General features: G+C 42.3%; 10 protein-coding genes and 2 pseudogenes across 12 annotated transcripts; 4 read left to right on the forward strand and 8 right to left on the reverse strand.

Annotated features, from left to right (window-relative positions):
- Nucleotides 1-12063: 12063 nt before the first annotated feature.
- PRSS16 (serine protease 16) lies at nt 12064-18785 on the reverse strand (the record flags this gene model as incomplete). Its single annotated transcript, XM_080918520.1, has 12 exons — nt 12064-12120; nt 12219-12364; nt 12443-12622; nt 14307-14448; nt 15181-15471; nt 15958-16005; nt 16082-16159; nt 16337-16460; nt 17547-17676; nt 17770-17869; nt 18478-18644; nt 18719-18785. The coding sequence occupies 12 exons, from the start codon at nt 18783-18785 to the stop codon at nt 12064-12066; spliced, it is 1530 nt and encodes a 509-aa protein (XP_080774646.1).
- Nucleotides 18786-42838: 24053 nt separating this feature from the next.
- On the reverse strand, nt 42839-43225 carry LOC308421442 (histone H2A type 1-H; the record flags this gene model as incomplete). The annotated part of the gene is made up of 1 exon (XM_080917816.1): nt 42839-43225. One exon carries the CDS (start codon nt 43223-43225, stop codon nt 42839-42841), a length of 387 nt encoding a protein of 128 aa, XP_080773942.1.
- Nucleotides 43226-43518: 293 nt separating this feature from the next.
- Nucleotides 43519-43899, forward strand: LOC308421963 (histone H2B type 1-K; the record flags this gene model as incomplete). The annotated part of the gene is made up of 1 exon (XM_080918460.1): nt 43519-43899. The coding sequence occupies one exon, from the start codon at nt 43519-43521 to the stop codon at nt 43897-43899; it is 381 nt and encodes a 126-aa protein (XP_080774586.1).
- A 2605-nt stretch (nt 43900-46504) lies between these two features.
- LOC308421291 (histone H4) lies at nt 46505-49502 on the reverse strand. Its single transcript, XM_080917607.1, has 2 exons — nt 49159-49502; nt 46505-47338 (listed from the first exon to the last, which is right to left on the reverse strand). Exon 1 carries the CDS (start codon nt 49477-49479, stop codon nt 49168-49170), a length of 312 nt encoding a protein of 103 aa, XP_080773733.1. The 5' UTR covers nt 49480-49502; the 3' UTR covers nt 46505-47338; nt 49159-49167.
- A 1169-nt stretch (nt 49503-50671) lies between these two features.
- Nucleotides 50672-51064, reverse strand: LOC308421359 (histone H2A type 1-B; the record flags this gene model as incomplete). Its single annotated transcript, XM_080917708.1, has 1 exon — nt 50672-51064. One exon carries the CDS (start codon nt 51062-51064, stop codon nt 50672-50674), a length of 393 nt encoding a protein of 130 aa, XP_080773834.1.
- A 293-nt stretch (nt 51065-51357) lies between these two features.
- Nucleotides 51358-51738, forward strand: LOC308421476 (histone H2B type 1-C/E/F/G/I; the record flags this gene model as incomplete). The annotated part of the gene is made up of 1 exon (XM_080917864.1): nt 51358-51738. One exon carries the CDS (start codon nt 51358-51360, stop codon nt 51736-51738), a length of 381 nt encoding a protein of 126 aa, XP_080773990.1.
- Nucleotides 51739-63413: 11675 nt separating this feature from the next.
- Nucleotides 63414-64205, reverse strand: LOC308422050 (putative vomeronasal receptor-like protein 4; the record flags this gene model as incomplete). The annotated part of the gene is made up of 1 exon (XM_080918521.1): nt 63414-64205. The coding sequence occupies one exon, from the start codon at nt 64203-64205 to the stop codon at nt 63414-63416; it is 792 nt and encodes a 263-aa protein (XP_080774647.1).
- Nucleotides 64206-77932: 13727 nt separating this feature from the next.
- Nucleotides 77933-78778, reverse strand: LOC308421879 (putative vomeronasal receptor-like protein 4; the record flags this gene model as incomplete). Its single annotated transcript, XM_080918350.1, has 1 exon — nt 77933-78778. The coding sequence occupies one exon, from the start codon at nt 78776-78778 to the stop codon at nt 77933-77935; it is 846 nt and encodes a 281-aa protein (XP_080774476.1).
- A 2773-nt stretch (nt 78779-81551) lies between these two features.
- LOC308421891 (ATP-binding cassette sub-family E member 1-like) lies at nt 81552-82640 on the forward strand (annotated as a pseudogene). Its single transcript has one exon. The product of its transcript is annotated as an ATP-binding cassette sub-family E member 1-like (transcript).
- Nucleotides 82641-100952: 18312 nt separating this feature from the next.
- On the forward strand, nt 100953-101951 carry LOC308422051 (putative vomeronasal receptor-like protein 4; the record flags this gene model as incomplete). The annotated part of the gene is made up of 1 exon (XM_080918522.1): nt 100953-101951. One exon carries the CDS (start codon nt 100953-100955, stop codon nt 101949-101951), a length of 999 nt encoding a protein of 332 aa, XP_080774648.1.
- A 23267-nt stretch (nt 101952-125218) lies between these two features.
- LOC308422052 (vomeronasal type-1 receptor 4-like) lies at nt 125219-126207 on the reverse strand (the record flags this gene model as incomplete). Its single annotated transcript, XM_080918523.1, has 1 exon — nt 125219-126207. Exon 1 carries the CDS (start codon nt 126167-126169, stop codon nt 125219-125221), a length of 951 nt encoding a protein of 316 aa, XP_080774649.1. The 5' UTR covers nt 126170-126207.
- Nucleotides 126208-135919: 9712 nt separating this feature from the next.
- Nucleotides 135920-136782, reverse strand: LOC308422053 (vomeronasal type-1 receptor 4-like; annotated as a pseudogene). The gene has a single exon. The product of its transcript is annotated as a vomeronasal type-1 receptor 4-like (transcript).
- Between the last annotated feature and the right edge of the window lie 7034 nt (nt 136783-143816).

A 143816-nucleotide genomic window follows, 5' to 3' on the forward strand; every position in this document is an offset into this window, starting at 1 on the left:
TCCTCTTAGCTGTCTGAGGATGCCCAGTCTGTTCCTGGCTTCCTTAGGATGAAGATGTAGAATTCTCAACTTCTCCTGCCCCATGCCTGCCTGGATGCTGCCATGCTCCTGACTAGATGATAATGGACTGCACCTCTAAACCTGTAAGCCAGCTCCAATTAAATGTTGTCTTTATAAGACTTGCTTTGGTCATGGTGTCTTTCTCAGCAGTAAAACCTTAACTAAGATAGTTATGTAGGAGAGCTTGGGTGAGAACAGGACTGAGGAGCAGCACTTCACTAAGGATTGGGTTAGGAAGGTTAGAAATGGCAGAACTAAAACCAAACAAAAAAAAAAAAAAAAAAAAAAAAAAAAAAACAAAAAAAAAAAAACAAAGCAGATGTTATTTCTGAGGAACGTAGTGCCACAACGAGGGATAAAATGTGCCAAATCAAATTAAACACACACACGCACAACACTACCTAGAACAGGGCAAGAACTACAAAACTCCTCCTTATAAAAATTTGCTTTTCATTTCAAAATTGATTTGTTGTTCTGTTGTCATGTGGAAAATGATCCACCTAGGGATCATTCCTATCTGCAGACAGCAAACTGCACTGTTGCCAGTATCAAGAAGTGCTTACAGACAGGAGCCTGGTGTGGCTGTCCTTAGAGATGCTCTGCCAGCAGCTGACTAATACAGATGCAGAGACAGCCAACCATCCGATTGAGCACCGTCACCCCAATGGAGGAGTTAAAGAAAGGACTGAAGGAGCTGAAGGAGTTTGCAACCCCACAGGAAGAACAACATGAACTAACTAGACCACCCAGAGCTCCCAAGGACTAAAGCACCATCCAAAGATTACACATGGAGGAACCCATGGCTCTAGATACACGTAGCAGTGGATGGCCTTATCTGGCATCAATGGGAGGGGAGGCCCTTGTTCCTATGAAGGCTCGATGTCCCAGAGTAGGGGGATGCTAGAATGGTGAGGCAGGAGGGGGTGAAAATGGAAGAGGCAAAGGGGACGGGGAGGGAGAATGGGATGGCGGATTGTAGAGGGGAGGATGGGAGGTTTGTGGAGGGAAACCAGGAAGGGGGATATCATTTGAAATGTAGATGGATAAAATGATTAATAATAAAAAAAGAACAAAAAATACTGTGAACTCATGATTATGTCAATGTGTGCATGTATGAATCTACATGTGTATGTGTTCATGTGTGTGCCTTTATTGTGTATGTACGTACATAGTTCAAAGCTTTTTTTTTCATTAAAAAGTCATAGAAATTAAAATGCCTCAGAAATAATGAGCACACTTGGATGTTGGGTGTTGGATTTTAATATTACGGGTCATTCAAGGTTATCGTCTGAGAAACAAGTGACCTCAGGGCTTACAGTGTAGATTCAGCTGAGCCTGGAGGAACCTCTTATGCCCAAAATTTATATCATTCTAAAATTATATAAAGGCAGAACATAAAGGCATTTGTTGGTCTGAAGGGGCTTTCCCTGCCCATGTATGTTCATCTGAGTCCTGAAACAATTAAAGGAAACTAAATTGTAAAACACTCAAGTTACTTTGAGAATGCAGAACTACATAAATGAGGAGGGTGCCTCGGTGCTTCTCCCTTCTAACGGGACGCCACGGCACACCGGTGAAGGTGGGAATTATCAATAGGTGCCAAGTCCGAGTGAAAATTTTTATGGAAAACATTTCGGTGGCCTAAAAGTCTCTACACTTAGGCTACTTGCTAGTTGCAGGGGAGAAAGCTCTGCTCCTCTGCTGGCTGATTGGACTACAGTGATTAGAACCAGCCCTGGTTACAAGGGAAATGGACATGGAACACCTTCAGGTTTTGTATGCCTAAGGATGGAAGTACACTTTTAGCGTTATTTCCTTTCTATTCTTTGTAAACCTAAGTTTCCATCATGGTTGTGATATATCTATTTTGTTGATATATAAATGAAGTTTGTACTAGAAAAGAATATATATGTTTTACATGCTGTTCTTCAGGGGATGTGGAATATGAACCTAATTTTGAAGGGGAAAAAAATTACACAAAGCCCAAATTACTAATGGTTCCTTTCCTTACCTTTTAATTTTTTTCATTTTATTTTTATATGCACAAATGTTTTGCTTCTGTCTGTGTTCACAATGTATATGAAAGAGTGGTTGGCACTGGATGCCCTGAAACTGAAGGTACAGATTGTTAATCCCAGCTTCTGGAAAAGCAGTCAGTGCTCTTAAGTGCTGAGCCAAATTCCCAGCCTACTATTCACTTAAGTGAGCAATGACTCTGTCCTTAAAAGTGTGAACTTCATGAGATATACAAAGAGATGCCTTGGAGATATTACATCTGGAGGCTAAAGCACTGCACACAGCTCCTGATTAAGCTTCCATTCTGCATCCTGCAACCTGTATCCTGGTCTGAAGAGAGAAATGCTGTAACTGTCACAACTGCAACAACTGATAAAGGTCAATGCAAATGAATGATTAAAACAAATGTGTGTGTGAAAATATATTAAATGGAGAATTACACTGCGGTTATAAACGAAATACCTTTACTTTTAGAAAATAAATCCGTAAGAACAAAGGACAACGATTATTAACTTACCGCGTAACTGTTTTGTTGTTTGTTTGTTTGTTTGTTTTTTTGGTAAGGGGTGAGTGTGTTTGAAAAGAGACAGAACAAGAAGAGCAGAGCAAGCCAGAAAGTGAGGGCCCGTGGGAAAGAAAGAATGAGTAGGTAAATTCTCACATCTTCTATAAATCTGAAATTTCTTCTAAGCACAAAGTTAAAAGGAAAAATTTAGTGGTGCTTGAAAATAAGAAATCTTGAGGCTTCTGTTAAGTAGCTTAAAGAAGCCGTGAGGTTTGTGTCGTTTCTACAGGTAGTATCTAATACCAGCTAGTACTGCGAAGCAAAACAGGTGCAGGTGATTCTCAAGCTCTTTCCTGTGACACGGGCGCTGTGACAGCAGAAGAGGATAAGTGCCACAGCTGATAATTCTTGTACACAGGAAGAGCGTAGGACTGGTTCTTCTGTGGGTAGTTTAAAATTTGGAAAAGCACACGACGAGGGTGGGATTCGAACCCACGCGTGCAGAGCACAATGGATTAGCAGTCCATCGCCTTAACCACTCGGCCACCTCGTCCTCTTTGGTAGTATTTTTCCCTTCATCTTTAAGTGTATTTTGATGGCCGTCTTAAACTTTGATTTTGTCATCTGTATGATGTGAACAGTTTTCAACCTAAAAGACTAGCCGAGAAATTCTCAAACAATCATTTTCTTCCTCCATAAGGACACTTCCGCACTTTGATGATCCCATCGTAGTGCCTGAACGTCTCTATCCTCAGTCCTCTTCGTTCCTCGGCACTACACTTGCTTTCCACCCTGAGATGAAAATCTTTCTGCTGTGTCCTTAACTCCGTGTTCTCTTCACTGTACCCACAGTATTGTGCTAGCCTTCCCTAACCGCCATGCTTAACTTCCTTACTTCTCGACTCACTAACCAATGGGGTCTTAGGTTTGTTTGTTTGGTTTTTGTTTTGTTTTGGCCTCATAACTTTTTTTTTTTTAACTGAGGATATTTATTTTCTACGAACCCTCACCCCTTTCCTCTTACACAAGGTAGGCTAAATCTGCCTAAGAATTTTATGCCAAGTTCATTGTATTTTTACGCTCAAAGGCTGCCATGATCTATTGCAACAGAAGACACATCTATAAACTGTCCTGGTTTTTCAAAAAAAGATATTTCCAGTAATTATAAACTTATGTTTTTGGTCTGCTTCTACTGGCTTGAATTATCTTTGTATTTTAAGGAGAGCAGATACTAAAGACGTAACTGGAATTTTTAGATAAGTAATTTATTTTATATGAAAAGAGAGCTTGCATAAAAATACATCCTTTACCAGAAGGATTGAGGGTAAATTTTTTTCCCTTCATCAATGTCATGCGTCTACGTATGAAAATGTATTGAAAAGTCAATAGTTACATATACTTGATGATCTTTGTAAATAGTAATATTTCAGTGCATACTATCAAATCTTTAAAAAAATCAAATACTGACAAAAATATATTCATATATATTTACGCTAAAATGCTTTTAATAATCTGTACACGTATCTCTGGTTTTTTTTTAAAATAAAATTGTAAGAAAAAAAAGAAATTAAATGAAAAAAAAGTCAATGGGAACTATCAGCAAACGGAGTGGTCACATACGGCTAATGTGTAAGTCCAGTTCTTACCAGAGGTGCATGTATTATGAAGATCCCCTAGATTTAGCAATTTTTATCTAAATTAGCAGCTTTTGCGGTTACATGAAACAAGATAGGAATAACCAACATTTTAAACAAAATTAAAACTTCTTACAAGTCTAAATAAATGAAAAGGCAAGACAGTGAATTCCTACGATATATGCGCGCTCCCAGTCGTTGAAATCGGAGCCCGAGCGAAACTCCAGAGCGCTAGTCTTCATCCCCCCCCACCTCCACCGACCCTCCCACCCCACCCCATCCCCGTCCCGCTCAGTGACATCACAGCGAAGCTTTGCTGGTGGTGTCATTTCTTGTCTCTGTTTACATGACATGTGCTCGTGCAAATCGGTCGAGCTTCAATCTTTCTCTACTCACTGGCGACCGCGGCGAACCGCTTCATCTGTAATTCCTGCACCCAAGAGGTGGAGACAGGAAGAGTGAAAGTTTCAGGCTATCTTCAGCCACAAGAGACCCCCGTCTCATGCGGAAATTTAAAAAGTAAACAAACAAACAAAAAAAAAAATTCAAACTAAGCAAACTGAAGTCCCAGTCTTCAGTAGACAGAAGCAGGGGGATTACCGCGAGTTTGAGGTCATTCGAGGATGGAGTGAAACTCTGAGTCAAAGAACAAAAACAGAACCCACAGGAACTAAGAAGAGCTATTGCTCTCCGGACTCACTGACGAGATAAATTGTATTTCCCGTTTCCATGACACCCAGGCGCAGTTAGCTCTCGGTCTTCAAAAGTCGCTTCCTCCTTCTCTCACCCCTCACCCCACCCCACCCCCGTTGTAAGGAGAAAAGCTGAAGTTGCAGCTTTTTCCTGCAGTTTCTTCTTGACGTTTCTTCCCTTTTTTCTCCCTCTAAGAAACATACCACAAGCAGGAATAACGTCACTTAGTTGTTGAATGAAGGCATTTAACTCTTATTTAGGTGAGATTGTTAGGAATTTAGGAGTATCAATTTAAGTGGGAGAACTAATTGAAAAGTAAAAAGCGTACAGGTCCCACCGAGATTTGAACTCGGATCGCTGGATTCAGAGTCCAGAGTGCTAACCATTACACCATGGAACCACACGGAGTACGTTGTGTCTTCCAAGTCCCTCCAGAGATTCTATTTGAACAGAAAAAGATACTTCGCATTCTTTATATCACCACCACCACCACCCTTTCATTCAGTCTTTGTAGCCCAGGATAGCTTCAAACTCACGATAACCCTCCTACCTCAGCCCGCACGGGGCGTCTTTCTCATCTCATGACCTGAATCCAAAAACCTTATTTTAACAGAAAACATTGACTTCAAGGACCAGGTGCTCTTCCCAACATCCACCTATGCCCAAGGCTTCCTTCCTACCGAGTGGTTCAGGAATCAGAGCGTCGGGAAAACAGGTTAAGTAGTTGAACAAGACAGAAGTCCTCTGGCCTATGAAGTTTTGTGATGACCTTCGTGGCTGCTTCCCCCAAGATTCATCCACCCGATAAAATGGACATGCGAATCTATCCCAGACAGGGAGCGTGAATGTGAGGGAGGCCTAAGGGCCATATCAGTTTTGTGGGCAGATCTGACGTTTAAAGAAACACATTATAGGGGGAAATATTCTTGCCAAGTTCACAGTGATGGACCGAGACACTGGTGTTTACAAACACCAAAGTAAACGAACCAAGATCGCCAGACTCGAGAAGGAGCTAGGCAGCCCTGTGAGTGACAAGCTTAAAAGTGGGCTGAACGGGGTCCTGTGCAACGGACTAGAACCTGAGGTGACCCCCGACGACCTGCCCAGAGGCAGCTGCCGCCCCAGGAATCTCTTCTCACAGGGTCACTTAGATTTCCATCACACGCTACACAGATACGTCGCAGGGTAAACCCTGCCTCCGCTTGTATGCGCCTGTCGGTATTAAACGGCCTGTGCGCAATAATTGTGACAGGATTTTAATAAAGAATCGTGAGCAATTTGTTGTTGTTCGTCGGAGTTCAAAGACGCTCCCTTACGGGTTCGGGCTCCGTTCTCCTCAGTGAGAATCCGCCTGCGAACCAAGACCGCTACGGAAGAAAAATTCGAGAGCACCTCACCGGGTATCGCGGGTAAAATACAAACACCGCTAGATTCCTTTCGGAGAGCAGTGCTGTGGATTCTAAACCCTATTCGGTAACATCATACAGATCCGACAGTTGGAGGACCATTTATTTGTCTTCGCCAATAACCGACCAGCACGGGCTGCCTGGTTCTGTGTGAAACTGGAACACCGGGGCTGGGAGATGGCTCAGCAAGTTAAGGAAAGCCTCTTTAAATCCCATCACCGAGGAGGTGAAACCGGGGTTCACACTGAATCTCGAACTAAACAAACGAAAAAGAGCCATTAATACTAATTTTAACAAAGGAAAAAGCACGAGAATTTAAAACCATTTCACATCGGACCATGGCTCTCGGCAGCCACCTGCCCTCTCTGCTAGACAGTCCCCGAGAACTTCTTGGGGAGTAGGCACCTGGCCTCCTTGTTTCAAAAAGAGAAATTTCAGAATTGGTTTTAAAAGTTTAGGTTCATCATGTCCTCATTAACCCCCCTCCGTCCCGAAAATCTCCCCTGAAACGAAGCAAAGGTTTATTAAAAGTTGAAAACGTCCAGAAAGGACACATTTGTGAAAAAGACATCATTGCCTCCAGCTGCTTTCAAATTGAGGGGTTGTTAAGAGTCAAAGGAGTATGACACCTGCTTTACCATAAAAACTTGTAGCCAGCTTCTTCTTTCTTTGATCACAAAGAGAAATTTTCTGTCTGTCCTGAACTCCCCGGCACGGTTTTTCTTCTTTAAACTAGAGCTACTTTTGCCTTTTTCCCAAGTGCTGTCCAGAAATCTGGAGCTGCTTTCCAGGAGGTATTAAACATTTCTTCCATCTTTTCCCGTTCAGGGCTATCTGACCATAGGACATTCTGAGACTGCCATCTTGTAGGGACCAGAAAATTATGGGGTAGGCTGACTTTGGAAATAGAAACGGTCAGTGGTTATGCCCAAGAGAAGGGCACAATGCTAAACAGACACCTAGATACTGTACCTCTCCTTGGCTATCAGACCACTGAGATGGTGCTTTGGAATCTCTACATGGGAGGGAAAATAATGATACCAGCCAGAAGGAAGATTTCACACAGTTCTGAGACTTTATCAGTATTGGTGATGGACAGGAACACTCCTCAATCAGGGCTGCTTAATTATGCATTCTTTATTGTTTTATTTAAAGCTGAGTCTCTGGCTCAGGGGTCCCACTAGGGAGAAGGGAAACTGACTAATGAAAGTCGTCCTTGAATTCCAATCCCCACACAATAGTAAATAAGTGGATGAAATTTAAATAAATAAGTGGTTGAACCTCATGTCAGGATCCGCAGATATGGATTCAAGGCTGGGGGGAGGAGGGGCAGTTCACTGAGTCCCTGTTACTATTATAAATGTGGTCAAGGTGGATAAGTCTCCCTTTAAAATTGTTCACTATTGTTGTTTAATTGATGTAGGTTGACTTGTTAGGGCTTCAAGGACCCAGGCTTTGACCCTAGGATCTCCAGTGACAGGTGCCTTTTATGACTAACAGTGCTTGATGCCCAAAAAAAAAAAAAAAAAAAAAAAAAAAACCCGCAAGTCTGGGGGAGTGTCTGCCAGGCAGGGTAGGGTCTGGGTGTAGGGAGGAGAAGGTCCGAATGAATGGCTGCCTGGTAGCTTTAAAAGGAGCAATAATTCTAAAGCTTTATTTTAAAATACCACACTAGAGAGACCTTAGACTAGGGCCAGTGGCGCAATGGAACCATGTCTGACTGGATCAAAGGTTTCTGGGTTAATTCCTGACCGTCTCAGGGACGTTTCTTAACCCAGCCACAAGGTCTTCTGTATTCAAACTGACTCTTGCTTTAATAGGTACCAATGAGAATGCTCAAGTCTATTCAGTTACTGTAGCGCTCCTGTCCCCAACCCTGTGACAAATATAGCAGTTGCTTAACTGGCATGAGACTTCAGAGGCATCGCAGGCAATTTAAGATATTTTGAATTTCAGGTTGCTTCTCTCTGATGGGGAGAGAATTTTTACACCTGTAGATGGTTTTAGTTTAAAATTAAAAGGCACTTTGAAGAAAATAAAAAGGGAAAAGGAACCAATGTGGATCTGTGGGTGTCTTCAACGTTTTCCCCATTAGGTGAAACCTTGAGATTCTCATTAGGAAGTGGTGGATATTGGAACTGCCTTAACTGCCTTAGTCCCGGGTAGTGGTAGTGGAGGGGGGGGAGATGGGGGGGAGGGCGGCAACCTGTGCTCTGCAAGTCAAACCAGAATGGGCTTCCACTCCCCAACCCAGCTCCCAGTGGCAACCTCTGAAAAAGCCGGAACTGCAGGAACTTCCTCCTGGAAACTCCTGTTCTGGTGAGCCAAAGGCTGAAAAAGCCGGCTGGTTGTGCCTTTTAAATAAGAAACTCAGTCTTCCCTTATAACTCACCTTCCGGATCCTTAGGACGGCACTAAGCAAAGATTAAGCAAGGGTAGTGTGGGAAAACATAAAGTTAAATGATTTAACAATCAGGTTCTTCCTCCCGGTACAGCTTATTGGAGTCAGTGAAGTAGTTAGGGCACGAATGCTAACCAACTACCCCTCAAAAAAATGGTCTTTCGATCACACCTTTGCCTCATGCCCCTATTCCTGACCAAGAAAAGGAAAGGATGTTGAAATTAAGACTCAAGCAGCCAAATCAGAAAACATTTTGTCTAATTCTACATGCTGAAAACATTTAAAATGTGACCATCCTAAGCTTTTATAAAATTATCTAGGACTGGAAAGGTGGTTCAGAGGTTAACAGTACTGAGTGTTCTTCCAGAGGTCTCTGAGTTCAACTCCCAGCAACCACATGGTAGCTCACAACCATCTGCAATGGGATCTGGTACCTTCTGGTGTGTCTGAAAACAGCCACAGTGTACTCATATACAATAAATAAACCTTAAAAAAAAAAGACTATCCAAATGTGCACTGAGAAATAAGACCATTCTTGTTCTTAAGTGTACCGAACCTATAACTTCTCTGTTATTATGTTGCTAAATGTGACTTTTAAAAAATGTATGGGTGTTAGTTTTGTTTCCATGTGTATCTGTATACAAGGTGGAGAAATGAAGGACCACTCACTGATCTGTTAGCTCAACTGGTGTTAACAGTTCCAAGTTCAGGGTGAGCTAACTCTGCGGCCCAATAGTTCTGTGCATCACACACACAAGTACCATTGAATTCCAGATTTGTTGTTCTTATCTTCCTTTGTCCACTCAACCCCACTGTGTTTTAGAGTCCTTGAAGTTCTTTTTGTTTTTCTTCCTCCCAGGCAATGTTCTCTCTGTAGTAACAAGAGTTGGGAACAGACAGGTATGTGGGGCAGAGCACCCCAAAACAGAGCATTTCCTGCTTAAGGAAAAACTGGGTGGGGGGATTAGAAAAGCTAATTAATCTTAAATCTCCTTTCCAAGTAGGTACTGGAATCAACCTCCTTTCACGGGTTGTGCAGATCTACAAGGTAAAGACATGACATTTCTATCTGCACCGTTGTCCTGTGGGTTTCCCTGAGGAGCTGACAGCTGGCTGAGGTCACACATTGTGAGCGATCACTGTAGGCTCCAGCGCGTACTTTCTGTGAGGGACTCAGATCTGGATTTTTGTGATAAGGAGACCGGAGCCGTGCTTTTGTGACTGATAGAAGAGGCTAATGTCATGCTGATTCCTCCTGGTCCTTTTTTGTAATCTCTGCCAGTCTTATACATTTAATACAAATAGAGCATTTACAATCCTACAGGGGCTTATCTAACCCGGAGAAGAGCCTTCATTAAAAAAAAAAAAAAAAAAAACCTGTAGTGTGTATTTAATGTATTTATTTTAATTGTATATCTGAGATTAAACATAAAGACAAACGGTTAAAACAATAACAAAATGTTTCTCTTCTAATAAAATAAAATACATGTTGCTTTTATTCATCCTCCTTCCTCATTGCCCTTTGACCCCCTCCTTTCATTGGTCTCCCCCACCCCAGTAGTCCTCTTTCAATTGATGCCATTTCATTTAATGTTTGGTTTTACAAGTCTGGGAGAGTGCCTCTGGGAGCAGTTGGGAAAAGAAGGAGGGTATGTGTACTGGCTGGTTCTGTGTCAACTTGACACAAGCTGGAGTTATCACAGAGAAAGGAGCCTCAGTTGGGGAAATGCCTCCATGAGATCCAGCTGTAAGGCATTTTCTCAACTAGTGATCAAGGGGGGAGGGCCCAGCCCATTGTGGGTGGTGCCATCCCTGGGCTGGTAGACCTGGGTTCTATAAGAAGGCAGGCTGAGTAAGTGACATCCCTCCATGGCCTCTGCATCAGCTCCTGCTTCCTGACCTGCTTGAGTTCCAGTCCTGACGTCCTTTGGTGATAAACAGCAGTGTGGAAGTGTGAGCTGAATAAACCCCTTCCTTCTTGGTCATGGTGTTTTGTGCAGGAATAGAAACCCTGACTAAGACAATTGGTACCAGGAGTGGGGTATGCCTGTGACAACCTTACTTAACAGGATGATAAGTACATACCATGTGTAAGGCCACCATGAGCACACTATGTGTACACACCATGTCTAAGGTCTGCTACAGTCAGACCAGGTGAAAAACTGGTTAGAGGCTAATAAATGATCCAGGGTGGTTCCTGTAAGCAGAGCTAAGGTTAACCCTAAGTGGTAAAACTTGTTTTCTGGTTTGAACTTCCTCACAAAGAGAGGTTACACCTTTCTGTTTAGCCGTCCCTCATTCCCAACCTGCTCCTTGGAGGCTGCCACTCTTCTGGACTCCCTCTGTTCCACTATTAGTGGCAGCCACTCATGGGGTGAGCTAAGAGGCTAGCTTTGGGACCAATCCCCAAACTGAGATGCAGAAAACCAGGGCGACTAGCCAGACCGGAAGCTGAGAGAGGTGATATCTGCTTGTGAGGAGAGGAAGCGAGTGAAGAAGGTGCTCAAGGAAGATTGAAAGAGAGAAAGGAAAGGTCTGTGTAGCCATTTCCTCAGACTGAAACACACAGATAGCGGAGACAGACTATTGGTATCCTTCCCTGGGGCTACGACCAAATAAGTGTCAAGAGACATTGAGGGGAGGAAGGGCTTGCTTTGGCTCACAGTGTGGGGATATAGTCCATCACAGTGGCAAAGGTGTGCTTGCAGGGGCCTGAGGCAGCTGCTCACATCATGCCCACGGGCAGGAAGCAGAGAGAAATGAATGCTGGTGCTCAGCTTTCCTTTTTATTCGGTTGGGAGTTCAAGAATGGGTAACAGGAACGGGCCTTACCACCATTCCAGGTGGGTCTTTCCTCTTTGGTATAACATGACTGAAAATGTGCTCAACGGCCATCTGGAGTTATGTTTCCAATTTGATTCTCAATTGAGGTCGGCTGACAATGAAGATTAACTACCACAGACTGAGACTCAGGAGAGACAGAGGCAGGATGTGGAGAGCTGTATCCAGTAGGTGCGCAGTCGAGAAACAAAAGGCAGAACTTAAGCTAGGTTCTTGTCTGGGAGAAGGACCCAGCATGGAGAGCCACATTTCCCTGACATGTACCATACAAAACGTCACTACCTACAAAGGTTAGTGGTCATTTGCCTACATTTATGTTGATCTGTGACAAAGAACCTCTAGTGGGCAATGAGGATGAATTGAGAACAAGATGACAGAACGGGCACCAAGTCCCAAATCTAGGAACTTCCTCCTTCCGGACCAGCTGCTTTCTCTTCTACAGTGAAGAAAAATGCCAGGATGCGGTACTTGTGACAGGACTGGCAGAGGCAGGGTTTAGATCCCACATCAATTCTGGCTCTTCTTTATATCTTTGAGCCAGACCTGTAGTTGCTGGAAGATTTTCTGTGAAGAAGAGATGGGAGGCGTTCTGGAAGTGAGAACCCAGTTATACAAATAACTAGGTAAGTGAGAGAATGAAACACTCAGAGTCTTTCTCTTACCTGTCGCCCCAGGCGGAGGCTGGGAGAGTCTGAAGGCCTCATAGGCGCCATATCGAAGCAGTGGGAGGCGCTAGGAATTAGAAGGGCTGTCTCAGAGGGTCCTAAGTCCTGTGTCACACTCAGTACATGCCAGGGATCTATGTCCCCTGGAAAGAAAGGGGAGAATGGTATTGGGCTGGGACAACAGACAATATTGTAGAGCCAGGCTCAGGCGGGAAACTCACCATTAACAAACAGTACTTGGGTGGCTCCGGGACGTTGACCACCATAATAGGAGTTCGTGTGGGTTACAGCCTGGGCAACAGATGCGGGTGAGAGACCAAACACTTGTTCACACAGATCTAGCTGGAAGGGCAGTGTTGGGAGCTGGGAAAAAGGACACTGAGGGTCCTCACAGGTGACATCTGTGGAAAGAGGAGTACCTTAAAGTGTGAAGAATACTTATAGCCAGCCTCCCGTCCCGAATTACATTACAGAGCTGTGATAGGAAAGGAAGGAGGTGGGGCTCCTAGAGAGAACACAATGGGCTCAGGGAGGGCATCCTGCAAGAATAAGGATTTGAGTTAGGATGGGTGAGCCAAACAAAAAAAGAAGAACCAACAGTAGGGAAAGGAGAAAAGTGAATGTGAAAAGGATTCGAGGGAAGGGAGGATCTGGAATGACTGCTTCTCAAATCAAATCATGTCTGCTCTGCTTAAAATCCATATCTCACAGTGTCCTGGGTAAATCGTATCTCCTTGGCCTCACAGGAATTCCCTCCTTTATATTTGCTGATCACCTACAGTGCACTCAGGTGTGTGTTGGGCAATACTGGGCAGAAAGTGGCAATCAAAATAGTTCCATGCTCTGCTGTTCCATGCTGAGCACTCAGAAGGGGAGGGGGAATGCTAGCAGACTAGAATACACTAAAGAACACAGAATAACAGAAATGGGACAAGTTTTGTTTTTGTCTAAAGAGATGATGGAAGACTTGGGGAAGGGGCATCTTGAGGTGAGACAGGAAGATGAACAAACTTTACAAAATGGGGGGATGGGTCACCCGAGCACATCGAACAGGATGCGCCAAATTCCTAAGCTGCTGGGAGCTGGTGTATTGGGCAGCCCAAAATATGCAAAGCTATATAATAACAGCAGTAAGAAAAGCACTTTATTATTCTCAGTTTATAGATATGAAAACTGGTCAATGACAGCTAAGCACTTGCCCAAGTTTGTCCAAGAGCACACAGATAGGAAATGGAGTTTGGATATCTTACTTCATGCCACTGCCCTCACTGGTCCCCAGAAAGCACAAAAAGAATGTAGAATTTAACTCTGAGCTGGGTGTGGCAGCATCTGCCTGCCATGTCAGCACTCAGAGGCTGAAGCAGGAAGAGTGATGTGACTTTAAGGTTACCTTAAGGTAAACCTGGGCTACTTGTCCCCCAAAAGAGAACAAAGGCTTAACTGTGGGGTGGGATGACCAGATTTGACAAATGATACAGGGCACCTACATTCAGATACACAAAACCCTGTTACTTTTGTACAAGTTTTTATCTGCATTGTTTTCATTTCTTTTCTATAGTTCAGATTTTAAGTAGTAGTTATCCTGTTTTTTTTTTTTTTCTGGTCCTGGAAGCTTCAACATTGGGTCACCAAAATGCAAACCCACTTCTAGGAAGATTTCTCTGGCTATGGTGTAGAAGTCAGACTGCACAGGCGACATGCAAGCTTGAAGACCAGGCCTGGGATCTGGCGGCAGTGTGTGGCGCCTCTGTCAGCACCACAGAGTAAGAAGTAGAGACCGGGAAGACCGAAGACTTGCCCAGACTGCAGAGTGGGTAAGAGTCGGTGCTTGACCCACATCCAGACAAGGCAGGTTTCTAACACAGTGACAGGAAAAGGCTGGGGACCTTCTGGGATAGAATACAGGAAGCACAAGGAAGGAGAGGCCATTTTATGTTGAGGCCGGAGTGTGAGTGGCATATTCAGTGGTTGTTTGCTCTCTCCAGTCACACACTTTGGGGGTTACACAAGGTCTGTTAGTTGTGACCGTGAGTTCAGACCATTTGTAAGATGTTTTGGTTTGGGAGTTGGGGGGGGGTCACTTACAGAAGCCAAACTCAGTGCATGTCTGGTACAACCACTGCCGGTCCCCCACGCCAGACACGAGTGGTTCAGTGTTTCTCAGCTGTGTCACTGTCTCCGCTCTGGAAAAGCTTAAACACTTCTGTCCCATGCTGCGCAAGACTATCTAGAGAGCACACACATGGACGTATAGATGCAGACACACATATATAGCTGTATTGCCCCTCCTCTCCTAGCAAGCTAGGGTCACATGCCTATAGTCGGTCATACATGAGAAGAAGGGTAAGTTTTTGAGGTTTTTGTGGTGTCCGAAGGCACCCACCAGAGGAGGCTCTTGTACCCTATGTCCAAGGTTTTGTCATCTGTGAGACCCCAGGCAAGAGGTAACCGTAAAACCTGTTTATTTTTCTGTAAGTGGGGTAATAATAGTGCCTGTACCCTGAGAAATTAAGGAAATAAATTTTGTGACGTATTCTTAAAGAATCCGGTCCAGAATTAGAGTAAGAAAAGTGATGGCGGAATTGTAACTGTAGAACGGGACGTGGTGGTAGTGATGGTGGTGGTGGTGCTACTCCTAAGAACTCCCATCTCAGAGCTCCCCAACCCTTCAGTCGTAAATACTTTTGTGCACTTGCTGTTGGCAGACGTTGCTGCTGCCAAGATCACATAACAAGATAGAAGATGTCGCAGTTATGGTCTCTACATTTGTATACCGTGTGTTTATCACCTGATTACTTAAGATAATTTTACTATCAGCCGGGCGAGACTTGCAAGCCTCATTATACAGATAAGAAATCTAAGGCGAGAAGGATAGTTTCGGTTGTCTGAGCTCAAAGAAGGTGGACGCGCAGTCTTGGTCCGTTAACCTCTGACTTACACGCGCGTCCGGGTGGCTTACCTGTACAGCCCGGCGAAGCCCCAGGTAGGGCGTGGAGTGGTTGCGGTTTCCCCAGGTCCCGAGCAGGAGTCCGCAGAGCTGGCGCACGCTTAGCGGCGCTCCCGCCTGCCCATCGTACTGCACCGTGCCTCCCACCAGTGCCTGCAGCGCTCCCAGCAGCTCCGCCTGGTCTTCAGTTAGGTCCAGGGAGCCGCAGGCGCCCAGTTCCTCCCTCAGCAAACCCTGAGCCGCTCGGCCTGAGCGCAGCAGCCGCTCCACCTCCGCGAAGGCTGTGGAGGCCGCCTGCAGGCACTTGGGAAACCAAGAAGCGACGTTCGCGGTGGGCGGGGGGAGACCGGATTTTCCTTCTTTGGAACTGCATCTTCTTGGGGAGGTGCCCAACCTCGCTCTCCGTTCTCTCTAAATCTTCCCTCCTAGTCTCCCGCATCCTCCTTAGGTTCCGGGTAGACCAGTCCAGAGCTCACTAGAGGCCCCGCCCCTGGTGACTCCGCCCCTAACCCGCCACGCCCCTCATCGGCCCCGCCCTCTACTGGCTTCTCTCTAGTCCAGCCCTCCCCTCTCCTCTGTCTAGGATCCCCGTCCCCCAACCACGACCCGGCGCCTCCTCTCTAGATGCTTCGCCCAGTTTTCAGTTCCAGCAGTTGGCAAAACCAGACTGCATCCCTGGGCTCAGGTCTTCCTCAACCCGGCTGTCCTAAGACTGGTCCCCATTCTGGTCCGGTTTTCCCTCGCTCTCCGAGTTCCCTCGCATTCCTCCACACTCTAGAACCCACCTACCTCCAAAGATCCGCCTATGGCGACTTGTGTCAGGCTTCTGGCCACCACCTGCGGCACGCAAGAAGGACTTCGGGAAGGTGCAAGCTTGGGCGTTCCCCATCCCCCACTGTCACTGAGCTCTTACCTGGTTATAGGTGGAGAAGTCCAGTACTGCGCTCAGCGGTGCGGAGGAGGCGACGGCGGCAAAGAAAAGGTGGGGGAACTACGAAAAGAGGGGCGTCAGCCAAGTACAAGGAGGGGTGCCTGCGCCCGGTGTCCCTCTCTGGCCCCAGAGTCGTGCATGGATAGGGAGGAGCGTGGGTGTATGATCACGCTACCCCTGGTAGGGACCCTGCAGTCCGACTTCCCCATTCCCGCCCACTAGAGGGGTTCTGAGGACCTTCAGTCGGGTCCAGGTAGCCAGCGAGCCTGCGTAGGAGCCTCCGAAGCAGATCCAAGGGCTGGAGGAAGACACATTGAGGATGCCGGAGAGGGCCTGGCGAGCGGAGGCCACGTCAGCCAACCTGCAAAGGAGCCAAAGTTTAACCCTACACCCCAGGGGCCCACTGTGTGGACCCATACTAAAACCTAAGTTGTGCCCTAGGTACCTTCCGGTAACTCTCTGCCTAGGCCAAAGGAGAAGACCCACCGATTTTAGTTGAGAACGGAAAAGTTTCCTAGCATGAGATTAAAAACCTAGACAAAAAATAGGGAGAAGCCAGAGGCAGTCAAGGAGGACGTCCCAAGGGAAGAAGGGTTCTAGGCAGGATGGGCTAAAGAACCGGGGGGCTGGGGGAAACCCTATGAGAAAGGAGAAAGATCCTGGGACATAACATCCTTTCTCCTCCTCAGCCTTTCCGAAGTGGTTCTCAGTCCGTGCCGTGCAGGTGCCATATGAAGCCAGTAGAGCTTACTGAGAAAACCGAGACGGGGAGACCAAGAGATGGAAACAAAACGGGGACAATCAGGGAGACCGATAGGGGGCGAGAGGAGCCTGGGTGAAGAGATGGAGCTGCTTGAGAACGTTAAAGCAGGTGAGAGGTTGGGAAAGGCGGCGGGGATGAGCAAGTGAGGTGCGCAGGAGAGGCACATACAAGTATCTGGGGGAAGCCTCTCCTCGAAGAGGAAAGAGGGCCAAAGCTTGAGACTGTATCCCTCAAAGTAGCAAGAACTGCAGTAGCTGAGCCACACTGTGTGAATGGGAGTTAACTGGGAACCCCGCGGCTCCTTTAAAGACTTTCTTCGGAGCTGCAGCAGATGTGAGGAATGAGCTTGGAGAGTCCTGATCCAGTTTACGGCCGCCCCGAGACAAGGTTTCCTGTTTTCTACATGGAAGTCAAGGGCAGTCACAGAGGATGTGACGATAACGTGGCTGAGGAATTCTGGTGGCTTGGAATGGTGGTCCAGAGCAAAAGCGTTAGCATTCTTTGGGCAGAAAGACAAGAAGGGGGGGGGGGGCGAGAGAAAGAAATAGGGAGAGACGGAATTAGAGGTGACAGGAGAAAGACAGGGGAAGCCAGAGGCTCAGAGGACAGCGGGCAGTAGCAGAGACATCACTGTGGAGACTAGCAGAGCATTCTAGTCCAAACACATTCCTTGTCTGCACTCACGCATGGCGGCTGGACAGGTATCGAAGCAGGGTTATATCCAGGCCCCCAGCAGGCATACTCAAACCATAGAATCTGTGTTCCAGGCTTATCACCAGGGCCCCCCAGGCAGGGGCCAGGGCGGCAGGATGCCCTGTGAAGAAGAGCACATGGTAGAGGTGGATGTGAGTTGAGTATGAAAGGTGGAGCTTCTCAGAACAGCAGCTCACCAAACCTTGCTTCTTACCTGCCATCACTGAGCCAGGCCCCAGGCTGCCCTCACCTCCTATGTGCAGAAATACTGGTGCATCTCGGCCAGTTCTGTGCTGATCATTCACCCAGTACCGCTAGGCATGGAGATGAGGGAAAAGAACTGACAGTCAATATCCCAACTCCCTCCTCACTCCAGCCTTTTCTCCAAGATCTTCCCCATCTACTCAGAGGTGTCCTAGCTGGGCTTGTCTAGAGCACATAGCTGTAAGAGTAGATATTTCGGGCCCTGAGGATGTACTGGCCAGCTTGGTATGCTTTTGCAGTGTGCATGGCAGGCCTCTGCTATTTTGGGAAGCAGCACTTATGGAGTAAGAAGTGACTAATTCAATTTAGGAATAGTGTAGCAACCTTAGGAGGGCAGTGAAGAGGGGGTACATTTGTTTATCCCTTCAGTTGCCACTACTGATTTCAAGGCTGATTTGGAGTTCTGCTACATGTTAAAACCTGATGCCACACCCTCGACCTTGGAGACAGTTTTATGTCACCCACATTGGCCTCAAACTCACAGCCCCAACATGACCTTGACCCCCAAGCCTCCTGTCTTCACCTCTCGTGCTCTGGGATTACAGGTGTGCAGGGCAGGGTAGAAAGTAAGGAACTGGGGTTGGGGCTGGGGACACAGACTAGGTATAGTTGTTGACAAGAATGTACAGGGGACATTGGCCTTCTCTACGAGTCTCACCTGCAGGAAGGTTCGTCTGTCAGACGCATTGAAGGGATCCAGTGGCTGTTCTAACCACCCTTGTTTGGGGACAGCCCCAGGACCCTGGCCGAGGCAAAAGCCTGGGTGTAGGCTAGAGCTTTCCTGAGACTTCTGAATGTGTTCTCTCAGGCGTCTGAGAAGCAAAGCTGTGAAACAGGAAGGCATGGGTGTTAGGCTGGGTTCTGGAGGTCTCCCTTCTTGACCCTCAACCCCATCTTACCTGGCGCTGACAGTCCCCAGAGAGAAACCAGAAGCAAGAAGCCCAACCAGGGAGCCTTGAATGCCATTCTTCCTAGTCTTCTGTCTTAGGAAGGCCTCCAGGCACTTGGCTTTTTTTCCACCACTGAAAACCTATATGATATACCCCCAGGGCTGGGCTTTGTCTTTCCCGAGAAGCTCCTGTTTCATTTGGGACGCCTCTCCTGGCAGGTTAGGCGTCAGTAGTAACTGCTAAAGCATAGCCAGACGCCAGCATCTGTAGACACTGAAGGATAAGGCAATACCCTCTGCCCCTACCTGCACCACTCCCCACTCTCCCCCTCCATCTCCTCTTCTGGTGCTTCCTTTCTCCTTTCTATGGTCAGCCTTTTCCCTGCTGATTTCCCATTCCCCATTTAGGCTTTACCCCCTTCCGGTTTCTCCACTTTTACTTTAACCTCTCACACCGCCAGTTTCCCCCTTACCTTTAGTCCTTTCTCTCTGCCTCTTAGCACATCCTTAGTTGTCCCAAGTATCAGTTTCCCTTTTGTTCTTTTGTGCCAAATTTTTACCTTAACTGTTTTCAAGCTTCCCATATCAACAACCCAAGGGCACAATGACCTGGGTTTAATCTCCAGTATCAAATTAGCCAGGTGTGATGAGGCAAGCCTGAGACACCTATACTCAGGAGGTAGAGGTGAGGAACCGAAGTCCAGTCATCTTCAGCTACACATAGCAAGTTGGAGGGCAGCGTGAGATACAGGAGGAAAAAAGTAATTGCCGAAGATAATTATCTTTATTCCCCTCTTAGCTTGATGTTTTATTCCGTTCAAGGCACCATGGGAGAATTTAGATTTTAAAAAGTCATGTGTATGAGTGTATACAAATATGCCTATTTGTACATATGTGCACTATGTTTGTGCCTCATGCCCAAGGTCAAAGAGGATGGGAGATCCCCTAGGACTAGAGTTACAGAGGATGGTGAGCCACCGTGTAGGTGAAGCAAATTTGGCTCTTTTCCAAGACCAACACATATTCTAAACTGCTGAGCCATCCCTTCAGGCCCTAAGTGTGGGAAGTATTACACGTATTTTCATGTATATATAGTTTGCTGTCCCTTTAACTAGAAAGTCAACTATAGTCAGGTTGGGATTCTTCTCTCTTCCTTCCCTAAACACCAAATTCCACCAACCGTGCACATTGTAATCATTTGTGACAACTCTTCGATGAATTTTGTTAGATTGTCTTTAAAACTGTATCAGAGGTTTGATGACCTCTCCTATTTCAGTGTTCTCACTTCTGATTAGCATTTCACTGAGGTGTCTAAGAAAGGTTTTCCTCTTCCTGACACACGGTCATTTTCACTTAGCAGACAGGAGTTTCCATTAAACATGAGACCGTCATTCCCTCCAATGTTCAGGACACACTCCTGACTCCCGATCTTGCTCAGAGTAAAATACAGAGCATTTAAAGTGGCCTTGGAAAGTGTACATAACTTAGCCACTGTTGCTTTCACAGTTTCCTACGGAGCCCCTTGCTCTTGGGCTTGCTGTTCCAGACACACGGAACTGCTCTGCATTTCACAAGTTTGTCAGCTAAGCCTTTGCCAAGCTTTCTCTCTCCGAGCATTGGCGAGTTTTATTCTTTCCCTCCCCGCACTTTCCCTTTTCTGTTGTAATCTTTTTCCTCTTCAGCATTGCAGATCAAACCCAGGGTCCTGAGCAGAAACGTAAGGACAGGGAACATAATAGGTAGAAAAGATATACTCTTGCGCTTCACAGAGAGTGGGTTCTAGTCCAATGTGGCATCGTAGAAACTAGCTTAAACCTGATGAAAAGTTTGCTCCTCACGTTGCCTCCGAAAATCACTTTCAGCAACCATATGGATCTTCTTTACATGTAAAGAAGCAGCCCTACAGCCTGGGGGGAAATATTGGCTAGATACCTGAAAGAGGATTAGAATATAAAATACCCAAAAAGCTGGGGAAAAAAATCTAAATGCCAAGAAAACGACTCAATTAAAAGTTGGGGCATGGAACTAAACAAAATTCTCAAAAGAAGAAATACAAATGGCTGAGAAGTAAATTTAAAAAAAAGTTCAACACGATTAGCCCTCAGAGAAATGAAAATTAAAACTACTTTGTGATTTCATCCTACTTTACTCAGAATAGAAATGCAATGGTAAATTTACATATGCTATTTAGCCGTAAACAAAACTTCAGTTATGAAATCCATTAGTCAGTGTCTGAGACCCAGAAAGACCAACATGTTTGCCTCATATGGATTATAGAGTTCAATCTTTAGATGTTAGTTTAACTTGCAATACCTATAAAGGTCAGGGAACAGTCAGGGGCCAGGGGGAAGGGGGTCCACACAGTGACATAATGGGGGGATAGCAATAAAGGGCAGAAAGGGCAAGGAAGGGGCTGGAGGGGGCGAGGTAGGAAGGAGTATGGAGGGATAACTAACATTTAACACCCTAGAGAATGTGGTTTCAAAAGGGATCATGTGTCTCTGCTTAAAGCCCATAGCTCACAGGGTAAATCTGACTTCCTCGGCCTCACATGAATTCCTATGACGTATAGTGTGTTTGTTTTGTTTGTTTGTTTGTTGTTTTATGAGACAGGGTTTCTCTGTTTCTCTGTATAACAGCTCTGGCTGTCCTTTATCCCGTTTTGTAGACTATGCTGGTCTATAGCTCCCAGATATCAGCCTTCCTTTGCCTTCCAGAGTTCTGGGATTAAAAGTGCTACCACACAAGGCTTTGGATGAGTTCTCTCTGCGTCTCTGTCTCTGTCTCTGTCTCTGTCTCTCTCTCTCTCTCTGTCTCTGTCTCTCTTTCTCTCTCTCTCTCTCTCTCTCTCTCTCTCTCTCTCTCTCTCTCTCACAAACACACACACATGGTGTTTAAATGGAGATTCAGGGGACTTGATGACTTTGGCCTTCACAAGCACATGAAATTACACATGCACATACACATGCACACATCACACACACACACAATTAAAATAAAATAAATCTGAAAAAAATCTGTTAATAAAATGTTTGTCCTACACTTAATTTTTTACAATGATTGTATCAAATTATTCAGAATCTATAATCTGCTTACTAATTTCAAGATGAGGCAATAGTTTACTTTTATAGGGATAAAATAATTTTACATTTACAGTAAAAAGGAAGCCTAACTTTCAAGACTACCTTACAGGAGAAGGTACAGCATACTTTTTATTTCCATGGAATGGAATCAAGGACTAAGACCGAAGGATATACACTAGAAATCAACAAATACTGGGGAAGACTTTGAGGACGAAATAAGGACTGAACATAGGAAACTTTGCACTGCGGTCTCTTGACTGGAGTCAGTACCAGTTCTGGACCACACAGTTCTAGGACTAGAGCAAAGAAAGCGGGGCTGGGAATGAACCTCAGGCAGGGTCAACATTAGGTAAATTACTGGAGGTACTTACATACAAACCAGATATATTTCTTAGACATATACACAGAGTTTAGGCTTGATTGTTACTTAAGAATCTATCTGCAATATCGACATCATCAAAATAGAAAAAAAAATCAGATTCAGATTACATTCAGTAGAGCTGATCGTAAATTTCACAAAACCTTTACCTCAACCAAGCTTCTCTCATCGTCCTGCCGCTACTGGTAGCTGTTCCCTTCTCAGACTACAGCGCCTCTGGCAAATAAGACTAGCTTAAGCTAATTAAACGATGCCAGAACGAAACACACCAAGGACTCTGCAGGTCTGTCCACACTTTGTTTTTATACCGTAAGTCTACAAAAATCTGTTTCGTTTTGTTTCAAACGGACAATATATAGCTTTCAGCAACAATCCCAAGGGTTGGGGGGCGCACGGGCAAAGGCGCGCGTGTGTGTGTGTGTGTGTGTGTGTGTGTGTGTGTGTGTGTGTGTGTAGGGGGTGCGGGGGAAGGGATAGGACATGAACCGAGAGACCGGTCCAGACATCTGGAGATTCCGATTACTTTAACAGCGGCATCTTCGAGAAGGAATAGTTTAGATTCACAAGGTTAGCAAACAGGTTAGAGGGGACCAGGATCAGAGGCTGTAGAGTTGGGGAAAGGATTGGACCGGACAGCAGGGTGTCTTCAGAAATCAACTTGGCGGGGGACATCACCAGGAGTTTCTTCCTGACTGGTACTCTTCAGGCTCCGGAGCAATGGTCCAGGACCCCACAAAATCCTGTGAGAAGGCGGAGGACGCGCTGTTTGGGCACTGGCGCAGAGCCGTTGTTGTGACATCGGTAGGTAGTTGGTTTGCAATTGGGCACTCTTCTCGCTTTCCCCAGTGCACTGACTTGATTTCTGGTAGACTGGCTAGTTTATCAAGACTCCCCGCCGGAGCCATCAGGGTCACCCCCTCTCCGAGGCGTTTCGAGGCCACTATGTCCTGCTACTGCCTGCCTGCTTTTTTTGGTGGGATGGTAAAGAGCAAATGGTAGAAGCTTATTTCATATTCTTCTCCGTTCCTGTGAGCTTTGATGAGAGGCTTGTGTGTGTGTGTGTGTGTGTGTGTGTGTGTGTGTGTGTGTGTGTGTGTGTGTATCAGCAGTTACCGTTCAAGGAAAAGCAGTTATGGTTCGATCTTAGAATAAAAACGAACTAGTTATGAAAAGCATGTATGAAAAGTACAAACTTTTTAAAAAATTAGGGGGAACGGTATTTGGAGCTTAAGGACTCAACCCAGTTAAGGGTAAAATGATTTACCAGTTCAGTTCTGCAACGTCTGTTTTAATGTTATTTCTACTGGACCGGCCTCCGAGACCAAAGCAAAGTAATGCATCCTAAGCGCGGAGGCAGGGCGTGCCGCTGTGCGCTCTCAAACAACAGCCGCCTAAACAAAGAGCAGAGCAAAACAATGAACAGGAAAATAAAACGGCTTGGGAATCGGGCGTGGTTACTCCCACAGGTAATCTTAGCGCTTTAGGAAGCCGAGGCAGGAGGGTTGGCGCTCATTTAAGGCTCCTCTCGACTACAGAGTGAATCCCAGGGCAGACTGTTTTGAGGCTTACAATGGAAGGAAAACCTGAACAAGACTGGAAGAAATAGGGGTGGGGAAGGATGGGAGAGTATCTTAGAAAAAGAAAAAGAAAAAGAAAAGAAAGAAAAAGAAAAAGAAAAAAAGAAAAAGAAAAAAAGAAAAAGAAAAAGAAAAAGAAAAGAAAAAGAAAAAGAAAAAGAAAAAGAAAAAGAAAAAGAAAAAGAAAAAGAAAAAGAAAAAGAAAAAGAAAAAGAAAAAGAAAAAGAAAAAGAAAAAGACTGGAAGGAATCTGGAGAGAGTTTACTTGCCACCAGCTCTCCTTAAAGAGTGAAATGTCATTTTAAATCAAAAGGGCCGAACACTTAGCTGTGTTTCTGCTGTCTTTATTTGAAGAGTAAAGCAAACTTCGGTATAAGGATTTAGAACTCGTAAAATGGAACCTGTTTCCGCCCGGTTTCGAACCGGGGACCTTTCGCGTGTTAGGCGAACGTGATAACCACTACACTACGGAAACACCCCTGCTACAGCCCTTGCTTTTCTGAGCTAGTTAAAAATAGATGCTTCTATTTATATACATTTGATTCTTAAATTCAACAGCTTAAATTAGAGCCCAAAGACTAACCGTGAAACAGGTAAAACCCCTGTGCAGCTGCAATTCTTTCTACACGAACTCCATCCAGGCGGAGAAACTCAGGTCGACTCCTGGCAAATTTTACTTAATGGAATCTCCTTATGCATTCATTGTGTGCTCCTTTCTTGGCCTGAGTGAGCCTATCTTACCTTCCCATCCTTAGGCTAAACCAGCGGACTGTGTTTTCATTCCATCATTTTCAGAAACTGCTCAGAGACAAGCTTTCTTGACGATCGATCGACACAAAAGGCCAAGGTATTGTTTGCAAAGAGGGTGTAAGAGGGCTGGAGTGTGTTTGAGAAGTCTCAAGTCGGGACAGGAAAACTATTCGGTGTGAGCAATTAGGAATGAACAAACATCCGTGCTCTGGTAATAAATACATGCACATCACAGCTCCATTTGGTCACATCTTTGTTCCCCAGTGATGGACAATCACACGGTGAGAGACAGAGCTGAACCTAACGGTAATGAAGACAAACTGAACAAGTTCCAGGACTGAGCAGACTGCTGTCTTTGCGCACACTGCAGTGTGCCGGACACTAGACGTGCTGAAAATCACCAGCACACGACGTCCGAAGGATGACAAAGTAGGAGTACAAACCTCAGAAGCTCAGAGATCGTTAGTAACGGGGACTCTTGACGTTGTTTTTGGACTGTCTAAGTCGCATGTACTCCGCTACTTTTCATGGCTGCATAGGATTTATCACTCCAGCTATTTCCGTACCCAGTGATGGCGCCAAGGTTGAAGCCGATTTAGAAAGGTCAGTATTGATCTACCATTAACATCTACCTACCTATGACTCTGTTTCTTTGAGTATTGGGTGTGAGGGTTCTACCAAACTAAGAGGATATCTAGATAACTAGATGTAAGGAACTCTCTGAGACAGGGTATTATGTAGCCAAGGCTAGCCTTGAACTCTTGATTTCGTGCTGGGATTACAGGTGGGCACAATCATTTAGATATAGATATTCTAAACTAGACTATGAAGTTTTTGGGATGCTTTCCTGAATGGCTGCATCAGGGTAGCCCCCACCAGCAGATATGGGAGAGCGGTTATATCTGTTCTGTGCCTGTTTCTGTTCACACATCCAAGTTTCTATTTCTACACTTCTTTACATACATGAACTATATATGTTTCTATTAATTTTTGCTACATATGAGTATTTAAATCCTAAAAATCTTATTTTTAAAAAGTTTATTTATTTATTTATGTGTACATGTATGTATATCTGAGTGTAGTGCCCATGGAAGGCCAGAAGAAATCACTGGACTCTTTGGACCTAGAGTTAAAGTTGCTTGTGAGCCACCCAACATGGGCCCTGAGAATCAAGAGCCGCAAGCACTCTTAAGCACCAAGTCATCTCTTCAGCCCCATATGTATATAAACTCTTTAGACAAGCATTTAAAAAGTAAAATCCACAAGCAGCAAAAAAAAAAAAAAAAAAAAAAAAAAAAAAAAAAAAAAAAAAAAAAAAAAAAAAAAACAAGCAAGCAAGAAGGAAAGAAAAAGAGGGAAAAAATAAAATCCATAAATGATTCTACTGTATAGTGTGAGAAACACATCAGATAATGTATTTTTAAAAGCCTCTTCTGTATGTCGCTGTAGGTGGGACTCATTTTTGATGTTGTCCCTTTTTATACCCTAGTACTCTGATCCCAGCCCTGACAGGCTGGGGTTTCTAACAGACAGAGGTCTAATTGCCTTAATCAGATATGAGGTTTTTCTCTTTCCTTTTTAAGCAGCACCACAAGGATTTGTTTCTTTTGCATATGCTTTTAAACATAACTCCGTATTTCATAGATGCAACTTCATAACTATTTAGTCTACAGTACAACCTAGAACAGTTTAACAGGGTACAATATTTGACGCCTGCCTAGATTAGTGGACTTAAAATCAAATAGTTATGTCTGTGTGTTCAAGCTTTACTCCCCTTGATAAAACTCCGGAGGGACAAGAGTTCCTTATGCAAATGTAGAGTGTTTTAATGTTTCATCTTACCTGTCAGAACAGCAGTGGTAAGCAGGCACTTTGGGAACTTTTAGACTATTGGGGTGGGGGATGGGCAGGCTCAGTCTACTTTACACTTAGAGAAACTTGGATTCTGCAGACAATTTACTCCAGGAGAAGACGTTGTGGAAACCATCTTCAGTGTTGAGGCAGGTGAAAGGGAGTGAAACCCACCTGCCTGTCCTCTTCTGGAATCAATGAGGAAAGACTCTCAACTCTACTGGGACTAAGCTCTTCCAGGATCCCTCAGGAGAGCGGACAGGGACAGAGGCAGGACAGCCTCAGAGCAGGCTGTCAGAACAGTCTTCACAGGAGGGTTTAGCCAGAAAGTTTAGGAAAGCATCCATCAACAAATAAAGGAGTTTTCAGTTTGCTTAAAGGAGCAGGAGACAGTTGAATGATCAAAGATAATTCTAGAGAGAGCGGGGGTGTGGTGGGGCAGGAGGGGCAAACGTTCTTGGTTTGACTACTGTTTGAGAAAAGTGTAATTGGAGCATCTCTGTATGTAATGATACTGACCTTGGGCCTGGTGGCTGTAGCTGGTTGATATTGAGCTCCTGTGGTTTTTAGGATCCGGGCCTGTCTATCTTCACAACGGGGTGTGCTTAATGCCTTGTTATCACCTTCCCATTGCAGGCTTAAGGAGAAACTGCTTAGTTGTTTCTGAAAGCCACCCACTAGCAGTGAGTGAGTGTTTAATGCCTCCACATCTTCACTGACCTTTGTTACGGTAATCATCCAGAATTTCTTGGACTCCAATTTGTATTTCTAAAGGTTTAAGCGTCTTTGCTTGTGTTTACTTAGTACTTGTACGCATACTTTTGTGTGTGCTAAAATATTTGCTTTTTTTTTTTTTTTTAACTTTTTTAACTTTTTGAGACAAGTCCTGGGATGATGGCGAACTCCAGATCTTCTCCTCTTGATTCTCAAGTGCTGGAATTACAGCCTAGCATCTTGGCACCCTGTGTGGATGGTCTTCCCAGTCCTGAGCTTTGAGAGCTCTTTACATATTCTCCAGCGCATCTCAGATATCAGACACATGCTTTGCAAACACCTCGTCTAATTATAAAACGTGTCTATCTACCATTCATAGGGGGCCCAATGCGTCAAAATTTTTTGAGAGTCGTGTTAATGTATGTTAGAGAGGTTTTACTTCTTTTTTTATTTTCAGCCAGTGTCAAGCCAAATAATACATTTTGATTGCTGGACCTTGGTATTTAGTCTCAGGAATGGGTCAGTAGCCAGATAAAGGAATAGACGCTGGGGGCTGGCTTTAGGAATGCAATCTAGGGGTTTAGCTAGGGAGAGGGAGAGAGAGGGAAAGGGCAAAACCTGCTAGCTCCATGCTCCGGCCTGTTAGAGAGCCCTTCACTTAGATTCAGCAAGCCACTGTAATTATAAAATACAGAGTTATATCTCCCTGGGAAGCTGTCCTGTCCTCTCTTCCGGGGTGGTGGTGGTGATAGCTATTTTTCGAGTGTGGGTGAAATCACGTTTATAAGCTCGAGTCCCATTTCTGCCTGGGTGCCTTTTCTTAAACCTCAGAGTATATTGGTATTCAGAGGATACCTCAGCTCATATATGGTTCAAGAAATTAATTATGCATCACTCTTTAAGTTAGTCCGGCACTCCAGGTTTCAATGCAGCTCTGCATGTATGCGCAGTGAATAACAAAGCATAGGAAAAGTCTCCCATTTTCAAATTCACTCAGCCTGGTCATTTTGGTGGATTTACCGGCACCTTAGCCTAAAGAAAACGGACACGGAGTGGGCGGCGGTGAGCGAGCCACCCCGAAGTAGCCAAAGCGCCTTGAGAGAGGCCTTGAGAGATAGGTGCCTTCAGCACAAACCGCTCTCGCGGTGGAATCTGTGGGTTAGCGGTGGTTCTCCACGAGAAAGAAAACCCGAGACGCTCCAAACCCGTTCTCTCTTTTCACGCCGTTTATCTCAATTGAGTGTGGAGTGGACGCAGCCTGGGCGCGGCGTGAAGTCATCCTTTTAATCCCAACACGGCTTGAATCTAAAACTATCCCATATGGATAAGATATGAAGAATAGGGTGCACCTCGCAATTTAATTTAAATTTAATTGAATCTGTGTTCCTTCCCGGTTTCACCTTGACGTCCTTTTCAAACACCTCTTCTTTTCTCTATTTCTCAAGGCCCTCGCCCTGGAAAGCTTTGGAAGGTAGATCAACCCGCTCAGACACTGCCCCAGAGATGCACTTCTCGGTCTACCTATACTCTCTGACTCTTCATTTTATCTGGGTTTTGTCTGGGATCGCTTTTAACATGAATGTTTCTTAGCCCGCTTTCTCTCACCAGCCCGGGAGGTGCTCAGGGACAGAAGTATAGTCAGCTGTGGAGCCCGGCCCAGGGCGGGGGCGAGCGGTTGGGGATAAGCCAAAAAAGTGTTGATTGATTTTTAGTTTTTTCCTTTGCTACTACGATTTTCAAAACAAAGTTCAGCCTTTTAAACTGTTCAATTCAGCGGCTATTCGTGTACCCGTGTTGCAATACCGTCTTTGTTTCCTGACTTCAAAATTAACTTTCTCCATCACATGGCAACCGGTGGTACGTCCTAACTCCAAGTTTGGTGGTCTGGTCAATTCATGTCACTACCAGCATGCACTGTGTACCTTTTTTATTGACTTTTCCTCAACACAGTGCTTTCCAGTTTCACCCATTTGTTGTTTCAAGACGATAGAGTTCTTTACTGTTTGTTAGTAATAGTACGCTGTCGGATAATGTTAAGTCAAGACATTATGAGGGATCAGGGATTTTTAAGGCTTGATTTGTTTCTCTTATGGATCTGAACACATGAACAGAAGTGTCTTGTTTGTATTATTAAGAAAAGTTAAGGCCGAGCCAGCCAGGAGTCGAACCTAGAATCTTCTGATCCGTAGTCAGACGCGTTATCCATTGCGCCACTGGCCCGCCGTGGTGGGGAGGTTTACTCTACTGATTATTGGCTGCAACCTTAAATTAATTATAGCCCTGGTCTCAAGCTAAGTCAATTCAACAAATGTTTGATTTGCACAATGTTCATGACTTGTATTACTGAAGCTTGAGTTTTCCATCTTGCTAACGTATGCAGTTTAACGTTGGTTCCTCTGACGTTAAACAACCCTCACTGCCAGCCGGCTGCCAGAATGAAAACGTAAAACAAAACCCGCTCTTCCCTCCTCTTCCTTCTTTCCTCATCTCCTTTTACTTTTCGATGTTTAGAAACAGTATCATTCTGTAGCCCTGACTGCCAACTCTTCAGCCTCAGACTCCTGGAGTTCTGGAATTACAGATGTGCACCACAAAGTTAAGTATTTTACGTTTTACAGTCTCAATTCACGCAGCAGTTCTGGGTGCAGTTGAAAAATCTAGCTGAGCCGGACGTTGCGGCACCAGCCTTTAGATCCCTGAATTCCGGATTTACCTGGAGAGTTGTCTTTAGAGTATAAAAGAAAGTCTGCCTGGATATTACTTAAGTGCTGTGAGCGGAAACACTTTAAAATGCACTTGTAAGAAGAGACAAAGGTTTCCTGGTGAAGCTGGGCGTCAGCCTGTTTGCTGAGTAGTGAGCAAACCTATCTATAGTAACTATAGTAACCTTTGCCCTCCACCCCTCTTCTTTTCTCCTCTTCCCTCCCTTTCCCTCCCCCCTTTCCGTCCCCTTCCCTTCCTCTTCCCTCCGTTTCTTTTTTTTCATTTGTTTTATCTTGTTTTTTTTTTTTTTTTTTTTTTTTTTTAAGTTTCTCTGTGTTGTCCTGTCTGGGAACTCGTTTCCTAGACTCCTGCCTCTGCCTTCCAAGTTTTGGGATTAAAGGCGACCAGTGACATATCTAATGTGAACACGGAAAGTTAAGAAAAAAAAGAAGAAGTGAGCGTAGAAAACATAGCTCTCTTTGCTTGAGTTTGCGAATTGACTACGTGGTCACACTTCCACAAGCAGGTGTGCTGAAAAACTGTACGCGAAAGTCTCATACGCTGTGAGCAGGATTTGAACCTGCGCGGGAAGAACCCATTGGATTTCGAGTCCAACGCCTTAACCACTCGGCCATCACAGCTAACCCTAACTTCTTTTATGTTATGTCATTTGTATATTAAATAATTAAAAAAAATTTTTTTTTCCTGAAAATACGTACTCTGAAGAAACCGGACACTATAATCCCACTAAAGCCAGCAAACTCCTAGCTAATAGGAAGTTTCCTTTCATCAATACGCAATAAACAATCACTAATCAGATCCCTTCCTCAAATCTTACTCAAGTCGACCCGATCTCCGTAGACTTTTTAAAGGAGAACAATATTCCGGAATATCAGAATCTCTCCCATTTTCGGTTTTCATAGATGACCGAGTTTTTCTTCATAGACGTGGCAGGGAACAGAGTTTGAGTTGGTTGTCTGTCTGTACATCTACACTCCTAAATCAGGCTGCTTTCCCCACACAACACGGGAAGCACTGCTCCCGAGGGAGAAATTTGGTAAGTTCTATCCATACTCGAAATTTATGTGCCATCTGAGGCAATATTTCTACAAATGTGCAAGATATGTTTGCACACATGAATGTTTGCACACATGAATGTTTGCACACATGAATGTTTGCACACATGAATGTTTCGCTGGGGTCAAGCTCATTCTCTTCTGAATATGAAGAAAAACATCAGCAATATGTGTTTTTAAAAATAATACTCTTGTTAGTGTTAAACAATTTAGAATAATTTGACCTGGTACTTTGTTTTTTTTGCACACACACACACACACACCTAAATATACACATTTAAGAGTTGGCTGTAATCCTAGTACTTGAGAGGTAGAGACAGGAAGAACATAAACTTTAGGCATTCCTTCATTGCATAGTAAGTTGGAGGCCAACATGGGATACATGAGACCCTGTCTCAAAAAAAAAAAAAAAAAAAAAAAAAAAAAAGAGAGAAAATGAGAATATGAGATGTTTGTGTGTGTGTCTCTGCACTCGAGTGCACATCTATCTTTAACATAAAATCAAAGTTGAGATGGAAGTGTTTTGAATCCTACCATAGGAGTATATACATGTATTTACATGGGAGATCGGACATATGTTTTTTTAGAAACTGCCACTCTGAGACCTGGGCATGATGGCACACACCTTTAATCCCAGCACTTGGGTGGTCACAGTAAGCAGATCTCTGAATTTGAGGACAACCTGTCCTAAACAGAGTTCTAGAACAGCCAGTGGTACTGAAAGACCCCCGAATTGGGGAAGCCCCTCACTCTAGTACCGGGAGAACTTGAACCCAAGAACTCACAGAGAGCCTATCTTGCTGCAATCAGGCAAGAGGTTTATTGTGGGGAAGGGGGTAGACCAGAGCTTTGGGGACGACACATATCTCACACAGGAGATAGAGGAGTCGACCCCTAACTCAATTAGGGGGACATATTTATAGGGAAAATTACATTAGCAGTTAGCAACAGGCACATAGCAATTTCATTGGTTCATTCAAATTGGCACACTCTGTCTGCTTTTGGATATGATTCAACTCCAGGCCACTCTGTATTGGGGGCACACTGACCTTCAGACTAGTTTTTCTCAGGACTGCAGAGTCAGACCTTATCGAGACCAGGTGGTCTGCGGTTTTTGTTCTCAGCCTTGACACATACTTGTCCTCAAGGCAGGGTTAGTGGGGTTAACTTGAAATTTTAACTCTTTCAGTACACGCAGAGAAACGGTTTGAATTAAAAAAAAAAAAAAGAAATCTGAAGAATACATAATTAAGGAACAGCTGAGAAAATGCTTCCTTCAATGGTTTTGAAGATTTTGTGAGATTAAAATGGTAAAATTCACTCTGTGTAAACTGTGACAACTTCCTACTTGAGGCCAGTGCCCCTTTGAGCATTAATTAGGGTCTGTCACATGCTATCATTATTAAAGAGTTTCTCCTTTATCAAGCTCTGGGTGCTTGGGGGTGAATTCTTGCTGGGAGAAGTTGTTCTGCCATTTTAGTATAATCAGCCTGAGATGTCTGGCCGGATGCCACAGACTGGAAGGCGTGCACAGCGATGAGCATTTCCCCAGAATTCTGGAGGCTAAAAGTCCAAAACCAAAGCGTTGCCAGGGTCAGGTTTTGGTAAAGTGTATCTTTCTGCTTTCTTCCTGTGTATCCATGGAGGGCGGTTTCCAATTTCTTTTACTTGGTCTCCTAAGGACACATGCTGCCCTGGATTACAGCTTCACTTTGGGACCTTGTTTAACTTTAATCGTTATCTAAAACTTCCATCTCTCAAAGCCACCACACTGGAAGGAATGTGGGCTTCGAAGGAATGAATCTCCAAGAAGACACAATCGGCCCCTAAGAAGACCTAATGTGTCTTTGGTAATATAGTGCCCACCCTGGGTCCTATCACTCTGACTTCTGCTTGTCTCAGTGGTTGCAGGGTTCACCATGACATCTAGCAAAAGAGGAGTCCCTGTAGAGCACACATGAGGACCCCAGAGCTGTGAGCATGAGTATTTCTCATAACAACCATGAAAGGTCCTCTGGGGAGACTCACCCTTCTCAAGAAGGTCTTAGATCTGATAGAAATCTCATTTCAGCCTTTAAACCTCCGCAGCCTGTAAGTATTTTGCTCTATGGAGATATTTCATTTCATTATGTTGAGTCATTTTAGCTATGGCTCATGCATTAATCAACCAGAAATACTTAGAACTAGTCCCATTCCCCTTGAACTGTTACATCAAATCAGCGGGGTTTGATCCAGTGCGATGTTTGTAACCCTTCTCCATTGGTCCCGAACCCTTGAAGCCCATTCTTTCTCAGATTTGTCAAATTTCCATTAGACACATGGACAAATATTGCCTGGCATGAATTTCAGTAGCTAGGAGGCTAAGGGAAGGGGAAGAGGAGCGGCACTTGTTCTAGACCAGCCTGGGCTACAATGTAAGAACCCCACAAATGTATGTATGTATGTATGTATGTATGTATGTATGCATGTGTGCATATATGTATGTATGATGACTAAAATGACACAATTCTTCTGGTATGTATCATGTATCCTCAAAGGTCATACTTTGACTTCACACTCAAGAGTCAGTGACACACCCTGAGGACTATCAAGAGAGCCTCAAAGGACAGCTCTAGCTGCTACCAGCGATCACTAGGAGTCAAAAGCTGGAACCAGAGAATCATTTTAGAAAATGTGGTTCAGGAAGGTCATAGTTCTCTCCTTCCAATCTTTATTGCAGATGAAAGTTCCTAAATTTCATCAATACCCCACCCAGACAAGTATCTCTTATCTACCAAAGTCCCTGTTTTACCTGTCCTATGATTCCCATGCCTTGTGGGGGAGAAGAAACGTCTTTGCTCACTCACCACTAGACGATTCATGACTCAGGCTTGAAAAAGAGAGAACAGATAGACAAGAGAAATTTTATTAGTAGTGTAAGAACAAGATTTAAATCGGGCATTGGTGGTGCATGCCTTTGATCCCAGCACTTGGGAGGCAGAGACCTGCCTGGTCTACAGTGTGAAGTCTGGGGCAGTCAGGGATATCCAGAGAAATGTTGTCTTGAAAAACCAAAAATCAACCAATCAAACAAAAATTCTCAAAACAAACAAACAAAACAAACAAACAAAAACCCAAAACAAAACAAAAAAACCCACCAAAATTTATATGGTCTTAGATAGGGGTTCACAAGTGTCCTAGCATTACCAAAAACAAGAAAGAAAGAAAGACAGACAGACAGACAGACAGACTTAGAATTGGCAGTCCCAAAGAAACAGGCAAACCATGTTAGGTTTGATGAAGACAGGCTAATTATTCAAATAAGAATATATGATCAGATGATAATAAACTATGGTGTGGTGAGCACTTGACCAAGGTTTGTACAGATTATTTTCTGTGTGCTTGCGTCCTTTGCTTTTCGTAATCAAACAGAAACATGACATTGTGGTTGTTTTGCAAAGGCCCCATAAGAAGACATATTTCTTTGAGGGCAAAGACTGTGCCTTTCTGTATCTTAATTCTGTTGTAAATGGTGGCATTCTTTCAAGGTTTTGTTTGTGTCCCCAAATTCTCCAGAAAACTGGCACAAGTGAGTTTGTCGAGTTGACTGACTGCAAAAGGAAATGATGCTTATAGTTGCAGGCAGAGCAGAGGGCCTCTGACCCTCTTCTGGGCTCAGAGTGTGCACTTCAGAGTCCCTAAGAGTCATTTTCTGTTACCAAGAATGAGCATTCAGGTGCGTTGAACGTTCGGAAGTTAGCTGTGAATGTAGACATCAAGCGGAGTCTGGAAATTCTCTTCTGCAGAATGTGTCCTTAGCTTTAATTGCTCCCTCGGAGTCTGAAGACGTGGGCAGTTGGATGAAGCCTTTGCTTGGCTATTATTTATAAACACGGAAGAGTGAGAGAATCCTACAGCCTATTAAATATAAACATTTTTCAACTGGCTCATAATGAAAACCCAAACCTACGGTAGCAGGAAGCTTTCTCACGTAAGCATGGGTGTGACCACCGGAGAAGGATGTCATCGCGTTGTTTCCGTAGTGTAGTGGTTATCACGTTCGCCTCACACGCGAAAGGTCCCCGGTTCGAAACCGGGCGGAAACAAGTTCCCTTTTTCTTGAATCAATTTTTGTTTAGATATTGAAAATACATTTCCGGGTGCTCTGAGACTTGCTCTCTCTGTTCAGCACGGTGCCCTCTACAGCTGAAGAAGATTCTACCCGCGATTCTCTGGGTCGACAGTTTAGCACTTGGACCGAGGTGCAAAGAGTTTTCGTTACTGGGCAAGGCAGCGTGGGAGAAGGGAGGTGGACGAGTGGCCTTGGAGTGAAGGTGGGGCGGAATACCGTTCCCAAAGTAACAACCACACAGCACCAGATGCAGAACAATCTTAACAGGTACTAGGTTTTTTTTTTTTTTTTTTTTTAACGTTAAAAAAGTTATTTATTTAAAATTATTCTATTTGGTAATCAGTTACATAAATGCTATCTTTTAACCCAAACAGGGCTGCTAATATGAACGTGACATAGAACAAATTGAACATTGGAGGATATAGGAAATTTCAGTATTTCTGTCTTCTGATTAAGAATTAATTAATCAAACAATTAATTAATTGTTTTAAAGGCAGAGTCTCACTATGTGGCCTCGGATGACCTAGAACTCACGATGTAGAACAGGCTGACTTGGTACTCACAGACATCCAACTACCTCTGCCTCTGGAATATTGGGATTAAAGATGTATATCTACATACCACAGGTTTTCTTACTTCTCTCCCTCTCCCTCTCCTCCCTCTCCCTCTCCTCCCCCTCCCTCTCTCCTCCTCTCCTCCCCCTCCCTCTCTCCTCCTCTCCTCCCCCTCCCTCTCTCCTCCTCTCCTCCCCCTCCCTCTCTCCTCCCCCTCCCTCTCTCCTCCTCTCCTCCCCCTCTAGTGCTGGGGAATCCAAAGCCTTGCCTATGTTAGGGGAACGTGGAACATCCTCAGCCTCGTGGTGAGCACAGTCAGTTCTGCCCCTCCCACGCCTATACCATCCTAGCTCATGGTGGCCATTGGTGTAATGAAACCACACCAACTCCTACAGGACTCAGGTCCTGAGTGTCGTGACCCTGTCTAAAATTCCTCTGCAGAACAGAACAGAACCAGCCGTGCTTGCTAATTTTCTGTATCATCTAAACTGAGTTGTGTTGTTCAGATACTTAGTCAAACATCGTATCAGATGCTTGGGGCACATTTAAACTGATGGACCTTTAGGAACAAGTATGCATGTGGGCGTCACATAGACAACAGCAGATGTGACCATCGAGGGGGATTCTGGGAAACTGGGTTCTTTCAGCAACTTTCTTTGCACTGAAATGGATCCGTTGGCTGAATCTATATCCTGCCAGCACCCTTCATCAGAATTTGGGTTTGACAAATCTCGTTTAAAATGTTATCGGATGACAGTGTTAAAACCATGGTGAGGGATGTGGTGAGGAGCAGTATCAGGTTAATGGGGCTAACGGACAGAGCACTGGTTTAGTGGCCAGTGTGATGGTGACAAGGCAGAGAGAGCCGAAATTGTGCGGGGGTGGGGGGGGGTGGGGGAGGTAAGGAACTCTGTACCATACTGAGGTGACAGTTTTAGGACATCCACGTTCTCTCTTGCTGAACTGACTTTGTAGACTTCTTTACTTGGAATGAATTTTATGAGGAAATACACAAGTGGGCCGGGGGTGGGGATTCAGATGTTTGGTTACAGTGTGACCACAGAACCTTTGCCCACCTCCACCATGTTGTGAGCTAGTTCCTTAAGACAAAAGTCTTTCTGGGTATGTGCACCTTTCACCAAATCACTATCATTTTAAATAATTCAGCTTCTTAAAAATACACACAGAGAGTAAGAGGTCAACAGCGTCTGTGATAACCATGAAGCAAGATCAAGGTCTTCTTTGGACACATTGCCAGTTCAAGACCAGCCTAGGACACAGGAGACTGAGAAAACCCAAAGCCAAACCAGAACAAAGCTAAAAACTCAAAGCAAACAAAACTCCTCAAACTCCAACAACAACGGGAAATGAGCGAGTAAACTCCGGTCCTTTAAGATAACCATTGATATGATTAAAATACCTTTATTCCTCTTAATAATAATGTATACAATTGAAATTTTTGAATGTACACAGTTTGGAAAATGAGTACCTTCTGACAATAAAGTCGCAGAACCCGTTTGGGAAGCTCCTCTCGCTACACCAGAGTCACCGTGACTCTGAGGCGGGTGTTGGGGTCTTTCTCAAGCTTCTACAGAGAGCAGACCGTGTCAAAAACAGATTCCCTCGCCGGTGACCATACCCTGGGTTGTTGGCTGTTCTGTATGGCCAGAGGCCTGCCTTTGGGCAGTGGCCAAAGCAAACATTACATCACTTGGGCGCCACCGTGCGTCCATGTGCGGTACTGCAGCCTATCGGTTGATTTCCGCGAGCAGAGTCTCAAGTCCTGGGCGCGACGGTGAAGGTGCAGCGCTGGGCCACGGGATCCCGCGACGGGCGGGGAGGCGAGCGACCCCCGGCTCCGACGCGCGAGCTCTCGGACGTTTTCCAGATTAGAATTCCCAGTCTGCGAGATTCCGTTTTCTGTGCAGAAGCAGAGTTGCTCACGCACGCACCAACGGTGGATGCTTATCTTTTTTTGCCTGTGTTTTAAAATAACAGCAATAAAAAAAATCGTCATATTTCATAGAAAAGGCCGACAGTCGTTACATATCATTAAGTATAGCTAACACAAGCCTCTTTACACCAGTTGGCCGGTTAGCTCAGTTGGTTAGAGCGTGGTGCTAATAACGCCAAGGTCGCGGGTTCGATCCCCGTACGGGCCAAGAGGTATCATTTTTCTTCCATTTAGTAACGGTGTCACATCTTTTAGCTGTTGCCTTCAGCCAAATCTAGTTTCACAAACTGTGTTAATCTTGAGATTATGTAAATCCTGACATATCTAAACTATCCTGTTTTCCGTATCCTAAATTCCGGCCCAGAATGAAACCTCACAAAGGGACTGTTTTGGTTAGGCTACCAAGGCTCCGAGGGAACCTCGAAAACCGTAGACAAAAAAACAAAAACAAAAACAAAAAACCAAAAAAAAAAAAAAAAAAAAAAAAAAAAAACCCAAAAAACCAACCAACCAACCAACAAACAAACAAACAAAAAACCCCCACCTAATATGGTTGCATTTATCTATATTTCCAATCAAGAAAGATCGGAGGTGCATGGTCCTCAGCTCTGGGAAGTGACGTCAGGGGGAGCAGAATCACTGCGAGACCTAGGTTTTTTTTTTTTTTTGTGGCACACACAGTAACAAAGGCAAGCCGGATTCCTCAGAATTCTAAAAGCACAGAATGTGCTTTAAGATGTAAGCTTCAGCCTACCCATTTTCTTGCTCTCAAAATGACTCCTTCCTCCAAACCAAATGGCTTATTCATTCCTTTATTAGGCATTGGTAGTTAAGAGCATCATTTGACTGAGGATGTTTGCGGCCTGAATTTCCGTGACGGATCTTGAAGCATCACAATGCTCGTCCAGGGCATATACTCAACCTTTCAAAGGACCAGCAAAACATTCACCCAGCACTTCGTTCTCCCCTTTCTCTCACACTCTGTCTGAGGCATTCGCCCTTTGGGGGCTTCTCTATGGTCAGCAGAACTCAATTCAGAGTGTGGTCACCTGTACCCGCGCCGTTCTCTACACATTTGGAGATGGTGAATTGTTCAAAGTACGAAAACACAACGGTAACCAGAGGCCCTGCTGGGATTCGAACCCAGGATCTCCTGTTTACTAGACAGGCGCTTTGACCAGCTAAGCCACAAGGCCTCTTCTGAGGCCAGGCTCAATTCTATGGTATTTATAAGGCTTATGCGAATACAGCATTTTCCTATGTTTACCTGACTTTGCAACGAAGGTATTGTTTCCAACTTCATATAAAAAGATATTAAGAAATATTTTTAAATGTAAGGTTTAAAATTGATTTCGAATCAAAAAAAAATTTTTTTAAAAATTTTATTTCAGGGTTCTTGCGTCCCCTAGCGGAAATATTGGATCTCCAGCACATTTCAACAATTTCATTCTCCTTTTTTCACAAAAGTTCTCCATTGGGCTTCAGTTCATCTTTTCCAGGTATTGGAGATATAACAATTAACAAAACAACAAAAATATATTTCACTATAGAGTCTTCATTTTACTAGGGGATTAAAAGGCGAGTTTTAAAAAGCTAACTACCCAGGCCCAGCCAAACAAAAACAAATAAAGCAAACCTTTTAACAAACAGGAGATATCAGAAATGGTCTGCCAACTCACTGTACCTGAGAAAATTCATTGTGCTCTATTCCCTCTGCTCGCTTGCTTTTCCTTCCTTCCTTCCTTCCTTCCTTCCTTCCTTCCTTCCTTCCTTCCTTCCTCCCTCCCTCCCTCCCTCCCTCCCTCCCTCCCTCCCTCCCTCCCTCCCTCCCTCCCTCCCTCCTTCGTTCCTTGTTTTATTTTCAAGACAGGGTTTCCTTGTAGCAGTTGCTGGCTGTCTTGGAAGTCCCTTTGTAGACCAGGCTGTGTTGGAACTCGCAGAGATCCTCTTGCTTCTGCCTCTTGAGTTCTGGGTTCAACTTGGGCACTCAGAGTATGGGTGATTTTAATTTTTTTTCTTTAAGATTAAGAACCACTGGCGTTCTCTTGTGTAGACCTAAAGAACTCCCAATAGCGTCATAAAATCGCCCCCCCGCCCCCCACGGGTGCTCACCACGATCATTGTCTGTCCCAGGGGTGAAACTAGAGCTTGTTCCGCAGCCTCCAGCTCCCTCCCGGCTCCTGTGGAGGCACCTTGCTGTGATCGTTAGGAAGCGTGGCTAACTTACCCCGTCTGTTTTTAAACAGCTTACACTCCCGCCAGGACTTTGTACTGTTCACGCCTGTCAACCCTTAAACTCAGCCCAACTACTCTGAAATGTTTAGTGATGTGTAATGTGCATAGTGACAAATGCGCATAGACTGAGAAAGCTCATTAATAAACACCTATATACACATACTGAAAAAGATTTCAGCCGTCTACTTATGGAGTTGGATTTCTTTTGTAGCGCTGGGGACTAGACTCGCGTGTGCAAGGCAGACGCTCTATCAGCTGAACGGGGCTCCCAGACATTTGGCTTTATGTTTTTTCAGAAGTCTGGTTCATTATCATCACGGCAGGAAGCATGGCAGCGTGCAGGCCAACCTGGTGCTGGAGAGAGCTGAGAGTTCTACATCCTGATCCCAAGGGAACTGGACACTGCCATACTAGGCCTTCCTTGAGCATAAGAGACCTCAAAGCTCGTCCCCAGTGACACACTTCCTCCAACAAGGCCACACCTCCCAACAGTGCCACTCCCTACGGGTAAAACATACACACAAGTCTGTGAGGCACGTTCCTGTTCAAACCACGGAAGCTTGCACCTTACACATGAAGTTTTCTCATTGTTCGTCTTTGTTCTTTGTGAGGCTGACACAGGTTTTCATGATGGGCACAGGGGTGTGTTTACATGTTCTAGTCTAGTGGACTGTGGGTTTCAGATTGGGTTATTTCGTGTGCTTGATCCAACTTTTCTGACTTTGTCATTACTGAACTGAACATCAGACCCTTGGTGACGATCAAGTTTATTTTTTCGTCCTCTTGGTTGAACCTTTAAAGTCACTGTAGCAGGAAAGGTTTCTCCATCCTGTCTCAGGGATACCATCGTTGGTTTCTACCCTCTTCCCTGAAAACTCTCCGAGAAAGCACCCAAACCTCTTCTAGAAACCCAGGGTCCAAATGTTCCAGCTAACTGCACGGTTTTGGCTTTTGTTAAACTGCTTGTTTCCCTGTGTAATTGTCAAGCAGGATGTAGGTTCCCTGTGTGTGTGTGTGTGTGTGTGTGTGTGTGTGTGTGCGCGCGCGCGCGCGCGCGCGTGTATTGTCTCTAAAAAAATCCCTGGACTATGCTTTCAGGGCTGCTCTGTGAGAAGTGATTTTCTTTATGCAGTTGCTGGTTGGCTTCATACAGACTTTCAATTTGAACTTTGGCCATGCTGAGTGAGTGGTCTCTGGGTTTTTATGCCATAATTCCATATAAGAGGACTGTTCTTTTTTTTTTTTTTTTCTATTGTGAGGTTAAAACAATGTTATCTACAAAAAAGAATATCTAGGTTTTAATTTTTAAGATATTGAGTCATATAGATAAATGCCTAAGGCTCTTTTTGTATTAAAAAGGAAACCAGCACTATAGGTTTTTCTGTTTTTTTTTTTTTTTTTTCTTCTTCAATATTGGGGATTGCACCCAGGGCCTCATTCCTGCTACTTAAAGTTTTCAGAACAGTAAGAAAATGGTAAAAACACTAAAGGATATCCACCCTGGGGGAAATGACACAGTCCCATTAGTAGTGAGTTTTTTGAAACCTAAAGCCTGTTAGGTAACAGTTATCTCTCCACAGACCAAATGCATTTCCACACCTCAGGAACTCTTCCCTAAACTCAAAGCCCTCTTTCCTCCAGTCCCTAAGTGAACAGAATTTCCTTTGTTCCTCGGGCTGCTGCTGGATCTCCCTTTCCAGCTTCTCTCATTGCACGTGGCTGGCGTTATTAAAAGACAAGAGAGCCCTTGAAGCCCTTCTCAGCAGTGACCCCTCCCCCCCAGGTCACACCAACTGCTTATAATTTTGTGAGCCTGGAATCTTCATTATTTCAACACACTGTCCAGGACTTGCTCTTTTTCCAAACTTTCTCCCCTCTAGGTTCAGGACTCAGAGCTTTACCTGATGAATACTTTGGGATTTAGAAGATTATCTGTCTCTCGGAATCCTGAAGTAAAGAACACATAAGTCAGGGCTATTTTAGCCCCAAGAATTGGGTAGGGAAAAATTAGAGCTTCAAATAAAATTACAAAGTCAGAAAACATGGTCTCGACATGAGAGATGAGGTGCTGTGTTCTCTCACTGATGTTACTGAAGACACAGCCCTGGGGAAATCTGATGCAGTTCTGCCCTGACACTACATGTCTTCTGCCACATGAGTTTATTATTATTTATATTTCATCAGAAACATCTCATTTACTTACAATTATGCTAATTATACATTTAAAATCTATTTATTTCTAATTTTAATTACTTTTAGTTTGCACTATTTTGTTAATTTTATTGTGTTAAAAACCTTTTACTTAATTATTTAATATTTATGTATATGTTTATTCTGATGGTATCATGGCTGCAATCTATGTCACAGGCTCCCCTCCTGATCCATACCTGTCCCTCGTTTTCAGACTTTCAGTCCTTACACTTTGACTATGCCTGCAGAAATAGAGCTGATTTATCATTAGTAGTGTACCTGGTACATTTTATGCTAAACTATCTCATATCTTTTCAATTTCCTTTTGACCAAATATCACTTTCACACTTGTTTCCCTAGCTGGAAGCAATTTCCATGTGAATAGATTTTCTAGGTTACATTATCCAGAGCTACTCTCAAAAGTGAACCACGTGGCCAAGGTGACCAGCGTTGAAAATTGGAAAAAGGTGAAATTTAGTAAACATTATCTCCTGCTGTAGTTAAAGTGGGGGGAAAAAGCAAAATCCCACCATCTCTTGTAGATTAATTAGACCTGTCAACTGTCTATGGTAGGCCATATTAACTTGAAATGAAGTCCCAGTATCCTAGACGGAAAAGCTTGTCCTACTGTGGGCTTCTGCGAGATTTGTCTGAAAAACAAAAACATTGAAAAGTTCAAGAAAACAGCTTATTAAAACCGAAATGAACGTCCAGAATGTCGAAAAACCTGGGAATGCCTAAGTACCACGCAGACAGCACGCTCACACTGGAGTGCAATTTATTCACCACGTGATTGCACTCAGTACTTAAATAATCCAACTAGTGGGCCTTAAACTGGGTGAACTGAAGGTTTGTCCACTTTCAAAAAGGAGATTTAAAGTTTGCGCACCAGCTCTTTCCCAGACGACGTGAGTGGCTCTGAAAAGAGCCTTTGGGAGATGTTAGAACCTTCTTCACTTGGCCTTGTGGTGGCTCTCGGTCTTCTTGGGCAGCAGCACGGCCTGGATGTTGGGCAGGACGCCGCCCTGCGCGATGGTGACGCGGCCCAGCAGCTTGTTGAGCTCCTCGTCGTTGCGGATGGCCAGCTGCAGGTGGCGCGGGATGATGCGCGTCTTCTTGTTGTCGCGGGCCGCGTTGCCCGCCAGCTCCAGGATCTCGGCCGTCAGGTATTCCAGCACGGCCGCCAGGTACACCGGGGCGCCGGCGCCCACGCGCTCCGAGTAGTTGCCCTTGCGGAGCAGCCGGTGCACGCGGCCCACGGGGAACTGCAGGCCGGCCCGGGACGAGCGGGTCTTGGCCTTGGCGCGAGCCTTGCCGCCCTGTTTGCCGCGTCCAGACATAGTGAAGAATAAACAGTACTTGATTACTGTACGGTGGAAACTGTCAAGAGCTTGGCTCTTATAGTTTTCTCTGGGCGCGAAAAAGGGCCCATGCGATTGGCTGACTCTCTTTTCTTCTAGACCAATGGGAAACATTCCTGTGCGCACTTCGATTGGACTAGAATTTTGGTGACGTCATGGAAGTCACGAACCAATCATAGGTGTGTATCTTTTTGCCTCATTTGAATAAGGACTCATCAAAATAGCCAGGGCCGGTAGCTTTCGCACTACAATTGTAGAGTTCCAGTCTCACTATGCCTGAGCCCGCGAAGTCCGCTCCCGCCCCGAAGAAGGGCTCCAAGAAGGCCGTGACCAAGGCGCAGAAGAAGGACGGCAAGAAGCGCAAGCGCAGCCGCAAGGAGAGCTACTCGGTGTACGTGTACAAGGTGCTGAAGCAAGTGCACCCCGACACGGGCATCTCGTCCAAGGCCATGGGCATCATGAACTCGTTCGTGAACGACATCTTCGAGCGCATCGCGGGCGAGGCGTCGCGCCTGGCGCATTACAACAAGCGCTCGACCATCACGTCCCGGGAGATCCAGACGGCCGTGCGCCTGCTGCTGCCCGGGGAGCTGGCCAAGCACGCGGTGTCCGAGGGCACCAAGGCGGTCACCAAGTACACCAGCGCTAAGTAAACTTCTTAACAGGGTTAACAACCAAAGGCTCTTTTCAGAGCCACTAAATTGTCAATATCAGAGCTGCAGACACAAGTTGCGTTCGAATAGGATCCTTAAAACCTTTTACACTCAAGATTCTCGTGGAAGGTGTAGTGTTTAATTCTAGAATAATACAAGGAATTGTTTGTCTTGGTCAGGGTGGCCCAGTTTTTTTGTCTTAAGTAAGCCACAGTGCACTTTGGGCAATAAGTGTTAACCAGTTATATTGTATCTTGGCCTAACTATTAAAATTAGACTAAGGCCGAGTATGTAAATTGAGCCCGGAGAGTGGCATATCGGAGCTTAATCCCGCCCCATCAGTCCGGTGGAACTTACAATGCGTGTGTTCTGGTACGTGGAAGTAGGATTTCAGAATTGTCCCGTTAGGATCCAGCTAGGTTGTCTTGCAAGATCCCGTCTCATTTAAAAAGTGAAGTGGAGGCTACTTAAAGCCAAACCAAACAAAACCAAGCCAACTGGGCCGGGCTGTGGTTGTGCGGCCTTTATTTGATCCCAGCAGTGAAGGGACAGCCATGTCTGTTCAAGGCCGGTCTAGTCTACAGAGCGAGTCTGCACAGCCAGGGCTGCACAGTGAAGTGTGTGGTGTGGAGACAGAGGGGACCTATGCGGGCAATTTACGGAAACGTAAACATTTTTGCCTCTCCCCCACTTAAGCTTTGAGGATAAACATACATATACCGAGCACACACAATGGGTTGCTTTCTCCTGTACTTAGAGGTGAGCAAGGTCAGACGGGAACATTTCAACATGTAGAACACGTTTACTAGGCATCCAAGTCTTTATTAGAAATTTGCCTGTTATGTTAATACTCTTAAAATATATCAACTGACACCTTTTGAGTTGAGCTTATCAACATTCCAAGATCTATCTATACAGAAAGGCCTATAGCATATAAACGCATTTAATCTTTACACACACACACACACACACACACACACACACACACACACATATATATATATATATATATATATATATATATATTTAGTGCTGGAAAGAATTTAGGATATAAAGAAAACGATTTTCAAAGCAAAGAGCAAGGGTGGAGGTAATTGGAGAAGGGCTCTGTCACAAGTAAAGAGGGGATGGTGTAAAGTGAGCTAGTTCTAGTGTTTCCCAACAAGTGCAATCTTCTCCAATCTGGCCCTTTACTTTTAACCACAGCAAAGTCTTTATAACCCTTAGGCAGACATCAGGTGGCTGATGGGAGAGACCACCAGTGCAGTGTACTGTCTATTGCAATTTCATGAGAGACACTCAAGAGAAATAACGCTTGCATGTTTCTTCAGTTAGTATTGCAGTTTTCTACTAGTCAGGGTTTTTTTGTTTTGTTTTGTTTTGTTTTTGTTTTTGAGAGAGGCTCTTGCTATGTAGTTCTGGCTGCTCTGGGATTCATTATGAAACAAGCTCTGGGCTCCTGCCATTTGAGAGTCTGGATTATAAACCTCTGCCACCCATCCAAGCATCTGATAAATACGACTTTTTTTCCTTTTCTTTTCTTTTTTAGAATGATGATGGATTCGACCTTCAGGTTTATTAGTCTTGGATTAAGCTTTTCAACTCCCCAAATTCTCAATAGGATCCCGATGTTATTAACTCTAGGTTGGTAAGCCAGTTTTCAAAACTATATCATTTTGACTTTACAAAGTTTATTTTATTTTTCTCTGAAATTCTGAAAATGCACCATTTAAATAGAAACGGTGGGGTGGAAGTAAGGCCTTCCTTAGCGTTCATGGTTATTGTCCTTTCCTTCCTCCTGGATATCATTTTGGAGAGAACAGAATTAAAAGCTGGGATGAGTCAGAGGTAAGATCAGTGCTCATAAACAGCAAAATTAATGCACAAAGCTTAAATAATTCGGTCAAAATTATGAAAAGCAGGACAAGATTCCAGTACAAGGGTCCAGGACCGATTTCTTTCCCTCATTACCTGTTTGTCATTTCCTCTGTCCTCAGCTACATATATCTCACTTAACTTTGGATAAAGCAAGATTTTAATTGTATTATAATTGAATTATTAAAAAGTTGCATTTGCTACATTAATGCCGCTTACGAGAATTGAGTTTGTGTGGTGGTGACACATGCCTTTAATCCCGGCACTTGGGAGACAGAGGTAGATGGATCTTTGGCTAGCCTGGTCTAGCCTGGTCTATAGAGTGAGTTCAAAGACAGCCAGGGCTACACAGAGAAACCCTGTCTCAGAAATCTAAAAACTGAATCAAAACCCAAAAACTAACACCACCACCACCACCTGTTGTAAGACCCCGAGGAGTCTTAGCTCAGGAGCTCGACTCAACAGAACATAATTAGACAATAGACCACTGTAATAACAAGAGGTTTTTATTCTGTGTACATGGGGTTGCTCATCCTCGAAGGAAGAGTCAACCCCGATCTCAAAAAGCATACATCTTTCATACTTTTTTGTGAGGGGGGTGAACTACTATCTTACCATTGGTCAGCAGTATAATTTTCAGAAAGAGGAGAGGAAGCAGGAAGGAAAAGGGGGAGAAACTTTGGCAGTAGTGTTGTTGTTGACAATTTGCATTCTCCTTGGAATTCAGTACAGGGAGGGGGAGGGGAGCTGTTCCTAAAGCAGTCATTTTGTTTTGTCTTAACTCAGCTTGGTCAGTATAGCTTGACCTGTCCACTAAAACTTTGTTTTTACATTTTCAGAACCTTGTTTATATATTTCAAAACTTTGAGGGGTTTGTTCTTGTTTTGTTTCTTAGAATTGGGTGATTAGGGCATGAGTTAATTATAACATGCGTCAGGACCCTATCTAGGGGCTTTCTAGAGGGTCAGGTGGCTATCAGTCAGTATATTCTGGGGTTTTTCTGAGAATTAATCTAGACCATTGTTTTTATTTGTCAGGCACAGGCGGGATCTCATAGCCTTGGAATGACTGAAAAATCTGAGTCTGACTTTAACAATTTCTGTGTCTTTAGGGTCTCCTATTCTAAGAGTGAGGTGTTTTAGAAAAGTCTCAGAGCCCCAGAAAACCTTGTTTTTTACATCACACCATCACCACACCACCAAAGAATTTGATTTTGTATTAGGAGTCTATGACCTAGGACAGTTGTTGCTTTGCTCGAGGGTGACCTTTGGACATTCTAGTCAGTGTTTCAGTCCCATCCTGAGGAAAGAATCTCATTTCAAGAGCCCTAATGGTGACTGTCTATAAGATTTATGAAGCTGTTTGGCATTTTATTGCTCCACAGGTCCTAAGGGACCTTTCTCCTCCTCTGCGTCTGTTACATTTTTCGTAGATGATGAGATTATTGGGTGGGTCTGGAGGCATTTCAGCTGGGATTACAGTCTGATGAAATGAAGTAGTACACTCCTTGGTTGGATGCAGGGTTTGGATTAGGATACCCTGCACCCCAGTCCCCGCTGCTGCCCTTTAAAAAAAAAAAAAAACAAGTAAATGAAGTTTCTGGGGGATTTGGTAGAAAACTGCAAAATTTGAGCTGAAATGGGAGAAAGGTCTTTAGTAAAAGTTTCGAGGTTGAAATTCTCATTTGGTGAAGGTTCCGATTCAGAGTGAGGAGCTCTTGGCCACTCCCATGTCCCTGCACCGGTGTTTCTTTGTCTTGCCTCAGTGTGAGATATGAATAAAACCTGTTTTATGAATGCAAGTAGAGAAAAATTAAATGCTCCCAAAATTTTCTATGGCTTATCCCCACATTTGCATTTAGAGCACAAGTCCAGTTCCTCTAGGTTCCCTTATACAGTTTCTAACTCGTTCGTTAGCAGGCACATCTCTAACAAGGCAAAAAAAGAAGTGACAGCGATTTTAATGTTCCATATGATCCACGCTATATGAAGAATGTTTTCTGTGTGTAAATCATTTAAGTAGACTTTGCACTTTTTCCCAAGTGTTTGAGATACAGTGTCTATATTATATTTTTATAGTGCATCCAGTGTCTAGATCTGTATTCTGATTGTTTTGTTTTGTTTTGTGGTGTTTGGGACAAGGTCTCAGACCTTTACTGACTGGCTTCGGAGTTACGGGTGTCTGCCTGCCTCTACTTCTTCTGATCCGTTCCAGATGTTTTGAGTTTTCCAGTGAGATTCAGATTATGTAGCTAAATTGTTTGTTCTGAACGTTAATATTAATCAGTTGATTGAATCTAGCACTTAGATGAAAACTAACACAAATAAAACACAATTAAGCATTCACTTTCTCAGTCACATGCCACATCGTCTTTGTTTAAAAAGCTACACAAGGCAGCCAGGTGTGGTGGCACACACCTTTAAAACCTTGGGAAGTTTACTTATATGAGAGTTCCTGGACAGCCAGTGTTACCAAAACAAAAACAAAGACTAATATTTGACATTCAAAGAGCAGAGGTGACTTCAAAACATTAGGGCAGGATTCAAATTTCTTCTGAAATAACCAACTACACCTTCCTAAGGGAGTCGGTGGTCAGTAAAATGGGATTGTGCATAAAAAAACGGGGTAAGGAACTATAGTGTTGTTCTTAACCAAATAAATATACATAAAGGATAAACATGTCTTTCTCTGGCAAGCTCCTCACAACCCTGAAAGAATGGGAAAAACCAAACAAAAAAACAATTTCCACTGGCGCAGTGACTGCCAACTGTCCCAAATTCTCCATTCTAAGACAGTATACTACCATTACTAGCTCTGATGATCTATATAGTTAATGAAGACACTAATAAACATAGAAGTGTATGGTGGTGATCAAATTCCCTGTAATCCCAACTACTCTTATCCTTGAGACAGGAGTCTTAGTGCAGTCCTCGTTTTAGAATTTGATGTACAGATCAGTCTGGACCTGTGTCTGCTTGCTGAAAACTAAATGGATGCACACCACCCAGCGATTTCTGTAATCAGAACTATGGAGACTGAAACAGGATTTAAGTCTCAGGTTCACCATGATAGCATTAAAAAAAACAAACAAAAAAAAAAACTATTGCATTGTTTAGTATGTAAGCAACCCAGTATTACAAATCTGCACCATGGCCAAACAGGTTCAGTCTTTCCTCCCGGCCTTTCATCCCTAAAGCAGAGGTAGTGGCTGGGAAAGGGCCCAAGACTGTTGGTATTTCCTTAAAACCCAGCAGTTCAAAAGTGCGTGCTATGAACAGAATTCAAACTTTAAACAAGCCTAACATGAAAAGTAGTTTAGCTCTTTTGTTGGTTGGGTGGTGGTGGCCCTAAAAAGGGCCTTTAATACATGAAAAGTGAGAGAACCTGAGCAACTTAACCGCCGAAGCCGTAGAGGGTGCGGCCCTGGCGCTTGAGCGCGTAGACCACGTCCATGGCGGTGACGGTCTTGCGCTTGGCGTGCTCCGTGTAGGTGACGGCGTCGCGGATCACGTTCTCCAGGAACACCTTCAGCACCCCGCGGGTCTCCTCGTAGATCAGGCCGGAGATGCGCTTCACTCCTCCGCGCCGGGCCAGGCGGCGGATGGCGGGCTTGGTGATGCCCTGGATGTTGTCGCGCAGGACTTTGCGGTGGCGCTTGGCGCCGCCTTTGCCCAGGCCTTTCCCGCCCTTGCCGCGACCAGACATGATGCGATAACACGAAAGCTAACCTGATCTAATGAGAAACAGGTAGCTCCTCCGAGAAAGCAGTTCCTATTTATAGGGAACCTGCGGACCGGAGTGAAAACAGGAAGCGGCAGGCGGAAGTGCCAGCTGCCGGGGGGAGGGGCGCTCAGCGGCTCAGGAGCACAGCGGATCATTCATAGACTTACACCTTTTAAAATGTGGCGCATTCTTCTTAAACAAGAAGATTAAAAAAAAAAAAAAAAAAAAAAATCAAGAGAAGAAAATCAAACGGTGTAGAATATAGGTGGAAAGGAAGCAATCTCGTAATTTCCCCCTTATTTACGTTTTTCCTTTTAGCTCCTTGTATTGGACGTCATCTTACTTGTGATATCTTTTAATCAATCAAGTATCGAGAAAAAAAAATCACTAAATGGGTCACACAGCTAAAAAATTCTACAGTATGTTTTAGTATGGGCACCATCTAAACTGCTGTTATTCAGTTATTTTGTGAGAGTTGCTGTGCAGACCAGGCTGGTCTCGAACTTCAAGACTTGCCTGGATCTGCCTCCCCAAAGCTAGGATTAGGCTTGCTAGGATTAACCACATGGTTCAATACTTAAACAGGCCCCGAAATTTTAGCACAGGAAAACTAAGGTAACAGGAGGGTTACAAATACTGAAGGAATCCCACTTAGAAGTCTCAAGGATTTTATGATGTATTTGTCTGAGGTTTGCTTATGTCAAGGCTTAAATGTAACATGGGAGGTAGGGGGTGGCTTTACAGGCCCTAGGGGAAGAAAGAGGCTGTTTGCTGAGACGGACGTAACTGTGCAAGCTCTCTCCTCTAAGAAACCGAAAGCCCAATTCTATGATCTCTAAGTGACTTAACAGTGAGTCCCTAAGCAAAGGTCGCCCAATCTGGTGCCAAAGACTTAGCGTACAGTCTATTCTTGACTCAGGAACTAGAGGCTACACAAAAATGTATTCACTTTAATCCCCATTCCATTCAGTACCATAATCTGACACTTAAAAGCCACAAAACAAGCAGTTACTAGTGAAGAACCCGAGCTGAACCTGGTTTGCTAAAAAGGAGACCTGCGGTGCCATCTCTACTTTTGTTCAATTCCCTTGCCAAGTTTAAATGTTAAACTCTTGTTAGGAAATGTTTGGTGGCTCTGAAAAGAGCCTTTGTTCTCAGATGAGCTCGTTAAGACTTATTTGCCCTTGGCCTTGTGGTGGCTCTCGGTCTTCTTGGGCAGCAGCACGGCCTGGATGTTGGGCAGGACGCCGCCCTGCGCGATGGTGACGCGGCCCAGCAGCTTGTTGAGCTCCTCGTCGTTGCGGATGGCCAGCTGCAGGTGGCGCGGGATGATGCGCGTCTTCTTGTTGTCGCGGGCCGCGTTGCCCGCCAGCTCCAGGATCTCGGCCGTCAGGTACTCCAGCACGGCCGCCAGGTACACCGGGGCGCCGGCGCCCACGCGCTCCGAGTAGTTGCCCTTGCGGAGCAGCCGGTGCACGCGGCCCACGGGGAACTGCAGGCCGGCCCGGGACGAGCGGGTCTTGGCCTTGGCGCGAGCCTTGCCGCCCTGTTTGCCGCGTCCAGACATAGTGAAGAATAAACAGTACTTGATTACTGTACGGTGGAAACTGTCAAGAGCTTGGCTCTTATAGTTTTCTCTGGGCGCGAAAAAGGGCCCATGCGATTGGCTGACTCTCTTTTCTTCTAGACCAATGGGAAACATTCCTGTGCGCACTTCGATTGGACTAGAATTTTGGTGACGTCATGGAAGTCACAAACCAATCATAGCTGTGTATCTTTTTGCCTCATTTGAATAAGGACTCATCAAAATAGCCAGGGCCGGTAGCTTTCGCACTACAGTTGTAGAGTTCCAGTCTCACCATGCCTGAGCCCGCCAAGTCCGCCCCCGCCCCGAAGAAGGGCTCCAAGAAGGCCGTGACCAAGGCGCAGAAGAAGGACGGCAAGAAGCGCAAGCGCAGCCGCAAGGAGAGCTACTCGGTGTACGTGTACAAGGTGCTGAAGCAAGTGCACCCCGACACCGGCATCTCGTCCAAGGCCATGGGCATCATGAACTCGTTCGTGAACGACATCTTCGAGCGCATCGCGGGCGAGGCGTCGCGCCTGGCGCATTACAACAAGCGCTCGACCATCACGTCCCGGGAGATCCAGACGGCCGTGCGCCTGCTGCTGCCCGGGGAGCTGGCCAAGCACGCGGTGTCCGAGGGCACCAAGGCGGTCACCAAGTACACCAGCTCCAAGTGAGTTCCTGCAACTCACACCGAACCCAAAGGCTCTTTTCAGAGCCACGCACAATTTTAAAAGAGCTGCTGCATATCAACTGCTAACTTAAGTATTAGTTTGTCTACGGACTGGTTGGTATTTGAATAGTGGGATAAAAGGGCAACAAGTTTAGGTCGCATTTGTAAGGTTGGAGTGAGACTAGGGGAGAGTTATTTCCAGTTTTCTTTGTTCTCGCACTGGTTATTAGGTGTTACCCCTGCACCCTCAACCTGAACACAAAGTAATTTTTCAGGTGTTATTTAAGGTTTCATGACTTACCAGTGTCAGGAGTGAAAGAAATGCAGCCTCAATAACGAACATTTGTCAATAAGTACATTCCTAAAGAAAAATTCCATGTTAAATAACTTCAGTGTTCCAAGTAAGGTCCGGTGGTGTAGCCCAAAGAGGCGAGCTAGCAGGAACTGTTGCCTCTAGGGAAGAGTTGGCAGAGCTGCATTCTTCCATTTCGGAGATATGTCTCCATCTTGGTCATTTTTAGGACAACATAGCTGGGGTTTTTAGCTAGGGTCTAATACTAGTCTGTTCCCAGCAGTCTTCAATGTCCCATTTCCCTTACCTAGTTGGGGAGGGGATATCTAAATGATTTAGGTTTTTCAACTTCTTTACTAAACTCTAGTCAGAATCTTCCAGATTAGGCATAACCTTGGTTAAAGAAAGACATAAACAAGCAATGAAGTTTTATGTACGAGCTCGAGGCCATCATCTGAGGGTGGCTCTGACACCTTCAAATGACTTCCTGGGAAAACTTAACCAAAGTTGCCAAACGATGGAGTCAGTTTCTCAGCCTGTCAGTCTGTGAGTTTAGGGCTCCTCTTTCATGTGGATAATTCAGGTTAGGCCATTTTCCCCACCTTACTGTTTTATCTTCCCTCCGGCAAGTCCCATTACTTATCCAGAGGTCACAAAGGTTAGCATGGAGCTTAGCTCCTCCCTGTCGTCTTTAAAATGTTTTCACGGCATTAACTGATGTCTAGCCATGTTTATTTTCGACATTCTACAGAAAGCCATGTTCATTAGGTTACATGTGCCCATGTACAATATGTAAAGACAAATGTCAGGGCTTCTATTAGCTGCTCTCTGCATTCAAATGACTGAGGTGAAGGCTGTTCCTCATATGGTTCTGCCTGTTGCTTTTCTCATTAGCTTTCCAGAAGGAGCCCTTTTTTCTTTATAAGCAACGTGACCAAAATATGTTAGTAGTTTGTTAGTCCACCAGTTCCGTGATCTGAGAAGGAACCCTACAGCATGGCCCCTGCATCTTCTCTGAAGAAAAGCCTGATTCTCCTTTTTGAGTGGAAGGGCAGGCACGTGTAGATTCTGTGCTTGGGATCACTGTGGGGTGGACACAGTTATTTTCTTTTGTAACTGGGAATTCGACTCTCTCTGGAAGGACTCCTGAGTCCTGACTACAGAAACTCATCTTCAGAGCGCTGTCTTCTTCGACAACTTCTCATCTATGCGCTACACTGATATCACAGTTTTTTTTTTTTTTTGGTTTGTTTTTTTTGAATCTCTAGATCTGGGATTTGGCATACTGTTCTTGTTCATTTGCTTATTAGTAGCTCCATCCACCCACACTTTCCACCCGAAGTTAAATACCTTGGGAGTTGGATTTGGTGGATGGGATATTTTGAAATGGGGGTAGAACTTTAATCCCTCAAGTGTTTTAGGTTCCAGAGTGGTGCATGACACTGTATATTTGTGCTAAGGTAGTTTTCTGTTGACTTAAGGCAAAGATGCAACTGTTCCTTGTGTGCATTCTTCCATCTCTGTGACTGTTTCTTCCATGTCCTTCATCCTCACCTTCAGCAACCTGATGCCTCTTCTCCACTGTCCCTGCCCTCGCTCCTTGCTCACTCACACGTCCACTCATGATGGCGGTCCTGCGAAGAGCCGCTGTGTCACATCTGTGACAGAGGCTGGTAGGATGAAATGTCCCAGCCTTCCAACTTTCCCTTCTAGAGAGTTCTAGATTTTTTACCATCCTTCCTGTAACAGTGAAAGAAATCGCCTACAGAGTTCACTTCGTTTGCGTACCTCTGCTGGAGCTTTTCAGACATCTGCCCTCCTAACTTGGGTTTCAAATTATTACTCCTCATCGCACACCCTTTTCCAGCTTATTGATACCCGGTTCTTTCCTCCCTCGATGACTGTTTCACACCAATGAATGAGTGAAGATTCTCCTTCTCTGTCAAAACTCTCACTTCTGTGCCTGTGACCTCTACCCTCTGTCTCACTCTTCCCCCTTCCTGGTCACGTAATTTAAGCACAAGGTTTAACTGAGCACGCAAGCTTCAGACTTTGCCTATTCTTCCTGAAAAGATGGGGATTCTCGATGCTGGGAGAAGACAGACTATTCATGACTTCTAGTTATGGCAGCTTTCTTGACTCAGAAATTTCTTGACTGTGTCTCACACCAAGAAGTGTGATCTGAAAACACCAGGAGAGAACGTTGGTGGCTTGTGGCTACTTCCTGGACTCCCCATGACTCTTTGTGCTGCCCCTTTCGCTTCTACTGCAGTGGCAGCCAGCCTACACTAGATGCTCAGAGCACATTAATGGCCAGAGTCGAGCCACCCCTTTTACTGTGAAAGGATGACAATGTGGGGCGTAATTATGTAAAGAACCCTGACGATGACATTGGTGATAAGAGTAAAACAGGAAAGAAATCCACCATTGGAATCAGCCACTGCAAGTGTAGTAGCATATATGATTTTGAAAAGATCCTTGACACTAGAAACTCCAATCGTCTCTGCATACACAAGAGGACTTATGAAAAATACAGATAAGGGCTGGAGAGATGGCTCAGTGGTTAAGAAGACAGACTAGTCTTCCAGAGGTCCTGTGTTCAATTCCCAGCAACCACATGGTGGCTCACAGACTATCTGTAATGGGATCTGATGCCCTCTTCTGGTGTGTCTGAAGACAGCTACAGTGCAGTGTACTTATATATAATAAATAAATACATCTAAAAAAAATACAGACAGCAGTGAGTTAATTCCCAAGGCTACCTGGTTACAGATTTTCTTTGTGTATGTATGTGTTGTTGTTGTTTGCTGAGACATGTTCTCATGTAAGGCGTTTTAGCCGCTAACATGCTAAGTATCTGATGCTAGCTTTGAGCTTTTTCCTCCTGAGTATTTGGGTTCAAGGCATGTACCACCCTGGCTGGCTAGGAGAAAGATTTTAAAGCCATTTAAGTAGCTCCAAACTCTCCATGTTAGCCCCAGTTTCATGCTATGCCCAATTGTATTTAACAACCAAGACTTTTTTGGGGAGACCTGAATTCAATTAAGTATTCAGTACCTTCTGGAGGCTGTTTTTACAAGAAGCAATATCAGACATTTGGACAAATTGGCTTTGGTAGGATTAGAACTATGTGGGGTCACACATTCTAGTTCCACTAAGACAGCCCCTCTTGCTGACCCAGCAGCCTTTCTGAGGCACCAAAGCAGGGGCAGCAGGGCAACACTGTAGGAAACAAGCCATTCTGATTTTTCTTTTCTTTGTCTTAAACTCTTGTGTCACGGCGAGTTGCCAGTGTTGAAGGAGGTGACTGATAATTGTTTAGTGGTGATAATCTTAGTCTCAAGGTGGTATTTTTTTTTACTTGTCCTATAATATTTCATTTAGAACAAACACAATAAAGAAATATTAATATGCACACATTCGATGTGTTTGACACATCAAAAATAGGGCTAGAAAACAAACGACAAACTGGAAACCATTCCTATTCTGTAAAAATGAAATGGTTTGCTTAGTAATCTCTTCATCCATATTCCAAGGGCCTGAGGATGTATCCAGGTTGTATAGTGCCTCCCTAGTTTAAACAAAGGCCTAGATTTGATTTCCCTCAAAACAATACATTTTGTAACTCTTAAGGAAATGGAGAATTCTCAAATGTGAAGACTGGTTCTAAGCTGGCACTATTGATTTTGTCTTCTGTTACTGGTTTTCAACCTGTGGGTTGCAACCCCTCTGGGAGTCAAACAACCTTTGGTAGGGGTAGTCTATTAGATAGCCTGCATATCAGATGTTAACACTGCCACTCAGGACACTACCAAAATTGCAATTATAAAGTAGCACTAAAAATAATTTTATGGTTAAGGGTCAGCACAACATGAGGAACTGTATCACAGCATTAATGTGAGGGGAAACAAACAAAACAAAGCCATTTTGAATAACTCTTCCATTTTAGATAGGGATCAAATAGAAATTGAAGTTCCCAAGATTTCCCTGGGTAACTGAATCCTGGTTGGCAAGTTGAAATATAAAAGCTAGTCAAGTCGGCCCCACCAAAGTTGAGTAAACCAACCAAAAAGAACAGGATAAATGAATCACAAAGAAATATTCTCAGGAAAGTCTCCTATTCCTGAATCCTGATTGGTGAAAAAAATGTAACTGTAACTTTACACCAATGTTTATAGCTTTGCACCACAACATTCTGTAACATTCTGGCTCCAGGAGTGAGGTTAGAGGGGGTGGGAGGTGTTTTAGCTCAGCTCCCAAGTCTGTTCTGTGACTGATCCATCAGTAACCGATTGATCACAATACACTTTTCAGTATTGATCTGGTGTTTGAGTTGTGTTGGATCTAAGTGGACCCTGTCTTAGTCAGGGTTTCTATTCCTGCACAAACATCATGACCAAGAAGCAAGTTGGGGAGGAAAGGGTTTATTCAGCTTACACTTCCATATCAATGTTCATCACCAGAGGAAGTCAGGACTGGAACCCAAGCAGGTCAGGAAGCAGGAGCTGATGCAGAGGCCATGGAGGGATGTTACTTACTGGCTTGCTTCCTCTGGCTTGCTTTCTTATAGAGCCCAGGTCTACCAGCCCAGAAATGGCACCACCCACAATGGGCTGGGCCCTCCACCTTGATCACTAGTTGAGAAAATGCCTTACAGCTGGATCTCATGGAGGCATTTCCTCAACTGAGGCTCCTTTCGATGTGAGAACTCCAGCTTGTGTCAAGTTGCCACAAAACAACAGACTCTGTAACATTAGGAAGGTTGAGAACCACTGTTCTAGCCCCTTGTATAATCTTACAAGTTGGGATTAGACAGCTTTAAGCACTTCCAAAGAATAAAACGAATTGGACCTCATGGCCTAGAGAGGACTGAGTTAGCCAGAGCCAAGCTGACTCCATACAAGATGCATACAACCTGGATCCAGGGACCTGTGGCCAGGCAGCCACAGCCTTGGGGACCTTGTCATCTGGCCTGAAGCAAGAATAGTAGCTAGAACGAGTAACAACCTTTCTGGAAGTCTCCAGAGCCTAGCCAATTGTAGTCAGAGCCTTAGAGACAGCTGACCAATCAAGGTGAAAGGGGACACATCCCCCGCCTCCCTGGAATTCCTGTAACTGACAATAAAAGCTTTGGGTCCACTAGGGGTCTCCATTCTCAATGGCGAGACTCCTGCCTGCAGGACTTTCTGCTGAATAAACAAACACCACGTGCTATTTGCGTCTGGGTTTCATTCTCCGGTGAATCAATGGGTCCTTATAGTCTGTTACTTCCTAAGTTAGGTCAGGAGTGAAAGTGAGTTTGTCCCTCTCTCTGTGTCTTACAGCTTGTTTGCTCTTATGAAACAAGCCACCACGTTGTAAGCTGCCCACCTAGAACTCAGATGACCATCAGTGGGGGTGGTTTCCAGACCAAAGCTGCCTGGAAAACCTAACATCCTGCCAAGAACCAGGTCAGCGACTACGACAAAGGCACACACCGCTAACGCTTCTGCTGCTGTCGAGGGAGACAGTAAAGGAGCAGCTAGGCCGCCCTGGTTTCAGCATTCCGGTCCTCGGAAATGGAGAGGTAATAAGTATTTTAAGCAATGACGTTTTAGTTATGTAAATTATGGAGATGGGTGAGCAGTAAAAGCTCAGGAATGGTGAGTCGGTGATAAGATGTAAAGAGCAGGCTGGCAGTGGCTCTGAGGAGGCAGAGGCGGGCAATCTCAGAGTTGAGGTCCTACAGAGTTCCAGGATGATATACTGAAGGAAAACAAAACAACAACAACAAAAAATAACAACCAACCAACCAAACAAACAAACAAAAAACCAAACTCAAAACCAAAAACCAAACCAAACCAAACCAAAAACAAAACAACCACCACCACCACCAAAGACAACAACAAACCCCCCAAACCCCCAAAACAAAAACAAACAAACAAACGAAAACAAACAAAAAACCAAACAAACCAAAAGAAAGTGTAAAAACTGACAGGTTTAAGGAGGTTAGTGGCTAACTTTGAGGAGATTGTGCAGGTGCTCGCCCTGAGATTGCTTCATCTGTCTGTGAACTGTTTGGCTTGTGCGGTGTTTTAAAACCAAGACTTAAGGACTCTGCCACGTGGCTGCACTCACCTTGGGGCTGGGGGCAGAGGCAAGCAGAGTTCAAGGCCAAGGTGGTCTACCACAGTGAGTTCCAGGGGCTATGTGGAGAGACGCAGTCTCAGAAAACAACAAGCAAACAACAAAAGTCTCTAGAAATTAAATATAAGCCTATTTTGTAGGACAGGAATTTCATAAAGAAATAGACGTTCTGATATAATCACACGGCTATTTGATATTAGCATAAATTTCAGTGTATTTTTTAAAGTTTATGATTAATAATTTTGCAGTTAGTAGTTTTTAAAAACTATATTTATTTTTCTGAAAATTTCATACATTCATACAATGTGTCTTGAGCTCACTCCTCCATCTAAATCTCCTCGGAAATGCCCCACCCACACATGTGCCTTTCATCTTCATGATGTCTTTAAAAAATTATTATTTATTTAACCTTTGATCTAATTTGTTCCCTACACGCACACGGTTGTGGGTCATCCGCTGGGGAATGGGCAACCTGGTGGCCACTCTCATCCAAAAAATGTGACTTTTCCCAGTAGTCATCAGCTGGGGCTGCAGCCCCTGTAGTCCCCTCCCCCATCTGTGCTGGTATTTTTAAGCGCCTGGATCTGGCGCCGGTAACCACAACCGCTGAGCATCCACGCGGTGGCCAGAGTTTCACAGCAGCCCCTCCCCACCTTACAGTCTAGTCCTACGTTCCCTTTGATTGTTCTAACGAGAAGTTCCCTCAGCCTGGAGGAAGGGGAGTTCGTAATCCTAAAGACTGATAAACGGATAGTATAATAAAAGCATAGTTAGAAAACAGAATTTGCAAATTTCTAGCCATTCTTGGTAGATCCAAAACACATGTGAAAATGTAGCCTCTGTTTCATTATGTACAAAGTACATAAGCAGTAATGAAACTAAAGCAATAAAATAAAGAACGGACTTCAGCTTCATCCGGATCTCCTTTTCTTCCCCTTCTTTTTCTTCTCTCTATCCTCACCTTGAGTTTTTGGTTTTTCTTACAGTGACCAGGAAGGAATTCCCCAGGAGAAATTACATTAAATCAATCAAACTATGCACTTCGCTCACACCCTAGCAACAGGCGGCACCAAGTCAACCACAGTGGTTAAAAGCCAAACAGAGCTTAGTAAGATATAACATGCTGGGACCAAGCCGATAGACTAAGCAAATGAGACTGGGCTTATATTATAGTTACATATAAGTATCTAGCTAGACTTGAATTCACATCTACATACAGATCTTCGTTTTTAAATAAAAGACCCAGATCGACGAGGATGGGATTCGAACCCACGCGTGCAGAGCACAATGGATTAGCAGTCCATCGCCTTAACCACTCGGCCACCTCGTCAGGATATATGGAGAGTACCACGTGGCTCAACCAGAGTTTTGAGGCGCTCCCTGGGGGCAGTCGTGGACACAAGTCCTGTGCGGAGAGGAATGATCTAGAAAGACAGACAACGTGAGGGGCGAAAACCCCCAACAGCAGCAGCAGCAGCAACAAGAAGGAAGTGGGCTGTGCGAGCTTTCACTGCGTTCGGAAAGGTCATCAGGTCCGGGAGGTCGGGAAGGAGCATCCTGGGCGGTCGCTCCCGGCAGAGGACGTGGCGGTGCGGGAGACGGTGGTGGGCGTGGCAGAGGTGGGCCAGGGCTCGCTGGCCCACAGCGCCCCCTAGTGCGCGTTTCCACCCGGGGGACTCGCCTCGGATCTCCGGGGATCTATTTCGCTGGATCTCTGCGTCAGAGCAGGCTACTCAGGATCCATTCTGTTTTCTGCTTACTAGGACTCGGGGGCTCTTCTCCCAGGCCGTCGGCACTTAGAGGAACCTCGATTTCTGGCTTGTCTAGCCCGCCATTTGAATTTACAAGGAACGCGGTGCTTGAGAAAGCACGGGGCACACACATGTACACACACACACACACACACACACACACACACACACGCACGCACGCGCGCGTGAAGAGAGGAACAGGCAGAGAGGAAGGAGACGAAAGGAGCGAGAGGGAGGATGATGATTCTGGAAAGGAAAGAGGTGGAAATTACTATTTCAGATATTTTTGTTTGTGATAGGAAATGAATGATGAATAGAATAGAGATAAACGTGGATAGGAGTTACTAATCCAAACTGTAAATGTCCCTTTGAAAATGAGTTAAAAGCAAAATGTTTTGCATTGCTTTTTGTTTTGCTGAGACAGGACTAACTAAATTCAAACTCGTTACAGCTGTGGTGCTTCGGGCTTCCTAGTTCTGGAGCCACAGAACTCCCTGCACATTTCCTTCCTTCCTTCCTTCCTTCGTTCCTTCCTTCCTTCCTTCCTTCCTTCCTTCCTTCCTTCGTTCGTTCGTTCCTTCCTTCCTTCGTTCCTTCCTTCCTTCCTTCGTTCGTTCGTTCCTTCCTTCCTTCCTTCCTTCGTTCCTTCCTTCCTTCCTTCGTTCCTTCCTTCCTTCGTTCCTTCCTTCCTTCGTTCCTTCCTTCCTTCGTTCCTTCCTTCCTTCGTTCCTTCCTTCGTTCCTTCCTTCCTTCCTTCCTTCCTTCCTTCCTTCCTTCCTTCCTTCCTTCTTTCCTCCCTCCCTCCCTCCCTCCCTCCCTCCCTCTCCCTCTCTCCCTCTGTTCCCTTCTTTCTTTTTAAGATTTTATATTTTCTTGTTTATTCAGTTTATTTTTGTGAGTGTAAATGTGGGGGTATATATGCGTGTACATATGGATACCTTAGGAGGCAAAAGAAAAAAAGGAGGGGTCTGTTGGATCCTCTGGAGCTGGAATTAAGGCAGTTGTGTTACATGACTTGGGTGCTGGGAAGGGCACTGGGTCCTATGGAAAAGCAAGAAGGCTTTTGACCACACAGCACCATCTGTCTAGCGTCGGAAAGCAGGCGTTCTAAGGAAGAGAATGGAGATTTCAGAGGAAACACCAGGCAAAGGTGAGCAGGGAGTTACGTCTGCGGGTCAGGTGAGTTCAGTTAGTAGCTGATCACCCCATCCTTAAACGTGAAAACGGAAGGAACGGGTCAGGAAGACTTCTCACTGGGTCCTGGCAAATCAGTCACCTCTGGACGTCAGGGGATGGGTTCGGCCGGAGCAGAACAGGTGCCTCACTGTGCTCAGTCAGGCTCCTTTCCTGAAGGGTGCACCAACACCTTTGTGCGTGTTTTTGTGAATTCAAGAGTCACAGTGAATAGTCATTTTCTTTTTCCTTGAAGAGTCTTTGCGTTGTGACTTTGTCGCATGATGCGTTTGGGTCCAACAGTCCGGCCTCAGCTCAGCTCTCTGGGCTGTTTAACTGTTTTGTTTAGTTTAGTTTTGCACCAAGAAGAACCTGTTTACTCTCTTCCATCAAGTGGTTTTCTTCGTGGAGCATTCTTGACCTTTCTCCCTTTATCTTAGCTGAAGCCCCCCCCCCCTTTTTTTAACTTCTCATTTTAAACGTAAATTTAAAAATTTCGAACAAAGCTAACTGCACGTTCTAAAGCTTCAGCTGCTTCGAAATACGTGTAAGTGGTCTTCTTATTTTCCTTTAGTGGCAAAGATTTTCACTATTTGGAGTTAAAATAATTGATTTATTTATAGACAGGGTCTTTCTGGCCCGCAACTTGTGATCCTCCTGTCTCAGCCAGCCTAGAGCTGGGGTTATAGAACTTGCCAAGCAGGCCAGGCCACAGCGTCTTCAGGTCCATCTGTCCCTCCTCCCCAGCACCGGGATTACCAGCACATGTTGAATGCTTGACAAAACCAAAACCAAACGGAGCAACAACAACTAAAAACCAAAGCAAGGGCTCTGGGCTCTATTCAGGTCCTGATGCTTAGGGCAAGCACTTTACCAATGGAGCCAGCTCCCCAGCTGAGCCCACCACACTTTTTGTTGTTATTTATTGAGCTGCTATCTGTCCTTTCTTGCACTGAGAGCAGATGCAGAAGCTGAGATTGGCTGGGACTGGAGTCCCCACAGACCGTTGATCTCTGCCTTGTGGTAAAGAGAAGCTTTGATGAACTGACCTGTGGGTAGAAAGATAAGATTCATTCATTCATTCATTCTTTCTTTCTTTCATTTTTCCTTCCTTTTTTCACTTTCTATCCCAATTGCAGCCCCCCCGCACCTTCAGAAATTTCTCCTCCCATTACCCCTCCCGTTAATCCCCCGCCTTGGGTACCACCCCACCCTGGGACATGAAGTTGCAGCAGGACTAAGCACATCCTCTCCCACTGAGGCCCAACCAGCCCATCTCTAAACAGATCTGATGCCGTCTTCTTGCATGTAAGTGTACATGCAGACAGAACACTTGCACCTATCAATAATTAGTACATAAAGATAAATAAAGTTATAAAAAGAAATGGCGGTTCACATATGTAATCCCCAGAACATGACGGGTGAGGCAGGGGGATTACTGTGACTTCACTACCAGCCTGGGCCACAATAGTGAGTTTCAGGTCAGTCATGATCACATAACAAGACCCTGATTAAACACCACCTCAAGAAAATCTTAGAACACTTTAAAAGCAAAACAAAAATCAATACAAAGCAAATAATCCCATCTTAACTGCATCAACATTTGCATCTTTCAGAGCTAGAGACCTTTCTTCTTCTGCGATGCCTTATGTAACTATATGATTTTTCTTTTTATAATGAATATAGCAAAGACCTGTTTTATGACCTGTCTCTAGTTATTATATCCTTGGTCAGCATGTTTTTATACACCAGAAGTGCCCCTTTAAAACTCAAACTACTCTGCTAATTTCACGGCTTACAAAGTTCCTGACAGTTATCACCTTGATACTAAACCCACCCGCCCAGTGCTTCACTCTTTGTGCAGCTGATAATGCTATGCTTAGAACAAATCAGGTACATTGAATGCAGCACGACTGGAACACCTGTAGAATGCTGTCAAGAAGGTTCAGGAGGGGGCTGCCTTCCATGGAGTGACCTCAGGGCCCCTGAGAGATCATGATATAGATATGGACAAGCTGCTGATGATCAAGAAGAGAAGGAAGTCTTCCCAGGTGTTATGTGATGCCATAGGGTAAATGCAGTTTGTGAGTTCGGATCCCCAGTAATGCCTACTCACTGCATAGGGTCCCTAAGACAGGGACAATGTCATCCCTCATAGCAGTGATGGTACCGCAGCTGCCATGTCACCATACTCCCCATTGTCATGGCAGCTAGATTTACCCGTGGCTGTTCTTTTGGCAACACATTATAGTTACTTTGATTTTTATCAGAGCTGATTTTCTCATATATATATGTATATATATATATATATATATATATATATATATATATATAGTATTATGGAGTCAAGACAGAACCAACATAGAAGCAGAAAATGAAATCCCCTAAGTAATAGAAGAGGAAACAGGTCATAAGAATGAGAACACTCCATGTAGCTCGGATTTCTGGGCTGGCACTATTTGCAAACCTGGGGCTGTGGAGGTAGAGGACTCGCTTGTGGTGCTTATACAGGTGGAGAGCCATAGACCCACTGCTCCAGCCCATTATACTCTGAAAGATGACATCATGAAGAGCCATGAGAGAGAGGAACAGCCACTTGACCGTGTAGGTAGAGGGCAGCATATAGCAATACCCGTCATACACACCAGCTCTAGATCCATTTAAACTGCTCCCTGCTGTGATATAATGAAGCAAGTTGGAGCTTATGAGAACATTAAAGATCCAGAGGAGGAGGAGACAGGGAAGAACATCCCATGCTGTCTGTAGTTTGAACTTTCTCCACAAGGAGGTCCTGGGACTGATGGTGACAGCCTGGAACACGCTGAGGAGACAGGTGGTGCAGATGGAGAGGCCCTGAGCCACCCTTCCCAGATAAACCACAATTTTACAGCCCACATTGCCCAGAACATTTCTGAAATGAAGTTCTGTGGCTATATATCTGATCCCTGAGGTACTAATAAGGATCGCATTGGAACACACCAGGTGAGTGAAGACAAGGTCTATAGTCTTTTTCTCAGAACCCATGACAAATGTATGTACATGCTTCCCAAATATAAGGATGTTTCCTAAGATTCCAAGTCCAATAAGAGAAAAGAAGATTATTTGCTGGATGAGGTCACGCCAAATCATCTTTTGACCTCAGGTGAGAACTAGCTAAGTCCACTTTGAGGAACTCAGATGAGTGGCTGACATCTCCATGGATTGTCTCTGTGTATAATAAGGAATTTCTGAAATATGAAAATATACATGGTTCTTCTCCAGCAGGTACCTGATTGCATTCTGTGCTTTTCTTCTTTTTCATTTTTTAATTTTCACTGATATGGGTGATGGTAGTGATATTTTAGACATAAATTCCATGCTAATGCTTCTTCTTTGCTTTCCAAACAAATCTTTTCTTTCTTTTTTTTGTCCCTCAGCTCTAAAAGTTACATTGTGATGGAGAACATTATGTTTAGAGGATAATTCTCTGTGCTGGAAAGGCTTGTGTTGCAGCCGGATAAGACTGTTGCCCAATGATGCAAAGAAAGAACTCCATGACCAAAAGCAGCTTGGGGAGGAAAGGATTCATTTGATCTTACAGCTGAGAGCACGTTGATGACAGATAAGTCAGCGCAGGACTCAGGCAGAAACCAGAGAACAGAGGAACTGAAGTACAGACTGTCTTAGTCAGGTTTCTATTCCTGCACAAGCATCATGCTCAAGAAGCAAGTTGGGGAGGAAAGAGATTATTCAGCTCACACTTCCACATTGCTGTTCATCACCAGAGGAAGTCAGGACTGGAACCCAAGCAGGTCAGGAAGCAGGAGCTGATGCAGAGGCCATGGAGGGATGTCACTTACTGGCTTGCTTCCTCTGGCTTGCTCAGCCTGCTTTCTTATAGAACCCAGGTCTACCAGCCCAGGGATGGCACCACCCACAATGGGCTGGGCCCTCCTCCTTTGATCACTAGTTGAGAAAATGCCTTACAGCTGGATCTCATGGAGTCATCTCCTCAACTGAGGCTCCTTTCTCTGTGATAACTCCAGCTTGTGTCAAATTGACACAAAACCAGCCAGTACAGAAACCATAGATGAAAGCTGTTTACTGACGTCTTTGGAGTCACTTACAAGAGTATGGCTGAGGGCTTTCTTCCTGGATGACTCAAAGACAGCTACACTACTGAGACCCACCCCAGCAGGAGTGACAGCTCAGAAGAGCTGGGAAATCTGGAGGACACTGCTCAGCCTGAGTCCAGCTCAGCAGCTCGGGGAGAGCCCTTTCCAGGTGCCTGTGGCCCCAGCCTCTCCCTCTGCTTCTCCAGGCAGATACTTTGGTCTTTGCAGCTCAGTTGCCTGAGTGCTTTTTTAGCACTTTAGCTGAGTCTGAAAGGACTCTCAGCTTGTTTTGTCTGTTCTGGCAGCGAGGGCCCTGGTGGATCTGGTCTGTTTTAGGGATTTTCTGAAGCCATTGTAGCTGTTTGTCTTTTGCTTGAAGAGCTTCCCTGCAGCAGGGAATGTTTCAGTCTCAGAGGAAACCATTACAGGACACTTGGCTCTGAAATCATTCAGGACTGTGGACTATTTCTTGAGAATCAAAGACATCAGGATGTCTGTGCTTATCCCTATGACTTTGCATTTTGCCAGCATTCTGAAAGCTTAGATGGAGAACACACAATCTTCCTGTCTCACCTCTTTGATCTCCTGGCCTTTATTGCCTTCTCATTATTAAACATGGGCCTCAGATTTCTCAGTCCTGATGGTTTCTGGCAACACAGCTGCCTCCTGCTTCTTAGTAGGTAGCCCCTGGCTTCTGGACTATCAATTGCTGCCTTTGATCTTTGGTTTTTCTGACCAATGAGGAGAGTAAAGGCTTTACCAGTGCACTGTGAAAGGCCTCCCCATCCCTGAATCTCTCATGAAATAAGGTTTACCAGCACTGACTAACACATCCAACTTAAGTAAAACATCTAGACTATAAAATGAATATTTTATCATTCCATATACCTCCATGCCCTTATGTACAAATTAAATATTATCTTGTGTCTTATTTTTTCTTGCCTTTTTAGGAGTTACTATTTATTCAGCTCTCTCATCTTACCAACTGTCCATAGCCCAGAAACAGATTTATTTTTAACGTGAGATATGTAAGAAGTTAATTTTTCATTACCACATAATAAAAATGAAGAATGTCAAAAGAGAGAGGGACCAGGATTGTCCCTCACTCATTCTTCACATATTTGAGACAAGCACCCCACCTCTGAGGGGCAGTCCTACTCTCCAAATCGAGTTTGGAACACTACATCAAACTGTTTTAGAAGAGAAGCTCTGCTTCCAGATCGATGCGTGGTATACCATTCACAGGACATGTGGCATCAGAGGCAGGTAAGTACACCCGCCCCAGGCTCACAGGACACATGGCATCAGAGGCAGGTAAGTACACCCGCCCCAGGTTGTGGAGCCTCAATAAGTGTGAGATTAGAGCTCCTTGGACACCATGTGGGGCTGAATTTAAGGAAGGTGCCATCAAGTGACACTAAACAAACAGCCTGGTAGAACAGTAAGAATTCTTAAAAGAACAACCTTTGACAATAGAGCCCCTAAGAAACAGGCGTGTAACAAGTGAAGCTGACTTGCACATGTGTAGGAACAGGCGTGGAGACAGGGAGACGCACAAGTAATACCTTCTATTTAAACACAGGCTCATGGGACTTAGGAAGATAATAAAAAGTGAAAGATGGTCCATTCTAAACATTGCGATAGACCAAATCATCAGGCGAACTATGTATGCAACTAATTCAGGCAACAGAACCAGGATTCAGGTGCAAATTAAAGCCAAAACCAAACTCAGTTCTGGCCAGAAACCCAGACATCTTTCTATTTTCCCAAAAAGCATATGATGAAGACATATAACAAGACCTCAGAGCTCTCTAAAGATATATAATCTTGAACTTGGAAAGAAATGGTCAAGCAATGCTGAGGTGACAGTTGCTGGAAATGATCTCCTAAATTTGGGGGAGGGGCAGCCACATAAATTTAGGTATAAGCAGTAGAGGGAAGGTCTTCAGTCTCTCAAATCCTCTCTTGACTCCCTGGGACACTAGAAGAGATTAACATTTTGCTGCCTTGGGAAAGTTACTTGGCACTTGTGAGCAGAGCTCCAGGTCTACTCACCTTGGCAGCTGTGGTGCAGTCAGGTCCTGAGTCTGTCCTGGAAGGTGAGCCTCCCAGAACTGCATTTGTACCTTAGTGTTGTGGAGCCTTGGCTGTCATAACTTGTCTCTGGGACCTCAGTTGTCACAGATGCTGTCACCGAGAAGATGTCTCTAAAGGATCTATCCTTGAGGTACAGCCATCCCTCTCCCTCCACAGTTATTTCATTAGTCTGTCTCAGGGATCTCCTCAGTGTTACTAGGGTTTAACTGCATCCATAGGGGTGTGTGACCTGAGACAGCAAACAGTAACTGAGGTGTGTACACGGACTTTCCCGTCTCTCCACCTGTGCTGGAATCCCTGGTTCTCCTCATCCTGTGGTCACTGGATGAGAACCCGAGAGAGGAGGACAAGTCGGGTGGGTGAGTCACACCCTACGAATGCTCTGTGATTTGAAGACATGGGTCCAGGTTTCCTTTAGTTCTGTTTTAAGTTTTCAGAAGATTCCTTCTAGGATGTGGTCCAGGCCCACAGCTCTGCCAGGAGCAGCCCAGGCCGTTGAGCCTCCTTTCCTTTGCTTGTAAAGGAGAGAGCCGCAGATGGGGCAGTGGAAGGGAAAGGTAGAGCACTAAGGCCAGGGGCAGCACCCCAGCCTGGAGCTCGACTTAGGCAGTACCCTATGAGAATGACAGGGAGGGACCGGAGACCCTTGAGCACAACTGCCTGCAAGGTTGTTTTCGGGCAGACACTGATCAGGCATTTATGTCCCTGACTGGGTATCTATGCCTGAGAAAGTCTTTCTGTGTTTGCTTTCCCGAATCCCAATACCACTGAATCTACACAGGAAATGAACCGCCAGACTGGATCTTCCGACTGCTTGCCTGTGCTGCAGGCTGCCCGAGATCCGCACACAAGCACATGGTGCCAGCTGCAACCCAAACAGAAGCGCAGAAGCCAAGGCCTTTGCAGTCAGCCCCTCTGTGAATAAGAGAATCAGAGAGGACTGCAGTGTTCTGAATCGAACAGCAGAGGGAGACAAAGGCACAAAGGGCTCCAGATTAGGCACTACATTGATAAAAAAGAGAGGTATATATAACTTTTTTGATTCTTAAAGGTGAGAAACACAATAAATATCTTTTGGGTTTTATGTGCTGGTATTTGAATGATGTGACAGCGGTGACTGTAAAGGAAATAGACGCCTTGCCTTTTACCGGCATTGCAATACTTATTCTCTGGGTTTACTATGTCTCTCAAAAGCCAGGGCCCTAGATCAAAAATTCCTTGCCTTAGAAAAGACATTACAGGTGGCACTAGAACTAAAGGTCTCAAAATAAGCACAGTCTAGAGGACAATTTACTAAAACTAGTGAATCAAAATAAGGCAGATGCTGCAATATCAGAATTAAAACATAAGATTATGGAAGCAGGGCCTAGAACAGAAGACACAGGAGATTACAGAGCAGCATGAACAACAAAAAGATGAAAATGAAGGTGGGAGACAGGAGCTGGAGAAGATGCTGGAGCAAAAGATTCAAGAGCTCACAGGTCAGACTGAGGGACAAAGAGAACAATGAGGGTGGGAAGAAGGACTTGGAGAAGAACCTTTTAAAACTAATCAACCAAAACAAGATGGATAGCAGACTATCGGAACTGTGATATAAAGAGAAAAAAAAATCAAAATGTGGAGGCAGAACCTTGGACAGAGAATATGGGAACTGAAGGGACAGGAGGAGCGACAAAAAGAGAGATGAAGCCGGGACACAGACCTATAGGGAGGAACTTAAAATACCAATTAATGAAAATACTCAGGTAGAGACAGAAGATAAAATTAGAGAAAGACAACCAAAGGTGGTTAGAAGACAAACTTTAATCTATCCAGTTAATGTACAACAAAGACCTCCAGGCGATGATCATCCAAGGGTTATCAGGAATTAAATGGCAACCGTGATGTGTTAGAACTGACAACATTTAAGGAAAGTGTCACTAATTTTTAAATGTGTTCTCCATTAACAAAACAAATCTTGACTTATTGGACTATTAAAACTAGAATAATCCCTCAAGACTGGAATGATATGGCAAGAGCAAAGAAACAGAACCCGCGTCACATTTACAAAGGTTCTCCTGGTGGAGAGACAAGGGGAGGGAGATAGCAGGACAAAACAGAGCCAGGGGTAGAGATGTTTCTGCAGCTCAGCTGCTTGGTGAAGGTCACGTTGCTGAGGTAGAGGTGCAGGCTGTGTATGATGAGGAAACTCTGGCACTGTGTGGATTGTCATACAATCGACTTTAAAGGCCTGGGACAAAGTCACAGAATCAAGGAAAAGATTTGAATCATTTACTCAAGCCATGCAAGGTCCAAGAGAAACCTTCCCTGACTTTTCACAAAGGCTAACCTCAGCTGTGGAAAGAAAGCAGCAAGAAAGGCACTAATCATTCTTTAGTCTTTAAAAATGCAAATGCTGAAGGTAAGGAAGTAACCAGACCAGTTCCTTTAATAGTTGCTATTACAAACTGCTTAAGATACCAAGTAATGCAAGTTAATAGTCAGATCGTTAAACTCATTGTCATCTAGATTCTAATTTAATTAATTGCAATTGAATGTTTTCAAGGTTATTCAAATAGTGAATAACTAAAAATATTCAATGTTTGACAATTCAGTTATGCTATAGATGGTCTCCAAAAGTGTCAGAGATCCACAGGTAATCTTATCCCCATTGGGTCCTGGGAGCCTCTTGCTTTCCTTGAATCTGGGACTTTCTGATGGCTATCCCTATTTCCCCATCGCCCATTGCTACACACCTCTGTTTAAATTTGTGACCCTTAGTATATTGTTTCTATCTTCTCCCATACCTGATCCTGCACCCTCCTTTTCCCTCATCCCTTCTCTCTCTGCATTTTCCTGATGACTAAGGAAGCTGAACATTTCTTTAGGTGCTTCTCAGCCATTCATATTCCTTAGCTGAGAATTCTTTTTTTAGCTCCTTACCCAAGTTTTAAATAGGATTATTTGATTCTTTGGAGGCTAACTTCTTGAGTTCTTTGTATATATTGGATATTAGCCCTCTATTGGATGTAGGATTGGCAAAGATCTTTTCCCAATCTGTTGGCTGCCATTTTGTCTTATTGACAGTATCCTTTGCCTTACAGAAGCTTTGCAATTTTATGAGGTCCCATTTGTTGATTCTTGATCTTAGAGTATAAGCCGTTGGTGTTCCTTTTAGAAAAATTTCCTCTGTGCCTATGTGTTCTAAGCTCTTCCCTGCTTTCTCTTCTATTAGTTTTCATGTACCTGGTTTTATGTGGAGGGATCTGCTTGTACTTGAGCTTTGTACAAGGAGATAAGAATGGATCTATTTCCATTCTTCTACATACTGACTGCCAGTTGAACCAGCACCATTTGTTAAAAATGCTGTCTTTTTTCCACTGGATGGTTTTAGCTCCTTTGTCAAAGATCAAGTGACTGTAGGTTTGTGGGTTTGTTTTTGGGTCTTCAATTCTATTTTATTAAAATACCTGCCTGTCTCTGTATCAGTACCCTGCAGTTTTTTTTTTTTTTTTTTTTTTTTTTTTTTTTTTTTTTTTATCACAATTGATCTGTAATACAGTTTGAAGTACTACCTCCCTATTACTGCCAGACCGGCATCATGCTTCTAACCCCCAGGCCTCCAAGAGAGACTTAAATCATATTAAAATTACAGAAGATACTTAAAATGCAAATAAAGTTCAACATGTCTGAATATCCATAAGCTCTCTGTATTTGACGATGGAATCCATTTCTCAAATCACTTAAATTTAAAGAATTATCAGCCAATTTACCCAGGGTTTCATTCAAAAATTCTCACATCCTAGTCTTTAATTAACATTGTTGGTGCTATCTTAAATTATTGGAAATCCAACTAAATTCTACTACCTCTTTAACTACTACCACTCAAATCCAAATACCCACATTTTTATATCCATAGAGATTTCTTGGTCACATTCCACCTGAATCTGCTCTTGGATCTTTCTGTTCAAGAGATCCTGCTCTTGCATGGAAATTTTGAGTTTGAGTTGTCACATTTTTTTTTCTATCTATCAAGCTGTACTCACCCCAGGTTCAATCCAGATGTTCAGCTACAGAAACACTGAAATAGAATTGCCACTGTGTGATGTAAGCTTGCTCTAAAAAGCACATTTCACTAAGGAACTCCCATTGGCTTTGCTAAACCACATCAGAACCGTGACATCCTTTGGTTGCCTCTCCTTTCCTGTTGCATTTGGACCACTGTTTTAAGGCTCTCCTTGTCCTTGTCTGACCCTGCTCATACTCAAGTTGGAACTTGCACATCCAGTCTCTTTCTGCATTAGGACAATACTCTCACACTTTCCTCTAATATTTCTTTCTCCTGTCAATCACAGCCAACTACAGCACCAAAAGGTGACTTTTAAAGTGTACCACAATCTGCAATTCTTTTAATGAAAGTTCTGCAATGGTCTCTCACTATTCTCTTAACCAAACCCACCCATGATGTCTGTTATTTGAATTTTTGTAGCATAGACCTGAACCACACCTCATTTACCTTCCATCAGGTGTTAAGGGTGTTCTTTAGCCAACATCTGCAGGCAGCATACTGCACTTCAGCTGAGTTTTCTCCCTTCATTACAGGATAGTATCCATAGGCACAATGATATGTAAAGTAAGAAGTTTTTCTACAGATACAAATTCAAAATAAAATATCTGAATGCACAATATCTCTCTAAATCAAAGAGCCCTTGAATATATCTGAAATGAGTGACAAGTTAGTGCACAAAATCAAGTTACCTATTTTATTATTGCGGGTGTGGGGTATGTGCTTCTAATTATATAAATATAAGATGCTCAGATTATATAATGTTACTGCTATGTATTTGATTTCAGTGCTGACACACGGTATTTAAAATATTAAGGATTATGATACTTTGAGAGATATTCCGGGTGTACTGTTTATTGTCTTTAATCCCAGAAATCTCAGTGAGTTTGAGGCCAGCCTGGTCTACTTAGTGAGTTCCAGGACAGGCAAAATTCTAAGTAAGGTCTTGTCATAAAAAAGTAAAACAAAATAAAATTAAATCAAATTAAAAAACAGAAAAGCTTCTCTGAGAAATATTTACTGTTAAGATTAAGGCTGAACTTATTCCTTTACAATATGACAGATTAGGTATCATGTTCTCTAATGCCTACTTAGTTATTTGCAAAAGTAAAATAAATTCATTGTGCAAATGGATGTAAAAGAAATGTGAAAAAAATAATCTGTCCAGCTTTCTAGATTTCTTAAGCAAGGTCTTAGATTGCCTAGTTCAGATTTCATATAAAACAAAACGAGCCTATTATAAAAAGGCTGGATTACCTTAATGATTTGATATTTTAGAACATTAGAGTACAGCAAAACCACAGTGAAGAGGAGAACTAAGGATTTTACTCGGCCTTTGAGCCTGTGAACCTTACCAGGTTAAGGTCAGAGTAGTCTCACCATCACTGTCTCTCACTGGGGGCCATAACTGATAACCCATAGGCGTGTGCCTCAGTAGTCCCAAAGTGCCTCCAGAAAACTCCTTGCTTAGCAAAAGAAAGCCCCAGCAGCAGCAACAGAACAAATCAACTCAAAGACAAGAGGGAAGGGTGCACAAGCATGAGGCAGGATTGTCTTCTTTCTGACACATACCTTTACCAAGGCTCTTACTGTTAATGGCCACCTACAGTTGGGTTGGGTTTTCCCACATCAATCAAGACCGAAGAACTCTTCAGGTGAGGCTTTCCACTTAGATGATTATAATTCATGACAAGTTGATATAAAAACTAATCATAACTTGGTATAGTGGCATGTACCTTTAGTCCCACACTCTAGGAGGCAGAGGCAGGCAGATCTCTGTGAGTTAGAGGCTAGCCTGGTCTACACAGTGGTTCTAGAACAGACAGTGTTCTTCCTGCCCTCCCCCCTTTCAAGAAACTAACCATGACAGTGACCTTAAATTTATATTATAAAGCATTAAAAAAGTTTGTCTTAGCAAAGAACAGTATTTCAGAGACCCACAGCCTGGCCTATCTCTTGCTTTGGTCTGCTGACTTTTACTTTTGGACCAGGGAAGAAGCGCAGGCAGCCTTGGCTCTCCTCCAGGCATAGCTCAGCTGCAGAGAGTAGTTCAACTCCACTCTCATCGAAGTCTATTTGGGTTTTTCTGTTTATCCTGGGGAGGAACTGCAGCGACCTGATGGGCAGCTTTGGTGAACAGCCCTCCATGGCCCTGCGTCCCTTCAGGAGTGTCACTCCCACAGCTCAGAGCAGCCAGCAGTCTCCCTGGGATGCCTGCAGTGCAGTGTCTTGAGGACTGTGAAGTAAGGGCACTTTCTGGATCTTCCAGATACTTTCAAACCTGAGGCTGTGGAGTTATCAAGGCCTCCAATGTTTTTCTGCTTGCCCAGGCTATACCAGTTGGGGTCCACCAAATGATCCCCTTGGGGCCCTGCAGTCCCATTGTCTGCAGCTCAACAGGCTGCACCAGGGCAGATTTCAGGCAGGAGTGGAGGAGCGATCTCATGAACACTGGGATGTTCAGTACAAGTCATAGTGAGTGACTACAAGAGAGGAGGAAGCTCCTTCAGTGGTAAACCATCTGTCAGTGTGGCATTTAGCATTCGTGTGCCAGTGGGGCTTTGTCTCCAGACATATGATGGCATCATTTGAGAGAGCCCATTTGCTAGAGATTCCTGTGGTGGTAAGGTCTAACTCTGTTTTCTTTGGTTTTGAAACTTAGCAACAGGGCTGGAGAAATGGCTCAGCAGTTAAGAGCACTGCCCTTCCAAAGGTCCCAAGTTCAATTAGGGGCAACCACATGGTGGCTCACAACCATCTGTAATGGGTCAGATGCCCTCTTCTGGTCTGTCTGAAAACAGCTACAGTGTACTCACATAAAATAAATAAATGAATCTTAAAATAAAGGAGGGGGTGTGCAGAATAAATGCTCAGGCCATCTGCCACAGGAACAGCGGAGATCCAGAGACACAGGCCTGGTGAGACTGTGCTGCAAATAGCCACGGCGCAAAGAGGTCTGGGCCGACTGCGTGGAAAGCATGCCCCCAAATTGGTTTGGGGGCAGGAACTCCACTGTAGGGACTCAGTTTCCACCCGGAGGACCCTTGTGTGCAGAACAAACACTCAGGTCATTTGCGACCACGAACAGCAGAGATCCAGGGACACAGGCCAGGTACACAGGAGAGATGGGAACCAATCACTGACAACAAGACCGTGTATAATCACAGACAACAAGATGGCAAGAGGAAAGCGAAAGAACTTACCCAATGGAAACCAAGACAACCTGGCAACACCAGAACCCAGCTCTCCCGTCACAGCAAACAGCGGAATGCCAAACACTCCAGAAAAAGAAGACTCAAACCCAAAATCATACCTCAAGATGATGATAGAGATCCTTAAAGAACAAAGGGAGGAAAAGCATAAAGAAATAGAAGCTTTTAAAGAGGAAACAAGAAAAACACTCAAAGAAATCAAAGAACTAGAGGAAAACAGAACCAAAGAGATGAAGGAATGGAAGAAGGAATTTAAAATGGAAATGAAAACAATAAAGAAAACACGAAAAGAGACAACCCTAGAGGTAGAAATCCTAAAAAAGAAACCAGTAGTCACAAAAGTAAGCATCTCCAACAGATTACAAGAGATGGAAGAAAGAATCTCAGGGGCCGAAGACAACATGGAAAACATAGACAAAACAGTCAGAGAAGATGCAAAAGCCAAAAAGCTCCTAACCCAAAATATCCAGGAGATCGAGGACACAATGAGAAGACCAAACCTAAGGATAATAGGAATAGAAGAGGGAGAAGAATATCAACTAAGAGGCACAGTAAATACCTTCAACAAAATCATAGAAGAAAACTTCCTTACCCTTAAGAATGAGATGATCACGAGCATAAAAGAAGCCTACAGAACTCCAAATAGAGTGGGCCAGAAAGGAAATTCCTCCCGACACATAATAGTCAAAACACCAAGTGCCCAAAGCAAAGAAAGAATACTAAAAGCAGTAAGGGAAAAAGGTCATGTAACTTATAAAGGCAGACCAATCAGAATCACACCCGATTTCTCAACAGAGATTATGAAAGCTAGACGATCCTGGACAGATATCATGCAGACCCTAAGAGAACAAAAGTGTCAGCCCAGGCTGCTATACCCAGCAAAACTATCAATCACCATAGATGGAGAGACCAAGATATTCCAAGACAAAACTAAATTTACACAATATCTGATCACAAACCTAGCACTACAATGAATTATAGGTGAAAAACCCAATACAAGAAGGAAAACTACATCCTAGTAAAAACAAGAAAATACCTAAGCAAGAAAACCAAAAGAAGAAAGACACACAGGCACAATTCTATCTCCAAAAGCAAAAATAGCAGGAAACAGCAACCACTATTCCTTAATATCTTTAAACACAAATGGACTCAATTTCTCAATAAAAAGATATAGGCTATCAGACTGGATACATAAACAGAATCCAGCATTTTGCTGTATACAGGAAAGTCATCTCAGAGACAAAGAAGACACTATCTCAGAGTAAAAGGTTGGGAAAAAACCTTCCAAGCAAACGGCTCCAAGAAGCAAGCTGAAGTAGCCATTCTAATATCAAATAAACTAGATTTTCAACCAAAAGTTATCAAAAAAGATAAGGAAGGACACTTTTTACTCATTACAGAGAAAATTTGTCAGGAGGAACTCTCAATCCTTAACATATATGCTCCAAATACAAGAGCACCCATATTCATAAAAGAAACCATACTAATGCTCAAAAACTACATTGCACCCCACACAATAGTAGTGGGACACTTCAACACACCATTCTCATCAATGGACAGATCATGGAAACAGAAACTGAACAAGGTTACATCTTGTTTTACATGTACTTTATGCTCATTGTAACTAGTAAGATTTTAAGGCATACTATCAAACCTTAAAAAAAAATTAAGTACTGACAAAATTGTATTCATATACTTTTATGCAAATATGCTTAAAATCTGTACATTTATCTTTGTTTTTTAAAATGAAGTTGTTCAATTTAGTAAAAATAAAAAAAAAGGGAAACTTAGCAACATCGAACAGTTGATCAAATGCTTGGTGTGGTTGTGGCAACTTTGTTAATCTTACTGTTGTCTTCAGTCTGCGTCTGCCCACCTCCCCTAATCTATCTTACCTTCCTCTGGCTCTGGGAAAAATGAAATGCTCACCTCCAGTATTTTCCCCAGTTCTAACCATAAGCTAAAAGTCACATGACAGGGATCTTAGATTGGGAAAGTAGTAAAAATCCACTTCCCACATGTCGAGAAACCTTAAACAGGTCTTAAGACTGCATAGCACCAGACTTCTTAAGAAAAGGCAATCTATTTTTGTAATATTTAATTCAATGTTGTGATGCATTACAATCCTAAGGCAAATGGTAATTTTGTGGGGAGGGCCTGTAAGCCCAACATTTGCCGATGCACCTCATGATCAGTTTGTGCTTCATACTGACTTCTGGGCCAGCCTATGCTACAAAGCAAACATATGTCCCCCACCTCTACTATTTATCATGTAAAGCTGTTTACAATGTACATACTTTTACCTCATAGAGAACAGGTATATAATGTAATTTCTACACTTCTCAGTGAGCATACAAGACATTTGCAACGCAGACATCTCTGCTGATCAGAGCATAGAGGCTGGACCTGCTGTTCCTGTATCCACAACTGAACCCCAGGAGCCCGAGCAGCGAACAGGAGGCTGGATACCTAAAGTCTGAGTGTGTGGCTGGCATGCACAGGGCAGGGTGAGGTAGAAAATGCTCCAAGGTCTGTGTTAGCCCTAATGAGAGCCAGTAGCTGGGGCACTATGTTCCTTAGGGTCTTTTTTCACAGCATTGTGTACTGGAGTGAGGTTTTCAAGTAGAGATGGTTTTCCAAACTGTGATGCCATCCTCTAAAAGATGAAGTTTACCCTTGCTTTCCTGTATATTTCACGAGCACACATCAATGTTTTGGATGTGTTTAGAATTGTCTTACAATGTTTGTTCTTACCAGTTCTTCAGTGCTTGGTACCCAGCAGTGCCAAGCACTTCCTGGCTGCAATCAGTTACCTTCACTCCCTGGTCATCTCCACGTTGTAGGAGACCTTCAGATAGAGGATGAAGCTTCCTGACATCCTTCTTCTTCACTTGCTTTCCTGCTCGTTGGTTTAGAACAGCCTTTGCCACATAGCAAGTACTTTGTAGATCAACAGAGGAGTTTGTGATCATGGCAAAACAAGACGAAACAAGACAGAAGAAACCTTTAGGTCCTTATAAGCATAAAACTTAGCATGTGGAACAAATAAAATGCCAATTTTAGGTGGCTGCATGCCTTCCTGCTTCATCTGATGATGGAAGGGTGCAGCAAGATAGACTTCGTGGTAGGAATGGTCGGACAGGGGACTACCGAGCATCCCTAGAGTCCAAACCAGTCTTCAATTATCTAAGACAAAGCTGTCTGTAAAAAGTAATGTATACAATCTCAACCAATGCATTGCTGTGATACTGTGACACGGAGTGAGAAGCAAAGCCATCCAGGTGTATAAAGCTTTAAAGAACTGGGTGTGAAAGGAACTTTTTATTTCTCAGGGGACAAAGCAGGGCTTAGCGACATGGACATCCTTGATGATCAGGACAAAGGGGCTGAGACCAGCATAACTAAGTATTAAAATTTAATATTTAATATTATGGAATCATGTGTCACTGTGGAACCTGTGTAGAAGGAGAAACTGAAATCTGCCCAATAAAAGAATAGGAAACAGGTCATGAGAGTGAGAACCCTCTGGGTAGCTCTGATCTCTGGCCTGGAATTGTTTGCAGACCTGGAGCTGTGAAGGTAGAGGACACGCTTGTGATGCTTATACAGATGGAGAGCCATGGACCCACTGCTCCAGCCCATGAGACCCTGGAAAATGACGTCACGAAGAGCCATGAGAGAGAGGAACAGCCACTTGACTGTGTGCCTGGATGGCAGCATATAGCAATACCCAGTAAACATGCCAACTACAGAGCTGTTCATGCTACTGCCTGCTGTGATATAGTGCAGCAAGTTGGAGCTTATCAGGGAATTAAAGACCCAAAGGAGGAGGAGAAAGGCAAGAACATGCCATGGTGCCTGTGGTTTGACCTTTCTCCAAAGGGTGGTCCTGGGACTGATGGTGACAGCCTGGACCACACTGAGGAGACAGGTGGTGCAGATGGAGAGCCCACGGGCAACTCTTTCTAGATAAACTAGAGTTTTACAGCCAACATCACCTAGGAAGTTTCTGATGTAAAAAGTTGTGGCTATGTCTCTGACCCCTATGCAATAAATAATGATTGTGTTTACAAAAGCCAAGTGGATGAGAATAACATTTGTAATTTTGTTCTCAGGACCCATGATGAAATTATATACATGTCTCACAAATAAGATGTTGTTTTCCAAAACTCCAAGTCCAATAAGTGAAATGAAAATCATTCTCTGGATGAAGTCATTCCAAATTATCTTCATGGCTAAAACTAGGAAAAACATGAGAAGCACAAGGAAGCAAACATGACATAGTACATGACTGTTGGTTCTCTGTTTTCTTTAGTGAAACGAACAGTGTGTTATGCACATACAGAGTTTTTGCTTACGGATGCCTGATTGTGCTCTTGGATCTTCTGTTGTTGCTTTCACTGACAATGGAGGAGGTGATGATGACATCTGGACATCATGCCGACGCCTTTGAAGAAAGTAGTTCTTTCTATCTTCCATCTCTAACCTTTCCCATAAGGTCATTCAAACAAAGGACAGCATCACCAAACTTTTAAGCCGTGATATTGAGCATCAACCTATATTCTTTCCTTCTCAGATCCCTTTGCCATCCAATACACACTCATCCTTTCAGTAAATACTGAGCTAATAACAAAGTGTAGCTCTTCTGAAAAGTATTATACTTGCCCCAATGGGGTTGCTTCCCAGGGAAAGTCACAAGGCTTTTCTTTGTCTTTGACTCTGAATTGACCTTGGGAATAAGCAACACATAGATTAATTAGATAGGGTAGTAGTTAGTCTATATCTTTTTCTTGAGTGAAACTGTAATCAATTTTTATTTTTTATCACCTTATGTATGGGATCATATTAAAGATACCACTCCCCCACTTCCTTTTTCCCCTATTTTTTTTTATCGGAAATTCTCTGCATTTACATTTCAGATGTTATCCCTTTCCCATAATCCCCTCCTCTTCCCATTGCGTCATGAAGGTGCTCCCTCTCCCAGCCACCCTCTCCCACCTCATCACCTTATACCCCCACTTCTCATGGGCTTTCCCTGACTATTCTCTGGAAACCTTCTTCCAAGGAAACATAAAATTCCAGCTCTCAGATTAGGCACTGTTTCTCTGAACTCCAAACAGAGACACTTTCTATCACTTTGCTTTCCAAGGTTCATAAAATCAGTGATTTTATCAGTTAGTGATGCTGTACCATATATATGACAAACAACTTAGTACCTCATATTGATTTGGGTAATTTTACACATGACATTCATTTTCTGTTTTCTTGTTCCATTTAAGGTTAAAGTAAGGATTAAAGCATAAATGTATTCATTTTTATTTCAATTTTATAAATTATAAATAGTTTTATGTGTCCAAGTCTGTTTGAATTCTACATTTTAGCATTCCCTGCTGCTCACCAAATCTATCTGTGAATCACTTCCAGCTTCTCCTGAGCAGTGTAACACCGACACTCACCCTGCCACAATGTGATGTTCTCTTCCTGATCTGATTCCAGCCGTGATACTTCATAGTCCAGTGCTGCCCACGGTTCACACATGTCTCCTACAGTTTCCATGAACCCTCACAACTGTGTTGTTTCTTAGTCTGCTTATATCAGACCCTGGGTGCTGAAGAGAGCTAAGAGATGCTTTAGTGTGTCAATTTCTTTGAATACATCCTGTTATGGGATGCTTTCATAACAGGTTATGCATAACTCACTGAGTGTTATGGTTGTAGTATCCTATAGAAATCACAGAAATGAACTAAAAGGTTATTCAGAAAAAATGTCCTGGTTGGTCTCTTTCCTTAAAGTTCTGGAAGGTGTATTCAATTTGGAGTACTCAGTTATGTCTTCTGTGTTTTCTTGCATGCACAGGGGAGGTACATTTGCAAGCCCCCAGTGATTATCATGGACTGTCTTTAAATATTCATCATTGTGGATAATGTTCAGTTGCCTTATGTCTATAATGATTTTTTATGATGCTGTATTTTAAAAATGTACCCCTTGATTCCTGGAGATACCAATAATATGTATTGAAAATAAGGAAGCTGTTTTATTTCCTGAATAGTACCATTTCTGGACTACGAAAATTATTCATTTACTACCTCAATTCAAGGAAATGTCAGTGGGACATTTATTTATATTTTCTGTTAATTTTAGTCATTGTTGTGTGTACAGGTATTTTATGTGCATGAATTTCTAGGCACCACTGTGTACCTGGTGCTTGCAGAGGCTAGAATACGGCCTTGGATCCCTGAAACAGGATCTGCACATGGTTGTTAGCTGCTATGTGAGATGATAATTTAATCTAGGACCTCTGCAAGAGCAGTGAATGCTCACTGAACTCTTGAGTTCATAGATGTAGATTTTAATTAGTCCTCACAAGTTTCTTACTTCTACCATGTTAGAATCAATTTAATCTGGGTACGATCAATTAAATGAGGGATTTTGCTGCAAATGATGTGGTGGTATGTTATACATATTGCAGAATGTTGATTGATACCAAAGTTTTAGAAATAGAAAGTTCAGGATTCATAAGAATATTTTTTTTGTGACTGCCCAATGTAGATTAAAATTTCCAATTCATATATTGATCACTTTGAACATATATTTTGGCTTCTTTAGAAAGTACTTTTTATATGTAAAGTATGTTTTTAGGTACTGCGGGTGGAATTTAGGGAGTCAATAACCTGACATTGACTAGTGAAATATGTAGTGAAGTTCCCACCATGTATTAAAACTTCATTTTCTAAACTCAGTTGTGACTATCAGTATTTAGCCTCATGTCTGTTTTATCCACAATTCTCATATTTGATGCTTTACAGTTAATCTAGAAAAGGAGAAATTGATCTTGGCTTGCATTTGTCATGGTTGACAATAGCAATTCAAGTTAACTTGTCTGCCATAATTGTAACAAAGAATATCCAGCTCTTCTGGAGACAATGGTCCCCTTATAATGGGGCGTACAGTAGCCAAAGCAGCGCTAGCCGTCAGGTCTTAGCATACAGCGTGTTTTTACCGCCACGAGCCAAGATCAATTTTTCGGATGGGAAAATTATGCATAGAGGTTACGCCCCAGAGCAAAATAGCATGGATTTCTGAAACTCTTTGTATTGGTTGTGGTATTTGTATTAAGAAATATCCCTTTGGCGCCTTATCAATTGTCAATTTACCAAGCAACTTGGAAAAAGAAACAACGCATTGCTATTGTGCCAATGCCTTCAAGCTTCACAGGTTGCCCATCCCTCGTCCAGGTGAAGTTTTGGGATTAGTTGGAACTAATGGTATTGGTAAGTCAACTGCACTAAAAATTTTAGTGGGGAAGCAAAAGCCAAACCTTGGAAAGTATGATGATCCACCTTTGGCAAGAGATTTTGACTTATTTCCGTGGATCTGAATCACAAATTACTTCACTAAGATTCTAGAAGATGACTTAAAAGCCATTATCAAACCTCAATATGTAGACCAAATTCCCAAGGCTGCAAAGGGGACAGTGGGCTCTATTCTGGACTGAAAAGATGAGACGAAGACACAGGCAATTGTTCGCCAGTTACTGCATGAAAAGATCAGAGATGCACACTCACCCACAGTTTGTGACTGATGTCATGAAGCCCCTACAGACTGAGAACATCATTGACCAAGAGGTACAGACGTTGTCTGGTGGTGAACTTCAGCGAGTGGCTTTAGCTCTTTGTTTGGGCAAACCTGCTGACGTCTACTTAATTGATGAACCATCTGCATATTTGGATTCTGAGCAAAGATTAATGGCAGCTCGGGTCGTCAAACGTTTCATTCTCCATGCAAAGAAGACTTCATCGTGGCCACCTATCTAGCAGATCGTGTCATCGTTTATGATGGTGTTCCATCTAAGAACACAGTTGCAAACAGTCCCCAGACTCTTCTGGCTGGCATGAACAAATTTTTGTCTCAGCTCGAAATTACATTCAGAAGAGACCCCAACAACTACAGACCACAAATAAATAAGCTCAATTCAATCAAGGACGTGGAGCAAAAGAAGAGTGGAAACTACTTTTTCTTGGATGATTAAATGGTGTCTGAACTTATCAATAAGCCATTTACTTACTGGGATTTTTATCATATAAAACTTTAATCAGGTTTTATGGCCCCACATACTCTGGAGCTTGAAGGATGATTTTCTTAATGTGACATCGAAAGCCAGTTGTCTTGTAAATTGTTGTTTAAGAACTCTTCTGTTCTTAAGATTAAATCTCTGTGCATACTACACTAACATGGAGACATTTCAGATATCAGTTGCCTACAGATCGTGCGGGGAGATTTTCAGTTGTATATTATATTCATGTACCGCATGCTTCCTGGTGTTGCCCATCTTTAAAATCTTGGATAAAATCTGTACTTACCTGTATAATGGAACTGCCCTCTTCTAAAAGCCAGCCCCAGACTGACTGCTACAGTCTGACACATGAGCATCAGGGCTATATTGGCTACTTTGTTCAGTCTGTGCACTGTATTTTCTATTAGTGTGTGCTTCTAAAGAACAGTGTCTACTACAAACACCATTGCTGGAAGATATTTATGACCATCTTATGCATTGTTTTTCATGGTTTTTTGGTGCTTCTGAACATCTGTCAAAAATTATTTCAGTACCCTAATCTAACTCTTCTTTTTTAGTTCTTACATAAGATCTATCTATCCACAGTAATGTTACTTTTATAAATATATATAATCACGATCAAGATTAGGGAGGAGGCATTTCTGAAGATTATTTGCTTCCTGTAAAACTATAGGCTTGGGCTGAGGAGATGGTTCAGTCAGTACAGTGCAAGCTGCACACTCATGAGGACATATTTGAGACGTAGGAGGAATACCAGGCTGGGAAGTGAAGTCAAACAGATCCACAAAGTTCACTGGCCAGCCAGCCCAACACAATCAACCAAACAGTGCCATGTTCAATAGAAGGTCCCTTCTCAAAAAACTAAGTTGACAAGACACCTTCTATCAAACCTCTGGCCCTAACACACTGATGTACACACACACACACACACACACACACACACACACACACACACACACACACACACACACAAAACCCTATAGATACAGTCTTTATAATTGGTGCCTACGTATCTGGATTTTTAGGGTTTCGGCTTTAGTTTTATTTTGAGACAGTGTGTCCTACACACCAAGCTGGCCACAAATTAGGTATCCAACCTTAAATTTCTTAACCCACTACCTAGGTTTGGATTACACAGTGCTGAGGATCAAACCCAGGACCGTGTGTGTGTTAGGCAAGCACTCTCACAACTGACCTACATCCCTAACCGTACATATTTATAGACCTCAGATTCTTCTGTTGAACAACCAAGGATAACCTTAAACAACTTCTGCAGCGGGGGTTGGGGGGAGCAACAGTACAGAGTATCCATTGCTGCAGTGCATACTCATTTGTAGGTTTGGAAAAGACGACACTATCCAAATCTTACATGACAAACTGGAATTATAAGGTATGTTGGATTACAGTGAACAGGGCAAGCAGAACAAGAATATTATAAATTATTTGCTTATTATCTTGATTATTTTGGAAACAATGAAAGTTTGACTGCAACCCATTAGGCCTTCTAAAAATGAATTTATATAATCCACAAATACATATCTGTTATAAGAGAATACAAGTATGCAGAAATATATGGAATAAAAACTCCCATCAGCTACACTGCAGGTGCCTCTGTCTCCTACCCCTGGCTGTCCTGTGTAAGGAGCAGATGACTCCCAGTGGCCAGACATATTGTCTTTTTGGACACTGAAACAATTCTGGATTGCAGTTAGGAAATTATATACCATCTTCTCTCTGAATCCTGCCATTGTCCCCTCTCAGAGTGGCATGAAGCCACATCCTTCTCTCCCACACATCAGCCCTCCCCAGATTTCTTTCAAGGTCAAATGCAGCCCCATCCCCCATGACATGGCGGCACTCACCTGTGCAGTCTGTGCAGGGCTCAGGGTGGGTGTCCTCACAGCACAGCCAGACCCTGTTTATCAACCTCAAGTCCTTGTGCTCAAGCAAGGGGTCAGCATGTCCCCTAGGAGTTTGGCTTCATCTGGGGAACAGGCTCTTCTGTCTCCATCCCTGAGGGCAGCTCTGCCTTCTCCCTGGTGCCCTGCCATTTGCTGAACCCAGAAACTTTCTGATCCTAATTGCAGTGTCTGAGTAAGGAGAAGGGTGATGCGCAGTGTCTGAGGGGAGCTGCCCTTTGGACTTATCTGCACTCTTGCCTCTTTCCCTCCATGTACCAGCTAAACCAAGAAGTGCTTTGGAAGAAATTTCTGATAACCTGAAGTGATCACTTTCTGAATAATTTTCAACCGTACTCTTTATTAACATTAAAAAATAGTTCAGTACGACAGCCAAAGACTGTCTGCAATGTCATGTTTAGGACAAAAAGATGAGGAGACTCTTGCACCCTCTGTGCTCTCAGCACTACTTAGTACGCCTGCTGCTGCCTTACAGATACCTTAAGTGGTTTATGTTTGTCTGATGTTATTTTCTTTTTCTTCAGTTTTTTCCATATAATAGATTTTGATAATGGCATTTACATTCCCCAACATCTCCCACATCCTCCACATCCCTCTACTCAACCAACTTTATGTTTGCTCTCTTGTGCTCTTTTCTCCACAAAACAAAACAAAAGATTTGAAGAAAAGAGAAATCTAAACAACAACAACAATAACAAAAACATGGGGTTTCCTTGGAGCATGGCTGAGGTCACCCAGTGACATTTGTTATAGAAAACTGATTGTCCCATTTACAGCAGGTATTAACTGAAAATAGTTTCTTGGTTAGTGTTACGACCTCTCTCGGTTCTGGGACTCCATCTAACTTAAACCTGTGCATATCCTGTGTGTACCTTCACTGTGTCTGTGAGTTCTTTTGTGCATCTATCTCTCTTCCTGTTCCCATCTTCTTTTCCAACTAATTCCCTCTCTCTGATGACTATTTTATTTCCCCTCTAAGTGAGATTTGTACTATGAGTCTGGGCTATCTCACTCAGGATGATACTTATAGTTCCATCAATTTGCCTGCAAAATTCAGGATGTTTTTAATAGCTGATAGTATTCCATGTATAAATGTACAGCATTGCTGTTCCACCCCAGAAACAGAGCCAGGTCACCTCCAGCAGGACTCACTGTCTGTACCCAGAGAGCCACACACCCAGGAGCAATCTCCCTCCTGAGCCTACCAGCCCACAGACCCACAGGAGAGACAAGCTCCAGTCAGACACAACAAGATCACCTAACATCACAGATAACAAGATGGCAAGAGGCAAGTGCAAGAACCTAAGCAATGGAAGCCAAGACAACCTGGCAACATCAGAACCCAGTTCTCCCACCAGAATAAGTAGGGGATCTCCCAACACACCAGAAAAACAAGATATGGATTTAAAATAACACTTCATGATGATGATGGAGGTCCTTGAGAAGTGCACTACCTTAAAGAATTACAGGAGAACCAGGAGCACACACACAAACAAGTAGAAGCCTTTGAAGAGGAAACACAAACATCACTTAAAGAGCTACAGGAAAATATAACCAAACAGGTGAAAGAATTGAAAAAGGAAATAGAAACAAAAAAGAAATTACAAAAGGAGACAACCCTTGAGATAGAAAACCTAAGAAAGAGATCAGGAGTCATAGATGCAAGCATCACCAACAGAATACAAGAGACAGAAGAGAGGATCTCAGGGGCAGAAGATAACATAAAATCAGCTGACTTCATTAGAGCCTTCTTTCCATTTTAATTTGTAAAATAAAGGCGAGAGCTGGTAATTGGGCGGGGGAAGGGAGGTGGAGAGAGAGGGTCAGAGGAGAAGGGATAGAAAGGACAGAAAGGAGATCAAAATGAAGATTGAGAAGGATGAGCTGGATCCGGGAGGACTTAGTAGGCGATAGGTAGCAATGAATATTGAATAGATAGGGAGAGAGTCAGCAGCCTTGTCCCTGATTTTAGTGGATTTTCTTTGTTTCTCTCCATTTAATTTGATGTTGGCAATTGGCTTGCTATATATTGCTTTTGTTGTGTTTAGGTATGTGTCTTGTATCCCTGATCTCTTCAAAACTTTATCATGAAGGGGTGTTGGTTTGTCAAAAGCTTTTTCTAATGAAATTATTATATTTCCCCTCTTCAGTTTGTATCACATTGATGGATGCATATGTTGAACCAGCCCTGCAACTCTAGAATGAAGCATGCTTGATCATGGTTAAGGATGCCTTTAATCTGTTCTTGGATTTAGTTTGCAATTATTTCATCAGTGTTCATAAGGAAAATTGGTTGGAAATTCTTTCTTTGTTGAGTCTTCATGTAGTTTAGGTATCAGGGTGACTGTGCCTCATAGAGCGAGTTTGGCAATGCTTCTTCTGTTTCAATTTTGTGTAATAGTTTCAGGAGAATTGGTATTAGCTCTACCTTGAAAGTCTGGTATAATTCTGTCCTAAAACAATCTGGTCCTATGATTTTTTTTTTTTGGTTGGGAGACATTTAAGGAGTGCTTCTATTTCCTTAGGGGTTATAGGTACATATAAATTGTTTGCCTCATCTTGATTTGACTTTGGTAAGTAGTATTTGAAGTGTTTATAAACAGATAAAGAGAGGGAAGATATGTTTAATGGAGGTGTGGTGTGGTATGGGGAAGGGCTGCCTTGGTGGTCCATGCTGAAGCATCCCCTTTCCCCCACAGGAGACCAGCCACATGATGGTATAGTATAGAGCCTATTCAGGGCATGGGTAGAGGCTTGAGAGGGTAGTAGGGGCAGAGAGAGAGAGAGAGAGAGAGAGAGAGAGAGAGAGAGAGAGAGAGAGAGAGAGAGAGACAGAGAGAGAGAGAGACAGAGAGAGACAGAGAGAGACAGAGAGAGAGACAGAGAGAGACAGAGAGAGAAGAAGAAGAAGAAGAAGAAGAAAAAGAAGAAGAAGAAGAAGAAGAAGAAGAAGAAGAAGAAGAAGAAGAAGAAGAAGAAGAAGAAGAAGAAGAAGAAGAAGAAGAAGAAGAAGAAGAAGAAGGGATTGGGGAGAGAAGGGACAAAGGGGGAAGAGGGTAAGAAAGCAAGAGAGCAAGAGAATAAAAGGATGAGGAGGGGGCAAGCAGCCCCTTTTATAGTGTTAGGCACACCTGGCTATTGCCAGGTAACTGTGGGTGGAGCTTAAACAGAATGTTAACAGTATCAAGAGAATTTTCCATTTTGATTAGATTTTCCAATTTTGTAGAATAGAAGTTCTTGAAGTAAGACCTAACTAAAGATTCTTTGTTTTTTTTCCTCAAGCACATGGGGTTTAGGACAAGGTTAAAATATTGGTTTGGTGAGCATGATTCCAGGGATTTACATTGTAAACCAAGACACAGCTGCACCCCCATACCAAATGGCAAAGCCCTTCAGCTACAATGGTAGACTTAAACACCAGCCAGCCAAGGTCTTCCAGTGCACCAGTTGACACTGTTGTTCAAGTGCAGCTCTGAGCTGGGGACAGATGTCAGCTTAGTCACACAGACACATAGCCTCTGAGCTGAAAACTAACAGATGCAGGAGAGAAAAATAGGTGGATCTCTAAATTCTGGACCAGCTTGTTCTGTGCAATGCAGTCAGGACAGGACCCTCTACTGAAGGATGCAGTGGCTTGTGAAGAATGGCAGCCCGAGATGCAAAAATGACACATCTTCCCTTAAAAGTATATAGCTTTTTGCTTAATAGTAAATCAATCTGTACTTTTGATGACTTCTGGATACTTGACCAGGTACATACTACTTTGGGAGAAAAAAGTACCCTATACCTATACAGGTTTTACAGTGTCATGTTGTGTGTAGTTTTAAAACACTACCACTTTCCCCCCAGAAGGGCCTCTCTACTATTCCACCCGGCTTAGCTCTGGGATCTGCCATCACCAGCCCTGATCTGGCTTCTCCTTCTACCTGCCTTAGCTCTGGGAGGTTTCCACTCCACCAGGCCACTCCTGAGACCCTTGAAGACTCAGATAAAAGACACACACAGCTTTGTTACTTTAACTTGCTTTTTGGGCACATTGGCTGGGCGTAGATATTTCCCACCTCCGAAAGCGTGCCCTTACCAATTTATTATCCCCGTCTCTCCTCCCACCCTAAATTTAGCAGCTGGTTCCACCTAACCCCTAGTTAACATCCTTGCCTACCCACATACAGCAGAGGCCACAGGCCCTAGCTCTCACCCCTCCGCCCCTTAAGCCTTACACAATCATTTCATTCTTCCTCTAAAGCATGGCAGAACAAGCTTCCTTCTTCCTTCTGGCTGTCTGCCTTTCCCCTGGGAACTGGAAGCTCCACCTGTACCTTCTGTGCAGCAACTGGTCCCCGGCCTTCTTTATTGACAAATCAAGAACCAATTGGAGAACAGGATTTTAACATCAGGACCTCCCTCTACAGTGACACATAATTTTATTTTACTAAGTATTGAAACATTTTTAGAACTTGGTTGTCTTGGTTTCAGTCCCTATGTTCTGATCAGAAGAAATGACCACGTTTCTAATGTCTTGCATGCTCACTGAGAAATGTAGAAATTACATTCTATAGCGATTCTCTGTGTTAGATAAATAGAAACGGCTTTGTCATGATGAATTTTGGAGATATGTGTGTGGCAGAGACAAAATGTTTGCAATGTGGCATAGGCTGACCCGCTAGTCAATACATAGTGCAGCTGATCTTCAGGTGTCTTGGGGTACCAACTGCTGGGATTACAGGCATTCCCCACCAAACTGACCTTTGCCATAGTGTTCTAGTGTATCCCAACATTAAACTAAATATTATAAAATACATTTTATTTTCATAAGTCTAGCACCCCACATTCTTACATTTGGGGTTTCTAGGAAGGTGGACAGCAGATTCTTACCATCTTCACTTTCCATCTTTCACCCCCTCAAATCCAGGGCGTGAGAGCAAGGTAGGGTAGGTGGAGGTGAGCCGAGCTTGCGGGGCAGAGTGAAGATGACAGTGAGACAAGTGACGTCACCGGAGCAGGACACTTGTGGTCAGTAACTGCATGACAGAGCTGGGTTCCAAATCTAAGGACTCTGGTGTTGATGGACAGGGACAGTCATGACCAGGTTAGATGACAGAGCCTGGGAAACCGCTTCTCTCACATGGTGCCGTGGCAGGTCTGGAAACCACGCTCCGGGCCAGGCCTCACTGGCACACTGATGTGTAAGTACCTCTTTGACAGATCGTTCACACTCACGCTTCCACCTCTGGCTCCCGGCCACTCACAATGACCTGTACTGAACATCCCAGTGTTTGCGAGTCCTCCTTGTCCCCTGAATCCCAGACTCCACCTCCTCATATGCTGTGCAGATGTATCCTGTTGGCTGGAACCACTGTGCCTAGGGAGCACTGGGAATCTGCTTGGTGAAGCCAAGGTGGCACAGCCTTGCCAAGCAGCAGGACATTGGTGCTGCCAAACCCTATACCACCTCCAGCCATGAAGGACCGGGAGAGTCCAGAAATTGCATGGACCTCGTATCCTCAAGACACTGCACTGCAGTCATCCCAGGGAGGTGCCTGACTGCTCTGAGCTGTGGGAGTGACACTCCTGAAGGGACGCAGGGCCATGGAGGGCTGTTGACCAAAGCTGCCCATCAGCTCACTGGAGTTCCTCCCCAGGATAAACAGAAAACCCCAAACAGACCTTGTAGGGAGTGAGGTTGAACGGCTTGATCTGCAGCTGAGCACTTGCCTGGAGGGAACCCAAGGCTGCCGAGTTCCTTCCCTGGTTCAAGAGTGAAACTCTCCAGAATAAAGCATGAGATAGACCAGGCTGTGGATCTCTGAAACACTGCTCTTTGCTAAGATAAACTAGGATCCTAGTGGTTCAAAATATAGATTCAAGACCACTTTTATGTTTAGAGTTTATGTCAGCCTGTCACGAATTTGAATCGCCTGAGTAAAGAGCGTCACATAGTGTTGGTCTGTCTTGATTGATGTGGGAAGATACATCCTGATCGTGGGTGGTCCCTAATGGTAAGAGCGCAGGTTAAAAGTGTGTGTCAAAGACCATCCTGCCTCATACTTGCTTGCCTTCCTTTCTGTCTCTGAGTTGATTTGCTCTGTTCCTGCAGCTGGGGCTGATTCCTTTGCTGACCAGTGGCTCTGTAGGAAACTTCCAGGCTTCCCGAGCCACACTGGGACTACGAGGCACATGACTGTGGACTAACAACCAGTTATGGTCTTCAGTGAGACAGCTATGGTGAGATTCCTCCAACAGGTGAGGCTTACAGGTGCAAGGACCGAGTAAAATACTGGTTCTCACCATCTCTGTAACACCAAGTGTGTGTTTACAGTATGCTTTGCCGTCTTTCTCACGGCGTGGGCAATGTGAGTGAGAATGAGAGATCAGTGTCTCAAGGGACATTTCTATCCAAAGTGATGTGCGATCTGTACTTCCTCTTGCATTATTAAAAATAAACGTGTTATATAATTAACCTTCAATAGATATGTCTTTGATAGACTCTAAAATCTCCCAGATAAGCTGAATTAACATATCCACGTTCTTTGTTCTCATTTCCTGGGTAAAATGAATGCTCCTGAAATCCCAGTGCACACTACAGTTACACCGAAGTCACCATGTGTGCACTACCTCCGTGGAATTACTCCACCTGAGGCAACCTTGTACCTGTGAGCAACAGCTCACCTACTCCCCACCTCCCTGTCCAAGAGAAACACAATTCTGCTCTTTACTTCTTTGTCCTCAGTGGGTCAGAGATGTGGCTACAGTTTTTTTTTTCCTCAGAAAATTCTAGAAATGTTTGTGAAAGCATGGTTTACCTGGAAATGATATCTCTGAACTTTCCACCTGTTCTGGCTGTCACCTTGGCATGGTCCAGGCTGTCACCATCAGTCCTAGGACCACCCACTGGAGAAAGCACCAACACAGACTACATGACAATGTAGTCATGCCTACCTATTTCTATTTTGGATCTTGATGAGCTCCAGATCTCTCTATTATATCACAGCACCCAGTAGCATGATTGGATAGATCTAGAGTTGCAATGTATTATGGGTATTGTACTATGCTACTGTTACTGTTATGTAGTTTCTATTCAGTAGGACTATAATTTATCAAAGCTGCTCAAAGAACAACAGTCTCCCAGAGAAACGTGAAACTGCCACGTGAAGGTGGGTAAAGAAAGGATATTTAAAGGTAAAAACACAGGAAGAACTTTAGCTTCTCCATACTCAAGCTAAGAACTCTTCTGTTCAGCCATGTTTATGTAGTCAAGGAGACCTCAGAATAGTCCTCGAATGGCTGCATAAGCAGGCTACAGAAGCCAAACAGCAGTTGGTTATGTGATAACAAGTACATGCTTACAGCTGCAAATTTGAGGGGAAGGACGAGGCCACTTAGGATACTGGGAACTTACCTTGTAGGAACCAGGTCAGAGACAAACTAATGGGTATCATGATGGATGTGCAGCATAAAATGGAGTCCCCTTAGTCATCACATGACTATCTAGGGGGTCTTGATTGAGTTCATTTTCTCTGCCTGTTAAAACACTAACAGTCAGGGAAAAAATATCAGACATGGAAGATAGAAATAGACAGAATGATGAAAGGCTTTTGTTTGGGATGAGCACCCACACAGTGAGTCAGACACAGACAACACAGAGAAGAACCCTCTGCAAAGAAAAGGGGGACTTAGGAAGCCAAAGACAAGTTTCTGCTTGAGGGTCAGAGTCTTGGCGAGTTTCTCCTGCCCTAATTTCAGCTTCTTTTATTTGAATGAAGGCAGGGAGGCAGATAGGCCCACAACTGTAGTGTAAACATGTCCTAATCCAGCCCTGAGCTTGTAAGACCAGTTCATAGGCAGAAGGTCCTCCTGGCAGGAGAAAAAGCCTGCCAGCTCTTAGAGATTCCGTCTCTGAACTGAACAATTGCTTTCTCTGTTATCTATTTACTGGCCCTCATCTGTCTTTCCATCAGGGACCAAACTTCCTGTCCTCAGTGTCATCCTCACAGTGAGGTGAGGGTTTTCTCTCCCCTCTCATTTTCAACCTTTCACCTTCCCCTCAACCTGTGCCCTCCTTCTCCATCCCTCTCTCTTTGTGACACGGTCTTTCAGAGTCTCATGGGTTTGCACATTGGTCAATGGTACTGAGTAGTGGTTCATATGAAGGGCGATGGCTCTCTTCCTGTACAGACGTCCCCTGTGTGTCCTCTACCTTCACAGCTGTGCAAACATCCCATTCAGACGTAAGAGCTGCGCAGTGTTCTCACTCTCACACCTGTTTCCTCATCTTCTTATCAAGTTTCACTGCATCCTCCCACATGGGTTCTAACCACTCACCATTAAATCATCCTCCTACATGGGTTCTAACCACTCACCATGGCTGTCCCCTTTTGTAATGCTCCTCCATTTTGGTCAAACTGACAATTCCTATATTCCAGTTCTAGAAATAGAGTAGATTATTTTTCTATACTCTTGTGTACCTTTTCTATGGACTCTCAGTAATTACTAACAATGCTTCACCCTAGCAACAGCCAGTTGAAACAACAACAACATAAAAAAAAAAGACAAGAAGAAAGCAAGGAAGGAAGTCAGGAAGGAAAGAAGAAAGGAAGAAAGAAAGAAAGAAAGAAAGAAAGCTTTTCAATTTCTTTCTTACCTCTCTTTCTGTGAAAAATCTAAGAAGGGTTTTTAGATTTTTCTATGGGTCTGATCTTTCGTCAGAGCCCCTGCATGCTGCTGTCTGTGCCTAGTGTTAAAAATGTTTCTAATGAACATCTAACCCTGAAAAAATAATCTACCTTAATGTCATCCTTAAACTCTTAAACCTAAAATATCTCACCACCTCCACACATGCTTCTTCTTCTTCTTCTTTTTTTTACAACTTTATTTGAAAAAAAAAGATATATGTATAGATTTTTAAAAGCTTTTTGGCATAAAACCATATGAATATATTTTTGTCAGTACTTGCTTTTTTTTTTAAAGGTTTGATAGTATGCCTTGAAATCTTACTAGTTACAATGAGCATAAAGTACATGTAAAACAAAATGTAACATGGAAATAGTCAAAGTTTTCTTGGTGTGTAAAGATTAAACATAATGATTTTTAAATAAAAAAATTGCCACAAGGCTATCTTCTTAGCTCTTGAGGTATTAATGATTTAAGGTCCAGGTGTACCCCACTCTGAGAGGGTGCTATACACTTATTTTTTTTCTAAGAAGGACTGAGGCTTCCACTTTTTGGACTTTTTTTTTTTTTGAGCTTCATATGGTCAGTGAGTTGTTTCTTGGGTATTCAGAGCGCACATGCTTCTATAACACTTAATGTTAGAATATTTCTAAACCTCTGTCCTCAGCCCCTTTGTCTTGTTCAGCAGAAATTTCAGCATTGATAAAATATGAGGGGCACATTAACAGATGCATCAGTTACTCTTTATACCCAGGAACTTGGCGAACTAAAAGTATACACAGAGCAAATTACAGTCCCTAATGTTCCAACCTATCAAGTCATTAAGTTAATCAAGGCTTTTAAAAATAGCTTTGCACTGTTATTAGTTTTTTATAATTGATCCTAGACAATCCCTGCTCAAGGGTCTACAAAAATCAAATACCCACTTCCCTCTCTACATCATGTGGCTGTGGGTCTCTTGCTTACTTGGGAAAGAGACTGGAGACGACCCCATTGTCAGGAAGCTAGACATAAATAAATAAAGAATTACCATAAATAAATAAACAAATAAAGAACAACTAATGATCACCTACATTTATATCCCTTCAATGCACTTCCATGGTTATCAGGACAAGGAAGTTCCCAGCACCTCCTGTTTGTCATGGGCTGTCCCAGGAGCCATGAGCTTGAGACCAACAGGGACAGAGGTGTCAGGATGTAACTGTCCTGGCAGGAGAGCAGGTGTTCTAAAGAGAGACATTGTCCCCTGCTCTTCACAGTCAGAGTATTGATACAATAAATGCAAAGATTAACATTTGCCCAGGAGTCAGTCCCACCCCTGAGGAAGAGAAAGGCTGAAGCCCTGGCACTGTGAGGGGAAGAAATTGCCTCCCGAGAGGCTTCACACAGTTCTGATGACACATGCACCTTTCCTGGATACCCCTTCTTTATAAAATTGTAACCTTGCTACAGAGAAGTGGGGAGAGGAAGAGTCTTTCTCCCCCCCCTCCAGTTTTGTCAAACCGTAAATAAACCCACTCGCTTTGTCAGTTTGTTTCTTAATTTCCTTAGGGAAGCAGTGGCTTTAGTGAAATCTTTTGAAGTTTTTCATGTGTGCATAGGTTTTAAATGTGTGTGTAGGTTTTGAATGTGTGTGTGTGTGTGTGTTTTCCGGTAGGTGGGCACATGTGTATTTGAGGTCGTGCACATGTGCATTTGTGTTTATCTGCATGTATAAGACTTAATTGGACATCTTCCACAATAGTGAGGCAGAATCTTTCAGCCAGATACAGCACAGCAAAATGGCTAATCTCACTACCAAACTTGCACAGTAGCATATCTCTGCCTTCTGAGGCTGGAACTACAGTGAAGTGGCCACACCACCAGGCATTTACGTGAGGTCACGTTCACACTTGGAAGCAAAGCACTTAAACCACAGAGCCATCTCTCCAGCCAGGGTTTATTCATATTAAGTGCCACTTTTTTTTCTTCAAGGGAATGTCCTTTATATGAGGTCAACTTTTGGGACAAATAGGAGGTTACCAGGGACCCTTCAGTATGTTTGCTGTCTGCAGGAGGTCAGTTTTCTCTATAGACCTCTTCCTGAATAGAAGCTACATAAAGGTCTCTCTTTCTAGTTTTAAGCTGTTTTGTTTTTCTTTATATTTCAAAGAGAAAGACGTTTAGTTTTCTAGACAAAGTAACAAAAATAGCAGAACAAATTGCTTCTTTTTAGAATGGAGATAATTATTTTATTTTAAAATTTATTTTTCTTTATTACATTTTATTATTTAAATCAATTTTAAATTTAAATGTATTTTGCTTATATTCTCCTCATCCAAGTCCTTCTATATTGTTTTTCCCCTCTGGCCCACTCAACTGCCAGTTCTTTCTCAGAAAACAGAACCCCAATGAACCAATTGCAAAAACCCAAACCAAGAAAACAAAATAAAAACACATTAAAAAACCCCACCAAATTGTGATAAAATAACATGCCCACACACAAACGCACATACAAACACACTCACACACCTGTAGAATCCATTATATACTTGAACATGATACCTGTCCTGGAGTGGTTGATATACCAAGTGTTATTCTGAAAGAAAATTGATTTTCCCTCTCCCAGCAGGTATACGTGACAGTTCAGATGTTAACCTTCACCCCAGTGGCAAGATTTTCATTCATTCATTTATTCATTCATTCATTCATTCATTCATTCAAAAATATGGAAAAATAAAATATACTATTATAAAACAAAACCACCACATCCATGTTGAACAAGACAAACAGAAGAAAAAGAGTCAAAGAGAAGATACTGGAATCAGAGATCCACGATTTTCCCACTAAGGAACCTCATAAAACCACTAAAGTGGAATTCATAATATATGTACTCAGAGGACCTGGTGCAGACTTGAGCAGTTTCTGTGCATCCTGCGTCATGGTGGGTTCAGGTGAGCTGTGCTCATTTCGTTTAAAGAGCCTCACTTCCTTGGTGTCCTCCATCACCTCTGGCTCTAATACTCTTTTCACATACTCAGGGCTCCCTGAGCTCTGAGGGAGGTATTTAATGAGGACATCCTATTTAGGGCTAAATGCATCAGGGTCTCACTCTCTGCTTAATGCCTGGCCATGGGACTTTATGAACACAGTAAACTATCATTAGGAGTCATCTTATCATTTTCTTTTAATCCCATTTTTAGAATTATTAAGCTCTACCCTTGGTCCCTGGGATGTCTAGTCTCAGGTTCTTGTTTACTTAAGCAGTGTTGGGTATGGGTTCCGTTTTGTGAAATGGGCCTTAAGTCAAATCAGCTATTTGTTGGTTACTCCCAAAGCTTTGTGCTACCATTGCCCTAGCCTATCTTGCAGACTGTACACCATTATAAATTAAAACAGAGAGGCAAAGGCTCTATTTAGCCACCAACTTAACATCTTGAAGTTCAATGAGTTCTGTAGGTGTTGTGTTCTGCAAGGAGGCCTTGTTTTCAGTTTCTGGAGCAACCTATAGTCTTGGGAACACTGTGGGATATTTGGTTATTTCCATCAGGCCTTTTGTACCAAACAGTCCGATTTTTAAATTCTTATCTACTACATAAATAATTTAGTTTACCTCCACTCAGAGTTTCTCTTTCAATAGAGGGTATGAAAATCCTGGCTTCCTCAAAACTTACATTTCATTTGTAGCTGAAGCATTTCTTCCTTCCTTCCTTTCTTCCTTCCTTCCTTCCTTCCTTCCTTCCTTCCTTCCTTCCTTCCTTCCTTTCTTTCTGTTTTAAATTGTTTTTTATTACCAGCCTTATAATTTTAGGACTCTAAAGGATGTCTCCTTCAAAGCCTGTAGCATTTTCTATATAACAGCATGCTTTAATGCTAGAAGCATTTGCAGTTTTGTTTGGCATAAAACTATATGAATATATTTTTGTCAGTACTTGACTTTTTAAAGGTTTGATTGTATGCACTGAAATCTTACTAGATACAATAAGCATAAAGCATACGTAAAACAAAACGTAACATGAAAATAGTCAAAGTAAGGATGTCAGGGACACACTCATATTTCTAGTCCCATAGATACTTAGGCTGCAGGTTTGAGACAAACAATTACAGCCAAACCCTTTATTACCAAGGATACAGGTAGTGCAATTTCTTTGGTCTGTGTTTGGGACATGTACAGGATCCCAGGATTCTGAGAATCATTTATTATATTTCTGTCTAGTAAAGCATTTAAGAAAGAGAAGAAAGTGACTTGGTCTGTATGTCAGAATCCAGTGCCCTGCCAGGTAGCAGGCTGCCACTTAGGCTTATCTACCAGTCAGAAGATGCAGGAAGCTCGGGGCCTGAAAACAGGAGGTCCTCTGGAGATGCAGGAAGCTTGGGGCACAGAATTTGGTTAGAGGTTCATTTTCTCACCCCACATCCTTCCTCTCAAGATAATTAAACACTAATTAAGCCGGAAATAACTTCTGAGCAAAACAGATGCTGTAACTGTGGGAGAGAGGGAAGCTGTACTTCAGGGACTGAGGCCCTGCAGTGACCTTCCTTCCCCCCTGACACTGTGACAACATGAAACCTGAAGTCTTCAGACCTGATGGCAGCCAAGAGCCCCACAGGTCCAGACAGTACAAATATGACCTGGCAAGTGTCACCTTCCCAGAGCTGCCCCAGAGCCTGACTGCACCACAGAGGTCCAGGTGAGAACACGGAGGTAAGATCTTCATCCCCTCAGCTGTGTCATGGAGAGATGCATTACAACTGAAGTCTCTCTCTGACTAAGACAGGGAGGAGTTGAGAGACTGTGTGAGCCTCGGGTCCTCCACTTTCCTTCTGACCCTGACAAGGCTGGTCTCTGGGACCAGAAAGATCAAAGGAAATGAGTTCCTGGAGATACAGAAATGGGACAGACATGCTGAGGGATTGCTATTCATTCTCAGACTGGTGTCAAGACAGAGCTCTGGGTGGGTCTTTGCCTAAGGTTATCTTTTTAAAAAGGAATGAATAAGATACAGAAGATTTTCAAAAATCTATAAAAATTGAGACAATAATAACCCACTCAGGTAATGTCAGCACTAGAGAGTCTAAGGGAAGTTAATTATCTTCAAGGCTATTTTGGTTTACACAGGGATACTGTTGCTCAAAAATAACGAAAAAACAAACAAACCAACAAACAAAAGCAAACTCTCTTCTTTTTTTGCCTCCATGTTTGTCAGCGTTGAACCTTAACAGTGTGACTAGGGTTTATAAAGTTTGTATTTTTCTCTGGATGCATTTTCACTTTTGAAGTATTGGTACATGTTTTCTTTTACAATAGTTTTATAACTCCTAAATGGAAGGTTTTCCTTCTATATCCATCCTTAAAAATCTCTCAGTGCTATCATATGATATTTATTATACATACCTATATCAACTTCAGTCATTGTATGCCTGGTGGCCATGTGGAAGTATAAACCATTAAGTGTAACACTTACTGTTACCATGTTGAGAATTCCTGCTATAAAGGCTGTGAACCTGAAAGGGCTCATGTTAACTTTATCCCAGTGCTAAGCAGTAAAGAGAAAAACTCTGTTTTGTTTTTGTTCATTTGTTTTTTTCAACAACAACAACATAACAGTTTGGATGGATATAACCTGCCTAAGGCGCTTAGAGGTTAGACTCATCATGAGATCATTTATCTATTTACACAAAGTTTATTCTGTCTTTTAAATTAGTTTTACATAGCATTTCCCCAGATAATGTTGGAGATGTGTTTCCCGTACCTCCCGCTACAGTCCACGTCAGTGAGACAGGAACCACTTAATAGAAGATCAGAATCTGGTGTCAAAATAGGAAGAGAGGACTAGAAAAGTAGGACCAGGAAAGCAAGCATTAAACAAACAGAAAATGTCAATAGTTTTGATGAGGATTTGGGGTGAATTGATATCAGAGATTGTGATAGATTCTAATCTTTGACTGAACACTTAACATTTATTGTAAATATATTAATGAATGCTGATGAGCTCTTAATTATTGCTATTAACTGTTGCTATTAATGTCTGAAGCATATCTCATTATGTGCAGATATGTAGGATGGTACTGTGATTTCTAGGACACACTGATACACGTGATAATTACTTCTTTGTCAGAGGAACAGTTGAAAGGCAGCAATTGACATTTTTAAAGTCAGGAAGCCACCTGGACCCAAACCTGAGCACAAAGCTAAGTTCATGCAGATCATGTGTGAGATCATCAGGACGTAAACATTTAAAGCAGGGAGGAGACTAGGGGACAGAGACATTCGTGTGCTCTGAATACACAAACCCATGGAGGCATGGACACATCCAGATTCCTCCTGTTCTAGAAAAGATGTCCACAGATTACCACAAATTCCTGAGAAATGAGAACTTAGTTCTGAACATGAAGAGAAACATCCTGCAGAGGTCTAATTCCTGGAATCAGCTTGGGCTGATGTAGGACAAAGCAGCTGCCTGACAAGCAGGTTGGACAAGAAACAGGAGGAGAAGCGGGCTGTAAAGCAAACTGATGTAACTGCTGCTCACAATGCCCCACGGAGGCAAATGCCACCATGTCCTCTTAGATGGGAGGGTCCCTGCTCACAACTGTGTACCCCAACCTACTGTGCTTTATGCAGCCGTATTGAGAACCATAACTGCTAAATTGAACTCATCCCATGACAGTGCCTAACACCTCATGAATCCTGTCTCCCAGCTACTTAATCATCATCTTCTAGCCCAGAGCTGTTTCTTGCTCCCTTAGATGTCCTGATCACTTGTTGGGGTCACAGATTCCCTGAAGCCAACCATGAGGATCACACCCTCTGCTACCCATTCTCCTAGGAAGCACCCTAAGGTTCAGTCAGACACCTTCACTTGCTGCAACCTGGCAATTGCATGAGTGTTTCATACAACAGTCTTTTTCAGGACATCTTTTGATGACTCTAACCACTGGGCCCTGTCTGGATATCGAGGTCAAACTTAAAAAAACAGTATTTAGTGAGCTCTTACATAGAGTGAAACCACAGAATGTTTATTATAAAAAACTTTTAAATAATAAGATGTAGAAATTGAAGTTATAAAGCTTTGAATTCAAACGACATAGAAATAGTTACACTAACCATTAAGAAGATAAGAGAGGAATATGAAATGAAGGAGGAGACAGTGCGGAAGGAAAGGTCTCCAGAGCTGAAAGATTCTGCAGGTGCTGAGCAGGGTCTCCCAGTGTCTGCGTGTGATGTGGGGAAGGCAGACAGGTCAGCATGAGCCTCGGCCTTTGGGAATTGGGTGGAGAAATGTGATGGAATAGAATAAGAAACAGAAGAAGAAATTTCACTTGGGGAAACTTGGTATTCAATTTAGCTGTGAGAGAGCTAACAAGGATAATCCATGCACGCAGACAGACAGACAGACAGACAGAAACACACACTCATACAGCCACCCCCCCACACACAAAGAGAGAGTGAGAGATAGAGAGACGGACAGACAGACAGGGGAAGAAGTAAAATTTTATATTGTACAACTAAAAAGATTTCTCCTTTAAAACTTTAGATTGGAATACCAGTTACCAAATCCACCTGTCAGAGCACACATAACATCCCAGAGTCTACAGGGAAAGGGGGAGTTTCAAGGGCCTCATCTGAAATAATACATGTGTCCACCACTGGCTCTTGCATGTCAAAATATGCTGTTATGCAAAATATACTGTTCGGATCCATGTCTACCATTACTGACACTTTCTTGAAGAAAAAAAAAACTTTACATCTTGGATACAAGTTTTTTTAACCTAGTAAGTAAAAATGTTTTTTCAGTTTATTAAGGAAACAATATTTCTCTTCATGACTATGATTGGCACCGTGGGGAATATTTATGTTTTTGGTGATTATTTGTTCAGTTTATTAGAAGGTGCTGAGAAGAAACCCATACAGCTTATTCTCATTCATTTGGCTTTTATAAACATCATACTCCTTCTTGCAAAAGGATTGCGAAAGACAATAGCAGCTTTTGCTCTGAGAAACTTTCTGGATGACATAGGCTGTAAGATCATTGTTTACCTGGAGAGGGTGTCCCGTGGCCTCTCCATCTGTACCACCAGTCTCCTCACTGTGGTCCAGGCCATCATCATCAGTCCCAGAGGATCTGGGTGGATCAGATTCAGGCCAAAGTCTGCATGGCACATCCTTCCATTCTTCTCATTCTTTTGGCTATTCAATGCTTTAATAAGTGTGAACCTGATCCATTCTATGAAAAGTACAGGTCTGAATATATCACAGCTCAGGAATGGAGACAACTATTGTTATTTTACACTAGAAAGTCAGGAAATAAAATGGATTTTTCTCCTTCTCATGGTCCTGAGAGATGCAGTGTTCCAGGGTGCCATGGGAGGGGCCAGTGGCTACATGATTTTTCTTCTCCACAATCACCACCAGCAGGTCCTCTACCTTCAGAACTCCAAGCTTCTCTACAGAACTCCCCCTGAGCTGAGAGCTGCCCAAAGCGTCCTCCTTCTGATGCTCTGTTTTGTTTTCTTCTACTGGACAGATTGTGCCTTTTCTCTTTTTCTAAGTCTCTCTTTAGGAGACTATTTGTTGATGGTAAATATCCATGAGTTTCTGACCCTTGGTTATGCGATTTTCAGCCCCCTTGTGCTGATTCACAGGGAAGGGCTTCTGGCTGAACGTTGGCACGATCAGTGGGAGACATTGAGAAAATGTGTCTCAGGCTGGAGAAATGGCCCAGAGGTTAATGGCATTGGCTGTTTTTCCAGAGAAAATGTACCTCATCCATCTGTTCAATAAAAAGAACTTCCATTTCTGTAATGTTGTGGATAAGAAATAAATCTCATACAGCAGCTTAATCATATATTTATTCTTAGACAATAATCTTGGTGACTTACAGCCTTGAACTACGGAAGATCTTAGCTAATTACAGTGATAAGAAATCTTATTCTTCATTTGGCCACTCTTTTGAAGCAACTTTGTCAACTTTTTAAAAATATTTGCATATATTCATTGTTTACGAAGCGCCTTCCTGCATTTATGACTGTGTAGCACATGTGTGCCTGAGGCTTGTGGAGTAGCCCATCAAATTCTCTCTTACTGAGTTACATGAGTGTTTCTCAGCTAAAATACAGTTCCTAGAAATTGAACCTTGGACATTTAGAAGCCAGCCAGTGCTCTTAATGACTGAGGTATCACTTCAGCCCTGAGAAACAAGCTTTAATCACAATCTGTAAAACTGGTTTTGTTACTACCATGACTGGGAGCATGAAAATGGATTCGGTAGATTTTTAAAATTCATAGTTTGCAAAAATTCCTTATTTGTACTGACATGGTTCTTGCTAAATGTTATTATCACGAGGCTACCTGGTGATTATTCAAAGTGTCTGTAAAGATTCATCTATATAGAGGACTTTATAGAATTGTGAAAGAATGATATGTACTGTAGAGTTAGTCAACAGAAGCCCAATGCACCGATCATAAAACGTAAATGCCTGGACACATCTCAATGCTATTATATCCAGGAGTGTTCTCTGTGGCATAGACTGGAGATATGGCATAAACTAGATAACATGCAGTAGGGTTTTATTTTATATCTGTCTCTAGTTCCATGTTGATTTTAAAATGAGCATTTGTCTTTTTTAAGATCAACCAATTAGTGTGATTGAAGCTAAGGAAGGCTTGTTTGAAGCTGACCTTTGTTAATGCCTGGGTACTTCTACACAGCGCCATCCAGTTCTGTATCACCAAAGAGCTGCAAAAGTATCTGTTTTCACATTCACTATAATAAATGGTTCATTGTTTAGTTTCTTAAATTAGGTTCATACAGTAAGATATTGACATGATTTTAAAAATCTAATGGATACATTCTGAAAAATATGTATTGATACAGTCACTGCACATGAAATTGTTGAATTGTCAGAAATACATTTATGATGTTAAAAAGACTTCCATGTCATACCTGACTGAAACCCCTATAACATTTTGGGTACATCATGGTTCTACTTTATTTTTTAAATGGCTGCTTGTAGACACAAAATATTTAAGTGACATGCATTGTATTATGCTTTGGCTTATTAATTAGCTTATTTTTCCAATAAGAAGATTTATTTTTTATTTATGAGTATGTGTCTGTGTGAGTATATGCTACCTTTGTAGACGTACCACATAAACCAGAAAAGGGCATGGGTCCTGGGTAACTAGAGCTATGGGCTACCATGAGCTCTATGATGTGGATGCTGGGTAAGGAAGCAGGGCTCTCTGCAAGAGGGGTGGGTCTTTTCACTGTCCCTCCACCTCCTAGTCTTTCTGATGTAAATGTGACTTGTCTGTAGGTAATGGCCATTGCTTATGATATTCTCATAGTTCTTATGTTAAAGCCATTTTCTAATTGTCTGACATAAAAAAATTAAACCCCTTCAATGTCAGTCTGTGTGATTTGTCTGTGCCTGTATGATTTGACTCTAAAGGGAATGATGTAAGAACATGGAAAGTGAGAGAAGAAAGATGTGTTTAACTGAGTGATGGAGCGTTTGGTCACTGTAAAGAATAGACAGGGCTGGAGAGATGACTCTGAGTAAAATCACCTGCAGACACCCAGTCATCCAATCTGTCTCTGAAGAAGAAAACGGACTCCCACATGCTGTCCTCTGACCTCCACGTGCATGCCGAGATGCACACACGGACACATGCTGGAACATAAAAAATAAACTTTACAGTTATTAAAAATAAGACAGAGATGTGTAATTATTGGTAGGACTTGCCAAGGGTGGCCTGGACTCTGAGTGGCATATAGAGCTGCTGTTTTGAATTTCTCTCTATGTGTTAGAGTAGATTGAACAGAACCAAAGTGTTGTTCAGAACATAGGTTAAAGTTTTAATACACGATGAAAATAGTTACAGATCTAGGTAAGTAAAGGAAAATAAAGGCAACCAGGAAATAAATTCAGTTATGCTGTTCACTCAGTTAACTCACATGAGATTTGGCAATCACAGGAGTATAAATGTCACCTTGAGCCTTATCATTTCTTTAGGATGGACACATTGCTTATCGCTAGGATTTTCTAGTGGGATATTATACTAAATGAAAAAGAGTCAGCTGCATTCAGCCAAATCTTTAGTAAATCACAGAATTTTACTAATGAGTAGAATCTAAATAAGGAAGGGAATAGAGCCTTCAGTCTAACCAGGCAGCCTACAACCCTCAGAAAACTCAGGGCTTGAGTCCCTCCTTGTCCTGGTATGGTCGGACTACTGGGTACTAGCCTTACGTTGTGAGTATGACTGGAGACTGTGTCAGAGGACTCCTTACTCGCTAGGAAGGGTCAGGGGATATTTGTATCCCAGGGAGACTGGCCTGTTTGATCCATGTGGTGGCATGTTATTAAATGGGTCAATAACATGGAGGGTGCTTCATTTGCATACTCAGCATCAGCAGGGGACAGGGGAACAAACCTTGGGGGTCTTATAGAAAAGAAAGTCCAGGGTGCTCCGTAGGTCAGACAAACAAGCACCAGCCCTTGTAGGCTTGGAGATACATGAGCTTATTAGTTGCTACCAGAAAGGTCCATGGCTGGGGAAGCCTGTCTGCTGGAGTCTGTTGGTGCCAGAGCAAGGCAGGAGAACAGACAAACTCCTGCTCTCAGGGTGAGAGAATCTGGGGTCTTAGACATGCTTCAACCCCTTCTTAGCTTCAGATCAGCTCCTCATGGAACTACCTCCATTTATGAATCTTGCTGGTGGCTGGTTTCTTTTGAGTCTTCTTTCTTTTCATTTTTCTTTCTTTCTGTTTCCCAACCCAGAGTAAGAACAAAGTGTATTATCAGAGGGAAATGAGTGAAAAGCAGACACAGGGACACACAGTAATACTGATGGCTACTTTTAGAAAATGGTTCTTCTTAACATAATTTTGTTGCTTCTTTGGGAATTCCACATAATGCACCCAGTCCTACCCATTTCCCACCATTCTATAGCCACACTCCCTGTAATCTCAGTCCCCAGAGAAAGTAAACAAAGTAAAAATCTCCCCAACAGCTCTGGGCAAGACCTGCTTCACCATCAACTGCAGCCTTTTCTCCTCCAGCCACTGCCCGAGTCTCCAGTTGTGCCTCACTTGTTCCACTTTGCTCCGCAGTGTCTCCTGCATCCGCATCACACATTCATTCACTGCAGTGCTGCTGGGAGCTGCACTGTGTGAACCCCTTTACCACAATTGCTTTACCTGCAAATGTTCACTGCAGTGAGTCATCTGCTACACCATCAATACCAGACCCTCACAGAGACTCTCCTCAGTTGAGCTGAATTTATCCAGAGTCAGGCAGATGCTGTGGTCACGACCCTTGGCAGCAGCCTGAGTCTGGACATCGCCATGACCCCAGATGGCAGCACAAGCCACTTAGAACAAACAGTTCAGCAGAATGGTCCCTAGACGTCAACATGGACCCAGTCCAGAAGCCCAGACAATGAGTTTCTGATTGTCCCTCAGTGACCATAGCATCAAAAAGACTCCGGCTATGGACCAGGCATGGCCCCTCAGCTGCAGCAGAACAGAAACCTCAGCATATCCTCAGGTGGCTGCACAGGCTCCATCTTCACACTGCAGGCTCCTCTCCCCACGGTGCACACTGCTCTGCTCTCCTCCCCCCATCTCCCCACCATGTACTCTGTCTTCCCACTCAGCCATCACGTATTTGTGCATCACAGAGTCACTTGGGTGTATTCCATCTTTGCCCCTGGCCACAAAGTTGGGGTGAGGGTAAGGCGTGGGCTGGGGTTGAAGGTGGGTCTGTAACAGGATTCTTCAATACCTGCTGCTGGTTTACATAAAGAGCATTATTTCTATTCATTGAATCTGCAAAGCATGCCTCTATATGTGCACGGGCTCCCCAGCAACAATGTGCATAAGGGAACAGTGAGGAAGGAGGATGTCAGGAGACCAAATTCATCTGGATTCAATGTAGAGGGCACAGTGGAGGTGACCAGTGAGAGCAGCTAACTCCCAGCAGCAGAGGGGTCTCCTCCAGTCATTAGTGGTAACGGGACCTTGTAAGGATAAGTGAATTAATAATATAATTTCCAGTGCATTAAAGACCATTAATGATGGTCCCATAAAGTACAAGGGATAAAGCTCATCTTCAAAGGGTGCTGTGTGGGTGTAATACTCCAAAAGGGGCTCCAGCTCACAATCTATCCACCACTCCTGCACAAACTTCTATGAAAGTGCCTCACACTAACAGATTGCATCATGAGGCATTGCTACATAGCTGTTTCCTTCAGTTTTAAGTATTCCTTCCTGGACAGATCAAGAAGACTCACAAGTCTAGAGAAGCTCCCCAAACTTAGAACATCCACAAGACCTTCTTCCCAGGGAGATATAAGTAGTAAACACTTTCCCTTTCTGCAACTTTGGTAGGAAATGCCAGTGTACTGTTCTCCTGAAGCTGGGTGCATGCAACAGGGAGCCATCGGAGGGGTTGGAATCAGAGCAAAGGGCCCTCATTCAGTCTGAGGCAGCAGAGGTTTTGATGGCCACAAGAGCATGAGGTGAAACAAGGGGAGAGGTTGGAGTGGAGATAAAAGCAAACGGAGAAGCAGGTGGAGACATGGAGTTCACAGAGGAGAGGCAGAAAGGAAGGGTATCTTCTTCCTTTTTTCCACATGTCCACAAAATTGTAAAGGTTGTCACTTTGTTTGGTTATCTAGGGAATATAAGAATAACTCTTGAGTGGCAAGATACCTTAGCATAATGTTGGTCATGACTTGGACTCTTTAGAGACAGTTCAGAGGTTAATCAGTCTAGATAGAGACAGCAGATCCCTTTTGCTAGTGGTGGCTGGGATCCAAGGTCAGAATTAGAGGCATCCCCTAGGGGGAGTCAAGTGGCCAATAGAGAGTTCTCTGTTTAGGATGGTTAATAGGGAAAACTCACCAGTTATCTGGCTGTTAGATTCAGGGAACAAGCACCAGATTGTCAAGAATGTGTGAGAACTGAGCTGGGAAGTTCTGTAGACCCATCTGAGCTATGTTCCAAGTCACCATCAAATTAAGGGGGCATCAAATTAAGGGGGGTGGGGTGGTGCTTGGCATCAGGACAGAACATAGCCAGACACCCAATTCTCAGCACAAAGGAGATTTATTAAAGGGGCGGCTGCCTCTGGAGCATACAAAGACAGCAGGTGTTTCTGTAGGAGTGATTTTGAAGAAGAAATAGAGGAAGTCTGTGCTAGGATCTACTGTTAACACTGGTCTAGGTTAGCAGTGCAGGCAAATAATAACCTTTGCTGGACCTTGGAGCTTCAGTCAGGTATAAGGAAGAGACCAAATAAGGGAATAGACCTTGGGGGTCAGCCTTAGGAATGTGATCTAAGAGTTTAGCAAGTGAGAGGAAGTGGGAAAGATGACGTCTTGCGTACCACCCTCAGGCCTGTTAGAGAACCATTCAGTCATCACAGTTCATCTCTGTGAAGTAATGAGGACTGCCATGTGCAGCATTTTTCCTGCTTCAATTCTCAAAAATCAAAAATGTCTGTAAGATCGTGTTTTAGAGAAGTAAATCCAGGGAAAAAGAAGCAACAAATGTTTAGCTTGATAAAATTTGCCAAATGATTCATAGTCCTTAATACTAGTAAAAACTCAGTCCTGCAGACAAACAGTTTCATCACTTCATGAGGCAGAATGGAGAAGGAGGTGTCCCTGTCACCTAAAGTGATTGTGAACATTATGTCTGCTCACAGCTTTAGGATACCATGATTGTTATATGAAACAAAAACAACAACAAACAAGTCATCTGTTTGAGCCGTTGGGATATGAATATAAGAAATTTTCTTAATCAGTGATCAATGGGGGTGAGCCCACCCATTGTGTGTGGTGCCATCCCTGGGATGGTGGTCTTGGGTTCTGTAAGAAAGCAGGCTGAGCAGAGCATTCAGCAGCCCTCCTTACGGCCTCTTTATTAGCTCTAGCCTCTAGGCTCCTGCACTGTGTGAGTTTCTGTCCTCACTGCTTTTGATGATAAACGTTGATAGGCAACTATTAGTGAAATAAACCTTTTACTTCCCAAGAAGTAGTTTTGGTCATAAAGCTTCTTCCTTCCTTCCTTCCTTCCTTCCTTCCTTCCTTCCTTCCTTCCTTCCTTCCTTCCTTCCCTCCATCTTTCTTCCCTCCGTCTTCATTCCCTCCATCTTCCATCCTTCCATCTTCCTTCCTTCTCTCTCTCTCCCTTCCTTCCTTCTTTTTTTCCTTCCTTTCACCAGTAATGTTGCCATCACTTTATTTCTGAGGTAAGATTTATTCTGCAATAGTCACTCTGGTTTAACTCTAGGCTCATAAGCTACAGAACATGCCTAGCAATAGACAATCTATTCTTGTGGCAAACATAGTAAAGAAAACCTGTTAAAATTAATTCCATAACTCATCAATTATATCAGTAAAATAACAGATTAAATTCAATAATTTTTTTTGAAAACAGGACAGTTTTGCTTTTACTGGAGAAAGAGAATATGTAAGAAAATAATCCCAAGATTCACTGGCAGATTTTGTCATTGGAATTAACAACTTTGATGATTTCCCTGCCACCTATATATATTACAAGTTAAACTGCTGAACATGCTCACCCCTTCCTAGTTCTTTCTGAACTCTGGCTGGCTGTTCAATTCAGCTGTTCTGCCTCAAAACTGTTTTCCAGGCTGACTGATTCAATCTGCCATGTCTTGGCTTCTCACTGAATTTCTTGGCATCAAGCTAATTTGTTTTAATCTTCTGGCTCCTTCTCATTCTTAGGTGTTAATTACCTCACAAAATGCATGATCTCACAAACAAACTCAAATGTTATTAACTGATTGCTTGAACTAGATGGAATAAAACTATACCCACTCACTGACCTCAACTGTATTCAACTGCACTGCACCAAACTGCACAAAACTGAACTGAACTGACCACCACTGCATTGCCTGGACACCTCTGAACTGCAGTCACTGATCAATTAATTGACTTACAGTTTCTCCCTGTGCGGTTCTTTTTTTTTTTTTTTTTTTATAAACTTTATTTTAAAAAACAAATATAAAAAATTTAAATATTTTTGCATAAATGTATACAAATACAATTGTGTCAGTGCTTGGCTTTTTTTTCTTTTTTCTTTTTTTCTTTTTGGTTTGATACTCTGCATTAAGGTCTTACTATTTACAATGAGCAAAAAGTACATGTAAAACAGGGTGTAACCCAGAATTTGTCAACATGTTCTTGGTATGTAAGGAATGAGCATGACTTTTATTTTTGGTTTGTTTTGTTTTGTTTTTTTCTTGAACTTCACACAGTCAGTGAGTTGTTTCTGGGACAGTCCGAGCCTCTGGGGTTAGCATCCCACTATCAGTGACTCCATATTATGTCTGTTATTTCGTGACTGGGTTATCTCACTCAGGATGATATTCTCTAGATGAAGCCATTTTCTTAAGAATTTGGTTAAGTCATTGTTTCTGATGGCTAAGTAGTATTTCATTGTGTAAATGTACCACAATTTTTGTATCCATTCATCTACTGAAGGACATCTGGGCTCTTTCCAGCTTCTGGCTATTATAAATAGAGCTGCTATGAACATTGTGGTGCATGTATCTTTGTTGTATATTGGAGTGTCTCTGGGGTATATGCCCAGAAGTGGAATAGCTGGATATTCAGGTAGTACTATGTCCAATTTTCTGAGGAATCACCAGACTGATTTCCAGAGTGGTTGTATCAGTTTACAACCTCACCAACAGTGGAGAAATGTTCCTCTTTCTCCCCAACCTCTCCAGCATCTGCTGTCATCTGAGTTTTGGATCTTGGCCAATCTGACTGGTGTGAGGTGGAATCTCAGGGTTGTTTTGATTTGCATTTCCCTGATGGCTAAGGATGTCGAGCACTTCCTTAGATGTTTCTCAGCCATTAGATATTCCTCAATTGAGAAGGTTTTGTTTAGCTCTGTACCCCATTTTTTAGTAGGGTTATTTGATTCTCTGGTGTCTAGCTTTTTGAGTTCTTTGTATACCTTGGATATTAGGCCTCTATCTGATGTGGTGTTGGTAAAGATCTTTTCCCATTCTGTTGGCTGCCGTTTTGTTTTCTTGAAAATGTCCTTAGCCTTACAGAAACTTTTCAATCTCATTAAGTCCCATTTGTTAATCTTTGACCATAGAGCTTGAGCCATTGGTATTTTGTTCAGAAAATTTACTCCTGTGCCTATGTGTTCTAAGGTTTTCCCTACTTTTTCATCTAATAGTTTCAGTGTATCTGGTTTAATGTGGAGATCTTTAATTCACTTACACTTGAGCTTTGTACAAGGAGATAAGAAAGGGTCTATTTTCATTTTTTTGCATGTTGAGTGCCAGTTGGACCAGCACCATTTGTTGACTAGGCTGTCCTTTTTCCATTGAATGTTTACAGCTCCTTTGTCAAAAATCAGGTGACCATATACATGAGGGCTCATTTCTGGATCTTCTATTCTATTCTATTGATCCACGTGCCTATTTCTGTACCAGTATCATGCAGTTTTCAGCACAATTGCATGTAATATAGCTTGAGGTCAGGGATAGTGATTTTGCAGATGTTTTCTTGTTGTTGAGAATGGATTTCGCTATTCTAGGTTTTTTGTTATTCCAGATGAAATTGCACATTGATCTTTCCAACTCAATGAAGAACTGGGTTGGAATTTTGATGGGGATTGCACTGAATCTGCAGATTGCTTTTGGTATGATGGCCATTTTTAAAATGTTGATCCTTCCAATCATGAGCATGGGAGATCTTTCCATTTTCTGAGATCTTCCTTGATTTCCTTCTTTAGAGGTTTGAAGTTCTTGACATACAGGTCCTTCACTTGCTTAGTTAGAGTCACACTCAGGTATTTCATAGTTTTTGTGACTATTGTGAAGGGTATCTTTTCCCTAATATCTTTTTCCACATGTTTTTCCTTTGAGTATAGGAAGGCTACTGATTTGTTTGAATTAATTTTGTATCCAGCCACTATGCTGAACTTGTTTATCATCTGTAGGAGTTCTCTGGTGGAATTTGTAGGGTCACTTAAGTACACTATCATGTCACCTGCAAAGAGTGTTGTTTTTATCTCTTCCTTTCCAATTTGTATCCCTTTGATTTCCTTTTGCTGTCTAATTGCTCTGGCCAGGATTTCCAGTACTATGTTGAATAGGTAGGAGGAGAGTGGGAAGCCTTGTCGAGTCCCTGATTTTAGTGGGATTGCTTTAAGTGTCACACAGTTAAGTTTGATGTTGGCTGTTAGTTTATTGTATATTGCTTTTATTATGTTTATGTATGGACCTTGGATTCCTGTTCTTTCCAGGACTTTTAATATCAAGGGTTATTGAATTTTGTCAAATGCTTTCTCAGCATCTAGTGAGATGACCATGTGATTTTGTTCTTTGAGTTTGTTTATATGGCTGATTACATTGATAGATTTCCTTACATTTAACCATCCCTGCATCCCAGGGATGAAGCCTACTTGGTCATGGTGAATGATCGTTTTGATGTGTTCTTGGATTCAGTTTGCAAGGATTTTGTTGCATATTTTTGCATCAGTGTTCATAAGTGAGATTGGTCTGAAGGTCTCTTTCCTTGTAGGGTCTTTGTGTGGTTTAGGAATGAGGGTTATTGTAGCCTCAAAAAAATGAGTTAGGTAGTATTTCTTCTGATTCTATATTATGGAATAATTTGAAGAGTATTGGTGTTATGTCCCCAATAAATGTCTGATAAAATTCTGCACTGAACCCGTCTGGACTTGGGCTTTTTTTGGTTGGGAGGCTTTTGATGACTTCTTCTATTTCTTTATGTGTTATGGGATTATTTAGATAGTTTACCTGGTCCTGGTATAACTTTAGGATTGTATCTGTCTGGCTATAGGTTTATCAATCTTGTTGATTTTCTGAAAAAACCAGCTCTTGATTTTGTTAATTCTTTCGAAGGTTCTTTTTGTTTCTATTTGGTCTATTTCTGCCCTAAGTTTATTTCTTGCCATCTACTCCTCTTGGGTGTATCTGTTTTCTTTTGTTCTAGAGCTTTTAGCTGTGCTGTCAAGTTGCTGATGTATGCTCTCTCCAGTATCTTTTTGGAAGAGCTCAAGGCTATGAGTTTTCCCTCAGTACTGCTTTCATTGCATCCCACAGGTTTGGGTATGTTGTGTTTTCGTTTTCATTGAATTCTAGAAAATCCACATCAGATAGAGGCCTAATATCCAAGGTATACAAAAAACTCAAAAAGCTAGACACCAGAGAATCAAACAACCCTATTAAAAAATGAGGTACAGAGCTAAACAAAACGTTCTCAATTGAGGAATATCGAATGGCTGAGAAACATCTAAGAAAGTGCTCGACATCCTTAGCCATCAGGAAAATGCAAATCAAAACAACCCTGTGATTCCACCTCACACCAGTCAGATTGGCCAAGATCCAAAACTCAGATGACAGCAGATGCTGGCGAGGTTGTGGAGAAAGAGGAACCCTTCTCCCTGTTGGTGGGGTTGTAAACTGATACAACCACTCTGGAAATCAGTCTGGTGATTCCTCAGAAAGTTGGTCATAATACTACTTGAAGATCCAGCTATTCCACTTCTGGGCATATACCCCAGAGACACTCCAATATACAACAAAGATACATGCACCACAATGTTCATAGCAGCTCTATTTATAATAGCCAGAAGCTGGAAAGAGCCCAGATGTCCTTCAGTAGATTAATGGATACAAAAATTGTGGTACATTTACACAATGGAGTACTACTCAGCCATCAGAAACAATGACTTAACCAAATTCTTAAGAAAATGGCTGCATCTAGAAAATATCATCCTGAGTGAGATAACCCAGTCACAAAAGAACAGACATTATATGCAGTCACTGATAGTGGGAAGCTTACCCCAGAGGCTCGGACTGCCCCAGAAACAACTTATAGAGTGTTTGAAGTTCAATAAAGAAAGAAATGAAAACAAAACAAAACAAAAAGAAAATGTCATGCTCAATCCTTACACACCAAGAAAACATTGACTAATTCTGGGTTTCATCCTGTTTTACTTGTACTTTTTGCTCATTGTAACTAGTAAGACCTTAATGCAGAGTACCAAACCTTAAAAATAAGAAAAAAAATGTATGTGTGTGGACTACCACATAGAGGATGGGTGGACAATGTATTTATGATTCTATATAAGAGTGGAGATGTATATATATATATATATATATATATATATATATATATATATATATATATTATTTTAAAAAATTAATTACAATTAATACATGAGGTAAATCTTAATTAGGTTCCCAATAACTGTGACAGAATACTACGACCAAAAGCCACTTGGGTCGGAAAGGATTTATTTCACTCACTTTTTTTTATCACTGCAGGTAGGGCTGGGACTTGAGTTGTTAGGAAACGGGAAGCAGGAGCTGACACAGGAGCTATGGAGGGATGGTGCTTACTGGATTGCTCTTCATAGCTTGCTCAGGTTGCTTTCTTATGGAATACAAGACTACTATCCAAGTGTGGCACCACCTACAATGGGCTGTACCCACCCACATCAATCACTAATTAAGAAAATACCCTAACAGGCTTGCCCAAACCTTATCATGCATTTTCTCAATAGAGGTTTTTTTTTTTTTTTTTCAGGTGACTCCAGCTTTTGTCAAGTTGACATAAAAGCAGCCAGTACAAGGTGTTTTTTCCATATTTTTCTTCCCTGATACTAAAAATATTAATGTAGTTTTAGCATAAGGTTTTTCTTTCTTTTGCTTTAGTTTATTTCCAACTTTTTCATTTTTTAAAGTTGCAGTATTTTGTGTACATCTGTATATTTGTGGCATATAAGCAGGTGTTTGCGGTTATTAGTGCCTGTGTATATCCATGCGGACATCAGAGGAGCATGTCTGGTGTCTCCTCTGTCATGTATTATTTAATTATGTATTCACATTAATTTCCCTTAATTTATTTAAGTAAGACTCCAATGAAAATCTTACACTGCTTTCTTCAAAAGTTCCTTTAGTTCTTTCTAGCTTGTAGATTCTTGCCAGAGCATAGTGACGCTTTCAGCATTTGGAAGGCAGATCTCTATGACTTCCAAGCCAGCTAAGGCTACATGATGAGACACTGGTCAAGTTATGGCTGTGAACAATAACTTCATTAAAATGAACTGCTCCTTTTCCTAAACTCTGTGGGAATCTTCCCTGACTGCATGGAATATTTAAAAGCAAATGAGATGATCTGAGTCTGAGGAAACAGGTTGTGTGTGTGTGTGTGTGTGTGTGTGTGTGTGTGTGTGTGTGTGTGTGTGTGTGTTTATGGTAACAGACACAATAGCTCAACTCACAGCCCTCTTTGGTGTTGATTGATTGATCACAGTTAGGTATCTGTGGAACTGAAGTAGGGGAAAGCATGGGTTGATTGCTTTTGTCAATTTGATGTAAACCTGACATATGGGAAGAGGGACTCTTAACTGAGAACATACCTCTATGAGATAGGCATATGGGCAGATTTGTAAGGTATTGTCTTGATTAATGATGGATGTGGGAGGACCCAGCTCATCAAGGACAATGATGACCCTTGGTAGGTGGTGTAGCATCTATGAGAAAGTAGGTGTATCAAGCTATGGTTCACAAAATTCTAAGCAGTATTTCTCTATGGACTCTGCTTCAGTTCCTGCCTTCTGGTTCCTACCTTGAGTCCTTGTCCTGTGACAGAGTGTGACTTGAGATTATAGGCTGAAATAAAGCATTCCTCTTACAAATTGCTTTTGGTCATGGTGTCTTAGCACAGCAATAAAAACCCCTGACTAAGAGAGAGGTATATGTTACTCTTACTTGATCAACACAAGGTAGAAAACCAGGATTTACTGTAATCAATTTTACTTGAGTCTTGATGGTTCCAGGTTAAAGTCAATGCCATGTCAGTTATGGTACCCAATACATACACTAATTATCTGCCATCCAGACTGGCACATAATTTTTTACACTTATTTAGTTAGGTATCATGTAGTGGGGATGAAAACTTATTGGGGACTTTTAGAAACTGATGAATATTTTGTACAAATAAAACAAATCTCTGGAGACTTAGCTTACTATTCTGCATCATCAGTCAAGAGAGGCATTTCCTAAGGACAGATCAAGTGAGTCTGCCTCAGATTCATTGTGTCTCTATGAGTGCTATTTGGAAACCTTTGCTTCCTTATAGAAAATCTCTTGTTTCTTCCAGAACACTTAAGATTTTGTTCATTATTTTTTACTTTCAAAAATTTCTTTATATATGTTTGGATGCAGATATACTGGTCTACAGTCTGCATAAAATTTCCCGGATTTTTGTTTAATTTAAAGGTTTATTATGTTAAACTGCAGTCTCCTTTCAATTATTCCTCAAAATAAATTTAAGAATTTGCAAGTAAAATGTGGATTTCATGTTTCTATGTCTGTCTTACTAGAAAGAAAACTGTAAGCACCCGAGGGATGAAAGACAGTCAGTGTGACTTATTAGACATTGTATGTTTATGCTTTGAGAACAGACAGTAGATTAGAGCATCTAATGGGTAAGGGACAGGAGGCAAGCATATCTGTGTAAATTTGTCATGAGGGAACCTACTGATTTGTCCCTGGAGTACTTGCAGGTAAATATTGTTTTCAGATTCAACTCTCAAGAGCCTATTCATCAATTATGTAATTGATTAAAATTTGTGTTTCTTCAGTTTTAGTTACTGCCTTAGGCTTCTGTTCCCATGATAATAACATAACCAAAAGTTGAGTTTTGAGCTTTGGTCTGAAAACAGCATCATAGATAACTATCTGTCCCTTATGCCAGAGAGAAGGGAAGTGACTCCTTTGGTAAAAGGAACCAATTTCCTTCAGAGCTAGCATTCCAGTTTTTGTTAGTGATATGGGGCATTATACTTTCTTTTGTAAATTATCTGAAATTAGGATGCCATTTTTTAGGGCCCAGGAGGACTGGATTGCTGGTCAAAGGCTGGAAGTGGGCAGGGTACATGAGTTCTGCTGTCCAGGTTCTGTTAGACCATCAGGGGTTAGCAGGTAATTTTGGATCTGTCTGGAATGCTGGTTCAACCTGGGGCTCAAGCTTGTAGGAAGTTTCTTCAGAAGCTCTGGGTTACATTGGTCTTTAGTAAGTGCTGGGCTACCACCTGAGGCTGGTGTGTTTGGATCACTTTACAGTCATTAGATACTTGGAAATCTGCAGGAACAAATGCAGGGTAGGAACAGATGCTAAAGTTAAAGATCTTACAGGAAAATTTAAACTCCATTTATTAATGTTAAAACTTCGAACTTTTGAAGTTTTAATATAGCAATAACAGTGAGAGGAAAAGAAATCTGAAACATTTTAAATGAGTTAATATATACCTTATATAGTTTTTTAGATTTTTTACAACTTGCCTTTACGTATTTTAAATTACCCTTTTAGAGTTTCACAATTTACTTAGGCTTTTGTATCCTTAGACCTTTACAACTCGTTAGTTTACATTAAGTTAGTTTCTTAGACCCTCATAATTTATTTGTTTTTATATCTTTAGACAGTTATATCTTGTATTTTAAATTATTTTTTTAGACCCTCACAACCTTTTAAAACTCTCTTTTAATGTGAAACATGTTTGCAGGTAAAGAGTATGTGTATGCCATCTCTTTCTTTCTTTCTTTCTTTCTTTCTTTCTTTCTTTCTTTCTTTCTTTCTTTCTTCCTTCCTTCCTTCCTTCCTTCCTTCCTTCCTTTTCTTCCTCGTTTTGAAGGGACTGTAGCTTCCTCTTTCCCTCTTTTTTTATTGGACACTTGGTAGATGACACATGGATCTACCCTGTTAAATAATTATTAAAATACTAAACTGATCAGGACTAAGGCCCTGGCCCAGAGTTCCAAACCAGAAGCAATAAGGAGTGGGTGATAAGCTGGTTTTTTTTTCCCAAGATCCTCAAACCCATAAACACAAAACCCATAACAGGAGGCTCTTGATTCATTCTAGAGCCAGAATAGGGCTTGAGCCCTGGCGTTAACCTAGGTACTCCTGGCTTGTCTAGAAAGAACATGTGAGGGTTCTTCTAGGCCAGCCAGGCCAGACACATTCGACACTTCTGCTCACAGGTCCCAGATTTAGCTCACCCACTGTTCCCAGTGAAGCCACATCTCCCAGTAATCTTTGTCATCTCTTTCTTCTTTATCTTTGGGTAGCACTTTATCATGTACTCCAATGGTGAAAGGTCTAGGTCTAGCTGATTCTGTAAGTGCTGATAATAATGCCCTATCTTGACATGAGAATGCATCCGGATTGTTCCATCTGTGGGCAGAAGATGTACAGTTAGCAGCTTCCACAGCGTGGGAGTTCTGTGCACTGTTGGGTCCTACCTAAGCCACTCATGTGTCAAGATCAATTCCAAATTACAGATTGTTGTAGATGCAAGGCCCATCTTTTTTATACTTGAAGCTCATGTTCTGAACCATAATGACAGGTGGTGGGATCTTACCACATAGTGGGAAATGAAATGACAGTCTTACAACCCTTTGTAGATTTATTTTCAGGTGATACATGATTGGGCCTCCTGACTTTAAAAATGTCAATTGCTGCCTTTCAACTGTTCCTCTGACAAAGAAGTAATTATCACGTGTATCAGTGTGTCCTAGAAATCACAGTACCATCCTACATATCTGCACATAATGAGATATGCTTCAGACATTAATAGCAACAGTTAATAGCAATAATTAAGAGCTCATCAGCATTCATTAATATACTTACAATAAATGTTAAGTGTTCAGTCAAAGATTAGAATCTATCACAATCTCTGATATCAATTCACCCCAAATCCTCATCAAAACTATTGACATTTTCTGTTTGTTTAATGCTTGCTTTCCTGGGGGATTCCTACTTTTCTAGTCCTCTCTTCCTATTTTGACACCAGATTCTGATCTTCTATTAAGTGGTTCCTGTCTCACTGACGTGGACTGTAGCAGGAGGTACGGAAAACACATCTCCAACATTATCTGGGGAAATGCTATGTAAAACTAATTTAAAAGACAGAATAAACTTTGTGTAAATAGATAAATGATCTCGTGATGAGTCTAACCTCTAAGCGCCTTAGGCAGGTTATATCCATCCAAACTGTTGTGTTGTTGTTGTTGAAAAAAACAAATGAACAAGAACAAAACAGAGTTTTTCTCTTTACTGCTTAGCACTGGGATAAAGTTAACATGAGCCCTCTCAGGTTCACAGCCTTTATAGCAGGAATTCTCGACATGGTAACAGTGTTACACTTAATGGTTTATACTTCCACATGGCCACCAGGCATACAATGACTGAAGTTGATATAGGTATGTATAATAAATATCATATGATAGCACTGAGAGATTTTTAAGGATGGATATAGAAGGAAAACCTTCCATTTAGGAGTTATAAAACTATTGTAAAAGAAAACATGTACCAATACTTCAAAAGTGGAAATGCATCCAGAGAAATATACAAACTTTATAAACCCTAGTCACACTGTTAAGGTGCAACGCTGACAAACATGGAGGCAAAAAAAGAAGAGAGTTTGCTTTTGTTATTCCAGATGAAATTGCACATTGCTCTTTCCAACTCAATAAAAAAATAGGTTGTAATTATGGTGGGGATTGCATTGAATCTGTAGACTGCTTTTGATAGGATGGCCATTTTAAAAATGTCGATCCTTCCAATTCATGAGCATGGAAGATCTTTCCATTTTCTGAGATCTTCCTTGATTTCCTTCTTTAGAGGTTTGACGTTCTTGTCATACAGGTCCTTCACTTGCTTAGTTAGAGGCACACCAAGGTATTTCATAGTTTTTGTGACTATTGTGAAGGGTATCTTTTCCCTAATTTCTTTCTCCACATGTTTGTCCTTTTAATATAGGAAGGCTACTGATTTGTTTGAGTTAATTTTATATCCAGCCACTTTGCTGAACTTGTTTATCAGCTGTAGGAGTTCTCTGTTGGAATTTGTGGGGTCGCTTAAGTACACTATCATGTCATCTGCAAAGAGTGATGTTTTTACTTCTTCCTTTCCAATTTGTATCCCTTTGATTTCCTTTTGCTGTCCAATTGTTCTGGCCAGGATTTCCAGTCCTATGTTGAATAGGTAGGAGAAGAGTGTGCAGCCTTGTCGAGTCCCTGATTTTAGTGGGATTGCTTTAAGTTTTTCACCGTTAAGTTTGATGTTGGCTGTTGGTTTGCTGTATATTGCTTTTATTATGTTTAGGTATGGGCCTTGGATTCCTGTTCTTTCCAAGACTTTTAACATGAAGGGGTGTTGAATTTTGTCAAATGCTTTCTCAGCATCTTGTGAGATGACAATGTGGTTTTTTTTTTAAGTTTGTTTATGTGGTGGATTACATTCATGGATTTCCCTATATTAAATTATCCCTGCATCCCAGAGATGAAGGCTACTTGATCATGTTGAATGATCATTTTGATGTGTTCTTGGTTTCGGTTTGCAAGGATTTTGTTGAGTATTTTGCATCAATATTCATAAGTGAGATTGGTCTGAAGGTCTCTTTCCTTGTAGGGTCGTTGTGTGGTTTAGGAACGAGGGTTTTTGTAGCCTCAAAAAATGAGTTAGGTAGTATTCCATCTGATATATATGTTTAACTGTGGAATAGTTTGGAGAGTATTGGTATTATGTCCACAATAAATGTCTCATAAAATTCTGCACTGACCACATCAGGACCTGGGCTCTTTTTAGTTGGGAGGCTTTTGATGATTGCTTCTATTTCTCTAGGTGTTATGGGATTATTTACATGGTTTACCTGGTCCTGCTTTAACTGTAGTATCTGGTATCTGTCTAGGAATTCATCCATTTCCTCCAGATTTTCCAGCTTTGTTGAGTGTAGGCTTTTGTAGTAGGATCTGATGATTTCTTGAATTCTGTAGTTCCAGTCGTTATTTTTCCACTTTCCTTTCTGATTTTGTTAATTTGGGTACTCTCTCTTTGCCCTTTAGTTAGTCTGGCTAAGGGTTTATTAATCTTGTTAATTTTCTCAAAGAATCAGCTCTTGGTTTTGTTGATTCTTTCAATGGTTCTTTTTGATTCTATTTGGTCTATTTCTGCCCTAAGTTTGATTATTTCTTGCTGTCTACTCCTCTTGGGTGTATCTGCTTCATTTTGTTCTAGAGCTTTTAACTGTGCTGTCAAGTTGCTGATGTATGCTCTCTCCAGTTTCTTTTTGGAAGCACTCAGAGCTATGAGTTTTCCTCTCAGTACTGCTTTCATTGCATCCCATAGGTTTGGGTATGTTGTGTTTTCATTTTCATTGAATTCTAGAAAATCCTTAATTTCTTTCTTTATTTCTTCTTTGAACCTGCTATCGTTTAATAGAGCATTGTTAAGTTTCCATATGTATATGGGCTTTTTGTTGTCTTTGTTGTTATTAAAGACCAGTGTTAGACCATGCTTATCTGAAAGGATGCATGGGAGTATTTTAATCTTCTTATATCGATTGAGGCTCATTCTGTGTCCTATTATGTCATCAATTTTCCAGAAGGTGCTGTGAAGTGCTGAGAAGAAGGTGTATTCTTTTGTTTTAAAATGATATGTTCTGTAGATATCTATTAATTCCAGTTGGTTCATAGTCTCTGCTGGTTTTACAGTGTCCTTGTTCAGTTTCTGTTTCCATGATCTGTCCATTGGAGAGAGTGGGGGTATTAAAGTCTTCCACTATTATTGTGTGGGGTGAAATGTATTTTTTGAGCTTTATTAGGGTTTCTTTTATGAATGTGGGTGCTTTTTTATTTGGAGCATATATGTTAAGGATTGAGAGTTTCTCCTGACTGATTTACCTGGTAATGAGTAAAAAGTTTCCTTCCTTATCTGTTTTGATAACTTTTGGTTGGAAATTTACTTTATTCGATATTAGAATAGCCACTCCAGCTTGCTTCTTGGGGCTGTTTACCTGGAAGTTTTTTTCCCAACCTTTTACTCTGAGATAGTGTCTTTCTTTGTCTCTGAGATGAGTTTCATGTATGTAGCACAATGCTGGGTTTTGTTTTTGTATCCAGTATGAATGCCTATATATTTTTATTGGGGAGTTTAGTCCATTTATGTTAATAGATATCAAGGAATAGTGGTTACTGTTTCCTGCTATTATTGCTTTTGTAGGTTGAATTGTGCCAGTGTGTCTTTCTCCTTTTGGTTTTTTTTCTTAGGAGTTTTCTTGTTTTTTCTAGGATGTAGTTAATCTCATTGTATTGGGGTTTCCACCTATAATTTGTTGTAGTGCTAGATTTGTGTCAGTTATTGTGTAAATTTAGTTTTGTCTTAGAATATCTTTGTCTCTCAATTTATGGTGATTGATAGTTTTGCTGGGTATAGTAGCTTGGGCTGACACTTGTGCTCTCTTAGGGTCTGTATGATGTCTGTCCAGGCTCTTCTAGCCTTCATAGTCTCTGTTGAGAAATCGGGTGTGATTCTGATTGGTCTGCCTTTGTATGTTACATGACCTTTTCCCCTTACCTCTTTTAGTATTCTTTTTTTGCTTTTGGCACTTGGTGTTTTGACTATTATGTGTCGGGAGTATTCTTTTATGGTCTGACCTATTTGGAGTTCAGTAGGCTTCTTTTATGTTCATGGTCATCTAATTCTTAAGGGTAGGGAAGGTTTCTTCTATAATTTTGTTGAAGATATTTACTGTGCCTCTTAGTTGATATTCTTCTCCCTCTTCTATTCCTATTATCCTTAGGTTTGGTCTTCTCATTATGTCCTGGATCTCCTACACATTTTGGGTTAGGAGCTTTTTGGTTTTTGCATCTTCTATGACTATTTTGTCTAATTTTTTCAATGTTGTCTTTGGCCCCTGAGATTTGCTCTTCCATCTCTTGTAGTCTGTTGGAAATGCTTGCATCTATGACTCCTGATTTCTTTTTTAGGATTTCTACCTCTAAGGTTGTTTCTTTTAGTGTTTACTTTCTTGTGTTTATTTGAGTTTTAAATTCATTCTTCCATTCTTTCATCTCTTTGGTTCTGTTTTCTTCTAGTTCTTTGAGTTCTTTGAGTGTTTTTCTTGTTTCTTCTTTAAAAGCTTCTAATTTTTTATGCTTTTTCTCCCGTTCTTGTTTAAGGATCTCTATCATCATCTTGAGGTAGGATTTCGGGTCTGAGTCTTCTTTTTCTGGAGTGTTTGGCATTCCACTGTTTGCTGTAATGGGAGAGCTAGGTTCTAGTGTTGCCAGGTTGTCTTGGTTTCCCTGGGGGTATGCTTTTTCGCTTTCCTCTTGCCATCTTATTGTCAGTGATTGGTTCTTACCTTTCCCTTGTACCTGGCCTGTGTCCCTGGATCTCCGCTGTTCCTGGTGTTGGACGGTCCTAGTGCCTGTTCTGCACCCAAAAGCCACCGGTTGGGAACAGAGGGCTCAATGCTTGGTTCCTGGTCCCTGGATCAAGCAGGGCAGAGGCACACTTTCCGCATGCTCAGCAGAGATCTCTCTGCCCCCTGGCTAGTGGGAACCCCTTCTCACCAGTCCTGTGTCCCTGGTCTCTGCTGTTCCTGGTGGTGGATGGTTCAAGGGCCTGTTCTGCACCCAAAAGGCGACAGCTCGGAACAGAGGGCCCAATGTTGGGTTCCTGGTTCCTGAATCAAGCAGGGCAGAGGCACACTCCTGACTAGTAGGAACCCCTTCTCACCAGGCCTGTGTCTCTTCCCCTTTTTATTCTTAATAATCATCTTGTTATCATAGTGTTTTTTGAAAAACCTTCAGGTTTCATGCAATTCAGGCCAAATTTCACAAAATCAGCTGTGAGGGGTGACTGGATACTTAGTTGAAGTTAAATGACCCTGACTATCTACTTTCTGAAGGGACATTAATGTTTAACAAGTCTAGCACCTATTATTTCAGACTGGCAGATCTGGAATGATTACTGAGATAATTGAAACAGGGTTTTATTTTATTTCATAATCAGTTTACACATGTCTGCAGATGGAGGGAGGCAACATGAAAAGCTTACCGTTTTTTTCTTATAAAGTCTGTCAGTAGCAGAATAATGTATTTGTAACCCCAAGACCATTAAACAGAAAACTTTAAAAACAAACAGATATCTACAGGAACTCAAAGATGTTAGCATCAGTTTCCTTCTGTTTTCATTCCAGATTTTTAAAATGTGTTTAATAAACTTACGAGTCTCAAGGTAGAGAAATTTTATGTTTTAGCTGCTTTAAAGCACATAGTCTTTTCAGCTGGGGTTGTTTTGTTTTCTCTTTGTCCTAGAGTCAGATTGCTTTCCAACCCCAGACAGAGATTTTGGAAGAACATTTTAAGCAAACGTGCTTGGGTCTGGAAAAGGAGGGACTCATATCCAGCTCCAGAGCCAGCTTGTTAACAAAAAACAGCCTAAAACAATTGCCCCAGGGCAGTGCTGCTAGGTGGTCACAGCTGGAGCTCCATGGTCAGAGACAAGAAGCAGCTGGGAGATAAAGCAAGCAGGGAATAGTCATGCTTCAGAAGCAGAATGAAGGGAAAGGTTCCCAGAGGAAGGGCTTAGAGAAGTGCTTGATGTGCCAGTCTCCAGTAAGCCACTGAGAGGCAGAGATAAAGCAAGCCCAGGACAGAGCTAGTGTGGAAGCAGCCAGGGGAGCAGTCCGCCTTGAGGAACCCCTGATAATGTTTCAGCATGCAGCTCAGGGGTGATTTACTGTGCTGTCAGTCTGACTCAAGCCTCTGCGATGAGACTTTCAAACATAAGTACAGCAGACAAGAGAGAACACAGAAAGAGACCATACAAGAGCATAATCCGGAAAGACCAGATGCACTTAGACATGTGGTGACTAACTTCATTCACACACCAAAACCAGACATATAATATGGTGTCAATTCTGTCCTGAGATTGGGTCTACAATTGTGTCTGATCTGGCCTTTGTCTCTCCAAATGTTCAGATTTCAAAACAGAACACAACTCACACATCAGTCTTTGCTTCAGAAGCACGTTTGTCAGCAATTCTTAGTTTTGTTTTCAATTTACAAATTTGGGGCAGTTGTAGTTGATGTTCCTGGGGATTTATCAGGTTCACATTGGTCTTGTTCTCTCTCAGAACTTTCCTGGACTACTGGCATGAGTCCGGACTCTCAACTGTAATGAAAAGATTTATCAATTACCTGCTAACATGATATCAGCTGGAAAGCAGAATATCAAGCATGTCATGAGGGAGGGGATGTGGAGAAGGTTTTTATTTTGAGATAAAACACACAATTAGACCTCCAGTCTCTACACAAGCAATAATATGGTCTATACTGCTAGTGTAGTGGATAAGGCAGCTCAAAACAATATTTGCTTCTCTGCATAAACAAATTACATAAACCAAAATAGCAGTTTAGTCACATCCTAAGACATAGAATGTCATGTTGTACATTTTTGTATTGGGGTGACTGAGTCAAGCCATCTGAGAACTTATCATTTAGGAATTGCAGTCTGAGAAATATGGCTAGTTGGTAACAACATGGATGCCCAGCATAGAGTTTCTTTAGCAATCACAATCACATGTCAATGTCTTTGATGAGTATGGAATTCATACACAGTGTATGTTCTTACCAGCTCCTTACTGCTTGGCACCCTGAAATGCTAAGCACTTGCTACACATAGTGAATTAGCTTCTCTCCCTGGCCATGTCCACTTGTAAGAGACCTTCTGATAAAGGATGCTTCCTGGTGTCCTTCACTTGCTCATTGGTGTAGAACAGCTCCGCCACGTAGTGAGGGCTTGCAAATGAGCAGTGGAGTCAGCGATCATGAAAGAGCCATAGACGAAACACGAAGGCAGGAGAAGTTTGTGGGTCGTCAAGTATAAAATCTTGCATTCTAAAAAATACAGTTCTTATTTTGGGTAAGTGCGTGTCTTCTTGTGTTTCCCTTTGAAGGATGTACAAAGCTAGACTGCATGTTTGGAATAATTTTGGGGTAGTTTAGTGAGCATCCCTACCTACTTCCTAGAGCATGAACCAATCTTCAATTATCTAGCTCCAGTTATATATGAAAAAATCTATTTCACCAATCAGTTTATTGATGTGATACATTAGAAAGGCAAGGAAATGCCATTCCAGTGTATTTGTCCAGTGTATGATCCATTTAATCATAAAGAAATGGATATGAAAAGATATTTTCTGTGTTACAGGAGATGTAACAGGTCCTCGGAATATGGACATCCCAAATAATTAGGACAAACGGGCTGAGACCAGCATAGCCAAGTACTAACAGTGCTTTCATATTTGGTATTATGAAATTATTTGTCACTGTGGGACCTGTGTATAAAGAGAAAATGAAATCTGCCAAATAAAAGAGAAGGAAACAGGTCATGAGAGTGAGAACCCTCTGGGTAGCTCTTATCTCTGGCCTGGAATTGTTTGCAGACCTGGAGCTGTGAAGGTAGAGGACTCGCTTGTGGTGCTTATACAGATAGAGAGCCATGGACCCACTGCTCCAGCCCATGACACCCTGGAAAATGACATCACGAAGAGTCATGAGAGAGAGGAACAGCCACTTGACTGTGTGCCTGGATGGCAGCATAATGCAATACCCAGTAAACATGCCAATTACAGACCTGTTCATGCTACTGCCTGTGGTGATATAGTGCAGCAAGTAGGAGCTTATCAGAGAATTAAAGACCCAAAGAAGGAGGAGAAAGGCAAAAACATGCCATGGTGCCTGTGGTTTGAGCTTTGTCCAAAGGATGGTCTTGGGTCTGATGGTGACAGCCTGGACCACACTGAGGAGACAGGTGGTGCAGATGGAGAGCCCACGGGCAACCCTTTCTAGATAAACTAGAGTTTTACAGCCAACATCACCTAGAAAGTTTCTGATGTAAAAAAGTGTAACTATGTTTCTGACCCCTATGCAATAAATAATGATTATGTTTACAAAAGCCAAGTGGATGAGAATAACATGTATATTTTTGTTCTCAGGACCCATGATGAAAGCATACACGTGTCTCACAAATAAGGTGTTGTTTCCTAAAACTCCAAGTCCAATAAGTGAAATAAAAATTATTCTCTGGACGTGGTCACTCCAAATTATCTTCATGGTTAAACTAGGAAAAAAATGTGAGAAACACAAGGAAGTAAACATGGCCTGGCTCATGCCATTTGCTTTTCCATATTGAAAGGGACAGTGTGTTATATAAATGAACAGAGTTCTTTGCTACAGATGCCTGATTTTGTTCTTCGACCTTCTGTTTTTGGTTCCACTGACATGGAGATGATGATGATGATGATGAGGAGGATGATGATGACGACAATTGGTCATGACCATCATGCTGATGCCTTCTCAGCCTTCACAGAAACTAGTTCTTTGTATCATCCCTCTCTAAATATTTTTTCCATGAGAAATCCAAACAAAGGATGACATCCTTCAATTTCCAAGCCACGATATTTATGCATAGCCTTAGATGACTCCCTTCCCAGATCCTCCTCACAGTCCTGTACAGATTTATTTCTCAATAAGCACATTGCGCTAATAAAAAATTGTAGGTAATCCAAAGAAGGGCAATACTTCTTCAAACAGGATTGCTTTCCAAAATATATCATGTGACTTTTTTTGTCTCCAGCTCTGAACTGACCCTTGGCAGTAAGTAACACAGGAAAAGTAGTAGGCAGCACATATGCTCTCCTTGAGTGGGATGGTGGGAATCATTTTTGTTCTTTACCATCTTTCAGGTGGGATCCTATTAAACATTACCTACCCCAATACTTATGTGCTTTTCTGGACCATTCCCCAAAAACATTCTGTCAAGGAATCATCAACTCTCAGTTCTTGTTGGGCCAATAGGATGTGAAGTAGACTCAAGCCAGACAAGTCATGCCCCAAGTCCTTCTTCTGCAGGCGAGGACATGAACACAGGTCATGTTGGCTCAAGACAGACGTAGACCACACCCTCAAATATGTAGATAAGGGATTTCCAGGCCTTTATGCCAAGCCATAGGAAGCACCTATTGTCAGACTCTGAACCACCCCAAAACTGTATATATGAGGTCTGTCTGAAATTAAAGGTGTGCAGGAATTATTTCATCATCTGAGAACTTCTGTCATAAGAGCTGTAACACCACTCCTCTCCTGAATTTGCCACCTCAGGAAGCTCCCTGCACCCTGCGCCAGAGTATCAAGTTGTCTCAGCCCAGACCTGCTCAGCAGCAAAGGTGGTGGAACTGGTTTCCCCTTCTTTGCCTGGGCCCTCTCCCCTTTGCCTCAACCAATGAACCTAGTCGGACCCAGCAGTCATTCCTCCTTCCTGACCAGAGATCTCTGTGTGGTGCCTTCCTGGAACATAGCCCCACAAGCCCACTCAGTTTAGGCTTTGTTATTTTGGACTACAAACCAGAATGTCCTCAGTTCAGGTTACAGTTCTCAGTCTTTGGGGATAAATCCCACAGATAGTGCAGAAGCTGTGGGAGCAGGAGCTTCCTACTGAAGGCTGCACTGCAGGTGTCCTGTCCAAAATATCCTATAATTTTGATTTCTAAGGTTCAGCAAATTTAGCGATTTTTATCAATCAGTAATGCCCCATCCTACAAAGGACAAGTAATCTAACACCTCATACTGATTTGTGTATTTTTATACATGACAGCCATTTATTCTAATTCTGTTTAAAATTGAGATGAAGAAAAAATATAAATGTATTAGTTTTGCTTCTATTTTTACAATTTATAAATAACTTTATGTGGGGAACCTTAAGTATACTTGTCTTCCTCACTTTAGAATTTGATGCTGTTTATCAAATTTTTCTCTTCAGAATTACTCTCAGCTTCTTTTAAGCCCATGAAATACTGGATCTTACCTATGACAAGGGTACATATAATGAAATGATGGTACATGTAATGTTCTCTTTGTAATCGGATTTCCAGCCGTGATTCCTCATAGCTCACCACTGCCCACAGCTCACACACGAGTCTCCTACAGTTTCCCGAGCCCCCAGGACTGTGCTGTCTGCTAATCTGCTCATATCACCTCTGTGCTGAGAAAACCTGACACATGCTCTAGTACATCTGTGATCTTGTATTTTTAAGGAATCTTGAGATATCAATAATGCACATTAAAACAAGGAAGCTGGTTTCCTTTCCTGAATAGCCTCACTCCTGAGTACAAAAATAGTCCATTTTCATCTATTCAGAAATGGTCAGAGATAAATTTATATTTTACTTTTTTAATGCTAATCATTTTTTGTGTGACTGTTTGTTTTGTTTGCACATATGTCTGGGCACCACTTGTGTGCCTGGTGCCTGCAGAGGCCAGAGTAAGGTCTTGGATCCCTGAAACTGGAGTCACACATGGTTGTTAGCTGCCCAGTGGGTGCTGATAATTGAGTCTGGGAATTCTGCAAGAGCAGTGAGTGCTCTTACCCTTCAAGACTGCTCTTCAGTCCACAGATACATTTTAAATTCACTTTCACACACTTCTTACCTCCACCAGCTAGAACGCATCCATTCAGTCTGTGTTCAACCAGGTAAATGAGGGTCTGATGTGGTGGGAGGTCACACTGATTCTAGAAGCTTAAAGAACAGCACAGCTTTAGATAGAAATTTCAGGAGTCACCAGAACATGCTTTGTGACCACCCATATTGAATTAAAACTATAGATTTCCCAATTCATATATTCATCACATCGACTATATTATTTATTTGGCTTATTTAAAAACTATTTTTATACATAAATTATTATTAGAGTCAATGAACTAACATACTTGATACTTAGGGAAGTGCCCAGAATGTTTTAAACGTTAATTTTCTGAAGTAGATTGTTAGAGTTAGTAGGTAACCTCATGGCTGTATTAATCACATTTCTCATATTCTATGGTTTACATTAGGTTTAGAAAAAAAGAAATTCACAGTAAATAAAATTATGATAAGAAAGTAAGACTATTCTAACCACAAAGGACTGAAATCCCCATAAGTTACACATCGCAGATCAAAGTTCTCAGTCTTTGGAGGTAAATTACACAGATAGTGCAGACGCTGTGGGAGCAGGAGCTTCTACTCCAGGATGAACTGCAGCTGCCTCTGTCTCCCACCCCTGCCTGTCCTGTGTAGGGAGCAGCTCACTCCCTTGTGGACACTGAAACAGTTCTGGATTTCAGTTAGAGAATGATTGACCATCTTCTCCCTAAATCCTGCCACTGTCCTCTCTCTGAGTGACAGTCTGCATCCTTCTCCAGGACACATCAGCCTCCACAGGTTTCTTTCAATGTTAAAGAGCCCCATCCCCCATGACATGGCGGCACTCACCTGTGCAGTCTGTGCAGGGCTCAGGGTGGGTGTCCTCACAGCACAGCCAGACCCTGTTTATCAACCTCAAGTCCTTGTGCTCAAGCAAGGTGTCAAGGTGTCAGGATGTCCCACCAGGAGTTTGGCTTCATCAGGGGAACAGGCTCTTCTGTCTCCATCCCTGAGGACAGCTCTGCCTTCTCCCTGGTGCTCTGCCATTTGCTGAACCCAGAAACTTTCTGATCCTAATTGCAGTGTCTGAGTAAGGAGAAGGGTGATGCGCAGTGTCTGAGGGGAGCTGCCCTTTGGACTTATCTGCACTCTTGCCTCTCCCCCTCCATGTACCAGCTAAGCCAAGAAGTGCTTTTGAAGAAATTTCTGATAACCTGAAGTGATCACTTTCTGAATAATTTGAGCCTATTATTTAATAATAATACCAGATCATCGAGTACTACAGCCAAGAGCTGCCTTCAATATAATATTTAAGGTACAGTAATCAGAAGAATGTAGATCTGCTCTGTTCTCAGCATGGCTGTGAATGCCTGTTGAATGCTTTACAGTTGGTCCTGAGTATTTTTCTTTTCTTTTCTTTTTTATTTTTTGAGTATTTTTTTCTGATGCTATTTTTTTTAAACAGTTTTGTACAATATATTTTGATAAAATTATTTCCTTCTCCCATCACCTTGAATATTCTCCATTCCTCCCTGTGCACCTTATGTTTGCTTTTTGTATTATGCTTCCTCCCCCAAGAAAACCCCCAATGCTTAAAACCTGATAAAAGAAAATCAAAGGTATCAAATAATAAATCAAAGTGGGGGAAAAGCTGTATCAAAACAGACAAAAGCTCATAAAACAAAACCAAAAATAAAACAAATCATGGAGTTCACTTTGTGTTTGACAGCTATTCGTCGTCAGAGGACCTGCCCTAGAGTTTGGTTAGAGAGAAGTGAGTGTCTTTCTCTCCAGCAGTTACTATGTGCAAATAGGTTCTGTTTAATGATGGGACTTCATGTCTCCTTCCCTCTCTCAGTGCTGACCCTGGCTTACTTGAAGTTGTGTAGGTCTTGTGTGCTGCTATAGTTTGTGCTGGTTCATTTGAACATCAATCTTGATGTATTTAGAACACACTGTTCCCTCATAGAAGTCTGTCTTTTCCGTGTCTTCCAGCCTTTGTGCTCAACTCTTCTGAATGGATCCCTGGGCCTTGAGAGCTGGGAGTTGATAAAAACCTCCCATTCAGATCCCTTCTGGTGATTTGCAGATTATTTTTAAGTACTGTGAATGCTAGTTCAGAGTCATGAAGCTGCTGGTTGGGAACCAGTTTGACTTCTCTTCTTTGATGGGCATACATGTCTCTCTCAGCAAGGGCCTTACATTTGAGTTATAGAATATAATCAATAGCCTTGGCAATATTCTGTACATTTGGAGGAGGGTCAATAAGACACCTTTGGTCAATGACTCAACAAGATGCTACCCATTCTTGGCCTGGGAGGTTTCACTTATTGATATAAAATGTCTAGTGGGACGTTTTTCCCCCATTACATGGTGATTCATTTCCTTTTGTATACATGTATATCTTAGGAAGTTTGTGTAGTAGTAGGATTCTAGATGGCTTTTCCAAAGGACTTTAGTGTTTGTTGTCCCTCTCTACATTCTCTCCTTTACCCTTCTTTTTCATTTTCCTCCTGTTTCATCTTAATAATATTTATTCTGATTCTTTTCCTTGGTAAATCCCACTCTCTCTCCTAATCCCTAACTAGGCACCTGACATCTGTAGTGACATAGATTATAGTACATGTAGTGAAAGCTTAAGGGTTAACACCCGTATATAAGAGAAATCATGTAATAATTTTCCTTTAGTGTCTGGGTTACTTCAGTCAAATGATTGCTTCCAGCTCCATCTTTTTAAGTGTAAATTTAATTTTTCAACAATTGAATAATATTCCCCTCTGTAAACACCACATTTTCATTATGCATTCATCAGTGGATGGACATTTAGACAGTTTCCAATTTCTGGCTTTTATGAGTAGAGCAGCAGTGAGCATGAATAAGCAAGTGCTTCTTTAATAACCTGAACTTTGGATATATTTCATGCTTGGGGTACCTGGATCATAGGAAGATCAATTCTTAGCTTCCCGAGGAACCTCCACAGTGATCTCTGTAGTGACTCTATTAAGCGTGGACTCACATGAACAGTGAACAGTTGTTTCCTTTTCCTGGAATCCTCCCTGGAATGCAGTATTTTCATTGATCTTGGTCATTCCGACTGGAGTAAGATGAAATCTCATAGTAATGTTAATTCACATGCTTATGATAGCTAAGGATGTTGATCATTTCTTAAGTGTTTGTCATCCATTTGTTTTATCTTTTGAGACGTCTCTGTTTAGATTCATATTCTATTTTTAAATTGGGTTATTTGTTTGCTAGATGTCCAGGTTTTTGCCTGTGTTTTGTGTAATCTATATATTAACCCACTGTCAGACATATAATTGGTGAAGATCTTTTGCTGTTCTATAGCTTGCCACTTTGGCTGAGTGGTAGCGTCCCTTGGTACACAGAGCCTTTTAGTTTTATGAGGTTTCATTTATTAATTGTTGGTCTTAAATGTATGTGAGTCATGTTCAAAAGTCTTTTCCCGTATCAGTGATTCAAGCCTATTTCTTGCACTGTCATATACTAGATACAACATATCAGGTCTCATGTTGAGATCTTTTATTCATTTGGAGTGGAGTTTTTTTTTTTTTAAACTTTTATTAGTTCTTTGTGAACTTCCAGTCATGCACCCCAGCTCCACTCATCTTCCCTCTCCTGGTATCTACTCTCTACACATGCAATCTCCCTTGCAATAGATCAAAAATAAACTTGTGGAAACTGTCGTGTGTCACAGTGTGTCCCATAGTATGACTCATTGGTCTGGTATGAGGACTCTGGCTTTTGATTCAATCAATACAGGAACCTCACTGTGACTCCTTGAATGTCCTGTTGTTGTTCTGTGTCCTGAAGAGCCTATAGGTTTGGAGCTGTAGGACCAGCTTCTACCTGCACTCCAGCAGTTCACCAGTGGGGTAGATGTTGGGATGGGCCAACTCAAAGCCCTGGATCTAAGATGGTCAGCCTGCCTTTTTTTCCTGCTCTAATGCCCCCAGCACACCCTCAACCTCAGCAACCAGGGTCATCTCTACTGTGCTGCCCAGATAAGGAGCAAGGCCTGCTCTCCTTTGTTTCTCCAGTTTGTATCTTTGTCAAAACAGTGTTCACACCTGTGTAGACTTGTGTCTGAGTCTTCAGTTCAGTCTCATTGATCACCATGTCTGTTTTCATAACAATACCTCTTCTGTTTTATTACTATAGGGCTACGATACAACTTGAAATCTGGGAAGGTGACACCTTCTTCTGTGTTTATTACTCAGGATTTTTTTTAGCTATCCTGGCCCTTCAATTTTCATATGAAATTGAAGATTGCTTCTTTTATATTTTTGTGAAGAACTGTGCTAAAATTTGGGAGGGAGGCTGCATTGAATCTGTAAACTTGTTTTGTCAGGATTTTTCACAATATTAATTTTGTACAGCTATAAATATAGGGGTCTTTCCATTTTCTGATGTCTACTTAAATTTATTTCTTCATTGTCTTAAAGTTTTTATTTTATAAATCTTTCACTTAGAGTTAGCCTAAGATGTTTCTTAAGGCTACTGTGAAAAGTACTGTTTCTCTGATTTTTTTTCTCAATAGGTTTGTCTTTTATATATAAAAAAGCTACAAATTTTTGTGTGTTAGTTTTGTATCTTGCTACTTTGCTAAAAGTGTTCATCAGATAATCATATACAGACATTTCCTGGTAGAATATCTCTTATGTTCAAAATCATTAGACATATTGATTTATAATTTTTTAATTGTTAGATCTTTGTGTGGTTTTGGCTTCAGGACTATGGCAATTTCATAAAAAAGAATTAAGAAATGAAGCTGAGAGTTACATCCTGGTCTGAAGACACACACACACACACACACACACACACACACACACACACACACACAGAGAGAGAGAGAGAGAGAGAGAGAGAGAGAGAGAGAGAGAGAGAGAGAGAGAGAGAGAGAGTAGAAACTGGGCCAGATATAGTCCATTGAAACCTACTGAAACCTCCAAGCCCAACCCTGGTGACATACTTCCTCCAACAAGGCCACAGCTCCTAATACTGCTTTCACCTGGTTCTTTCCTGATAATTAATGACTCAAATATGAGCCTATGGGGGACATTCTCATTCTAACTACCACATTACTATTTTAGAACAAATATCTAAATACTATAAACAAATCCTTTGAGCTCCAAGTTTGGAAGATAATATCATTTGAATCCTTGTTTATCCTGACAAGGGACATTTGCAGCATTCTTGGATAGACCCTAATTGTTTTCTAACTCATTCCTTCTGTTCTTGTTTCATCTCGTCACATTTCCATCTTATAATTCCTAAAGCCAGAGGCTAAACTGATGCATCTTACCTATGTCCTATGCACAGACTTGGAAATGCATATCAAACATTAGAGGCGTTTCAACTTTCATTATGTCTCTGAGATTATATCTTTAAAATTTTTCCTCAGTTTATCTTCATGTGCATGTACTGGGCACACACATTTGTCATGGTGTGCATGTGGAAGCTGGAGGACTATTTTCAAGAATTACTTCTGCCCTTTTACTATATGGCTTCAGAATGGAAGTCAGGTTGCCAGGCTAGGCATACACATGCTTTCCTTGCTGAGCCGTCTTACTGGACCACTGCATCGATTCAGTTTTCCCTGCTGTCTTCTCATTGGTAAGCAAGTTGACTCCTAGTGTTGCCTTTTCCCTTCAAGTTTGTGTGTCTTTGTTTCACAACCTTAATATTTTCTGGGTTATATTTGAACCCCAAACTGATTTTGTGCTTTAGTATTAAATGCTGTTTTAGCTTCAATTCATTTATAGTCTAATAATTAGAGCCGAACCACCTAGAGATGTCTAAAACAGTCTCTTGTTGAAACACAGTGAAACTATCTACTAGGAGCAGCCTGGAGAGTACCTTTGAGATAGTAGGCTGCACGCATCCAAGAGGGCTGAGTTTGATTCTTCACATCTAAGGGAAACCTGGATTTGGTCTGTATATGTGGATGCTTTCTAAGGAAGATTACATGTCCAAAGGGAACAATTTGCTGCTGTGTATGGTCATAGGATTAAGGAAATCTGTGAATATTGAATCTGTAGTAATTTCTTTCAGCAAATTTTGTCATGATCTGAAATGAAATCACTCAGATCCCTGGTTGTCTTGGATACCACATTGTTTCAGAAATTCTGCAGTCACTTCTAAAGTTTCATCTGGCTTCACTCATATCTTATTTTTTATTGGAAATATATATAGATATATATTTAATTGAACAACTTTATTTTAAAAAACAAAGATAAATGTACAAATTTTAAGCATTTTTGCATAAAAGTATACGAATAGATTTTTGTCATTGCTTGGCTTTTTTTTAATAAGGTTTGATAGTGTGCATTAAGGTCTTACTAGTTACAATGAGCATAAAGTACATGTAAAACAGGATGTAACCTGAAATTAGTCAAAGTTTTCTTGGTGTGTAAGGATTGAGCATAATATTTTTTTCTTTTCTTTCTTTTTTTTTCTTGAACGTCACACAGTCTGTGAGTTGTTTCTGGGGTGTTCAGAGCTTTCTGGGGTTAGTATCCAATTATCAGTGACTGCATATTATGTCTGTTCTTTTGTGACTGGGTTATCTCGCTCAGGATGATATTCTCTAGATGCATTCATTTTCTTAAGAATTTCATAATATTGGATATATTTTATTTACATTTCAAATGTTATCCCCTTTCCCAGTTTTACCTCCATAAACCCCCATCACATACCCCGACTCCCTGCTTCTGTGAGGGTGCTCCCCGCTCACTCACTCCCTCCGGGCTCCTTGCCCTGACATTCCCTTATACTGGGGGCCTTGGCAGGATCAAGGGCTTCTCCTCCCATTGATTGATCCCAACCAACAATGATGATTGTAGTAAAACCAGTTTCAAAAACTTAATTAAGACCATTTTCTTGGTACTAGAGAGATGGCTTAATAGTTAAGAGTACTACCTGGTCTTTCAGAGGACTCAGGTTCAGTTCACAGCAACCATGTTTGGTTTGAGAACAATCTCTCTTACTCCAGTCAGTCAGAGGGCATTTGGTGGTGTCATCCAGATTCTACAGGTACCAGACATGGATGTACTGCACAGAAATAATTCAGGCCAACTATTTACATACAAAAAAGGAATACAAATATAAAAAAAAACTTTTAAAAACTCCCCTCAAAAGGGTAGCAAAATGGAGAATGAGGTTTTTATATTACAGTAACTTGATAAAACTACAGAGTTAATTAATAATTAATTTTCAGCTCAATACTTGAGTCTCCATGAATATAAGTAGATGCTTAAACTTCTTTGTGAGGTTTTATTGTATCCACAATATTGCGGAACTGAGAGTTTTTTTCATACTTATTGAACATACATTTTTGTATGAGACACACTTTTGCAGTTTCTCTCATGGCACATGTCAAAGTCCATCACTGAAGTAACACAAGGGGGCTAAACACTGCATAAACAAAGATCAGAGATTCTTGAATATTTATTATAAAGGAAATTTCCACTAAATAGGTACTTAAAATTATAGAAAAGGCACAATCTGTCCAGTAGAAGTAAACAAATGAAATATCAGAAGAAGGACACTTTGAGCAGCTCTCAGCTCAGGAGGAGTTCTGTAGAGAAGCTTGGAGTTCTGAAGGTAGAGGACCTGCTGGTGGTGCTTGTGGAGAAGAAACACCATGTAGCCACTGGCCCCTCCCATGGCACCCTGGAACACTGCATCTCTCAGGACCATGAGAGAGAGAACAATCCATTTTATTTTCTGACTTTCTAGTGTAAAAAAAATAACAATAGTTGTAATTATTCTAAAACTGTGATATATTCAGACCTGTTCTTGTGATAGGATGGATTAGGTTCACACTGATTAAAGCACCAAGAATTTAAAAGAATGAGAAGAATGGAAGGATGTGCCATGCAGATTTTGTCCTGAGCATCCTCCACCCAGATGCTCTGGGACTGATACTGATGGCCTGGACCACAGTGAGGAGACTGCTGGTGCAGATGGAGAGGCCACGGGACACCCTCTCTAGGTAAACAATGATCTTACAGCCTATGTCATCTAGGAAGTTTCTCAAACCCAAAGCTGCTATTGTCTATGTCAGTCTTTTGCAAGAAGGAATATGATCTTTGTAAAAGCCAAGTGGATGAGAATCAGGTCTATGAGTTTATTCTCAGGGCCTCCCCATGAACTGAACGTATAATTCACAGAAACAGATGTGTTCTCCAGAATGCTAACCATAGTCATGAAGAGGAAAACCATTTTCTCAATAAACTTCAAAACCATTTCTACTTCCTATGTAGAAAAATGTGTATCTAGGATGAAAAGACCTTTTCCAGAAAGCAACAGTAATGCTAGACATGGATCTGAACAGCACACTCTGCACCGTGGCATTTTCTGCTGTTCAAGTGGCAGCGTTGGGCACATGCCATGTCCCAGATTTGGTTCCTCAATCTCCCCGTTTTTCTGTACCCTGGCATATTGCGTGTGCTCTTGCAGGTGAGTTTAACTGTTATTCAACATCTAAAGCTTTAAAAGGAATATGTTTTTCCTTTACACTAGCAAAACTGACTTGTTTAACTTTGTGTGTGTGTATGTATGTCTGAATGTGTGCCTGAATTATCTGAGATAATTTTCAGTATAGCTGAATTGCACTCCAATTTCTCCAATCAAACTTTCTTCATTAAAAAAAATTTTTTTTCTGCTCATTTCATCATATTTGCCATCCAACTTCCAAAGTCTGAGGCTCCTTGTTTGGATCTTGGTCAGATTAAACATTTCTATATTTCACTTGGCTATAAATCTTTATGACTACAATTTCTACATCATAATATTTAAAAAATTTTATACTGACCACTTGTAGCTGTAAATATTAAAAAGATGTCTTATCTCATTATCAGCCCCCGTGGTCTCCTCGGAAGCCAAGCTGAGATCATGGACTCTGTCACTCGGTCCACAAGCCGCATTCTCAAGGGGATTCCTTTCCTAGGAGGTTCACTCCACCAGCCCTGTTACTTCTGTCCTCAGTGGATATGACCATTACAGCATATTCCATCTCTCCATTTTCTAGCACAAACATAACTAAAGCCTGATCGCTTTTCATGGTTGTTTTATATATTAAATTCTCAACACACAAACTCTCTACACATTAAGATTATATCCAATAGACAGACATACAATCTGCCCTTCTATATGAGATAAAAGACCTATAGAATCTTTTAAACTATTCATATACCTATTGCCAAATACGTCCACCTGGATCTAGGTCACCCTTCTCCAGCTTTATCTTGATTCCCTCCACCCCCTCTTTTGTTTTCCTACCTTTTCTTCGCCTACCTCTCCACTGTCCAAACATGTGTCACATTAACACCAATCTACAACCATTCTGTGATTTCATTCCATATAAATATTCATTAGTTATTTTTAAATGTAGACCTCAATGACAATTCAATTTGAATAACCATTCCAGACACGGCCTGCAGTTATGGCTGAATCACTAAAAGATATGCTGAAAATTTCATGTAACCCTACCTTGTAGTCAGGGTAGGTGTCTAGCACAACCCTGTGGTGCTTTCTAGGAAAAAGGGGTAGGAGAGAGCTGTCATCACAGTGGATGACTTCACAGCATCTGTGACTCCAGTGAGTGATCTCAAGCCATCTAAGGGAGCAAAGAGCAGCTCTGGACCAGGGGACAATGATGAGGTGAACAGGAAAATTGGATTAATGACATGTTATGTGCTGCCATGAGAAGTTTTGAGTTCTGAGTCCTCAGTACCATCTGTACCTAACACAGTAGCTTGGACTTTATTTCTGTGAGCACAGATTCCAACATCTAAGAGGTCATGCTGCCATTTGCCTCTCTGGGGCTTTTTGAACAGCAGTTATGACACTTGGCTCTACATCCTGCTTTTCCTCTAACCTGTTTTCCAGGCAGGCTGCTTTGTTCTATAGCAGTCCTAAGTGCATCCAGAACACAGGCCTCAGCAAGATGCTATTCTTCATATTGGGAACCTCCATTCTCATTTCCCAGGGATGTATGCTAAGCTTTGGACATTTTTTTCTAGAATAAGAGGAGTGCAGATGCTTCAGTGGCTCCAAGGGCTTGTGTGATCTGAGTCCTTAGAGTACCTCTGTTTCCCCTCTCCTTCCTGCTAAACCCACAGGATTATTTAAATATCTGTGTCCTGATGATCTCACAGGTGACCTACATGACCCCAATTCAGGTCCAGGTGGTGCCTCACTCTGGAAATGTCAGTCATTACCTTTCTTTCTTTTTTTTAACTTTAATTTAAAAAACAAAGATAAAAGAAAAAAATTTAAAGTTTTTTGCATAAATGTATACAAATAAAATTGTGTAAGTGCTTGGCTCCCCCCCCCCCTTTTTAAAGGTTTGTTACTCTGCATTAAGGTCTTACTAGTTACAATGAGCAAAAAGTACATGTAAACAGGATGTAACCTGGAATTAGTCAACGTTTTCTTGGTGTGTAAGGATTGAGCATGACTTTTTTTTTCTTTTTTTTCTTGAACTTTACACACTCTGTGAGTTGTTTCTGGGGCAGTCCGAGCCTCTGGGGTTAGTATCCCAATATCAGTGACTGCATATTATGTCTGTTCTTTTGTGACTGGGTTATCTCACTCAGGATGATATTCTCTAGATACAACCATTTTCTTAAGAATTTGGTTAAGTCATTGTTTCTGATGGCTGAGTAGTACTCCATTGTGAAAATGTACCACAATTTTTGTATCCATTAATCTACTGAAGAACATCTGGGTTCTTTCCAGCTTCTGGCTATTATAAATAGAGCTGCTATGAACATTGTGGTGCATGTATCTTTGTTGTATACTGGAGTGTCTCTGGAGTATATGCCCAGAAGTGGAATAGCTGGATCTTCAGGTAGTACTAGGTCGGATTTTCTGAGGAATGGCCAGACTGATTTCCAGAGTGGTTGTATCAGTTTACAACCCCACCAACAGTGGAGAAGTGTTCCTCTTTCTCCGCAGCCTCGCCAGCATCTGCTGTCATCTGAGTTTTGGATCTTAGCCAATCTGACTGGAGTGAGGTGGAATCTTAGGGTTGTTTTGATTTGCATTTCCCTGATGGCTAAGGATGTCGAGCACTTCCTCAGATGTTTCTCGGCCATTCGGTGTTCCTCAACTGAAAATGATTTGTTTAGCTCTGTACTCCATTTTTTAATAGGGTTGTTTGATTCTCTGGTGTCTAGCATTTTGAGTTCTTTGCATACCTTGGATATTAGGCCTCTATCTGATGTGGAGTTGGTAAAGATCTTTTCCCATTCTGTTGGCTGCCGTTTTGTTTTCTTGACAATGTCTTTAGCCTTACAGAAACTTTTCAATCTCATTAAGTCCAATTTGTTAATCTTTGACCTTAGATCTTGAGCCATTGGTGTTCAGTTCAGGCAATTTTCTCCTGTGCCTATGTGTTCTAAGGTTATCCCTACTTTCTCATCTAATAGATTCAGTGTACCTGGATTAATGTGGAGATCTTTAATCCCTTTCCACTTGAGCTTTGTACAGGATATAAGAAAGGGTCTATTTTCATTCTTCTGCATGCTGAATGCCAGTTGGACCAACACCATTTGTTGAATAGGCTGTCTTTTTTTCTATTGAATGTTTAAAGCTCCTTTGTCAAAAATCAGGTGACCATATAAGTGAGGGCTCATTTCTGGATCTTCTATTCTATTCCATTGATCCATGTGCCTATCTCTGTACCAGTACCATGCAGTTTTTAGCACAATTGCCTTGTAACATAGCTTGAGGTCAGGGATAGTGATTCCCGCAGATGTTTTCTTGTTGTTGAGGATGGATTTCGCTATTTTAGGCCTTTTTGTTATTCCAGATGAAATTGCACATTGATCTTTCCAACTCAGTGAAGACCTGGGTTGGAATTTTGATGGGGATTGCATTGAATCTGTGGTTTGCTTTTGGTTAGATGGCCATTTTTAAAATGTTGATCCTTCCAATCCATGAGCGTGGGAGATCTTTCCATTTTCTGAGATCTTCCTTGATTTCCTTCTTTAGAGATTTGAAGTTCTTGTCATACAGGTCCTTTACTTGCTTAGTTAGAGTCACACCAAAGTATTTCATAGTTTTTGTGACTATTGTGAAGGGTATCTTTTCCCTAATTTCTTTCTCCACATGTTTGTTCTTTGAGTATAGGAAGGCTACTGATTTGTTTGAATTAATTTTATGTCGAGCCACTTTGCTGAACTTGTTTATCAGCTGTAAAAGTTCTCTGGTGTAATTTGTGGGTTCACTTAAGTACACTATCATGTCATCTGCAAAGAGTGATGTTTTTACTTCTTCCTTCCCGAATTGTATCCCCTTGATCTTCTTTTGCTGTCTAATTGCTCCAGCCAGGACTTCCAGCACTATGTTGAATAGGTAGGGGGAGTGGGCAGCCTTGTCGAGTTCCTGATTTTAGTGAGCTTGCTTCAAGGTTCCCACCATTAAGTTTGATGTTGGCTGTTGGTTTGCTGTATATTGCTTTTATTATGTTTAGGTATGGACATTGGATTCCTGTTCTTTCCAGGACTTTTAACATGAAGGGGTGTTGAATTTTGTCAAATGCTTTCTCAGCATCTAGTGAGTTGACCATGTGATTTTGTTCTTTGAGTTTGTTTATATGGTGGATTACATTGATGGATTTCCTTACATTACACCATCACTGCATCCCAGGGATGAAGCCTACTTGGTCATGGTGAATGATCGTTTTGATGTGTTCTTGGATTCGGGTTTGCAAGGATATTGTTGAGGATTTTTGCATCAATGTTCATAAGTGAGATTGGTCTGAAGTTCTCTTTCCTTGTAGGGTCTTAGTGTGGTTTAGGAATGAGGGTTATTGTAGCCTCAAAAAATGAGTTAGGTAGTATTCCATCTGATTCTATCTTGTGGAATAGTTTGGAGAGTATTACTGTTATGTCCACAATGAAGGGAACTACATCCTAGTAAAAACAAGAAAACTCCTAAGAAGAAAACCAAAAGAAGAAAGAGACAGTGACACAACTCAACCTACAAAAGCAATAATAGCAGGAAGCAGAAACCACTATTCCTTGATATCTATTAACATAAATAGTCTCAACTCTTTAATAAAGAGACATAGACTATCATACTGGATACATAAACAAAATCCAGCATTTTGCTGCATACAGAAAACTTATGTCAGAGACACAGACAGACACTATCTCAGAGTAAAAGGTTGGGAAAAAAACTTCCAAGCAAACAGCCCCAAGAAGTAAGCTGGAGTGGCTATTCTAATATTGAATAAAGTAAATTTCCAACCAAAAGTTATCAAAAAAATAAAGAAGCACACTTTTTACTCATTACAGGGGAAATCTGTCAAGAAGAACTCTCAATTCTTAACATATATGCTCCAAATACAAAAGCACCCACATTCATAAAAGAAACTCTAATAAAACTCAAAAAATACATTTTACCCCACACAATAATAGTGGGAGACTTTAATACCCCACTCTCACCAATGGACAGATCATGGAAACAGAAACTGAACAAGGACACTGTAAAACTAGCAGAGACTATGAACCAACTGGAATTAATAGATATCTACAGAACATATCATCTTAAAGTAAAAGAGATCCTTCTTCTCAGCACCCCATGGCACCTTCTCGAAAACTGACCACATAATTGGACACAGAAGGAGCCTCAATCGATATAAGAAGATTGAAATACTCCCAAGCATCCTCTCAGATCACCATGGTCTACGGCTGGTCTTTAACAACAACAAAGACAACAAAAAGCCCACATACACATGGAAACTAAACAATGCTCTGTTAAAGGATAGTAGGGTCAAAGAAGAAATAAAGAAAGAAATTAAGGATTTTCTAGAATTCAGTGAAAATGAAAACACAACATGCCCAAACCTATGGGATGCAATGAAAGCAGTGCTGAGAGGAAAACTCATAGCTCTGAGCGCTTCCAAAAAGAAACTGGAGAGAGCATACATCAGCAACCTGACAGCACAGCTAAAAGCTCTAGAACAAAACGAAGCAGATACACCCAAGAGGAGTAGATGGCAAGAAAAATCAAAATTAGGGCAGACATAGACCAAATAGAAACAAAAGGAACCATCAAAAGAATCAACAAAACCAAGAGCTGGTTCTTTGAGAAAATTAACAAGATTGATAAACCCTTAGCCAGACTAACTAGAGGGCAAATAGAGAATATACAAATTAACAAAATCAGAAAGGAAAGTGGAAACATAACAACTGAAAATGAGGAAATTCAAGAAATCATCTTATCGTACTACAAAAGCCTATACTCCACAAAGTTGGAAAATCTGGAGGAAATGGATGAATTCCTAGACAGATACAAGATCCTAAAGTTAAACCAGGACCAGGTAAACCATCTAAATAATCCTATAACACCTTAAGAAATAGAAGTCATCAAAAGCCTCCCAACCAAAAAAAAAAAGCCCGGGTCCAGATGGGTTCAGTGCAGAATTTTATCAGTCATTACCTTTCAACTGCTCCTCTGACAAAGAAGTAAGTATTGCCTGTGTCAGTCCTTCCTAGAAACCTCAGTACAATCCCAAATTTCCTCACCTAATGAATGTGCTCCAGATATTCATACCACAAATTAAGAGATTTAACACAGTAATTAAGTGTTTAATCAGTGATTGGCATCTGTAAAATCCCCTGCTATCAATTCACTCCAGATTCTGATGGAAAATATTAACATTGTTCTATTTGTTTAGTGTTTGCTTTCCTGGGGATTCCTACTTTTTTAGTCTTCTCTTTCCCTTTCCAAATTCCAAATCATTTTTGGGAGCAAATTCTGATCTAATAAGAGATTCCTTTACTGAAGAAGTGGCTACAGGATGGAGAGGTGACTCATCTTCCACATTAACTTAACTGCTGTAGAAAATTAATTTAAAAGACATGATGCACTTCTGTTTACACAGATGGATGATCCTTGTTTAGGGCAAACCTTCAAAAGGCTCAGATAGGTTACAATCATCCACTGTGGGTGTTTCAATTGCGTTTCTAATTGGGTACTTTATTTATATTTCAAATGCTATCCCCTTTCCTGGCTTTCCTTCCACAACCCCCTATCCCAAACTCCCTCCTCATGATCCTATGAAGGTGCTTTTTAACGTTTTTGGTTGGGAGACTTTTAATGACTGCTTCTATTTCTTTTTTATTAATGAAATAAACTAGTTAAATGTTCTATATTATAAAAGTACTTTTAAAATTAGATATATTTTACTTACATTTCAAATGTTATCCCTTTCCCGGATTCCCCTCCACATCCCCTATCCCATCATCCCTTCCCCTGCTTCTATG

Source organism: Micromys minutus, assembly GCF_963924665.1.
Source record: "Micromys minutus genome assembly, chromosome: 6".
Taxonomy (NCBI): Eukaryota; Metazoa; Chordata; class Mammalia; order Rodentia; family Muridae; genus Micromys; species Micromys minutus.

Bases quoted from the DNA above. Each gene is read 5' to 3' on its own strand.
- LOC308421291 (XM_080917607.1), bottom strand. From the start codon at position 49,479: ATGTCTGGTCGCGGCAAGGGCGGGAAAGGCCTGGGCAAAGGCGGCGCC.